This window comes from Cygnus olor, chromosome 3, assembly GCF_009769625.2.
Source record: "Cygnus olor isolate bCygOlo1 chromosome 3, bCygOlo1.pri.v2, whole genome shotgun sequence".
Classification (NCBI taxonomy): domain Eukaryota; kingdom Metazoa; phylum Chordata; class Aves; order Anseriformes; family Anatidae; genus Cygnus; species Cygnus olor.
Genome location: NC_049171.1, coordinates 38,147,166 through 38,269,061, shown reverse-complemented (window position 1 = coordinate 38,269,061; position 121,896 = coordinate 38,147,166). Strand labels below are relative to the sequence as shown.

The following is a 121,896-nucleotide window of genomic DNA, read 5'->3' as shown; positions in this document are numbered from 1 at the left end:
GCTTTGTGATGCTGTGGCCTAATTACTGCTGGTGGTCAAACGTGCCAGCTGATGAAGTTGCTCAGTGACCAGCACTAACTGCAGCTACAGCAGTGGCAGGGGGATTCCCAAATGCTGGGGCAGCCATAGGCGGGTGCATTTTCTCTCTTGCTAAGCAGGAGCAGTAGATGGGATGAGGCCATTAAGATCAAACATTTGGGTCTGAAAGCCTCTCAGATTCCCCTCCTGATGCTTCCCAGCCATTCTGTCTCCCGTGAATGGACGTACTTCTTGCTCTTACACAGGAGCTTGGTGTCCTCCGTGCAGAACCCAGAGGTGGGAGGGGGACTGTGCGCTTGCTCTTGGTGCCTCTCTCAGGTCCTCGCTTGACTTTAAGGAGAATCTGGCTGCCAGTGGCTCCTTGAAGTGTCCCTTCGCAAAAGAAAAGCTCCAGAGCTAGGGCAGGGGAAGATTTGTGTGGAAAAACTATTAATATACATATATATAAAATGTATAAATTTGGTGAATAAAGTTTAGTGCATTTCTTAAATGATAAAAAAATTGAAAACAAAACAAAACAACAATAACAAAAAAAAAAACAGTGCAGCAGTATAGGACTTAAAATACTGCATAAATATACTGACAAGACGAGACAAAAAGAAAACAATTTGCATCGTGGTAGTCAATTTATTATGGGTTACTTGGCTCCTATGCATAAATTTGAAAGTGAAATGGGATTTGACGATGCCTAGTATTTGCAAAACCGATGGTGCTATGTTGAGCGTGCCTTGGTGGTGGAGCACTCGTCTGAACTCAGCCAGGGATGCTCTGCCTGGTGCTCAGGAGGCCCTCGGTAAGAACAGGCATGTCTACTTGCAGAGAGGACAGCCTAACAAAACAATTAGGCTTCAGCCTAACTGACAAAAACCTACTTTAACAGCAAATCGTTTCTGTATGATAGCCTCAGAAGGTACAAGTTATTAGAACCAAGAGAAGATTTGCGTTTTCTTTTTTTCCTTTTTTTCCCCCCCTCCTTATTAAATGCTTAGTCAGTTTAAATTGCTTCAACTACTGGCTATATTTCACCTTGAACATACTTCCCGTTCTCTTCACCCAAGATGAAGCATCTCTGACCTTGTGCTTCTTTTATACAGCATTTCCTTCCTTCTCCGAGGAGAAAGATGAGCTGGGCATTCCTGCGTGACCTGCTGAGTGGAGTGAATAAATATTCAACAGGAATTGGAAGAATCTGGGTAGCAGTTGTGTTCATATTCCGCTTGCTGGTTTATGTTGCGGCTGCAGAAAACATCTGGAAATACGAACACGATGAATTTGAATGCAACATCAAGCAGCCTGGCTGTGAAAATGTTTGCTTTGACCATTTTTTCCCTGTCTCTCACATCAGGCTCTGGGCTTTGCAGTTAATCCTGGTCTCCACCCCTTCGCTCTTGGTTGTTTTCCATGTTGCTTATCGAGAGAACAGAGAAAAAAAGCACAACCAGAAACTTTACAAAAGTCCAGGTGAGATAGATGGTGGATTGCTGTGCACATACCTTATCAGTCTTGTTTTAAAAACAGGATTTGAAATAGTTTTTCTCATTCTGTTTTATAAATTGTACAATGGATTCAAAATACCACATCTTGTCAAATGTGACGTGAGACCATGTCCTAATACTGTTGACTGCTATATTTCTAAACCAACTGAGAAGATGATTTTCCTCTATTTTCTGGTGGCAATTTCATGTCTGTGCATTGTATTAAATTTAAGTGAACTGAGTTACCTCATTTGCAAATACTCTGTGAAGTGTTATCTGAAGAGGTACAGCAAGAAACATCGAGGCTCAGCAAGCGATTGCCACAAATCAGGAACCATCAGTCACAGGAGAGCAGCAGCTGCAGGACCAGTCCATGACAGCTCCCTGTCCTTGCCTCTGAATGCAGAAGATGGACACGAAAAAATCTCCCCACTGACTTGAAAGGTCGGACAACACCTTCCTGTTACACAAGCTGTATCTCGTGAATTGCTCTGTTCCGATCAGTGCTTCACAGAAGTGAAAGGAGAGTTATCTAGGAAGTGTTTTTCCTCTGTTAGTTCCCTCCCTCCGTTATACAAGCAAATAAATCCACTTGCATTATGTATGTCACGCATAGAATTACCTAGATCTGTTCATGTTGAAGCAAAAGGTGAAGAGGCCTGAAAATTCCATGGAGTTTTAATAATATACACAAATGTTTATGATAAATCATACTGAAACAATTGCTCAAACAAATATGTTTTGCATATTATACAGAACTGCTTTGTTATAAGCAAAAAGGGGATTTTTATATCCAGAGATGGAAGAACCTGGAATTAAGATACCATTATTATTATAGAACCTGGAATTAAGATACTGGCATGTGGATTTAACTCCTGGTCACCCACACTGAGCAGCTCCCCAGCCACCACACACGTCGTCTGCCCCAGTGGCTGCGGTGGGTGAGGGAAAAAAATCTTCCACAGTTCTCTAGGATCCAAGAAGAAAAATGTAGACTGTGCAATATAACAAAACGTGGGCCAGTGGTCTTAGCACTCAGTAGCCCGAAACCTGGTCCCTTTGGTAGGGCTGAAAATACCACCGCTCCTTCAGCAGATACCTACTGTTGAAGAACATGGGAAATCTAAAGACACAGCCTCCTGTGGAAACAAAGTAGACAATAATGACTTATTGCCCCCCTAAATTTCAGAACATCTCTTGAACACTTCGCATCACTGCTCTTTGTTACGGATATAACATGGGCTAACAGGAAAGGGACAGAAATGAGTCTTCTTTTGAACTCAAGGTTTGGAGATGATAGAAATCAATGCCTAAAAAGACTTATTTCAGGCTAGTGTTCTCCTTCCTTTGCTGTGATCAAAGACCTGACATCAGTGCTGAGTCTGATCAAAACACACGCTTTTAGAGAAAAGGCTGCCTGCAATAAGCAGAGCTGCCAGGATGTGGAACTGATTTCATTCCAGGATAAAGAGGAGAAAACAGTAGTGAAAGCACATTAACTGTTTTTTCACTCCAGAAACTCCAGCTGTGGTTACAAAGCATTAATTTTATGAGTATTGGGGCAGCAGTTACAGAATTAACTTTAGGAATTATTGAAGAAATTATGTACTTTTGACGATGATTTTCAAGCTCGTGTGAGTTGGCTCTTTCTTTTTTTTTCTTTCTATGATAAACTTGTTTTTATAAGAGGTGAAAATACAATTGCCTCTGCTGAACGTACCGACAGCAGCGTGCCAGATACTAGCTTGCCAGCTTGCGGCCAGTTAAAGTTTTACATCTCGCACGGTGCGGTAGCAGTGTGTCTATCGAGACAACATGCTTTACAGCTCCAAACACTTTCTGTTAGGTCTCTACATACGCAGAATGGCTCAGGAGAGGGATGCAATTACAACGTCTTTTACAACTACTGCACAAACCCCATCAAGCACTGCATGAAGCAAAACCATTGCTGATCTGCTCCTTGTAACCGGTACTGCCACCGTTTCAGTAACTGAGAAAGGAAACCAAAATTATCTTATCCTTTTTGTACCCTAGTGCATCATTTCTTAAGACAATGGCAACACTATCAAAATGAAAAATGCTGCCATAAAGACTATTTTGTAATTATCGAGGACAGATTTAAAGATAGCAGATTAATGAAAAAGCTCTTTACTTTTTAAAGCAGGGTTTATTTGAGAGCAAAAGAAGCAAACGCAGCTTAGCTAACAGGTTCCTGATTAAATTTGTCATATCTTCTAATATAAAAAATATGTTAAGTCAGGGCCTGCAGGGCTTCAGAGCATCCCTCCAAACTCTGCAGCTGGCCAGAACTTCCTGCTTAGACCAAAAATTTTCATGTGATACAAGAACTTTTTTTTAATGCATATACAAGTTTTTAATTCTCGCTAATTCCTATCCTCAACAATCATGAAATGATGAATTATATTCCAGATCATAGTGTTTCAAGTCTTGGAAGATATTTCAGGTTTGATACAACTAGAAATTATTTCTCATCTAAACCACTTTATTCTGAAAAACTATTATGGACCAACTGCGTAAGCCCTGACTCCCTGGTAGCAAACAGCCAAGTGGCTTTTGCATCATCTGCTGCAAAATTAGAGGAGTATTTAGCAGAGCCATTAATGTAAAGGAAACGAGCATCACACAAGGCAGCTCTGCCAGATTTTACTTAACACGAGAACAGGAACTCCTCTACTTTCTGAAGCCTCTCTCTTGTCCAGCATTTGGTCTTTTACTGGTTCCTTTCCTACCCCAGCCCCTTCCCCACCTTTATCACCTTTACATTGCTTCCATTCTAGGTTAAATCTTCCTCATCTACCCATCTCTGAAGTCATTCATATTTGCATTTTTGGTTCAAATGAGTTTGTAGACTCGAAGCCTAAACTAAAAGGGCACTTTTTTTCCCCTCATATATCAAACTTCCATGCTACCCAGATAAAAATGCCTATTTTTTTTCCATTCAAATGCTGTATTTCTTTCTTTTTAAAGGCTAGATGAACTGTCTCCTTTAACACACAGCAACTGGTACAAAGCTGACCTCAGCCCTTACTGTAATGGAAAAATATCACAACCCCTCCATACACATTCATACAGAAATATTTACCTCATGCATGTTTTAAAACTTCTCCGCAAACATTGAAAAGATCCAAACCTTTAGTAAACCCTGGTGTTCTTTAAAACCCAAGAAATCTTATCTTGTGAGACGTAAGTTTAGAAAAAGTCATGGGGGAAAAAAATACTTCCCTATTTGCTGGTAATTCCCCCCTCTGTGCCCAGCTCTGGTACCCGCAGCCTCCGCACGCCCCGTGGCTCCCCTGGGGCCTGGTGCCCATGCAGGTGGGATCCTGACCCGGGGCCTCCTGCGGCACAGAAACCATCTGTGAGAGTACAGCCACCTGCTTCTCCTTACCTGAGCTGAAATCTGCTTTTGGTGTTTCTTAAAAGCTTCTCTTCCCAACCATGTCACAGCCATGGGCAGGACGTGCCTGCAGAACAGTCAGGGACCAACAGTCCTCTCCTGCCAAGGACAGCCGTCCCAAAACACGCGAGGACCAACCCACTGCACTCGATTAGGGCTCAGACAGTTTAAGAATTTCTTTTTAGGAACACAGTTAACCACAAGAGAGGCTAATTGCCCATTAAAAGATGTCTTTAGATCACAAAACAGACCGTACTCTGCATCCAGACTCTGATTTGGTTGTTTCCCCAACGGCAACAGCTTCTGTTTCAGTCAGCACAGGCCGGCTGGTGACAAGAGGTTTTAAAGAATGTATCTCGGCTCAAATACCACAGTTCACGGAGGATGGAAGGAAAGGAGAAGGAAGGGGGAAGGAGAGAGCAAGAGAGGTAAGGAGAGAGGAAGAGGTTAGAGAAGGACAGAGAGAGGGGAAGAAGAGAGGCAGCAAGAAACAGGGATGGAGAAGGGAGAAGAGAGATGGGGAGGGAGAGAGGAGGCAAGGGGGAAGAAGGGAACGTTCTGGGCACCCCACAGGCTGATGAGGGGTCAGTGGGGTTGGGCTTGGCCACCCCCGGAGCCCTGTCCTGTCCCACGGGCAGGGGTAAGGCCCATGGGGCCCCGAGGGGCAGTCAGCACGCTCGAGCAGGAGGCGTGATACATCACTCACGGTGAAGGCCTAGATGCAAGCACCAAAGAAATTTATTTCATCAGGAACTTTTGCAGGTGGCTTTACCAAACTACAGTACCCTCTGCAGTCCTTGACATCTTAAACCAAACCCTCCCTTCAGTCCCTGTTAAAAGTATACATATATATTTAAAAAAAAAAAAAGGAAAAAAATACCATACTAGCCTGTTGAACAGGCTGTCAGTACCTGTCTAACAGGGAACGTGCCACGAAGGGCACTGGCTCTGTTGAAACTGGCTATATTAATCCACACTTCTGAGGACCAATCAGGCTAAGAGCTAAATGTTAAAAATTTAATTCTCAGAAATTCAGATCAGAAATTACTTCCTGGATGTTTATGACATTGGATTTTTTTCCTTTTTTTGTTTTTTAATAGCATTGTAGTATAACGCTATGTACCTAAATAGTTTTATGCTATTCTCAGGCTAAAAAGTGCAAATGATGCAGTAACTATGACCGGGAACGTTACGGTTGGAAGTATTTTACTTACATAACACAAAAAGGAATTAACAGATCTAAAAAATTAACAATTGTGAGGTCTGTCGACAGTGCCCAGCCAACCACCTGACAGCAGCAGGTCTCACGAGACGCTCCTGGATCCCTCTCTGGAGGTGCTCTGCCCTCTCCTCCCTGCAGATCCTCTCCTCTCCACAACCCAGCTGCTGCCATCCAGCAGGAGCCCACTCCAGAAGACCGTGTGCCTACAACCATCTCTCCTAGAGAGAAAACCCAAGCATTTGTTTCACCTCTATCGTTCTCAGATGGCACTTCTGATTTACTGACTTGACGGAGCTAGCTGGTCAGTCACTCGAGAGGGACTGAGAGTTGCAGCAGTAAACAGGCCCTGCTCGAAAGGAAGCCTGTGCTTTGTGGGATGGTGAGCAAGTTAGCACCGAAAAACAGGAGCTACTCCCAAGGCTGAAATGCTGCTGCCCCTCCGCTTTTTCATACGTAATTTTCACTCTCCAAACAAGTCACTTCGTGTTGTTGTAGGAATGTGCCCTCTGAACTGGTACGCAAGTCAACTGTCAAGGAATCCAGGTGAATAGCTTAAAAGCAACGAAGTGTAGCATTTAATGCAAAGCATTACATGGCAAGACAGGTTTATAGAAAAAAAGCAAGCCGATCTCTCCCAAGATAGAGACTATTTTATATTACTGAAGGTAGGTCACATCCAGTAACGAGAATAATCCAAGTAAAATTTTTGGTACCGCACAATCCAGCTGGCTTGTCCCACAGGAGTTAAGCATAATCCTGTCCTAAAAACACCACGGCAGATTCCTGGATACCGACAGCTCCCACTACCGCCTTCGCTCTTTTGGTTACTCAGCCAACTGGACACCTGTCGTTTCGGTCAGCAGCAAACAGAGAAATCACTCCAAACCCAGGTGCCTGCTACGTGCAGCGCTGCTTCCGGGGCTCCTTCCAGTGTGGAAAACAGAGGTGGCAGAAGCGCTGCCGAGCGCAGCCAGCGAGAGGAAAAGGAGTGCAGGGAGAGCCCGTGCCATCAACAGAGCACAAGCACCTCGGTTATCTGTAAGATCACAACCTCACTTCCCTTTCAGAAAGTGCCTCGTTTATTCAGTTTTTAACGGTATGGCATAAGGACTCACGTATTTTATAGATAGATACCAAAGTGGTATTATCAAAATAAACCATCTGTTTTATAAACCCACTATTTACAGAAACGGTTTCTGAAGGTTTTTTTCTTCTTTCTTTTCTTTTTTTTTTTTTTTTTTTAACAAAAATTAAACTATACACCAATCTAAGTTACAGAAACAAAAATAACCTTTATAAGATCACATGTATAAAACAAGAAATGAAATGTGATTTTATTTAAGGCAATACTGGGCTACTTCACAAATCACCACCTCAAATATATACACTGCTCCACACTACTAATTTTCTATCACATTCACAACGGATTCTTTAATACCAAATATTGTTTTAAATCTCCAATGTAGCAAACTATTTTTATTCACATTTCCATTTTTATTATGGAATCATAAATGCTTTGTATCCAATTAAAAGCAATGAAAAATGTAGCTATAAGAAAACTATTATATTTATGAGTTAACTACATATGAGTATCACCCATAGATACTGGATGTTAAATTTACAAAAATGAGTGTGTCAGTACGTTTAACCTATGAAATGTTATCTTATCCAGCTCCTCTCCTGTAAATAAATGCTTTATGCAAAATAAACTGGATATGGCAGACTTACCTAGCTTTAGTTCAAAAGGTCTTAATTTAAAATGATTAAAGGACAGTTTTAAAAACTTTATCACTTAGTTACAAATTAAAATTCCGAATATAAATGTGTCATTTAATAGTTTAGACTTACAGACTGCTGGTGGCAGCAAATGATTTACAATAATAAATATATACAAAAAAAATGTATCTACAAATAAAGAGTACTGTTATACATGAGCAGTGACCTGGTGAAAGATACCAATCACAGACAATTCACAAAGATTTAGTTCATGGAAAGGACAATTTGATAGAAAGTTGAGGTTTTGATCAAGTATTTACAAAGCTGAAGCAATTAGTCTGTTCTTCAAGTCCCATAGGGATAAAAACAAATAAGAAATTTACATGACTGATGCCATGTTTTTTGCTAGATTAGATCACTTCAAAATAAAAAGAGCTCCACAGTTACTAGCATGCTTGATGGCTTCCTATTCAAAATAAATTTTATTACAGATCACGGATACACACACTAGGTTTTCAGTTTTGATTCCCCTTCCTCGTTCCCCATAGAAGTTTCTTTTGCAGCTGTAACGTCTGGATTATTCTCCCAATGTCCATCAAGTTTTCTCAAGCTGACAGTAGGTCTCATTTCCTGAAGTTGCTTCAACACGCGCTCAGTGCAGTCTTTAAGAGCCTTGTCTAAAACGATTTTTACATTTTCACTACACTGAAGCTGTGATGGATTGGCAAACTGTACAAGGGTTTCAGTTTCAGAACATGACCAAGTGACATTATTACTTGTTAGGGAGGTCTTCTCGTTAGATTTTCGTAAGTTTGAATGAGATCCTTTTTTGGTTCCGCTGCCATGGTAGTCTCTTTCAGTGTTTTTCTTCTGCTTCACAGCAGACTCTTCAAGGAACTTGAGGAAGGAAACTTCAAAACCCATTGGCTTAAATGAACTCCAGTCGAAAGCTGCAGGTTGCTCTTCAGCTGTTTGAATAGCGACAGCAGTCTCTTCCTCCCTATGCGTGCTACTCACTTCAACTGGCGGTACTTCCTCTGTTTTTTCGGCTCTCCTCCTCTTACTCTGAGACACATTTTTCTCTTTGCTTGCTCTTTTTAAGTTGTTTGATTTTTGCTTCTCTGACGGGCAGGAGTTGGTCTCCTGCGAGTCACTATTTACACTGGAAGAGATTTTTGCTTGGTTTTCAGCACTTGAACAATCCTCATTAATCAGTTTAGTAATGAAGAGTTCTGTCAGTTCGTCCACCTCGTCCTTCTCACCTTTTTCACTTTCATTTTGTGGTAACGTAGATGTGCTTGAATCATTATTGCTTGCTAACGAAGTCGGTTCTGCCTCTTTCACGTCGCTTTTTTTATCAGTCTCCTCTTGCTCACAAGGTGTTTCCTTTACTGGTGACACAGAGTGCTTTTTAGATACAATAAGAAGATTTCTGTGTTGTGAAGTAAATGCCTTGGACAATTTGTGACATTTATAATGCCTTATGATGTTACTTTCACTCGTAACCACAGATGAACATCCCTTTATCATACATGGGTACTGAGTTAGAAACCTGCTCGTACATTCCAACAAGGCATCATTTCTTGCCTTTATTGAATACACGTGCTTTCCACGTTTCAGTGAATAAGCCTTATTTTCTTGAATTTGCATTCCTTTTGAGTTTTTGTTTTCTAAGTTAACGTTTTTCTTTCGTTTTGTTTTCACCAACAGCCTGCTACTTTCTTTTCCCGATCTGTTTTTCAATCCTCTCTGTTTGGACTTCAATGGTTTCTCCTGATTTGCTTTGCTGGAGATGTTTTCCTGACCTGGCGTCAGTCTCCTGGGTCTTATTAGGTGATCTTTATGCCTGTCATTATGTTTATTAAAAATATGCCTTAGGAGGTTAGATCTAGTAGCATAGATACGGTCGCAGCCTTCACAGTCGCACTTGAATACGCCATCATCTTCTACCTTGTTTGGCCTTATCTTAACACCATGTTCTGTCTCAAGATGTATAATGTAGTTAAAATACGCTGTAAACGAGGACTTACATTGGGACTGATCACAAGAAAACCTTCCCGCCTCTGGAGCTGCTTTCATGCTTCTGATTTCCTCAGGGGTCATGTTATGAAGCTTCATGTAATGCTGTATCAAGCTTGTAACCTCCTGGAATATTCGAGAGCAGTCATTCACCTCACACCTGAATTCCCTGACAGTGGGTTTGGTTTCAGCCTCTTCGCGGTCCTCCTTACCCGGCTCATTCTCCTCCTCCACTTCAGCAGAGAAGGCAGGAAGGTCTGACTTGTGCACAGCTTGGTAATGAAGAATTAGGTTTTGCTGAATCGTAAACGCTGCGAAGCAGCCCTGATGGACGCATCGGTACGGTCTGTAAGGACTGTATCTGGTAGGAAACTCCAGAGACTTTGCTACGGGCTTCCGACGTTTTCTCTCCTCTTTTTCCTTCCTGTGCCTCCTAACTTTGCGTACTTTTGACTGTGCCTGGGTATTACCAAAAGCACCTGCGTTAGGCTGCTCAGGCTGAACGGAAACCACCTGGGGAGGTTTTTCCAGTCTTTCAGGAATACTTTTTTCTGGTAGTAATTTTTCTAAGACCTTCACAGGCTCTACAGCTTCCTTTATCTGAGCTTCTCTGACCAACGGAGCTGGAGTTTTGTTTTCTATTATTAGTGTCTGCACATTTTTTATTTCAACAGAGCGCGGGGCTGCATTTGCAGTTTCATTTTGAGGTCTTCTGCCATAAGGCCTTTTAATTTTTAATTTTACCATCTCCTCTGTTGTAAAATGATGTACAAGCTGGCAGTGCGCTCGGAGGTTAGAGTTTCTTGTGAATGTTTTTGGACAGCTAGCGACAACACATTTAAAAGGAGCATACTTCAGTTGATGTTTCTTAATTTCGAGTATCATTTCTGCAGTGTACTGATGAACCTTGCCATAGTGTTTAAATAATGCATCTTTTGTCATAGCGCTGTAATTGCAGCCTTGGTCCTGACACACAAAAGGCTTATTAACTTTATCACTAAAGTGAATGTGACTTGTTTCTGAAGCTGTCTGGACCAGGGGTTTACTTTCAGTTGATACAACAGGAACTGCTGGTGCTAGTGTATCTGCTGGAGGACACTGGGAAACACTCTCAGAGACCTGGATGGATGAGTCATTTTCTAGTTTCAGTTTTTGCAAGCCCTCCAAAATTTCCAGTATTTGAGTATCATCTTTTTGAGATGTTTCAGACTGAGTAGAGTTGCTCTTTGCAGCAGTGGCATTGCCTGCATGCACTGCAAACTGTGCGTGAGTGGGTAACATTACACTATTTGAAGAATTTCCTGAAGAAGTCTGTGCATTACTTACTTGCAAGTTCTGTCCCGAAGCAGTGCCAGCATCCTGAAATTCTGTTTTCACCTCGAGTATCTGTGAGTTCATGGCCGTTTTAATTATTTCAAGGGTTTTTTCAAAATTCTGGATAACGTTGTCTTCTGAAATCTGTTCCTCTGAATTTGTCTGCGCACACGAATTTACAGCCACCATTTGGGAATCCCCATTTTCAGTTTTTACTGTTAATGTTGTATGAGTCTCGAGATTTGTTTTGAAGTTCTCTTTGATACTGGCCATGAATAATTGATTGTCAGCATTACCGAGTTTCTGTGTGAGATTTTCCACTGCTGCTTGAGAGTCGCAATTTGCCAGCAAGTTGGACTGAAAATTATCTCCCTGTATTTGCACATTTCCATCAGTGCTTTTGGTTAGAAGTCCCATTGTTGTTACATTATTTACTGCTACTTTCTGTGCTGTGTTAGGTGCAAGCAAGGGTGTAGTTGCTTTTCTCTTCCTCTTTGAAGCACTGGTTCCCTTCTTATTTGAGTTACTCGATCCTGAATTATTGGGACTATTTATAACTGAAACTCGTGAAGTGTTCCCTGCAAAGGTTTGTGCTGCTGCAACAGCATTAGGAAGTGAGCTAGAACATAAGCCATTTTCAACTGTCTTTAGCATTGAGTCATCTGTTGCAAAACCAGGCAAACTCTTGCACTCATTTATTGAAGGTATTTTGGCATTGAGGGTCCTGTTTTGGTCTGTTAGCAGGGTACTGGGGTTGCAGACTGTCTGCAACAGAGGTGACGCGGTTGAATTGGGGAGAACAGCTGCATTTATTTGAGTTGTACCAGTGACACAACTTGTTGTAACTACATGTGGAAGTACTTCTGTGTTATCAAAGGTACTTGAGATGCCTGCAGTTTCCAAGGCTTGTTTTATAATTTGATTCCCTTCCTCATTTCCACTGGTATTAAAGTTAGTCACATTGGCCCGTGGAAACATAGTCTGCAATAAGGCTGTGGAACGATTTTCAGCTGCAAGCAACTGCAGGAACGATGGATCCTTAAAACATGATTCTGGATTGAAGGTTGACTCCTGGGACTGCTGCAAGCTTAATGAATTTGAAGAAAGAATCATACTGGCAAGCAAAGACTGTCCATTAGCCTGCAGAGCTTCCGCAGAGATTTCTGACCCTTCCAGAGGCTTACAGTAAGACCTTTTGGATAAGTGACCACCAAGTGATCTAGGATTAGTAAAAACTCTGAAGCACCTACTACAGATAAATTTGCCGTCCCTAATTATTGCTGGCCATTTTGCCCGCTTATTATGTTTTGGCTTCCTTTCTTTCCCATTTGGACCCCGGCCACGGTCCTTTTTTACCTTTTCTGAAGCTGGATGTTGAGAACCAGTTTCATTAAAATTATTTTCATTACTCACTCGCGAGGGAAACAGTTGATCAACAGTTTCTTCTTTTGGGAAAGCAGAACTAGTGTTTCCTTCTAGTTGAGACGAAAAGTTACTTGAATTATTTTCCAGTTGTGAGAAGACTGAAGTTGGGGCATTCTCTGCTGGTGAAGGAAAGAGAGACATAGGACCATTTTCTGCGGGCAAAGGAAGAAAAGGATCTGAACCACCGTCAATATTCAGAGGCATAACTGTTTTTGCCAGATCTTCCAACTGGGAAGGTAAAGCTGCACCAGACAGATTTTCCATTTGCGAACACAAAACACTTTCAGGCTCACTTTTAATACGAGTAGGCAAACTTGGATTCATGACGCTTTCCACTACAGGCAGCATAGGATTAGCCAGATTTTCTAAGTGGGTTGGGAACAGCGTACTTGAGGCATGCTGCACTTGACTGGAACAGGTGGGATTCAAATTGGTTTTGTTCTGTGCAGTAAAAGCAGCACCACTGGGATTGCCTGCTTGCGGTGGCATCAGATAGACGATCTTCCCATCATTTGCCACATTTGGTAAATTGCTGGATTTCCGTGGTTTCTTATTTTTACGTTGCATTTTAAAAGCAGCATATTGATCGGGGTGTGCTGCCTTCATATGCTTGCCAATGCTCTGCGATGAGTTGTATGTTCGAGTGCACCCCTCGACCTGACAATTAAATTTCTGAACTGGGGCTGCTGGTGACGCAGCTGGAACTAAAGAACTATTTATGTTAGGCTGTGATGGAATAAACGTAATACTTTCTAAAGTTTTTAGAGGCAGGTTATATAGATTAGCTGCAGCTTTAATACTGTCTTCAATTTCAAGCTTGGAAATGGGTACACTGTTTCGGTATCCTGCCTGATTCTGCACGCTGAAGGGATTTACAATGCTCACTTGCCTTTCTAAGCTTTTGGATTCAAGGGCTTCTGGTTTTAGTGTGTCTGAACTCACAGAAATATTTCGAATGTTCTGGGACTGACTGAGACAACTCTCTTCCTTTCTCTCTTGGAAAACTGGAAGACAAGAATCAACTGGTGCGCACAATTGCTGGGCTCCAGGTTTAGTGGTATCTACTTTACTGGTAGTAGCAGCCAATTTACCTCTTTTTACAAAGTTTTCTCGGACCTTCTGGTTAACAGCAGGCACCTTAACACTGCTTGCTGGAGCTGTTACTTCTGTCTTCACTGAACCTGCAGCAGACTGCTCTGGACCAGCATTTGGCAAGGAATCACTCTGCCGCAGAACGCTTGCAGGTGCACTTACACTTTCATTCCCTATGGGTTCTGCTTTGATTGGATTCCAGACATTGTTTTCTCCTTCAGTAAAACCACTACGGTTGTCAGCTGGAGCAGATGTCAACTCCTCTTTAACAGCAACTCCAACAGTACTTTCATTAGCATTACAAGGTTGACCAAGATCAGATGGATTAGTCTGGCCTTCGGGCTGCTGCACTTTTTCAGGCTGTTTGTTGTGATCTTCAACGTGCTTCTCCAGTTCGTTCTGGGAACGGTACACTTTTCCACAGCCTGTGAATTTGCAGGTATAGGTATTATAGTGTTGTGCTTCGTGATCATACAGTAAATAGGCTTCAGAAAACACTCTGCCACATTTAGGAAACATACACTTTGCTCTGAAGACTTGATGCTCCTTCCTGTGAGTCAGCAGCTCAGCGTAACTGTTGAAACCAGCCTTACATTTCATCTGTATGCAGATGTAAGGCTTGCTGCCACAGTGCATTTGTAAATGATCATTCAGGTGAGTAACACTTACAAAATGTCGCCTACAGTACTGGCAAATCACTTTTTTGCTTTGCATTTCAAGAAAACGCTTAGCTTCCTCATTATCTTTATGCCCCTTTGCATGTGCTATTAGATTTTTAAAATACTTAAAGCCTTTTTTGCAAAATGTTACAGGGCAAGTAAATTCATTAACAGGTAGTGGCTTTTGAACTGGCACTATCTCTGGTACATAAGGTTTATCTTTGTCATCATTTTCATCATCGGAGCCGTCATTATCATTGAACACAATGAAGTCTGTTGAATAGAGACTGTTCTTTTTAATGGGTCGCTGCTCCTGTTTGGATACAGAATCAGTTTTCTGATTCTCATTGGCAGTTGCTACTTTTGGAGGCCTTCCCAATCTTCTCAGTGGTTTCATAGCAGCCAGTCTCTCTTTGCTGGATTTTTTAACATGCAAAGTTACATGGGGAACAAAGTTTTCTTTAGAATTAAAATTTTGGGCACAAATAGGGCAACTGTAAATTCCATCTTTATAATGTTTCTGCGCATGCCTAACTATTCTATGACCTAGGAATTCTTTGTCGCATAACACACAATACTGCATATAAGCTTGCCAATTCCTAAATCTAGCTGATATGAACCCCCGCTCTCTGAGTTTTTTAATTTCTCTCTTTTTCTGCTTTTCATCTCTGATACCCTTAAGAAGGCTTGTAGCTTCATCAAAACTGCCAGCAAGCCCATTCACAGAAGTTTCTTTAGTCTCTTCTTGGCAATCCTCAACCTTCTCATAAACTTCGCTGTCGTTAAGTTCGTCTATTGATGACACAATCGATGCCTCCTCTCCCATCAATGCCAGACACTGACGCTTTAGAGTTTTCCAGTCCCAGAATTCAGGATCAAAAGGCCACTGAGTTTTCAGTACAAGTAAGAGCTCACAGCGCAAGGAATTTGGTATTGGAAGATTCTCTTCATCGTACTTCTGGTCAGGCTGATTATACAGCATTTCAACAGCATAATATGCATCCACAGTGGGTTCGAGAAGAAATTCACTCAGCTGACAAGCACGTTTAACCTCCAAATCATCTGGAAGCAGACAGGAGATAGTCTTGCAAATAGATATCTTGACATCTGTATTTTCACTGGATTCCAAGCGCAAGGCTTTCACGCACAATTCAATGCAGGTTGCAAGTCCAGCACCATCAATCTGTAAAGCAAGATTAAACTTAGTAAGTCAGCTGATCATAACTCTTCTTATATTTGTAAATAAAAGGTATCATTATTCAATCCTCAGTGTCAGGAAAATACACTTGGAGCTTATAGAATAATTTTTAATTTAAGAAACATAGTGGTTTATCTTTAGATGCTATTCTTTAAGTTATGTCATTTGTCTTCATGCTGCTATAAACAGTGAAAGTTTTCATACAACTAAAATACGTATCAATTTTATGCTCTGCCTGGTTTGATGACTTTTGGCTTGTATGGTAGAGGTGTTCAGTTTATATTAGAGCAATGCTGAGACTTTTCCATAAAATAAAACCTGCCAGTTGTGATACAGTTATTTGATATACGCTTCTACGGAGCACTAAGTTAAGACTGGGTAGAATTAAATGATAGAAAGTGCTACAGCTACAGTAAGAGAAGCGCAAGATTTTCAAAAAGCTCTGTAATTTGGAAATCCTTTAAGGTGTAAGGGTTTATTTTCGTTTTTAAAGATTATACCACTTCAAAATCAACTGACTGTAATTGAACACAAGGGTTCATTCCAACTGAAAGTAATAAGTATAGTTAAATGTTTCATCATTTAAATGTTTCAAAGCTCATGTAGATAGCCCGTTCTCATATATACCCTCCAGCAGAGAAAATTACATTTATGTTCGCTTTACACTTCCTCTATGCTGCCAACGATGCATAGAGAGGCCACAGTATACATGAGAATAAAGTCAAGTGAATTTATGAATGCACAGGTCTACTACCCATATGGTCTCAAATTTCAGTCATCGGTAAAATAACCTACAGTTCACTAGGGAAAAATCAGTATGGCATGGAGCAGACAGCTCTTAATATCACAAGCCTTTGCAAAAATCATCTCCCCACACTCCAATTTAGTTCAGGTCTTGAGGAAGATCATCTTTAAGATTAGAAGCCCATGATTAGCCATGCCAGAACACTGCAGAAGGAAAAAAGCAATTTTCATACTTAGACTATATAGAATTACAGAAATCCCCCAACTGAAAACTTTTGGAAGAGTTAAACTTAGCTATAAACATGAAATAATGCAACTACTGATAGCAAGCTAGGAAAATAAGATAAAAACTGAGATATATGAACTGAGTTTTTAATGCAACACTGGATCTAAGTCCACAAAAGTACTGCATTTATCCAAACAAACTGTATTCTTTGTGGGACACTGATTTTTTTTTTCCTTTTTTGACAATTATCTTATATGTTAATATAGAGCCTTCATTTAGTCTCCATCTTTTAAAATATTTGAAATATGGAAAATAATGAAGGGGAATATTAGGACCTGGCAAAAGAAAATAGCTTAGAGAATACAGACAACTGCAGAATTCTACAACTTCACCTTTACATTTTATTTCATCTCAGTCATGGCATCCAGATCTTTTGTTTATCCCCACTTTTTTTTTTTCATTCCAAAGGAACAATGAGTTCTAATGACTTAAAATGAATCAACTCAGAGTTTACCTACACATGGAGGTTGCTATGGTCTTTCCTAAAACCAATTATGATTGCTCCACAGCTGATTCTATACAAAGACACTGCATGTCTAAAAGCAGCTATCATTAATTTTCCTGCTTACAGTTCCGTTTAAAGTCCCATCAAAATATTCTTTCAGGAGTGTCCTTACCTCTGAATTAATTACTTTAATCAGGAAGAAAATGTGATAAACAGTCTTAGTTAACACAGAAAGTTGACGACATCTCTCTAGATACACTTGAATAGAAGGCTCTACCCTTTGCTGCAGTTTACTCCAGAAAAGAGTCAGTTCCCTAGAACAAGAGAACAATATTTCAAGGCCAGCAACACAACCACTAATCTGATCAGAAGAAATGCAAGGTTGAGAACAGTATCTATTTTGTGTTTGGGAAAATAAAAATATGAATTTATTCACACCTTATCTTATAGAGAAAAGCTTTTATACTCACATGATTAATACTTAACTTTCAAAACTATCACAATGACTCAATTCCAGAAGAACAGATCAGAAGAAAAGCAGTAATGCCACATATCATGCTACAGAATTTGCAGACTCATGATGTTGTCTTGAAAAACATCTTGCAAAGTAGTTTATTCTTTACTAAGTGGAATTTTATGCTTCTGTATTCTTAGTAATAACTAACAGCTATAAGAGGATGGCTTTTCTCTGTGGTACCAACATTTTTCTTGATCTGCTCTAAGAGCTGAAATTTACTGTGATTTAGTGAGAAATTAGTCAGAAAAGACAAACAGTAATACTGTATCTACATTAATTCACTACTTCACCCCTGACATTATACATTTCCTAAATAATAGGCCCTCCTTAGGTGCAAATAGCAAAGAGCGTTTAGTATCATAGAATGGTGTAACCCCCAAAACTTTAGCATTATCTGTTAATGCAAAATCCTGCATTAACAGATGCTCTACTGCTGCTGCACAAGGAAAAGAGGTGCGCAAACAGAGCATAGCAAATCCTTCAGGAACTGTACAGGTTTGGAAGCACAACCACGCTGTTAGCAGATGGGAGCTCAGACTAGCAGCTCCAGTATCTGCCAACAAAGACCAGTTACTTGTTCCCACATCACTGAAAGCAAGCCCTAATATCAATAAATATTTTCATCTAGCTATTTACTCCAGTTATAGAGTGAACAGCACCTCCTTTTCCAGAAGTTTGACAGAGGAAGAAATATTGTGTTATGAAATAAGGACAGAAGGGAAAAGTACTTATGCGTTAAATTCATCATAATGCTGACTAGCTGCCTGCAGATATTAAATTCCTCATTTCTACAACACAAGATTATTGTCAAGAAAAATGATTAGTCAGCTACTAGTATTTGTTAATGCCTCCTCATACAGTACAGCCTTCAACCTTCCATAATGGAAGCTAATCTTATCAAAATCTTTTTTTTTTTTCTTTAGTCATAGACTGCATTGGATTTTAAGTGACCTTAGAGGTCATTTAATTCCAACTCCCTTGGTATGGGCAGGGACACCTCCCACCAGACCAGGTTGCCCAAAGCCCCATTCAACCTGGCCTTGAACACCTCCAGGGATGGGGCATCCACAGCTTCTCTGGGCAACCTGTGCCAGGGCCTCACCACCCTCTGAGAAAAAATTCTTCCTAACATCTAATCTAAACCTACCCTCTTTTAGTTTAAAACCATTACTCCTTGTCCTCTCCTTACACTCCCTGACAAAGAGTCCCTCAACAGCCTCCTGTAGGCCCCCTTCAGGTATTGCAAAGTTGCTATAAGCTCTCCCTGAAGCCTTCTCCTCCCCAAGCTTTTTTTTTTTTTAATTTAAACTTTCCAACAGCATTATCTCCTTCCTGTTTAGCTCAGATTTTATCAGATAAAGAATGTTAACTTATGGCTTAAGCATCAGTTCTATCTTCCCAAAATATTTTTTTGTTGTTGCATTACACATAAAACAATATCCAAACTCACCAGGCACAGTACATCTCTCCTTGCTGCAGTTGGCGAGACAAAAATGCTGCACATAAAATTAGAGCACTTTTTTCATCTCCATCAGATTCTAGGTTACAGATCATTTCTAGAGCATCTTTGCAATCTACTTCTGCAATCTGGGAGGAAAGAAAACAAGACCAAGACTAAGCAAGTGGTTTCATTTAGACATACATGAATCTAAACCTTTACAAAAACACAATTTAGAACTTGGTGGACAGTTAACTATCAAACTGAGATATGCTTGAAAGCAAATCAGAGTGTTTCTAGACAGCATCAAAATTCATTATGCTAAGAGAAAAACATTTTTTTTTCGGAAGTGAATACAAACTTGTTTCTCAAAGACATTAGTCTTATGTCTAATGTCCCAGTTACTTAAACTTTTTGAAGTACAGCATTAGTTTTTCATACATACTACATGCATACGGTAAATATAATAATAAGCAGATTTAGAACATTAAATTGCAGCCTAACACAAAAAGACTACTATTACCTGGAGTTCTAACCCAGTCACTGATGTCACTACTGTTTGAATACATGGTCGATAAATGAAGTTTAACGTGAACATTCCAGTATTTTTTAAAAATCAAAGATAAAAAAGAAAAGGGAAGCTACACAGTAAGAAGCAGATCAACCGAATACTCTCCTGCAAGAATACTGCAGTCTGTGCAATCTAATTTAAACCACAATGTAAGCACTTAATTTCATACCAAAACAAAGCAAAAACCAGTCGCTCGGTAGTACTAGACAATTGCATCAATAATGAATCAGCATCGTTGTTGTAACTACTACTGTCCATTTTGATTCTCAGCAGACAGATTTGATTACATCAATTAGCACATCTGGCAGGACATGCTGGTATTTATTCTTCGATGTTGGCAGCTGAAATACAACTTGGCCTTTCCAACAGCACTACTGAAAGTCTCTTTTGAGTAAACACAAGAAATCCCAAAGCAAGAAACAAAAGCCCCAACCCAAATAACAAGATACTTTAGTACTTTGGATACGGTGACAGCCCAGCTTGGTTCAGCATGATGGTTATCTAGCTATTTCCCCAGCAATTAAGCTACAATTCTGAAGAGTACAGCAACTCATTTTTTCCCTCTAAATGGACACTGTAAATCTGCTAATAACCCTTCACTGAACATCATCTGAGGCTTAAGAATCTCAAATTCATCTTCCAAAGAAAACCGTTTCTCTCAAAACCTCAGAGAGGATGGATAAACATAATTGTCATACCAATTCAGACTGAAGGTCTGCTTGGCTCAGCACCCTCTCTCAGACAGAGACCCTCAGTTAAAAGCTTAGGGAAGAACACACGAAGCTGGTTTTAGAAATAAAAGGATGTGTGTTTTTTTTTTCCCTGAAATGTTTTTCCAGCCTCTCATGATTAATATGGGACCCAGCTTCCAGCAACAGTCTGTACAGATTGAGCCACCAAGTCTGTCAGTCTAAGCACTTCAACGTCCTGCAGATTTGAATTCTCCACATTTTTTAGCAAGCAATTTTTTAGCAATTTAAGATGAAAATGACTACAAATGCTACTTTTCTGCCTATTCTGAGTTGATATCAAAAGCTCCATAGTGTTTCAGAGTGATTTGTACTTCTTGTATTTACCTTGAATTTCCATTTTCTCCTACCATTCTCACGCTATGGAAGGGCGTTAGCCCTTTCAGTTCAGAAGCCCACCTTGACACCTTAATAGTGTATCTGCCTTCTGTTTGTAACATACGAACTTCCCAAAACAATTAGTAATACTGCAAACAGTGCTGCCACTGAAGCTGCAAAGCAAAGCAATCCAAGCTAAGCAAGCCAAGGTTTGGAAACACCTGCATTAGGTTATCTGGGATACCTCAGTCTAACTCTTCTGTGTACTATGACATCCTAAGAAACAAGGCTACCCCTTCTGTTCATCCACACGATTCACGATTCATTCACTGACTGAGCCCACTCTGCTCTGGGAGCGTGGCAGGGCTGAGTAATGAAGGAAGCATGTTTGCAGGGTCACACATTCCAAGTTTAGTACACTAACACAAGTACAGTCCTGTCATAGCCTCTCCTATGGAGTTCCTGCTGGGATTACTGAGCCTGTTCTGAAATGGCCCCCTGCAGCCAGAGGTGGGAGTGTAAGACCGATCCTACCTCCGTCAGAAGAACATGCCCAGGGAGATGCTGTCATCTTAGAATTTAGTCTATATCTCGGGTAGGAAGCTCTTCCAACTCTAATCATTGCATAATTTTCATCCCTTTAAGACCAATTTCAACATGCTTAATACTTATTATTAACATAAAAGATGATAGAGACAAAAAAACAGCAAAGAGATGCAGACAGACAAAAAAAAAACCCTGACAACTGAAGTTAGTTTTCCTTTAAGAAGGGAAAAAAAAAGCTCCAGTAAAATTTTGGGGTCGAGTGAGAAATGGAGATGTCACCTGAAAGGATGCAAAATAGCAAAGCTGTCATCTCTTTTTTGACTTTTGCATTTAAAATGAGAAGAATTTTATATTTCAAACAAGATCAAATATCTGATTTCACCTTCAATTTCACCTCCTATTAGAAGTAAATTGTGATTTCCTGACATGGGTACTTGGGTCAAAACCATTCAATTCAGAGAAAGAATGTAAAGTAGCACCTAAAGGGCTCCGTTCGACATGCTAGATATTATTCAGAAAGTTACAGTTAAATCGGTAAGAGTAGAAAAATCATTATCTCCACTTTCGTAACAGGAACTGAGGTACAGATTTAAAATACTGTACTCAAAATTAAACATAACATTGTGGCAGAGGCAGAAAATGCCTTCTAGTGACCTAATACTGCACTTCCACAAGTATTCCAATCAAGAATTATTACTAATCAGTTTAGAAGTGCCTTAAACACAAAGAAAAGCAGAACATCCAAAGTATGTTAGATCATATTTTAAAACAAAACATCTTCTACATAAAAAGCAGCCTAACTATAACTAGTGATTTTATTATTATTAAAGAAATAAGTCTAAAAAAAAGTTCTTTATTTTTTTACTTACTTCTTCCATTAGCTTTTCATTTGGTGATCCTGAACAAAGACAGACCAGGTAGGTTTGCTTGAAATTGCCTTTTGCACTAATTTCTGGATGATCAGAGCACAGTTTTGCCAGGGCAGTAGCTTGCATTAATTGCTTTGTTTTCATTAGGTGCTTAATACGCATATCCAGCAGGACAGGACCTTCAAACACTAAAAATTCATTCACTTCAAAGAAAAACAAGCCAGAATGTTACATACGCGTTTCATAGCAGATTACAGAATTAACAGATAACATTTACTCATTTGTGGTTAGCCCAGAAATTCTATGCAAATCGTAACAGGTACAAAAGGTACGAAGCACAGACAATAGAAAATCTGAGAACTGTACTTGTTTATTTATTACAAGGACTCCCTGCTACAGCAGACTTTTTATCTACCTGCAGGTTCTAATTCATTCTAATTTCTCAGTAAACAGCTGCACACAAAACAGATTTAGAAAGCATATAAAAATTAAAATGATTAGGTACCATTTAATTATAGTTCTACAGAAAGACAACAGGAAGTCCCTGCTCTCACATCCTTCTTCATGCTTTTGTGCCATGCCATTGCTAAAAGTTGCTTTTTAAAGACCTTGATAGAAGGATAAAGGTGACAAATTATCTGAAATTCTCTGAAATGCTGTTAAATACTGCATGTTAAGCACTTACACAATGCAGTCAAATTCTCTTAAGTTTTTCAGCCAGGTTTCTTACAAAAAGAGGCATGTCTTGGACGCATACATTTGACTGTGCATAGGTTAAAATTCAAAGAGACACAAAGGGCTAGATTTCATTCAGCTATATCCTGTAGATACTCTGCTACCAGAGTTAAAACTCCAGTGCGCTGTTCATACAATCCAAAGCTACGTGCTTCTGTGCAAGGCTTAAGAATCCTACAGAAAAGGAGAGCACAGAGCATGGGTTGTTCCAACTCTTATGAATACATCTCAGGTGCCATCAAGGTCTTCAAGATCAAAATTACTTGAGCTCTGAAGCATGAGATATAATACTACTTCCAAAAATTTTAAAACTAATTATTTAATCTAGATAGACACAATCAGTTTTATTTAATCGATTCTTTTGACATCAACCACTACCCTGTGACAACTATTTCCACAAGCAAGTTATGTACTGCATAAATTTTTTTTCAATTTTCCATATCTTAATTTAATGAAACAATCTTTTAAACAACAACAAATACATGCTTTCCCTAAATACCTCCTCTGTACCACTCTTTTGTGAAAAATATGTGAAAAATATACGATTCAGGATATTCTCTTAATGTTGGGGTAAACTCTTGGTCTTTACTAATTGGGATTTTTTCCAGCCTTTGAGTATTTGCATCACCCCTTCCTGAAACCTTCTGGGCATTTGCAATGCTCATTTTTTGATACATATTGGTAGAAACATTCATTATATTCTCCTGAATTTACTTGCATTGAATTTCACTTGAATCACGTAGCCCATTCACCTAATTTATTATGTTCTCTTGATTTCCAATGTCCTGTTTGGTCTCGATGAAATAATTAAATAATTCCAGCATCTGTAAAATTGATTAACTCAGTCTAGCATTTGGAATATTAGTATATTGAACATGAGGTTTACTGAAAGGAAAAAAAGATCATCTTTTATTCTTTACTTCTTCCCACCCTAGTTAGCTTTTGATTCATGACTGTCTTTCATTTTATCTCATGGTTTCTCCTTCTTCTAGCTGCTCATACAGGATATTACTAAAAGACTATCTTGCAATCAAAATTAGGTCAACCATTTTTTTTTTGTTTAATGATTTTAGCGCACAGAATTTTAGGGCAGGAAATACTGCCTTTTGCAAAAAGCAGGCCTGTTACACCCCATCATTATTTTTACGTATTAAGATTTCTGGTTGAATTATCTCAACCAACTTGGTAGTTATTTGTTCAGGATTCCTGCGCACTATGACAAATGATCATCCAGGGCTCACTGATGTGTAAGAATATTCAATCAAGTAAGACTTCTTTCTTCCCCTCTCTCTGTCAATGGAGATATAGCCAGTTTTTTAATCCATGCAGGAACAAAGTAAGACTACGCAGCACACAACAGACAACTGATAGATGGTAGCCATTTTTGTGTTTATTATAGGACATTTCTGTTTTAAACAGCACAAGAAACGTTCCTTCAGTGTCGTTTCCAGTACCTTATTACAAACGTTCACACTCTTGTCAACCCACACCTGACCTACTGATTAATAACATCTGATAGGTTTAGCTTTGCTTTTCCTCCTACCAGGTAGAACCAGTAATCCTTTCACCCACAGTGTTTACTGTCAGCTAGTCTGCTTGGAATAACACTGGAACATTTTACCTTATTTCTGTAACACAATACAGGAAGACCTTAGAGACTTTAAGCTACGTTGGTAACGCAGGACGCTTCATTCTGATTTAATTACTACACTTAATATTTTAGAGACTTTGTTCCATCTACTAATCCTCAGTAATCCTTTCCTTTAGTGTTTACTGCTTCAGTTAGCTTACCTTACATAAGAACATTTTCTGTTATCTCCTCAACAAGATACAGGAAGACCTCAGGGTTAAAGCTACATATTAGCTCTTAAGTCTTTATTCTAATCCAACTGATTATAATCATTACAGTTAATGTTTGACAACTCACTCAAAATACAAGTTTTAATTAAATTTATTTCGTAACTGAACTACATATTGTGTTTAAAGACAAAAGACGGTACCAAGGTTGAGGGAATAAGTACATGGTGGTGAGCAGCCTGAAGTGTAAGATTTTATTTGTTCCCGGATTTATTTTTTTGCATTTTATGAATGTGTTTTACAGTATGTCGCCTTTTTTAAAAGTTATTGCAAACAAATTGCTAGTAACAAATATAACTTCATAGAAACACTTTGCTTTACATCTTTACAGGTCAAGGCAGTTAATCTTTGTGAGCACAAGACTTGAAGTTTTTAGTAAGAATGACAGTTTAATGATAGCATCATTCTTTGAAGAATTATTAAATGCTGTTTCTGTGCCCTGTTCATTGAAATTCACAAACTTGTTTGTACAAGTCACATGCAAAATTCATTTAAAATATACAGTTAACACAAGAAAAAAGACGAGCAGGTGACATCTGACAGATGGTACTCTGATCTGGGAACTCTGGCAAACCTGGAGATACTGGAATCTAACCTTTTAGATAATTTCCCCATTATTCCCTTGCATCCCACAGTTGCTGTCTCAGGTCATACTACCAAGTGATTCTACAGCAAGTCCACAAGAACTACTATGAGCTTTAATTACAGGTAATGCTTATAGCATACACAAATTAAAAAAAAGAGAAGAGGTAATCCTGAGATTAGTAGCACACGAGCACGACAGCTGTGAGCACGGTTTTGTAGTAATAAGTTCTCCACGGTGGACAGTCCACACGTATGTCACATTTTGGCTGACTGGAAGACTTGTAGAACACAAACCAATGAATTTCTGCCTTACTCAAACCACTCATAATCCTACTATCCTACGCTTTGCCAATTCTTGAGTAGATGTAAGTCGATCTACCAAAGACCTTTATTTCTTCTGAACTTCGCTCTGGCCAAGAAGGATGAAGGCAGGAGGTGAACGTACATGAGAACTACCCATCTTGAAGAACTTCAGTTACTAGGACGTAAGTAACCTTTTTAGTCATCTTCAAGAGTTAGTCCATATGTGTATTCACACTGTGGGTGACTCTGATCTGTACTTGATACTTTGTTAATTACCTGGAGCTGAGTCTCAGCACAATTCTGATGAATGCAGCACCAATCCAGGATGTCTCTACGAGGGCACACTGACTGGTGAAACGGTAGAAGTTCCGGGTGACTGCTTTGCATATACCCAGGATGAAAACACTTTTTTTTTTTTTTTTTAATTTTAAGTGATGCTGTTGGTATCATTTGACTTCTGGTAGCTGCGCTCTGATTACTCAAAATAGTTCCATGCTGGCTATTTAAATTCTAGCCTGCCCTTTATCCACCTTGATATTCTCCGAATAGTGATGGTTGTGTCCTTGAACATCTCTTCAGTGGGCTATACTTCAGAAGTCTGCCTACTACATTTAAACCTATGAAAAATTCAATAACTTAATTCTTGACATCAAGGTTTAAATCTCTAAGGATAATCAGAATGAGGTAAAATAAATGCAGCCGCCTCATTTCTTGTACTGTCATCTCAGATCATTTTCCTCTGGACAGTTCTTCCACTCACCCTCTGTACCAGATGAGGCGATACCAATGAGAGCACACGCTTAGGTTTTGGAGGATTTCATGATCACTGCAAGGAAACGAGAACCTCTACGATGGAAAAAGGTTCATGCTGAAGAGCACAAGCCACACTGGCAGAAACTGGTAGTGGAAGTGTAATAGTAGAGCATTTTTACCATTGTACAGGTTATCGCATAACTCAAAATACTTAGCCATACTTCAGTTTTCAGTCTTTGGGATACTAAGCATTAAGACTGACCAGATTAGGCATACAACTTCAAGAAAGATAAATTCTGGTTGTCATGAATTCAGATCAGTTTCAATTCAAGATCAGAAATCAGTACCGACCTGAAATTAAAATCAGTAGTTCATTCAAAATTAAAACGGTAGTTCAGGAGGCAGTAATACAAAAGACCCACTATCATGTGAAGAGTTAATACTGGACTGGTTAGGGAAAGAAACCTAGTAAGATAATGAAGCAGGAAAACATGAAAAATTCCTCGCTCCAGATATAAACACCGGTTGTTCATCAGCATTCTGATGCAATCTCAATTAAAAAGAAATAGCCTTGCAGTTTAAACCTGAAGTAGTGACAGGTCCAGTCATCTTGAATTTAATGATGTGGATGAGATTATATTTTCACGTCTAGTATATATCTCCCAATTTCTTCCTGCTTTGGTGCTGGGACTGGTTACTCCCATTACCTGAGGTCAGTGGTAACTGGTTGAGTGGTGGTCCACAGTAAAGAATGTTAGCAACACATTCACAAGGGACCTCTGAAATGTCGTATGAGAACACCGGCACTTCGCTATCATTATGACCCAATGGGTTCATGTAACTCTGGGTGATCTCTGAAGCGTCCATTTTAGAGATTATATGTATGTATGGTGCTACATAGCCAAAACTCAGAATTTGAGAGACATTCTTTAAAGGCACAGGAGACAGGTTTAGGTAGAAAAAGAACAAGAAAGTTTACAGGAAGAATTTACAGATCCCGAGCATACTTTTAAGAGATAATTCTCTTGAGGAACCAAGATCTGAACCAAGAAGTTGCAGGGCTGGTCACATAATTGTTGTGCCTCCTTTTGGGTAAATATATGGGCAAGGCTCAGGAAAGAGAAGAAAAGTTTGTGGAACTGATGGGAGAACGTCTTTTTGGGCACTGAACTGCTCTGAGGGCAGTGGAAGATTGTGTGGGCATTCTTCACATGACTGTAGATTGATTCATGACAGACCATTCCAAGCAGATTCAGGAAACTCAAAAGGAGATTCTCGCAGGAAATCTCAGGTGGCAGCTAAAAGTAGTGCTATCAACTCAAATGTCCACCTAAGGGGCCCCACAAATGATATCCCAAGTCCCTATTGACACTTCAGTTTCTGAAAATAAGTTATCTTTAGAGTCACTGGTCAACAATAACAACAAAAAATGTACCCCTCAGCTCCTTAGGAATCCAAACTCCCACTTCCAGCCTAGGACTCAAAGACATAAACAGGAAGCAAAAAGACAATGCTGATGCTGCAGTTGTAGGGGGAGAGATTCGTTTTCTTCAGAAACAACTCAAGTGGGATTTCAGCATTGTAAGACTTCCCGAAGAGGAGATTCTCTTTTATTTGGTAACATCTATCATGCAAAGTATGACAACTTAAGCCAAATTTGCCAACATTTGTATTCACCGATGGGCTAATAAATTAGGGCAATTCCAATGTTTGTCACTCAAACAGGTGACAAATCAAGCACCTACAGAATATTTATAGTTTGAAAAGATTTTATACATGTATACACACAAATCTGTATCCATGTCTCTTTTACCAGGTGATGACTGATAGGGCATAAGAAAATGGTCTCAAATTCTATCAGGGAATTGGACACCAGGAGAATTTCTTCATGGAGAAGGTGGTCAAACATTGGAATGGACTGCTCAGGGAAGCGGTAGAGTCCCATTGCCTGCAGGTATTTAAAAGATGTGAGGCCATGACCCTCAGGGATGTGGTTTGGTCATGGGGCTCGGTAGCTCAGGTTCATGGTTGGACTTGATGATCTCAAAAGGTCTTTTCCAACCTAGATGATTCTATAATACCCAATAGATAAATGCTTACACTAACTGTTACTTAAAGACTGAACTGATCAAACTTGCCAAATGATAACATCTCAGTGTAACAACACTTGAGAACTTCTGTAACTTCGCCTTTACTGTTTGATATTAAGAACAAAAACAAGGTCTTGTAAAGAAAGTTTACAAATATTCTGAAGATCGTTACAGGGAAGTTGATGTTGAAAACTGCTGAGAGACAGCTGTCCAGTGAAAGAGTGCTAAGTGGTAACCAGTGGGAGTGCTGGATTACAGACAAGAAAGCAAACTCCGTGTGCTTTCGAGTTTTTATATTACTAAAATATCCTTCAAATTAGCAAGAGGGCACAAAACAATGCAGTATTAAAGAACAGCAGTAGATAGAGAACAGCTTATTCATATTCTTGATATTCAGTTGATATGTAATATTACAGTCTTGCCACTGATAGAAGGGATTAAAAAACAGCATAGCACAGGATGGCACCTCACCTCCAACCAAATGGTTCACATTGGTTAAATGCATGAGAACACTGTATAAAGCGATGGAAGGCTGACTGACAATCACCAGACTAAAAACCTACCAACCTGGACTTTCAAGTTGAACAGAATGACGTTACAACATGAAAATAACTTGAAGCCACTAACTCTTCTTTAAAGCATTGCTCATCCTCATTCAAACAGATAAAGGTTCCTTCATGCGTCCCTCTCTTAGCAAAGTAAGGCAGAAAGATTTATTTTTGTAAAAAAACAAAAAAAAAATCTATGTACTTCTGTCTTCAATTCTTTCACACAAGTGCCCTGGTAACTACAGCTTGGAGTCAGCACTGATCCAAGTGAGATTAACAGCACATCTAGGTAGCTAATTCATTCTGAGTGAGTTATACTAACATCCAGGCTTAATGAGTCTCAAAGCCACAAAAACTACTAGTACAGATGTCAAAAATGTTTTGCACATTGGAATCATTACCTGAATGGGGATGCAAACACCTTCCAATACAAAAGAAGTCAGAGAAACTCATAAGCATCAAGCACACTGGTATCAATGGCTTTTTTTTTTTTTTTTAAATCAATTTTAACACTGAACAGAATTCACAAAAAAGAAACTCATCAGTAGCTTCAGAATTCTTCTCCTGAATGTCACGTACACTGGTGTTTGGCTTTCTTTGCGGAAGGGGTAACTCTTGCTTTTGATGACATTTTATCATGACACGTAATCTTTTGTAATTTAGGTAGGTACCATTTTCTACCATCAAGACAAGTAATGACTAACAGGAGTTGCTCAAAAGAGCAGTCAGTCGTAAGAAGAGGCGTCCTTGAGTAAAAAACATTCAGGACTAAAAGGAATCCTGAAATGTCAGGAGAAGTCTTTATAGGAAAACACTGATAAAATTAATACTCATCACAAGATTCACAAGCGAGTTCTAAAGGAACTCAAATATGGGACAACTATACACTAATTCCACATCTCTCATAGAAGTACCCTATTGTTGCTAAAAGGCGCTTGACATGAAGCTAGTAAAACAGTATCCTAGGGGATTCTGAGAACTGCGTAACAATCCAACAATTGTATGAGGTACATAATAAATGATTAAAAGTGGCAAAATGCAAATCCTGCAGAACACTAAATATAAACTTTTTTTTTTAAACAGAACCATGTTATACATTTATTGTATTTATCTGAGGGAGTTATGAGAATGTGGATAAGGGAGATCCAATTAATTTTTTAAGGGCATTAAAAGAAGTCCCTCAGAACCTGTAAATATACCAAGCAATCTTGTTATTAGAAACCAGATTGTTATATGGATAAACTATTAGTTAAATGAAAAAAAAAGAAAAACTCAGTGGATTCTATGAGGATCTCTACCAGGACCTCTACTGTCCAGCATTTTCATAAGTATTTGGAAAAGGGGGAAGAGTACAAGCTGAAAAATATGCTGATAAAGTTTACTTAAAAAGTCAATTGTAAAAGACCAGAGGACCATAGTCCATTAAGTGACATAATGCAAAATTCACAGAATGGTTTGTGTTGGAAAGGACCTTAAAGACCATCTACTTCTATCCCCCCTGCCATGGACAGGGAGACCGTTCACCAGACCAGGTTGCTCAGAGCCCCATCCAGCCTGGCCTTGAGCACCTCCAGGGATGGGGCATCCACAGCTTCTCTGGGCAACCTGTGCCAGGGCCTCACCACCCTCTGAGTAAAGAACTTCTTCCTAATACCTAAGCTAAATCTCACCTCTTTTAGTTTAAAGCCATCCCGCCTTGTTCTATCACTACACTCTTTGATGAAGAGTCCCTCCCCAGCTTTCCTGTAGGCCCCCTCTAGATACTGGAAGGCCACTATAAGGTCTCCCCAAAGCCTTTTCTTCACCAGGCTTAACAACCTCAACTCCTTCAGCCTCTCTTCACAGAAGAGGTACTCTAGGCCCCTTGACGATCCTTGTGGCCCTCCTCTGGACTAGTTCTAACAACTTGTTCTATCAACATTCAAATGTTAATAAAACGCTAAAGTGATTTTTGTAGGGTAAAAAACACAATCATAACTTTACATGAAGAAAAATAGGCTGTGTGTTAGGGAAAAATTCTAATACTGTGAATTAAATACTCAAGAAACAAAGTGGTACTAAACCATTCAGTTTTAAGAAAACACTGGTCTCTTGTATCTCAGCCAAAAAGCAAGTCTAAAGTTAGGAAATAATATGATAGGAACACAGAACAAAGCAGGAATTCGCTACATCTACATGTTGACTCATCTCATTTCAGAAATGGGACGGTAGAACTGGAAGACAGTGTGAAAGACTAAAACTACAGAAGAAACAGAAGCAGGGATATGATAGCAGTTTAATGAATCATGTCCTACTAAAAGGATGCATTTGTTAAAAGATCTGTGGAACAGTTCACTTTTTTTTTTGTAAGTAGAGAATACCACACGAAATAAGCAGGTGTCGGGCTAAAAGGAGGCTGACAGTAAGAGGAACTACTTTACTTGATGTGAGAACTGTGCAACTCTGCCACAGACACTCTTGTTCATACAGATTCTAAACCAATTAGGCAGCCTCAAAGAATCAAAACAGTCAGCCAATACTCATTAACACAAGGATACCAACTCTGAATTGCAAATCTCTGGCACCTGAAATAAAACATTGGGAAAGTATCATTGTATGCCTAACACTGTTCCTATACCTCTCCCTTTTCAACTGCTGGGAGCCAATCTCAGAACTGTGGTGTAAATTAATTTTCAGTGATGTCCCACTTTGCATTTCATAGCTCAGTAAATGCCACTCATTTTAAATATATTTTATGTAAAATAGTTTTCGTATACCAATACTGAACTAATCCCATCATAGAATAACCTGTATGTCACCTTCCTTTCGCATAAGTTATAAAGAAAATGGCAAGGGATACCCGTCTATTATTACATTTTATGCAAATTACTAACATGAAATTATTTGTACATTCTTAGGAACATACTGTTTTAATAATTCAAAGAGTGATACAAGTGTATTTTATTGATAAAGCTTATAAATTATCACAAGCTATGTTGAACAAAAGACTTATTTAACAAAATAATATTCCAAAGTATTATAATAACGAGGCATATTTTTTTCTAATCATTTTAAATTTTACCTTTATCTGGATCCAACTGTTCCTGGGAAAGAATGCCACACAATATTGGGTTCTTCCACACTCCCTTCTCTTGAGTAAGTGTAGTTAAAATATGCAGTTCCCGGCTGCCATTTTCCATCAAATTTTTATGAGCCACCTGAAGGATACATTTTACAAAATGAAGTATTGTTAAATAAAAGTTAAGAACATGTCTTTAATATTCCTTTATACCTTATGTTGAAAACAAAACATCCACCCAACCACCAGATAAAGAGTTGAACGTATATCAAAACTATCTTAACATTTATCCTATATTGGTGTTACTTCTGCCTCCGTCTCCTAAGATTTAGGCAGAGAAACCAGAGAGGTGGAGCATCCCAAACTCACATTGTCATTTATCAACTGAGCTGCTACTTACATTTCTGAAACTAACTTTTGAAATATGACCCCCCTTCTGAAAACTGAGGATGAGAAATCTCTTGCCCACATATGTGTGTGGCATCAGCTGCCTAAACTCTTTGGCACTTGACCGTTTTTATGCACTGGACACACTGAACAAAGTATTTTTGTAAAGGCAAAGATTTAAGGTGTAAGACCTCACCTGATGGTTCTATACAAGGCAGACCGAATTCCTAAATTCAACCAAAATACCTTCTACTTCACTTAGATAGCACGATTGATTCTGGAACCAGAGTTGTGTTTGGGAGCAAACTAAATAGCCTAAATAGTCTGTGGATTAAATAGAAATGCACAACTAACACTGGTCCTAGAATGAAGGGCTCATTTCAAGCTCTTCACTTTTCTTTTTACTTTCAAACCCAATCAGAAAGCTACAGAGCTTCCTGGCTCAAGCACAGCTCTTAAGAATTAATTTACATTAGGCAGATGCTAGTAAAAAGAATCATTTTGAAAATCAGACTTTGATTTTTTTCTGCATTATTTAGGCTGAGAATCCTGAGGTAACTGTATCTTATCTTTTTCACTATCATTATTTCATTCTCCTTACATCTCCCAGCCCCCATATTTCTGACAAATTGCAGAATACCTCGAGTTGGAAGGGACCCACAAGGATCATCAAGGCCAACTCTCGGCTCCACGCAGGACAACTCAAGAGTTAAACCACACATCTAAAAGCACTGACCATACATTTCTTAAACACCAGCAGGCTCAGTGCTGTGCCCACTGCCCTGGGGAGCCTGTCCAAGTGCCCGACCACCCTCTGGGTGCAGAACCTTTCCCTAACACCCAGCCTGACCCTCCCCTGTCCCAGCTCCATGCCGGTCCCTCGGGTCCTGTCACTGTCCCCAGAGAGCAGAGCTCAGTGCCTGCCCCTCCGCTCCCCTCGTGAGGGAGCTGCAGGCCGCCATGAGGCCTCCCCTCGGCCTGCTCTGGGCTGAACAAACCAAGGGACCTCAGCTGCTCCTCATACATCTTGCCCTCTAGACCCTTCACCATCTTCATAGCCCTCCTTTAGGCACTCTGAAATGGTTTTATGTCCTTGTTACATCGTGGCAGCCAATCTGCATACAGTGCTCAGGTGAGGCTACACCACTGTAGAACAGAGCAGGTCAATCCCTTCCCCCCGACCAGCTGGAAATGCCGAGCTTGATGCACGCCAGGGTGCAGTTGGCCCCCCTGGCTGCCAGGACACACACTAGTGACTTACATTCCTATCATTTCTTTTGACCAGGTAGCTATACCATGCTTGATATACCCACCCCAGGATACACTCAGCCCTTCTGGCTGCCAGGGCACACTGTTGGAGTTTACCATCAACGAAAACCCCCAAATCCCTCTCTGTGGAGCTGCGCTCCAGCCAGTTATACCCCCAACTTATACGTACACATCCAGGATTGCACCACCCCTGGTGCAGCACCTGGTATTTGTTCTTGTCAATTTTCATACAGTTTGTTATTGCTCAGTGCTCTTATCTATCACAATGTCACTGTAAGGCTTCTTTACCCTCAAGGGAATTAACAGCTCTTCCTAATTTAGTACCTCCTAATTTAGGCACTCAAACCCAGTGTCCAGGTCACTGATAAACACATGGATGAGTACTGGCTCTAAAATTGAGCCCTGGGGAACACAGTAGTGACTGTCTGCAAGCCTGATTTTACCCCATTTACTGCAACTCTTTGAGCCCTACCTAGGAGCTAATTGTTTACCCATCATATTGCGTATATGTCTAGCTATACATTGGACATTTTGTCCAAAAGGATACTGTGAGAGACAGTATCAGCAGCTTTACTAAAATCCCCCCAAATCCAAGTCCACTGCCTTCCCTTTGCCCACTAAGTGGGATAGTAAGATAGTAAGGCATGACTTTCCCTTCATGAACCCATGTTGTCTTTAACTGACGAATTCATTGTTGTTCAAGTATTTTTCATTAACTCCCAGAATAATCTTTCCCATAATTTTGCCAGGCACCAAAGTGAGACTGACAGGCCTATAATTACCAAGGTCATTTTTCTTGCCTTTCTTGAAAATTGGAACAACATTTGCTAGCTTCCAGTCAACAAAAAAGCAGAACGTGCTTCAACACCCTTCTTTGAAAAGAGAGCTCTAATCATTAACCAACTACTGCCCTGTGGAAGATCTAAAAATCCTGAAGCATCTTTCATTCATAAAATAAACCTCAAATAACCAACAGCAAACAGTAAAAAAATAACTTCCACAATATTCAATTTCTAACAGTGTTAAAAGACAAGTATCTTTTAAAACATGACTTCCTTTCAAGCATCTAAAAATATTTTTTCTCCAAAGCTGCTACATGAACTATGACATACACAAGTGATATGATTGACAGCAATTGCTTTGGAGTACATTGAATTTATAGCTGAAGGGCTTGATCTTTATCATCCGACAGGAAACAAGTCTTCAGCCATATTACATAATATTATTTCATGACCCAAACTCACCTGTACAAAAGCCTGAAATTCTTCCCATTTATTTTCAGGTAAATCAAGAGGCAGACACAGTAGAAGTTCAATACAGCTTCTGGAATGCAAATGTAAATATTATTTGAGGCATTTTTTTTAAATGGATACTAAATTAAAGAATTGTTGATCATACAAACTGTCAAAGTCCCAAAAGAGTTTTTGTTTAAACATATAAAGAGAAGAAGGTCCTGCACGCTCTCACAAAACCTATAAAAGCAGGTTCTCTAAAAAACTAATTCCAACAAAAAATGGATTTGTCACTGAAGTCCAACCCTGTAATAGTCTTTGTAAATTGACGCATTTTCAGACTGCATGTGGGTCAATAGTGACAAAAATGCTTCAAGCTAGAGATTTTGGCTTTTCCTAGATCAGAGGAGTCCTTCTGAAGACAGCTCCATTTCTAACAACGAAAGACATTCTTTCTCAGATACACCATTCACCATGAGGAATGTTTTTCCAACTGTTATTGTGCAGGCTGGGATAGAGTTAATTTTCTTCATATTTGCTTGTATGGTGCTGTGTTTTAAGAGCTGTGACCAAAACAGTGCTGATAACACTGCCATGTTTTAACTATTGCTCAACAATGTTTGCACAGCGTCAAGGCCCTCTCTGTTTCTCACTCTGCCTCCCGTGAAGAGACTGGGGGGGTGCACAAAAGGTTGAGAGGGGACACTGCCAGGCAGATGGAATATTCCATGCCATATAACGTCATGCTCAGCAACACAAAAGGAAAAAAAGGGGATTTACAGAGGTTAGCTGCCTTTTACTGAGGAACCGGCTAGGCATCAGTCTACCAGGGGGAAGTAATGAGTGACTGCCTTTGCATCACTTGATTTCTTCTGTTTTCTTTCTCCCCTTTGGCTCTTCCTTTGCTTATTAAACAATTATTATCTTTACACACAAATTTTCTTGCTTTTATTCTTTTCCTCTTCTGTTGCTGGGAATGTGTGTGTGGGGCGAAGTCAGCGAGCAGCTGTGTGGTGCTTAGCTGTCCAACAGGGTTAGACCACACCACCAACCTGTTTAGAATTTTTATAGATTGTGAACTGAACTGAGACTATTTAGGCAGTGAAAAGTTAATACTCTACAGGTTGGTATTAGTAACTGAAAAAAATACTCACAGTGCTAAACGTTCAAGCACAAAGGCTACATTCTCACACTCAGAGGTAAGATAAGGTCGTGCTTTAACATAGCTTCGGATAGCCACTGTATACACCTCTAACAGGGGCAGAGGATCTTCTGATGTTTTCCATTTTTCTGCATATTCCAGCAAAGTCTGTTTAGGAAAAGAAAAAACAAACAAAATTCAGGAACAAATACAAATTTTTAATTTTATACTCCTCACTAATAGATGCAACCAATTTAGAAGGGTTGTCCATCTCCTTAATATGAATTACATATTCTCAAAACATGTACCTTTTCCTTAAAATGTATTGTTTCATTGAAGATTGAAACTTAACCTCTACCCCCCTAAAAATCATTCTCTGATAATACAATAATATGACTGACACTTCCCCCAGTTATATCACCAAACAATTCAGTTTACATTCATGTTTTCAAAATATAAAGCCTGAAGAGCATGCCTGGGAACAAAGATACTCCCCTCCCATCCTCTTTGAAATTCGTAATTGAGGGACTGAAAAAATCATTTCTCATCTCTACAGTTCAGCTTCTAAAGTAAAATTGGGAGCATTAATAAGCCTTTATTTCAACTTCTACACTTTCAGGAACAGTTTTACTTTTTTTTCCTCTTTTGCCATCTTAATACAGCTATTTTCAGGATATTGCTTTTTACAAACTAAGCATTTTAAAGACACCATACACACCCAAAACTCAGTCAAAGAGCTGTTTTCCTACTTGCCACATGAATACCTACAAAGAATGACTTAGAAATAAAACTAATTAGAGTGATGCATACTGAACTCTGCAAGAGATGGAATAACCACCACCACCGAAAGTACAAAAGGCTTCCATTTGTTTCAGACACGTCGGGGGACTTAGACATACGTTAAGTTGGAGAACTATGCAAGCTTAGGGCAGTGCAACTGACTGCAAGCCAATTCCTACACTGTTACAGGTTGCAAACTGTTATATTAAGATGATCAATATTGCTGTATGCTTCTCAGGGGCATAACAGGTAGAAAAATCATGATTTAGGTTGTCTAACAGCCTGCTCAAAGCAGGGCTATTAGAATAAGTTGTCTGGAGTAATGTCCAACAGATCTGTGAGTATCCTGAAGGACAGACATCCTACAGCCTCTGTGGGCAACCTGCTCCTGTGTTTGCCTAACGTTTACTGTGATTCTTCCCCACCAGTACCCAGATGCAGTCCCACAAGTGCTGAGTAAAGGGATTATTTCCCTCAACATGCTGACTGCAGTCATGTTAACACAGCTCAGGGTGCAGCGGCACTGCTGTGAGGGCACACTGCTGGCTGTTCAGCTTTTTGTGCACCACCACTCCTGGGACCTTCCCAGAGAACTGCTCCCCAGGCTGCAGATGCATGGGGCCGGGCTGTTCCCTCCCACACGCAGGGCTCTGCATCAGCCATTCCTCCAGGCTGATGATGTCCCTCTTGAACAGTATCCCTGATACGCAGTGTACTGAGTGCTCCCACCTAGCTGGCATCATCTGCAAACCTGCTGACAGTGTGCTCTGTCCCCTCAGCCAGTTCACCAGGACAAGATTTTCACCAGTGTTGAGCCCTGAAAAGACACCACAAGTAGCCTGCTGCCATCTGGACTTCGTACTACTAATTACAAGTCTTTGAGACCCACAGTTCAGCCACCTCGTTATACTGCCTGGATAAGCGGACTATTTCATGGTTTATAAGGATACTGTCGGAGACAAAGTCCAAGGCATTGCTGATGTCAGGTAAAAAAAACCATCTGCTGCTGTCCCCTCATCTGCAAGACCAGCTACAGCGTGGAAAGAAATAAGGTTTGCCAACGTGAAAGCATTTTACATAGCTCCTACTGTCAAGGCCATTTACCAAAAGTCATGCTTTCCCTTTTTTATTAAGGTCAGCTGTAATTAAAGTTTTTCTTGACAATATTGGTTCAACTCTGACAAGGTTTCTTCTGACAAAGAAAATCAGCAGTCTTGTCAGAGCCCTCTGGAAGACAAAGCTCTTCTGCTACAGGATCTCCCATATACCTGAATAAAAACCAGAACCAAGTGTTTGTCAGCTAATTTGAAATATGCAAATATTACATTTTTATTTTACTATGCAAATATAACAATCTTAATGAACTCTTTATGCCTGGGATATAATGCAATTCAAACTATAAAATCCAACTTTGAGCAGGCCGTCTCTGGCTTTGTGTGTTAGGAAGAGAACAGAACATTAATTCTTCAGGAGAGACGAGTCCGTCACTTTAAAACACAAGACAAAACAAAACTAGGCTTATTCCGGTCTTCAACTCTACTGAATTGAGCATGAGTTAAATTCAATATTGCCTTGTCTATGTTACACATCTGCCCTCAGTTAGCTAATGGTACTATTCAGAACATGCTTAAAATTCTCTTATTTGGTAGTATCCAAAACAAGCTCTCAATGAAAACTTCATCTATATTAAACTCAATCCAAAAAAAAATTGAGTAATGTGTTTATTTGCAGTCACAATACCAACGCCTGGTTACAACACAGACAAAACACAGACCAGGGGTATTCCAGTCAAGGATATAAGAGAAAAATCTGCATTTTTTGGCAAACAGCTGCACTAAAACTGATTTTAGCTTAAAAGGAAGCCTCAATACAAAGTCACCTTTAAAAGAAGTCACATACTCTACCTTTTGCTGCAGCAGAAGACAGCTTATGCAGCATCTAGTGCTCCCTGCTGGAACCCTGGATCCTACAGGAATATTGTCTGTTTTACTATAACAAAAACACGATCCTCTTACAACAGCAGCTAAAAAGCACCACAGATCATGGCAGAGCAATCAAGGGAGAGCAAAACACAGCAGAAGCAAGAAAGAGGCGGCAGCAGAAGAGGACAGGTTAAACAAGTCACCAGTGCTAACAAATGTCTATTTCTGCATCATTGGGCAATTATGATCATTATACTAGAATAACAAGACCATAACAAGAAGTCAGCTTCAAGGAATCAGAGAATTACAGAATGGTTTGGGTTGGAAGGGACCTTAAAAATCATCTACTTCCACCCCCCCCCGCCACAGCCAGGGACACCTCCCACCAGCCCAGGTTGCCCAAAGCCCCATCCAGCCTGGCCTTGAGCACCTCCAGGGATGGGGCATCCACAGCTTCTCTGGGAAACCTGTGCCAGGGCCTCACCACCCTCTGAGTGAAGAGCTTCTTCCTAATATTTAAGCTAAATCTCCCCTTTTAGTTTAAATGCATTCCCCCTTGTCCTATCACTACACTCCCTGACAGAGTCTGTCTCCAGCTTTCCTGTAGGCCCCCCTTTGGAACTGGAAGGCCTCTAAAACATCTGCCCTGGAGCCTTCTCTTCTCCAGGCTGAAGAACCCCAACTCCCTGACCTTCTCTTCACAGCAGAGGTGCTCCAGGCCCCTTGATCCCTGATAACCCTCCTCTGGATTTGTTTTAATAGGTCCACGTCCTTCTTGTGTTGGGGGCCCCAGAGCTGAACGCAGGCTCCAGGTGGGGTCTCAGAAGGGCAGAGCAGAGGGGGAGAATCACCTCCCTCACCCTGCTGGCCATGCTGCTTTTGATGCAGCCCACCATACTGTTGGCTTTCTAGGCCGCAAGCACACGCTGCCAGCTCATGTTGAGCTTCTCATCAACCAACATACCCAGGTTCTTCTCCTCAGGGCTGCTCTCAATCCATTCTCCACCCAGCCTGTATTTGTGCTTGGGATTGTCCCAGCTCAGGTGCAGAACCCTTGCACTTGCCCTTGTTGAACCACATGAGATCCGCACAGGCCCACCTCTCAGGCCTGCCCAGGTCCCTCTGGATGGCGGCATCCCTTCCCTCCTGCCTGTCAGCCACACCGCACGGTTTGGTGTCATCTGCAAACTTGCAGAGGGTGCACTCAATCTCACTATCCACGTCACTGACAGATGTTAAATAGTGCTGGTCCCTATACTGACCCCTGAGGAACACCACTCATTACTCATCTCTACCTGCATCTTTTAAGAAACTCCAGCAAGGAGTCCCCCTCTTCCCAAATACTCACGTAGCCAGACGTACTATGATTTCAGTTACTGATTTGTCCTAGGTGACGTGTTTAAGGATGCTAGTGGTAAAATAGCAAACCTGAAGAACAAAAACTATAAGAATATCTTTTACATCATTCACTTTTTGAGTCAAGAAGCAATTGTTTGGACAGTATGCACAGCAATTTCTCCACCTAGTCGAGTTGACAGAAGTACTCACATTAAAAGAACAAACCAGATCTGAAGCTTTATATGAATGCCAGTCTTGCAGAAGAAAATGTTCTCTCGTTAACCTGTTTGTTTCTCGTTAAGAACACAGCAGAGAAATCAATGCAGCACCTTTCACACACTACAGTACACAATACTCAAAATTTAGAAGAAAAAGAATAACTTTGTAATCCTTTTCTGCAAAGGAATAAACTTTTCCTTTTAAGTGCTCAGCTATGACTTATTTTTGCACTGGAAAAAGCAACATGCAAGCACTTTGCATTAAAAATGAACAACATAGCTTAACTAATTTTACACTTTTTTGAAAGAAGCAATTCTTCCTCTCTGGTGAAAATGTGAAAGTTGTTGGTGACATGAGTAAGCGAGGAACAAACGTGGTAATAAAACATTCAGCATTGCTTACTGTACATACGGATTCTTAAATTAGCCAGGAAAATTCTCTGCATTAGCATAGAATGCTACCTCGCTAAAACAGTGAGCCAGCTTCATAATTAGGCATGAATTATTAAAGCTGATGTTGTCATCATGAATTACATTCCATTTTGATTAATTTGAATCAGGTTTTTTTTTTTTGACTTATCAGTGAACAACAACAAAAAATGCAACTTAGTAGTAATTAACATATCAGATCACAGCAGTACCAGGTTGCATACGCTGCCCTTTACTTTTATTCAGCTGATTGTTTAAATCCTTTACAGCCAACTTGGCCATCTTAAATCTGCCAAATAGTTTCTGCCAGCAAGATAAGTTTGTGTTTAGGCATTTGATACATCAAGTTAGGAATCCTGTTTAATATCAGAAACACTAGGTTTACCTGCTAAACATAAATCTGATTTTCAATGTATGGCCCATCTGCATCTTCAGAAGTCCACAGCAAGCAACAAGATTAACACAAGCTTTGACATAGGAAAGAACATTTCAAAGTTAGCTGCCAAACCAGGACAACAGCATATCCCGAAAGCCTCAAAGTGCGAAGCTGAGCAGGAGAGGACAGAAGAAAGGGAGTGAGGAAGCAGAGAGATGTAACTTAAGCAACTGGTTATCTGAGAAGCGTGACTGAAGAGGATTCTGGCCAGCTGCTGCAAAGAGACAGCAACACCTAGAAGAAGTTAACAGCCCTGGTAGACAGAAACTGAAGCAAGCCCTGAAAAGTGACCACTCACACAGACCTGTAACAACCAGATCAGATCTCAAGTTTCATGGGACAGGAAAAAGAGAGCTCGTAGGTAATCAGGATGCTGAAAAATCTCCAAGTAGGCACTATCACAGTCTGATCTGAGTCAGGGAGAGTATTTAAGACCGCAGGTCCATTATGACAGAACCCAGCTGGGATTCTCCCAAGTAATCAGGAACTTTACAGAAATATCATGTAGTCATTAATACCATAAAACTGGACTGAGTAGGAATTACTGAAGCACTTGCAGAACGTACGAAAGCCCTACCAACACTATTCCAGTCCAAGTCTAGCTTAATAAATTGAAATAAAATTGTTTTGAAAATATGAAGTTTGTAAGTAAGCAACTAAATTAAAAGTAGACAATCAACAAATTGGCAAGTTCCAAAAATTATTCGGCATATTGGTCATCTGTTACTACCACCACTGTTCTTAAAAAGCAGCATGTACAGATGCAAACACACCGCATAAAGCAAGCAGGGAGGCTTGCACTATAACATAGTGACACCGATTTCAGCATTAAATAGTGCTATTTGTATCTCGTGTATATAGATCACCACTTCCAAGCCATTACATGAACTATATTAAGCACTTACGCCCACCACGCCCTTCAAAAGTATTCTTCAGGATGACAGATTTCCTTGTCTGCATGTCCCCAGACTATACAGCACTGCCACTGTACAAAGAAAATCAAATACATTCTGCTTTGCTAATGAATCATTGTTGTGTTCCGTTTACAACCATAAAAAGAAAGAATTTTACCCCCAGCCCTGGGCCTCATTAAGTTATTTATCTCCCTAGTCAGGACATGCTTGTTAATCAAGCCAAGTGCTTTATTCAGAGCACAGCAGCAAAGTTTTGTTCCTCTGTGAGACCAAGGCTGCATTTTATTTCAGCTGCAGCTTACACACAAGAATGCTCAAGAAATGGAAGCATTTTAATTTGTACAATTAAAAAAAACAGAAATACTATATCTGTGATTTTCTGTGATTTCAGCTGTGGAAAATATTTAGCCACGGGTAACGTTCAGACAATACATTTTTATCTTTGTCAATCTTTATCAGAATGCTTACATAAATGCTTGCAGTAGCAATGCACCTACCCGAGGATGTGTTTCTACTCCCAAACATTACACTGGGCAACCTCCTCTGCTGAGATCAGCCCTACAACACTGAAGCTGTGTGAAAAATCCGTCTCATACAAAAAGAAGGGATTATTTGCTATTAACTGGAGCTTCACATGTGCAGTCCACACCTACATGTTTCTTCAGCTCCTCAGCTCAGATTCTTTACCCTTGCAGACAGCTGAATAAAGGCAAGCTTGCCTCGGTATGCTGGAACGTGCCTGGAACTGCTGCCTCCATTCCTGCCTATGCCCAGAGGACTAACAGACAGGGAAAGCGACAGACAGTGGGGACACAGGTGAGCCATGCCTTTCAAACTAATCTAGCAAACACCAAAGCCTCTATTTCAGTGACTGTCCTCCAGCACATCCATGCAGGAAAAGAGTCCGAGCAACAAGCGTGATACAGTCAAGTCAGAGATGAGCCTTAAAGAGCTGCACACGGACAGCAGCAGCAACACCGCCCCCGTGAAGCCAACTCCAAGCCACGGAGCAGTTGCTTCGTTATGAACAAGCCTGAGCAAACACAGCCAGTCTGAGAGGTGACAGCAGCACTCCCTGAGATGCCCGACACCTTCTCACCATGGCAGGGCTCACCTTTCGCTGGCAAATCACCACTAACCTCTCCTCCAGCACGTCAGTCACTGGCTGATCCAAAAGCACAGCTATCTTCACAAGAAGCATCACAAGGGGCTGATTCAAGAAATAGGGCAAGCTTCATTCATTCATGGCTTGTATTGTCAGCCCGATCGCGAGAGAATTAAAACGAAGCGTGCTGCAGCTTTAAGCATGTGGTCAAGGCCTGCCAGGTCCCACCGCTGGGCAGAAAGCTGATACACGTGGGGCTTGTTAGAAGAAGATGCCAAGAGCTGAATGTCAACAAAGATGGCCAGCGGCGATGCCAGAAGATGCAGCAGCTTGAGCAGGGAACCTAAGGCACTGCAGCAGCGACTCTGGAACACTCTGTCTTGATGCATCCCTTAGGAAACGCAACGCCTGGTGAATTCTCCTTCACATACCCAAATACCAAACTGGATGTGGCAGGGGAACAACCTCCAGCAACACTTCAAGGGTAAAGAAGTTTCTCTCTTCCATGAACGTATATGTAAATTCACATACATGCAAATACATACACAGCTGATCGTATTAAGGCGAGTTGCCTTTCAGTTACATTTTTCTTCCTTTGGGACTACAGTAATTCTGCTATTCTCAAACCAAACAATTTTGTCTGTTATCTGAAAAAAATGAATTGGCCAAATAAGCTTAAACAACCACAGAAGGTATAAGTAAATTTAAGAAATTAGAATAGTTTCCAAGATGGAAGTCATAAAGTGTGTTTTCTGTAAAGTATCTCTGTAATAACTCAAAAAGACTCAAGTCTTAGAGCTCCCCTACAAGCAAACTATACTCCTGCTCTAAATCTCACCTTATCAATTACTTTGACAGACCAAGACAACCACATCTAAACATTTCTGGCTAACATACCACATGAGTAAAGCTCAAAACTACACTACTTGACAACTGAAAATTTTATACAGCAAAATACATACTCTGTGGTACGTAAGAATTTAAGTTCAGCAATACAGGAATAAGCCAAGCTAAACAGGGAATCATTTATTATTTGAAACAGTGCATAGTTTTTTGGCGGATGAAGAGGACTTGAGATGCTTATTGGTGGTGGAGACTGTAAGAATAAAGTATCTGTAATAAGAGCGTAAGTGAAGTTACAAGTTATAAACTCTCTCATGGACTCCTATCAAATTTGGTACGTTCCAGAGTCATGCGACTTAGGGAATTCTTACAGAGCATTATATGAACGCAAATAAAAAAAATCACACTTCATCTTCAAGCTGCTATGCCAGTGCTCCTCCTCTCTCAGGTACAACTGCTGTGCTTGCCCTCGATGTGGCAGGAAGCAATTTAAACCTCAAAACAATAAATGTGAGGAATCCTACTTCTTTTATGCGCACGGCCAAACCTATAGGCACCACCACAGAAACCAGTGGTTAACACCTCCACTCATAAACACAAACCCCACCGTATCCACACATTATCTAAGCAGCTAAGGTAAGTAACATTACATAATTACAAAAATGATTAAGATAAGGGGGGTGTGACACCCTTGGGTGCACCCTAGGGTGTTTGCTGACACAGACACCTAGTGGACCTGCGACATACGTAAGCCAAGCTCACGAACTTTCACTTCAAACCCACTCAAATCAAAACTCATCTGTAATTTTTAAAATTTAAAACAAACAACTACATTTTTCCACCCGTCAGTAGGACCAGCAAGTAGCTAAGTACAGGAATAGATCTTCCAGATGTAATAAGTACCAGCACCACAAAACTTACAGGAGTTCTGATTTTTTACACTATACAGCTGGCAATTGAACAAACGTGGGGTACACATCATCTTATAATGTGACTATTTAGTACTTAATTTCTGATGTCATAGCACATTATACTTGAAGTCACCCGGACTTTCAGTATCTTGATAAATTTCCAGCTTCATGGGACATCTACAATATCTTACAACACTTACAGTTTATCATAAAGCGTGCCTTGATTTAAGGATTAGCAAGTTCTGAATTTTTTTTGTCACTGCTTGTATTTTTCTTGAAGCTTTAGACATGGAAAAGACACGGTTACATAAAACATCACATCTCAGAGAGAGGTATATAACAAGACACAGGCATCAGTAGAACAGAGCTAATTTTTTTTTTAACATGTATGTACACACATGCATGTACACAAAAAATATATGTAAATCCAGGTCTCAATACAAGGATCCAGCCCACAAAATTAACTCTGGAACCCGATTTGTGGGCTGTAAGCCCACAAAGTCTTGGCTTTTGTTTAAAAGAAAACCATTTCTAGTTCTTTGATTTTTTTTCCTGATGTTAGCTGATATAGTGATAGCTATTTAACTCTTCAAATGGCATACAAGCTGCCCTTCCCCACGAAACACCCGTACTGATCAAGGTCCTCGAGGCAATGCTATGAGTTCAATGAACTCATTGCCCCTCCGTTGCTCTGAGGTGTCATTGTGATTTCAAAAATAGAAAACCCAAGAAGCAGTGGGAAGGAGTACAGTGTATAGGTCTAAGCCACTAATTCCAGTTTCTTGCATAGGAGAACATCACGGTCCTCCTCACTTAGTTTCCAACTCTTGGGGGGGGGGTGGGGGGTGGGGTGAACACAAAAACAAACCACCAAAAATCACCACCACCACGGCCAGCTCCCAGTATAGACCAAGTTACGCAGAGCAGAGGTGACCCCAATTCACTGCCCTGTCTCCGTCTCCTCCAGTTTAAGGGTGTGGTAACACCTGCATTCTTTCACTGCTCCACATGCAATTCACTGGTAGAACAAACAGCTTTACATAGGTTAACACAAACTGAGAAGGAACAGCTTCTTCGGTCTCTCTGCAGTACAAGTTTAATATGCTTTAAAGGACAAGGACCAAAAATAAACAAGATTCTATCCTATGTGTCCAATGAGGAAAACGGCTTGCACTATTCCCATGGGTTGCAGTAGTCTAAAATACTGCACAACTTCACCAGTAAGAGTCCACAAACTCCAATAAGCAGTGCAACATTTTCTTTCCCTTTTTCAGTATCATGGACACTACTGACGGTTTAAACAAGCAGCGATTCTGTGCTTACTAGCAGCTTTACTTCCCCCCTATATAGCCCTTTACTTTCCTAATGTTCACTCTTTATCATCTTTTAAATAACCATTTATAGGGTAAGGGTTGTTTGGACCTTGAGGAAATCTGTGACCAGAGCTAATCCTTAATCAGCGAGAAACAGAACAAAATTTAATTCCTACCAGCTCCCCAAATACATTCAGCGTGTAGACTCAAGTGCTTGTGCCAGCACAAAGCAAAGAATGCAGAATTATTTCTTTGGAGGAAAGTGTTGTCTTAAGACCCTTAAACTACTGCATGAGATCAGTAGGACAACATGGACAGATATATCTGATTTCTCCTCTTAAGAGCACTAATACCAACTAACAAGCAGTGAACTTCATGGTAACTGCCTTGCAGACTTGCACACTACACTTTCTGAAATGCGCAACCAGAATTTGCTCTGAAATAAAATTAAAATTAAGAACTGGCCACAGCTGTTTCTGTAGTATGTTAGGTATGCTTCATATACCTAATAATGAGTTGAATGCGACCAGTAATTAAGCTACTGGCCAGAGTTAAAATTCTCCTTTTCCTTTCTTTTAGGAGTCTTCTGAACTAATTTTCTAATTCCCTTCTGTATTCTTCTGCCACCTCAGTATGTGACTATGCAGCTTGGCTGAAGACAAGGAACAGTTGCTTGTACTCTTACAGAAACCGCATGCTATCCAGAGCGACACTCTCAGGCATTATTTGCAAAGCAACAAGACTAGCTACAAACCCCAAAGAATTGTCATTGCACTGTACAGGTCCATTCCGTAGTCCTTCTTGTACCTGCTTTATTTCTCCATTTTTAATCCAATCGTGTACCGCTACTGTTACATTTGAAGAACGCTGATAAATTTTCATTACTCTTGATTTAGTGAAACAATATGTAACGTTGACCTGTGGGATTCTTTTTCCTCCCTAGAAGATTACAACTTAGGGAGTAGAAGTGAAAATGCAAGGGAAGGTAGATGGGAAGCAACGTATCCGTGACTTTCCTTCTGTATTTGAACCTCTGAAGTTTGCCTTTGTAAGGCTTTGAGTTCACAAGACTGCTTTGAAAAAAAATCTCTATTTTTGTCTTAGAGTTAGTTCAAAAACATCAACCGCCACAATCTTTATCCTTCTTTGTACTTTTTGTAAAAGAAGTTTCCTGTCAAAATCCTACATTTCAAATATTGGGAAAAACAGACAATCCTCCTTATTTAGCTTGGAGTGCCAGAGATACATACGTCGTACAGAAACATGTAAACAATCAGTCAGAACCCTGAAAAAGTTCTTTTCATTTGAAGGATAAATCACCTTACTGTGGTGCTACTATTATCTGACTATAAGACCAGCAGAGCAAGATATGCAAATGTATATGATTTAAATACATATTCTTTGGAAACTGCTGTCCTCTACATTAGCTCTCATTATAAACTGATGTTCGTTGGCAGAAACTGACTTTTCAAAATGCACAGCAAAAGTGAGCGGGAATAGCATTTGAAGTGCTGTCAACTGTTTGCTCCACTTAAGTACTGCTCAAGTGGTACTCATCATCCGAGTCATTTTCTTTTTCCATACAAACTGGGGAAATATAAAGGCTGTTGTATTTACTTCTTTCAGGTCATGAAATATATTGGCTGTGGTCAGCTACTGAACTATGCAGAAGGAGTTTCAGTAACTTTAATACCCTGACCTTCAGGAACCCCACATTACTATCTGCTCGCAATTATTTCACCTCTCTGCCTTAAATTTCACGTGTACTACCTTAATTGAGCAACAAGTGCCTTCTGAATTGACACAGCTGCATTTTTAGGAATATAAGGCACAATAAGGAGGCTAAGATGCCTCCTGCTTGTCAGTATCCAAGTTACTAAAGCATGCAACAATGTGCCAGGTGAACCAGGCAATGCCAGATGACATAGCAGCTCTAAGGACATGAAAATGCTTGTCGTGTCTTTTTAGAGAGTCTTCCTGTGCTAAATGACTGCTGCTGGGTGTGACAAACACTGACAATGCAGCCATACTGACCTCCGAAGAAAGGAGAAAGGAAGAGACGATGCCATCCAAGTCTGTATTGCTAGCACAACCCACTCTTTTGGGTTATGAAGTTAAAATGTAATCCTGAAAGAAAGCTTTACACTCCTACCAAAACTTCAACTGATAAGAAGTGTCACCCGCTGTATCCCAATATCCAGCATCCTATGTGTCCTCATTCTAGCACTAACTGCCATCTTTTTCGTCTTGACACTTCAAGAATAATTTTACTGAAGCTCAGACAAGTGAGATTTACCGTATCTCTTTATAAAAATCATTTATTCCCCTTCATGTATCTGTATTTCATTTTATTGCCTTTTTCATCCATCTCTGTACCTTGCAGATGATCATTAACAGAACGTAAGGAGTTAGAAGTCTGACTAGGTCATTTCTCTGATGTTATTTCTTCTCTGACAAAGGAACTGCCTACTATTCGAGAACAAAAAATAGCCCAGTTAGTACACTAAAAACCCCCAATACCAACTCCAAGGGGCTGTAACCTTAAGGCAGTTTTCATTCCCCAGACCCAAATCTGCTTCTCTTTGAAACAGTATTTCCTATACGTATGTTTCACACTACTGACTTCTCTTTAGGTGCAGCAGTTATGAGCTGCAACTAATTGGCTGTTTAACTATGGTTCAAAAGAAAACAGAACAGTCTTTCAAACAGGGCATCTGGAGTAGGTGATTGTTGTAGGTCCCTTCCGAATAACTACTCCATTCTGAAGATCTTATTTATAGTAATACTTCCAGAAGTGAGCTATTTCTGCATCAGGGAATGAGAACACCACAAGCCATTTGTTACACCAATGAAGTTCCACGGTTCTGCGAGATGAACTGTTCACCACTGCTGGAAACACACATAGAGGCACACATCTATGCTCAGACTTCAAAGTCTCTGCCAGTCACTTACACGGTACGCATGGTCATTGAAAGCTCTTACATTCGGGACCAGTACCTTAAATGAAAGATACTGATGCATCTCAGATGTACAGCACTCTGAGAAGGAAGCAGAGAGGGTAACTGAGCACAAACAACAGAGAACATTGCAGTGCACGTATTGTGATTCTGTGGACACCGAAGTGTTTTGAGATCTCAAGAAACTGGCAATTGAATTTCGATTTCAGCAGGTAGGACATCATATAGAGAAGCTTCAAAAACTGTCTCATGAATATACAGGCTTATATGCTTGCTCCAAGATGAGATTAATGCGTTTCTTTAAAAATAAATAGAATGGTGCTTTTTAATACTGATAGATTCATCAGCACAACACCTACAGGAAATCCATATAAACCCAAAGTACTTCACAGATCAATGAGTTAGAATATTTCAAACTATTATATAGCGTGTGAACAGCAATATGAAAATAAAGCTATTATACACAACAAACCTATTGCTTAGATCAGGGACAGAGCAACATGGTGAGAAATAAAATGCCTTTATCAAAGGAGTGGAAAAACACTGAATGTTTATTGTAAGAAAGACTCCTTTTTATGGGAATAAATACACCAGGAGGAAATGCTCTGTATTCTTTTAAAGGATATTTTTTCTTCCCTCTTCAAGAGGGAATTTCTCAATGTGCAAGCAGAGGTGACAATCCTTGAACAGCATCAGAGCAGGGGTACCGGAGAGCAATCAAATGCTACAAATTGCAAGACAGCCTAATTCCTGACAGAGCCCCTGAACCTAGGTGATAAAACATGAGGAGCGTAATTGCATCTGAATTGATCCGCATTCTGATCGAGTAGGTAGGTATACAATCTTCATGTCGCTGATGTCTAATTCAACAGCGGGATAAAAACTTTTTTGGGCTGGTATCGTCTTGCTGGTTCTTGGGCTGAAGCTAGACATTCACCCCATTCAAATGAAAATCCTTTTTGAGGGCTGTGTTCTTCAGAGTAAAACTGGGTCTAGACTGAAGCACAACCTCACTGGCTACCGCATCCATCAAAGAACTGAGCATGTGATGAAGACAGCATTGTTCCTGGAAAGCTGGTAATAGCCTACTTTTAAGGTGCAGCTTACCATAGTTTATGAACAAAGTTGGACTTTGGGCAAGAGTCCAGAGGCTCTGGAGTCAAAAGGCTTTGGTACTGATGCACCAGTTGTACCAGCTGACCTCTTTGTTTAGTCCCACAGCAAAGTTACACCTAAAGGGACAACAGAACAATCTTTATAGGTGTTTAAACATCATCACTCTCAGCCTCAATGATGTACAGCTCCTTAAAGCTGAAGACCACCTTTTTTGTCAACTGCTTTCTCTCCTCCTTGTTGTTCAGTGTTTTACCAGAAGATGGAGAACAAACCTTTCATCATGTATAAGGAGTCTTGGTAAGTGCTTAAACTTGTCTATAATTTGCAACTTTGGATAAACAGAAGAAGTTGATGCTTTTAAAAGCATTCTTCAGTTACGGATCCCATATGTTCATTTGGGTTTGCTGCTACAAGAAGGAAGCTAGAAGCAGCTAAGGAATAACTGGGATGCAACAAGCATTAATGTCCACATTGCAGGAGGACGGACTACTGAAGTGTCAGTCAAATGGAATATTCAAGGAGAAATTTGAATAGTTCTTGAACTAGTTCCACACGTTAAAGAAAACTTAATAAAATATCTAACTTAAACAAAGTCTACCTCAGATTTCCTGTGAGACTTCAGTATTGAAGACATTTAAATAAGTACTGCGACTGAGATGATTTTCAAGGAGTTTTAAAGAGCAAACTACACCTCTACATTATCTTGCCTACATATCACATCTGTGACACATCAACCTGCAGGATCAAGGTATTTTTTCCCTACCACCACCACTGTAATCCACCTTTCCTTTCATTTCACATTTGCCTACAACACAAAAGCTCACACAAACAGCCTGTTCTCCTTTTGCTTTTTCAGTTGGCATGCTTTATATGCAAAGGGATTCTAAGCCTAGAACAAAAATCAGACAGAAAGCCATAGACATTCACAAAAGCTTCAGACAGAACAGAAACCTCTGATATGACCCTGCCCTCACAGATATGCTGAAATAAAGAACCGGATCATATCAAAAAGTCAACAAAATTAGTTTTTAATTTCATTACTTAGATCTGTTCACGGAGAGGTTGTTTTTACAACAGGTCAACACAGAGCTGTACTTCTAATTCATTTCCAAACCAGTTTAATTATGGAAATTAAGACTGATACCAGTTAACTGATTCTGTATTTGTTTACCAATGATTACCGCTGTTATCTTAATTTTGTAGCTACACAAACACTGTGAGAGAATTAGCTCTTACCTGTTTGGTATTATCATGCCATATAATCCAGAAGAGAACAACAAACCTTCAGCAGGCATGGAACATAAGACTGCATTTATAAAATAAAGGATTACATAATCAAATACAATCACCTCTTCTACTGTGCAGGTACTATCTAAATTATGGTTAGGATTAACACATGATGAAAGAACATCAGTTCCAATTTTTACTCAGTTTTAGTTTTCAAAACCTTTCAGAATTAAGTTGCTGATATACTATTTTTATTTTGAATGCTTCTTTTGAATTGTTTCACAATGAAGTTGTTCAGCAAAGCACAGCTCTAGAAAGTCAAGATGTCTTTGGCTGAAGAGTCAGCTGATGTTGCTTTAATTCTGATGGAGATATTGACTTGTGCCCAGAAGGGAGGGCTGAAGCCAGCCTCTCAATTCTATCACTTACTACAAGATTGCATTTAAGCAATTATTTTCATTCTCAGTTTCTGCAGGCAGAGTGCAGAACTATCCGATTTTTTCCCATTACTATTCCTCTTCTCCGCTGAAAGGCAGCAGTTCCAACCCTCCCTGTTTTTACCTTTTCCTTCAAACAAGAAATTCCAGCTGTTCTACACCCCCATCCTTACACCATCACCTGCTCTATCCTGCAGTTAAAAGCAGAGCAAAGTCAAGATTACTAAGCACTGGATTAGCGAATCCAAACACTACTCAGCAAAGTCAAGAGAGACTCATTCAGAGATGCAGATTAACAGCAAAAAGTTTAGAACTACACACCATGTGAGTTTGCAGGTAACTGCCGGTCCACAAAGAGCTCACAGTGACTACAGCACAATGCAGTGCAATAAAGGTGGATCCATACAGCAGAAGAGCTGGTGCTGAGTCCACAACATATCTGCCTGTGGCTGCCTAAGCCCCTCGGGGTGGAATGTGACTGACCAATAAACCCCTACAACAGAAAAAGGCTCGGCAGAGATGGGCAAGGAGGATGTACCTGTGCAGCTCAGGGAATAACGCCAGGTGTGACTGACCACAGCTGCTGCAAAGAAGCTGATTTTACCTCAGCACAAGGGGGACTGGAGAGTGGCCTTGGTTTTAGATAAACAGCTATGAACAGTTGAGTGGACCAACTGGTGGAATAAATCTTTCTCCCTAAGTTCATTAAGAAAGTGTGAATGTCTCCCTGAGTTAGCCAGGGTGGCAGGGGGAGAGAATACACGACTCAGCCCAAAGTACAGTATAATGTCTAAACAACCAGAAGAGTTCTGAACAGAGCAGTGGGCTTGAGCTGGCTTCAACCCACACACTCCTCCCCAGCATCTGGAGACACCCACAATTGTGACTGTGAAGCACAGAGAGACCAGTAACGGGCACACTCATATTGTGATCCTACCATCTACTGCAGTTGCTGTACTGTGTTTGTACAGTTATTTCAGTGCACTGTTGTATCGCTTTTCTAAATCAAAATCCCGTGTAACATCATATATCTTCCAATAAGTACATCTGATATTAAACGTTACACCTTCCACGCACGGGATACCTGAAAGAACCTGGTCAGAGAGCACTGGACTCTGACAGCACCACCAGAGATCCCACCTGGGGCTAGCTTTCAGCTGGTTCCAGTAGCTAGATAACCTAGTACTGGCTGAATTAGACCACCCGCAATCACTTCTGAGGCACAGCTCCTGGTTTAGTTTCACCCCAAACGCAGACGATTTCCACACTGCCAAAATGCTCCATATTGTGAAATAACGTAAGGCAAGCAGGGGTGACGAGACCACCGCTTTCAAAAAAAAGTTCTGGTCTGACCCATAGCACTAACGTACAGGCGCTCAGTATTTTGGTGCACCCAACTTTTATGGATATGCTACGTTATCTGAAAACTGTGCTTTCAACCATTTACCTTCTCATTCATCTACTGAACATAGATGTTCACAAAAATATTTTTGTTGGTGTATGAATACATTTACCTTGCCTCTATTGATGTTTCTCCTTCCTCTGGAACACAAACAGCCCGTTCTGTACTCAGTGTGAAGTACCACATGCGTGATGGCACTGAAATTTATTATGGTATCTGCTGTACCCGGACACGCAGGTATCCACGCTCTGCTGTCAATGACTATCACTTCTGAAGAACTGATATGTTCAGGTGTTAGCTCAAACACTTTCTATTTACAGTTTTCTGAACAGTTTTAAAGGTAATCTGCAAAACAGCATTGCAAAATTCCATACATCTGCAAGCCTCAGGCAATATACAATATATACATTTTAAATAAGCATTCTCTTCTCACCACCCTCTTCATTTTTTCTTCAGTCTGAGTTTTCAGAACAGCCCCGTAAAGATGAAATGTTGTCTATCACACCAGAACACAAAGAATACATTGCATTACAATGGCACAATTTTCTTGCTGCAGAACTGCAAAAATATGAAGACACAGACCTAAGGCTTATGCTTAAGCCTTACCATAAAGGGAAAAGGAGATGCACAGAAACAGCAGGAAATCACGTCCTGTATGCTTATCTCACAGTAACTCATTTGTATACCCATACTGAAGGAAAGCTATCCTTCTGGAGATTTTCAAAGACAACAGTAAGTTAGTTCAGAGAAATAACTTTTCCAGGAAAAGGTAACTGCTAAAGAACTAATACTAATTTCTAATCAATTTTGACGTAATGAAAAAAATTAGAATATATCTGAAATCCAGTAAAGTTTATCAATTACCCTGCAATGAATGATTCACCTTCTCATTGTGTTCAATCCCTACATGTTCATACATCCTTTTGTACAAAATATGTATTGTATATAATGTATACATAAAACCAATATACGTAGTCGTTTATTATACAAAATAAGTTTCTTGAATATCATCCCATGAAAATTAAAAAACATGGAAATTGAGGAAAAAGATAAAGAGTGAATAATGACAGAATCATCATGAGGTTGGAAGGGACCCTTAAGGATCATCCAGTTCCACCCCCCTGCCATGGGCAGGGACACCTCCCACCAGACCAGGTTCTCCAAAGCCCCATCCAGCCTGGCCTTGAGCACCTCCAGGGATGGGGCATCCACAGCTTCTCTGGAGAGGGCCTCACCACCCTCACAATAAAGAACTTCTTCCTTGTATCTAATCTAAACGTACCCTCTTATTTTAAAGCCATTACCCCTTGACCTATCACTCTATGCCCTGACAGAGTCCCTCCCCATCTCTACTGTAGGACCCCCTTTACGTACTAGAAAGCTACTTATATAGGCCTCGCTGGAGCCTTCTTTTCTCCAGGCTGAACAACCCCAACTCCCTCAGCCTCTCATAGGAGAGGTGCTCCAGCCCCTTGATCCCTCATGGCCCTCCCTCGCCCAGCTAGCCACCCTGCTTTTGATGCAGCCCATCATACGGTTGGCTTTCTGGGCTGCAAGCGCACATTGACGGCTCATGGAGAGCTTCTCATCAACCAACACCCCCAGGTTCTTCTCCTCAGAGTCGCTCTCAATCCATTCTCTGCCCAGCCTGTATTTGTGCTTGGGATTGCCCCAGCCCAGGTGCAGGACCTTGCACCTGACCTTGTTGAACCTCATGAGACTCTCGAAGACCCACCTCTCAGGTCTGTCCAGGTCCCTCAGGATGGCATCCCTTCCCTCCTGCGTGCTGGCCGCACCACGCAGCTTGGTGTTGTCTACACAATAACGATAACTGTCATGAGCTACTTTTGTTTTTTTGCCCTTGCCTAAGAACATTCTCACAGATAAGCATCTATTTAGGAAGTCTTGGAAGTTCATGGAAGTCTTTTATAAATCTCACCACAGCTCTAGTTACCATGATCATGTACTAACTAAACAGCTTTCATTACTCCTGAAGATGCAGGACTACAATGGTTATTTGAACTCCCTCTTCCTTTCCCTACATTTGTTTACATCATGTAAGGCATTATTTATGATCTTGGTGGTTCTTTACAAGTACGTGATTATACTTCACACCTCACGGTTGCACATCTACGTTAAAGAGACTCAAGACTAATTGCAGGAAGAATCCATGTAACGATGATTGACAAAGAAACTCATACTAAGATTAACTTAGATTTTAAATTCTTCTTACAAGTCAATATGTAAGGACACTAGTGCCCTAAGTCTTCAGTGCACAAACATATGCAGTTAACCAGGCCTCTTACCCACCTATTTCTACTTCACTATGCAGGTAAAGTAATAGCCATAACAAAGGAAAACACATCCAGGTGCGTTTTCCAATGCACGCAACTTTCAATAGCAGCAAAGTACCACTGTCCCAAATTACCGATGCTAAACCAAGATAGATACAAGAATGTCACCCAAAGACATATTTACATTTCTAAGGCAGAGTCTGCACTGGAGCAGGGGCTGACAGAAGCACCTCAGCTGCTACAGACGCAGAAACAGAAGAAAGGCTTGAGGGGCTCAAGGCTGCTACAACTCTCAGAGCCATAATTACGTCGCCTACCATCACCAAGAAAATATCACAAAGACAGCGAGGAACGGAGATGACTCTCTCTGGAAAGTTAATTAGCAACCACGGAACTTGCTGTTAATTGATAGAGAGACGCTTTTCTCCCCAGATATACGTCAAAGGAGCAAGCACGCTGTATGTTTTGCATCAGGACATGCTGCACATGCTTCATGAGCTCAGACTGCTAATTATTGAGAGGCAAAATAAAAGGTGCCTTTCTTCCTATTAATTTTTAGTCACTATTTTGATTATGATTTGAAACCCAGCTTGTTTTAAGAACAGAACTAGAATTACCTACAAAATGAATGGACAGTCTCTGCTTACATCCATAAACTGTTTCAAAAAAAAGGTAATTACTTAAAATACCAGGAAATGACTTCATTAAGTCTCATCCTTTGTCACACACAGTAGCAGAAAGCAGAAATTATCCTTCTTTAAGCTTGCCTTTAATCTTTTAACATTTTGCATTCAATATGCTCTTTCTGATCTTGTCAGCAGTTATGATTTTTTTCTTGCGTCCTTACATAAGGAGTGAAGTTACAATAGTCCCAGGCTACATTTCTCTCTACTCGAGTTCTCATTCAGGCCTCAGATTAATGTTGTCCTCCCAACCTTCATGTTTTGGTGTGTTTAGTTAAAAACAATATTCAGCAGTTGGCTATTAAACTGGCATTTCAGGAATGTGGTGGGATGTTCATTACAGTAAACTTTTATCCACTGCCAGGAAATGTAATTTACCTATTCTTTTAATTATCAGACTGGCATATGGGCAGATTAAAAATAGGAAGACAGCCAAAAATAACTATTACTAATCTGAAAATATGTGCATTTCCTGGAATATAGATGACTTGAACTTGTTCTCTTGGGTCAAGTAAAACGAGATGCTACAAATATTTCTGTAGTTCATCTGCTTAACATATTTGCATTAGCCGTCTATCAGCTGCATGCAACTTCTTCCAGGACTATTTCAAACCTTTTTTTAATTCTGATGAGAACCTAATTGATGATCTCCTCCTCAGCAGAAAGGTTACTTGTTATTTTAGCTTGCCTGTTTAGTACAATCCAACTGGCATCCCAGAGGATGCTTCCATCTGATCTAAACTTCCTGTGCAAGAACAAGGCAGTGTCTGCCTGATTCACAGGGAGTCTAATAACCAAGTGTGCCCTTACAGCAGTGCCAAGGTACAGCCACTATGTCCACGTGTGAGGAAGGAGAGGAGCCAAGATTATGCTCTCCCCCGTTAACAGCCCGTAGCAGAACTGGGAGCTCCTGCCACCACACCGATAGGGTTTGTAAAGTCTGCCTGGGTATCCAGAAGCAGGATTTAATTGCCATGCCAGTTTCAACTAGATCGGTACACAAGTTCCAGGGCTGCAGGATGTGGAGACGTACGTTTTTTCATCTTCACTATTATGTATTCATATGGATTTTTATCCCAGCTGTTCTCTTCATAACTATTGCCCTCCAATGATAAAAGAAAGAAGCTCAGATTTTGTCTTCTGGGGTTCTAAATACTTTCTCTTCTTGTCCTCTTCCTTGTGTTTGTTCTGTTACAAAATAGTGTACTATCACAGATTCCTGAGGCAAGCAGTGATCACAGGACGGAGGAACTCCTTATTCATAATTTGATTTAATGCCTGGTCACTGAACGTACTTCACTGATTCATCAAAGTGGTATTCAGTGCATCGGATGCATAAATATCAAACGTGATTTACCTCCTCACCAGAATAAATAGCTGCAGACAGGGAATCATCACGCCAGAAATATTACGTACTACAAGACTACATAACTGCTATAGAAGAGAAGATGAAGAAAAAAGTTGATTGGAATAAACCCGCAAAATTTACAGCCACAGTGTTTTTGCAGGTTTAGTCTGATTTCCTACTGGATCAGGCTTACTGTCATGGAATAATTGTATAAAGTCCCGTCACCTTTTTGATGTCACATATGCCTTTCTTTACGAATGCCTTTGTTCTGCCGAGTACTAGGTATCATTAGATTAACTCTTCCCAAATGAAAGCAGTGCAGTTCATCCTTAGAGATGAAAGATCCCAGAAGCAATACCACGGAGTTGTCTTTAATGCATATTTGGAAAGGCAAATAGAATAGAAAAAGTGTTCCCCACCTCAGAAAAACACCTGCATGCTTCTTAAAACACATTAAGTTCTTAACATATACAAAGGCACAGACCTAATAAACAGGGAACACTATTTTACAACGTAGTTCTAAACCACATTTTTACCTATTAAATTTCCAAGTCATTATACACCTCTATTTAAGAGAAGCCGATGACACAAGAATGTCATGCCAGCTTCCCTCACAAAAATTGAAGCATTATAACATGCTGTACTGTAACTGCTCAAGGATTTACACAGAGGCCTTTATAAACAGTACTATAATAATAATAATAAAAAGGATATAAAATCAATGCCTGGAGCACTATTTCCTGACGATACTCTCCGTACATACACAAATTTGAAATAGCATCTATTGCTTGTGTAACACTTAAGAAATAACACTTTGCTGCCTCCTACTAGTGGTACCAGTTTGATCACTAATTTAGTGAAGTCTTATAGAGAATCACCTACAATATAGGCCATGTATGTATAAAGTCTTGAGTAAATATATATATATATACACACCATATATATCATTTAAATGGCAAAGTGGAAAAGGCCACATGAAACTCCTTGTTACTCAGTCACAATGGAAGCAAAGATTCTCCAAAAGAGCATTTTTTGCTGCTTTCCGTGAAGTTTTACAGTCATGAGCTGTTCATTCTCTAACAAAATAACAACAAAGTTTGAGAGAAAATGTCCTGAACAAAGAGATACATGCCTTCCTTACAAGAAACCAAGAGACACAACATGGACGTTTTGATACAATGAGATGACTTACTGAACATGAATATTACCAAAAATATACTCCTTGTGCAGTCCTGCACAATAAAGATATTCCATATTCACTATTTTGTGTTTTCTAACCAGCGAAGCTTAGATAATTGCCCTTTTACAAAGCAACCTAAACATTATTGATATTGCTTCAAAAGTGGGGTAAAAAAGTTTGGATTTGTGGGGAAAAAAACTAATAGCAGAAATATATTTGCCAGTACAGAAAGTACCTAATATGTTCAATTATAGTAGTATATATGCAAATGCTGCCAACTATTATGGTTAAATTGAAGTCTACAGTAAGGTCTTCAGATTTTTATTTTTAAATAGCTGAAGGGTTAGGTAAAACAAGATCCCTAATTTTTACCTCCCCATCTTTGTAGGGTCAATAAGAGTCAAGGATACTATGGAGCAAAACTAGCTAATCTACACTTCACACCCAGCAAGTATTAATTTTTGGTTGAAAGTATTTCCTCTTAGAGAAATGGTAGCTTGCTGAAGGACTTTCTTAACTTCAGTAAAGACATTGCGTAACTTTAATCCAGCAAAAATTCTGCATCAGTGTAACTATGAGGCAGCCTTACATGGATCGTCGCCTTCTTACTGAATTGTTTGTTCAGAACTGTGATGACTGGAGAAGGACTGAGAAATAGCTTTGAAAACATAAATGCTGCATCCCTCAGGAAGGGAATATGCTACTTTCCATGTCTATCAGGGATAGGATAAATCATAATAGTCTTAAATTCCCCCAAGAGATTAGAGATTAAGTTAGGAAGCAAGGGAAACAAAACCTTTACAGACAAGCATAACTGAACCAAAACATACCATCTATAGAGTTTTGGGAATCTTTCTTACCAGAATTTTCTAAGAAAAGGTTAAACAAGCATTTATAGTATTTACACCAAAAACTAACCCTGCTTTTGAATCACAGTCTATATGACTGAGACCTCTTCCAGATGCATGTTCCGTATGGGGAATACATTGCAAAACCCTGCTACTTCAAAAGGAAAGTTTTTGAAATTGAAACACAGCATTATCATGACCGTTTTGACTCAACTTCTACCTTTATTCGAAGAGTTTTTAGTAAAGAAGAAATTTTTATTCCTGGCTTTGAATAAATTGTTATTTTTACGCTGACAGCAATTAAAAGAAACAATAATGAAAATACAATTCCTATTGCAGTAGATCTTAAACTCATGTTAGTGGCAGTTCTGAGGTAGAGTCCCTGTCACCTGCCCAACAACACTATTAGAAGTCCGTTATTAAAGATTTGGCTTTTTTCATACACAGTTTATAAAGCACACACACATCTAAAACTAACTGCTCGAGTTCTAGCTGTCCAAGTAAGCTAATAAGTAACTGGGTAATAATTCAAATAAACTACAGAAAAATACATTTAATAAGGTGATTAGACGTGAGCTATATCACATATAAGATGTGAGTGAAATACACATTAAACTGAACACGTTAGCTATCCCAAGAAGTCCATACGTATCACATCCCAAACCTTTATGCTCAAACATATTTGACTGAAATTATCATCAAGATAGAGAAAAGGACTGACAGCATAGCAGAAAGCTTAGCATGAGTAGAAAAGCAAATCAATGTGATTCTGATTTTCAAAGAGATTCACAGGTAGAAAAAAAAATAACTATTTCAATCACATCCACTTACTTTGATACACGAAGTTCTTATTAATTAAAAAAAAACATCTTATTGGACAGAACTCAGAAGTTCTAATGAAAAACAGCTCCTATCTGGCACAATGCTAAGTAGTTCTGCCATTACCGAGGACAAAAACTAAGAACAATTAAGGTCATTGCTTAGACTTACCCTAAACTGTGAGGGTGCTTTTTCTAAACGCACAGACACATTATGCCCAGATAGGCGCACACACCATATTTATCTGAAAAGATGACAATTCCCTCGACTCTTACAGTTTAATGTAAAAACCAGGGGGTGTCTTTTTTTCAGGTCAGTAAGGTAGTATGTGACTTAACGTGGCAGGTCCGATAGTGATGAAGGCACAGAACCACGCCTGAAGCAGCTCAAAGTCTGAACAAGGTGATGCAGCGCTTACAGTCGCTTTTCTTTGCACACTTGGGAATCTGTCTGATATGCTACCAGTTAGAGGATTCACTGTGATTTCTGGAAGCTGTGTCTCCTGAATGGCAGATCACCTAGAGGTCACAGGTACTATTGTGACACGGAAAAGTATTAGAAATCACGATGTGAATCTTACACCCACAGTCGTACTGTACGTAAAGAAAAAAAAAAATCAACCGTGAGATCAGGAAGAAACGGCGTGGTAGAAGCAAAAGCGCAAAGATGGAAACATCAAAACAGAAGCCATTAAGGGTTATCTCAGTGCAGAAATCACTCACTGGACTCAAAAGAAAATACTTTTCACATGAAAAAATGGAAGAAAACTATAGAATCTGTGCATACTCAAAAGGAGAGACAGACACCCGATTACGCAGGAAATCATTAAACTGAAAGCTCAAGAAATAGCAAGAGCATAAACCATTCCACCAAAAATACTCTAGGCCACCAATGGTTAATGCATAATAATGCACCTTCACGGTTTCCGCCTGCAAGTGAAGAGCTTTACCTTGCCAGCATCCATCACCTGATTTCACCGAAAAGTCACTTTATTCCAGCAGAAAGTGACTGTATCGTGTAAAGACCATGATTAGCTGTTGAGCCAAGCAAAATCAAGGCGGAATGTCGCATTTAATGAAGAGTTTGGTGAATGTTGCCTGGAATAAGCAACCAGGCACGCTATAAAGAAAAAGAAGAAACGTCTTGTACTAGAAGAGCACCTGAAATTTTGCTGATGGTATTTTTCACTGCCAGTAAATACTGATCATACGGTCACATCAGGAGGAAGGACATCACAGTTGCAGGTGCTTGATGAAATAGCTAACAAGTCCTTCAAAGACTGCTGAGGTCTTCATACATACAATGACTCCTTGCAAGGGATCATACTCTAACTCTGACAAGAAAAATAAAGACGCCTACTGAAGCACTCCTTTGTCATTAGATTAAGACAGACTGGGTTTGGATAAATCCAAAAGTTGTAGCCGAAGGATTTAAGAAAGGCTTTAATTCCAACTTCTATGGACAAAACTGAAGATGATTTCAGTCATTTTGAGTCTGAAGAGAAAGCTGAGAATATAAACACTAAAAGCGAGGAAGATGACAACACTGAAGAACATGACAGCATCATAACGTTGTGAAGAGTCTGAGCTATAAAAACTGAACGACAATTCAGGCATAAGAAGAAAATCAGAGTAACCTCCAATACAGACAAATCACTGGTGATTACCTGTAATCAGTACACAGTAAAGTAATAAAGTTTTCACTAATGATTATCAAATTAGTATTTCCCAACATTACCAAGACCTAACCTAGCATGTTAAGACACGAGCGGAGGGGGGGAGAAGTAGGGTAGGACCTTAAGGTATTATAGTAGGCCAATACGTAAGTGGTCCCTAACTAATACTTCATGAGTACCTCAATACACAATAAATATGAGCTTAAAGAAGCAGGAACAAACACTGCATGCTTACAGGGAGCAGTCACGTTGGTAAAAACAAGCTTTTTAAAAAAATGTTTCAGTATTTAGCCCAAAATACTTTTTTTCCTCCAAATTTCTCCATCAGCATTTTGATGTTGCTACTAGTGTTAAGGAGATTCTAGCTCAACAGCCAATACTGAATAAACCGTCTCCACTAAAAGGATATTAATGTGTTGTGCTAAGGGCTAAACTTACTTGTTAGCATATTTTAACACATGATTTTCTCATAATAGGCAGAAAACAGTGACAAGATAACCAACAGATGAGGCAAGAAGTACAGGCAGAGTTCTTGAGGAAGGACAGCACAACAGCCCAGATTATTTTCGTAGTTTTAATATAGCTCACTATTTGTTGATAACTTGCGCATCAGTACAACAAACCTGACAACCTCATAGTTTGGGAGAGTTTGTACCACAAAGTACAGCAAGAGAAAAAAACAAAAAAAAAAAATGAAACTCTGAAGCAGATTCAGAAAACAGATGAGAAGTCAAAAATAATAATGGAGGGAACACTGATAATACCAAAGATGTAACACACCAACTACAGAAAGATACTCAGGGTAAGCAGAGGTACCCCCAAAGACCTCACAACTAATTAGCTAGGAAAGAAATTTTGTTACCAATTTGGCATTTAAGAAAATAAAGATTACCATGGTCAGCGAGCAATGGAAAGGAGCGCAGCCCTTACTGAATATGCCCAGTGGCATCACGTTCCCCTAGCTCTCAGGGGAAAAACAGATAAAAATCATTTTGCTCTTCTGTAACTGAATACAATCAACAGATACCCTTGAAGAGCAAAGTCTGAAAAGAATCTAACCAGCTACGGCATGGCGACAAGAACAACTCCCTTCTTGGACCATTCTGAATTCTTGCAAAATTCACACTCAATTTCTAGTCGCTACAGCTGAAGATGCTTGTTTTGTCTGCCTCAGTCAGCACACACTGCTTGTCGACAACATAACTGTTTGCCATGAATTTGCTAATTACGAAATTGCAACACAAGAGCACAAACCACAATTAAAAAGTCATTTTACATATATCTGTAACAATGAATTTGGCTTGATAACAACTAAAAATAATGCTCTCTACCGCATACTGACAAAGGAGAACACAACAATTATGCAGATATGGTAGAGGATCAAGGTACAGTCTATAATCCACTTAAAATTTAAGAATAATTGTAATGTTTCACTGTGCAGTCAGCAGTGAAGACAGAACCAAATATTTATGGCTAATGGAATGCTTCATATAAAATTCATCAAAGTAAACTTTATTCTTACGAGAGAAAAAAATGTTCTGGAATAACATTATTTTCTGTCAAGGCGCAAGGTTTTCTAGTGTAAGGGTCTTGTTTTTCCGTGCTTCCAACAACTAATCTACAATGCTGGGTTATAATAGTTGAAATAGTTTAAATAGATTTCTAAAAACTAGTTAAGGGATTTGGCTGTACATCTCCCACTTCATTTAATGAGAATAGGATAGTTAAATCCCTTATTTGCCTTTGAATCCAAGTATCTTTCAGTGCTCTACTGCAGATTCTTTAGCTTCCTCCAGTATGAAAATACGCTTATTTCTCAGACATTATGCTACCAACTTTATTTAAAAAAAAAAAAATTAAAAAAATCAATTTACAGCTACAAGCTATGTGGTTGCTGGCCTTTAGCATCAACACCTGGCAAAATAAAGTAAGGACACAAGATTTCCAAGTTCTGCGTAGTTATTTCATGCCTGGAAACTAAGCATGAAAAGAAAGAAAAACAACCCCAAAACATGCAGGTGAAGTCACACTGAGATAAACGCTAAAATACTTCTTCAGCACAACACTTCCAGACTTTGGATGTTAAAAAGACGCTCGGTTTTGTACACATGGACAGTCCAATTATTATTATTTTATGCATATATATTTAAAGACTTGATTATAGAAATCATGGCAGATGCCCTTAAACTTATTCAAAACACAGATTTCCGAGATGGTTTTTACCATTATATGAATTTTCTATAACCACTGTCACATAGTGCAAGCTCAGTGGCTAAGCCTACTACCTAGATCACGAACGCGATTTTGTGTTAGTCCCAATAAAGGACTAAAACCACAGAAGAAACTGAAGAGGTATTTTGGCACTACCAGCACAGGTGAACAGATTAAAAAAACCAAAAACACCTCCGTTGAACCAGCAGGAAAAGCCCCCACCCAACAGCATTACTACTCGTTACATCGAGCATCTGCTTAGACCTCAGCTTGAAGTGTGAAAAGCAGGATCTTTCAATACTGCCTGGCACGTCTCCACTCTCAGTGTTACACATCAGTCTTCAGACTGCAGAAACAGACACAGCCTTCCCACTAACCTTGGTATAGAAGTGACGGTAACACATCTCCAGATAGCGCAGATTTTTATCTAAGTCAATGTCTACGTAACTTTTTGGTACAGCAAGACTTGTTCTGAAAAGGTGCGAGTTTCAGAAAGAATTAACGAATTTGGGCCTTACAATGGACCTCTATTAACAGCCATTAAAATTACAACCATAATATTAGTTTTTGCTCAACTTTAAAATCAAATAATTACTATGTCATTCACTAGGCACATGCAAGCATAATTTAAGTGATAAATCTGCTGCTGACACTGGTGATCTACCCAGCAGCTATCACGAACAGTGTCTTCATTCCCACTTACCCAACCCCATCAGATCACGAACAGCTCATTCAAAAGTCAGAAGCAGGCCAGAGGCAGGAAAGCCAGATTTGCACCTCACCACGTATGAATTTAAGAAAGTAGTCACAAAGATTGAACAGGCTGAGAACACGGCGATCTGAGCCAACGTAAACCAATCTCGTTTCCGTGCCTCTACGCAGGCGTTCTACCCAACTACAGCGTGATAAATTCTGATGAAAGAAAACCTAAAACACAACTCCTGTATGCGTGACATAAAATATGAGAACGGTACATGCTCAAAATATTTAGTAGTGAATCTCCCTGGTTACCAAAAAGTAGTGCCCAGTTTAATCCAGAAGTGACAGACATGCAAATGAGCATGCTACAATGGCTACCACCAAGAATAAACTCTTTAAAAGAAGAGATGAAAAATCACAAATAAGAGAGGAGTAAAACCGATCTTTGAATTGACTCCTGGCCATTCCACCTCTTAGAAAGCTGTCTATGGTCCATGAGGGGTTGGCAGCAACATGTAAATAGATGTTATCACTGTTATCAGACACGCTGATTCTTAAAATTGAGATTAAAGCTAAAGCAGTTTTTGCAAATTTCAATGCTCCAGGAGTAAAATATGTGAGAATTTGTTGTATAGGTTGTGCCATACCCAATGCTGGCTGAAGAAAGATATATAACAGAAACGAGGACGATATTTAAACACACGCATGACCAAATGGGAGCAGCTTGTCCTAACAGCAGGCAACGCCATGAAGTTTGTTCAGTGAGGGATGCTCGGCGGGGTCACCAGTTCAGGAGAGGCACCTGCCGAGGACCCTGCCCCGGGCCTGGCCCAGCCCAGGCACCCACACAATGGTGCTCACCCGACTCCAAGCCGGGAACCTTCTCCCCCAGGCGGGACCTGGCTCCCTTGACAGGGCGAGAGGCAGCCCAAGAGACCCTTCCCATCCCCAGAGGCTCAAGTTTAGCCCACCACCACCCACTGCCCAGGGTGGCACCGCGCCGGGGGACGAGATAGGGAAGGAGAAGAGGAGAAGGAGGCTGGGGGGGGTCGCCCCTCGTCTCCTCACCCCCAAAGCCCAGCCCGGGGAGGGGAGCAGGGGGCAGGGAGGAGGAGGAGGAGGAGGATAAGGGGCCCCCGGGGAGGGGGAGGAGGAGGAGTAGGGCGGCGGGGAGTGGGGGGGCCCTGGGTCCGCCGCCGGGAACAAAGGGCCCTGGGATAAAGCCGAGCCGCGGAGCGCAACAAAGGGGCCTGCAGACCGCCGGGGGAAGGGGGAAGGAGGCAGGGAGGGGGGCGAGCGGCGGCCAAGGGGAAAACCCGAGGGGGGGGGGGGGGGGGGGGAAGGGAGAGAACCCCGGGGGGAGCCCGTCCCGCAGCGCCAACCGCCCCCGGCCCGGCCAACCGCCACCGCCACCGCCGCCGCCGCCGCCACCGGGCGCGCCCCCCCCCCCCCATCTCCCCGTCTCCGTGCCGGCGGGGGGCTGGCAGCGGAGGGGAGCGGGAGGGAGGCGGCCCCCGCTGACCTGGCACAGCTGCTGGCAGTACTCGGTGGCCGCCTGCACGGCGGGCTCGCCGCTCTCCCGCAGCCCGGTCTCCAGCTCCAGCAGCCGCTCCCGCAGGCGCCGCAGCTCCGGCAGGCCCGCGCCGCCTCGCCGCCCGCTCTCCTGCTCGGCCTCCTCGTCCGCCATCTTCGCACCCCGCTCCGTCGCGTACGCAGCCCCCCCCCGCGCGCACCTCCCCCCCCCCCCCCCTTCGGCCTTCCCGGCTCCCCCTCCTCCTCCTCCTCCTCCTCCTCCTCCTCGCAACTCCCCCCCCCCCCCCGCTCCTAGCTTCGCGTCACGTGATTACACAATGCCACGTTCCGGGGAGGGGTCACGTGCCGGGAGGGGAGGGGGGAGGGGGGGAGAGGGGAAGGGAGGGGTGGGGAGGGGAGGAGGGGAGGGGAGGGGAGGGGGGAGCGCGCGCTCCCGCCCGCCCGTCTGCCCGCCTCCGCGCGGTCACGTGGAGCCGCCGCCGCCACGCGCCCAACGGGCGCGCGGCCACGTGACGCCGCTCCCCGCCCTGCCGCCGAGGGGTTTTGGCGGCAAAGGGCAGCAAATGGCGGCGCCTCTTCCCCCTCCTCCTCCTCCTCCTTCACCCGGGTCCTGTGTGGGGCTGCGCCCTCCGTTTTGTGCGTCCTCAGAGCCCCCGGGTGGTGTTGAGGGTCCTGTGTCTGCCCTGGCAGCCCAGGGAAGACCCTTGGCTCTTGGGTGGTGTTAAGTCATTCAAGGGGAAGAAGATGGATCCATGGTTCCCAAGCTCGTGTAGATGTATTATAGAATCATAAAGTCTTTAGGGTTGGAAGAGACCTCCAAGATCATCTAGTCCAACCATCCCCTTATCACCAATGTCACCCACTAACACGTGTCCCTAAGCACCACGTCCAACCTTTCCTTGAACACCCCCAGGGACGGTGACGCCACCACCTCCCTGGGCAACCCGTTCCAATGCCTGACTGCTACTTCTGAGAAGAAATGTCTCCTCATTTCCAACCTGAACCTCCCCTATCACAGCTTGAGGCCATTCCCTCTTCTATCACTAGTCACCCATGGACATCTGTACAGGACGTCTTTCACAGTGTTCCCGTGCTCCATGAGTTGATACTGCGTGATGGATGGCTTCGTGCTCTTCGCACTGCTGGTGTTACATAAAGGAAGGGAGGAAGGAATGTGTTACTGCAGGGAGAGCGCAGTCTGACACAATTGGGTGGTTTCTCCCAGCCAGCCAGCTGTGAGAGAATGTGCACAAGCTAACCTGGGCATGTCACCTCACCTGGAAAACAAGGAATGCTCTGGTATTTTGTACTAGCTTAAATCAGGCTTATCATTTTTTGTCTGAAAGAGACTGTTACCAGCGGGTCCCTTGGTACTTTGTTCAGTCTAGCTTGGGCCCCGGTTTATTATGGCCTTCTACACACACTACTAACCTCCCTTGTATGGCCACTGCACTGATTTGGTGATTGCGTTCTCTTTTTTCAGTTGTGAAAGGAAAGCAGCACAACCTATTTCTTGCATGCTGTTGAAAGCTGAGGCGTCTGATGGAATGAACGCTAAGAGTTGGAGAGAAAAGAGGTTTGTATGAGATTGTAGAAACGCTGGTTGTAAGCGTAGACGTTCACAGTGATGGTATTGAATATGCAGAATTTTGGAGAGAGGTCTGGGGGTCATACTCAGAAAAGATCCCATCTCAAGTTGCAACAGTAAACCCGAAGTGGTATGTTTCCAATTTCCAAGATAGGTATCTTATCTGCGGTTGTAAGCCTGAAAGTCTTGAATGCTTAGTATACACAAAGGCCATTCAGTCCCAAGTAGAAGGGAAAACTTTCAGCTTTTACATTTTAGACTTAATGTGGTACCAGAAAAATCTGATAGTGTGTATTCCTCACCGTCAAACTATGTATTGCACCAGTACTAACGAATGATGCAAATACTAGTAACAACTGTACAAAAGCCTACGTACTCTTTCTAAATCACTAAATTTATCTGTGTGAGCTAGAATAGCATCTCTTCTGGATAGCTCTTTCGGTTGTATATTGCCCTATTTGTAGTTATTTTCACTTACGGGTAAACAACAGTAGCCAAGTTCATATTCATAGTCTGTCATTGTTCTAGCTTGCCGTCTTGTTTCCTCTTTGCCCAGAGGGTTTTCTGAATTGAGCCCAGGCCAGGATGGAAGGAGAAACAGAGAACATGAGTTTCTTGCTTATACAAAAGATTAGCGCTCAGGGAGGGTAGAGTAAGCATCATTTGTTTTGTTCTCATCAGGATCAAGTGGAATTGAGCATGTCCTTCAGCTGTCCTACTCTGAAGAGGACTTGCGTAAAGGCCTCCAGGGGCCTTATGTAAGGGAGGACTCCTGTCTTTAGTTATGGTTCAGAGGCTGTTGATTGCTAAGCTTACACCTAAGGGACCAAAGGAGGAGTTACTAGAAGGAAAGACCCCAAGCAGCAGTGAATAAAGGAGGGATTCTCTTTTTTTGCTGTTTGACAACAATAAGAATATGATGACAGCTACTGAAGCAAGTGTAGCAGTGGCCTGAAGAAGAGGTACAAAGACCAGGTACAGAGCTGTGATACTCATCCAGTCTTTGAATCCTGACAGAAGCTACAGTGTGGTAAGTAGAGCTTGTGGAAGAGAATAGCAGCTGCCTCAAGATGACAGGAGCGACAGAGACTCTACAGCGAAGAATGGCTTTTCAGGTACTCGTTTTCTCCACAGACTTGGGGGGTAGACTACAAGACAGTAACAAAAGAGGGAATATAAGACATAGGAGACTGGCTATTGCAGGGGAAGTGTGGTCAACGAAGGCACTTGTTACACTTTAAAATATAGAGAAGAGACAAACGGAAGAGGCAGAAGACCGTGGAGGGGGAAAGTACAATGAAATCCCATGGGGGAGTGGGTTGAGAAGAGTCCAAGGAAGAAAAAAGGGATGGAGACTGTTGGAAAGAACAGAATAAAGATGGAATACTGAAAAGGGAAAGACCTCAGTTTTGCACCGGTACAAAGATGGAATTTCTTGTTAAGAGGAATCGACAGGCTTATTACTTGGGTGTGCCAGAACTAAAGATTTAAAATAAGGACTTGTAAACATTCTTCATCATCAAAAATTCATTTAGGATTCAGATACGCTCTTCCCCACTCTTGCCACTTCCTTGACTGTGTCAATATATGCACAATGTGGTGTTTTCCTTGCTCCATGTTTCGGTTATTGTGTCTCAGATAAACCCGTCATTAAGAGGAGGCTTGCCTTATGGCTTTTCAGGTACTTCGGTTGTATGTTTTGGGACTCCTGATCTAAGCTCTCCTGCGAGTGGATTATTTACTGATCAGTGTTTTGAAATGGCTTTAAAAAAGGAATCAAGTTGTGTAATATCATAGAATCATTAAGGTTGAAACAGACCTCCAAGCTCATCTGATCCGACCATCCCCCTTCCAGCAATGTCACCCACTGAACCATGTCCCTAAGCACCACATCCAACCTTCCTTGAACACCCCCAGGGACAGTGACGCCACCACCTCCCTGGGCAACCCGTTCCAATGCCTGACTGCTCTTCCTGAGAAGAAATGTCTCCTAATTTCCAACCTGAATGTCCCACTATTGGTTTTAAGATGCTGGAAGAGGAAAGTCAAGTGAACAGGAGTACCAGAGGTGAAGACAATGGACAGCAAGGAGAGAAAATGTTTTATACAAAATAGCAATGAGAGTGCTTCTTAGATTGTATTTAGCTGACACTTGAGAGGAGGACTGTCAACTTTTCTAAGGAGAATGTCATATTAGCAAGGAACAACTATGATGTTTGTATGTCATTGGAGCCCAGGAAACAACATCGGAGTGATTAAAACTGATTCCTAACCTTGTCCTTTAGGGATACCAGAAGATAGGACAGAATAGAAATTAGGACAGGAGCACAAATAAGAAGACATGATGTTTTGGAGGTAGAATAAATTGATAGGGGTGAGAATTTGCAGTGTGATAGATGTTAAAAAAAGAAGCTGTGATAAAAAGAAGATAAACTTGTTTGAGTCACTGTTGGGGGAAGATGGCAAAGACCTTCCGTTAGCATGAAGATGTGCTAGAGATGTTTCGGTTCAAGTCTGGAGATGAATAGTTTTCATAAGATTATTAGGAAAAATACCTACCTGGAGCAAAAGTAGGTTGATAACTAAAGTTCTTAATTTCAAAGGTCAGACTTTGAGAAATTAAGGGAATGAGTTAATGATGACAACTGCATTTAGGTGGTTGAGGACTTGCGTGTGGAGAAGGCTTGGCATCTGTCAAGTCTCTGCAAAGCAGTATCTGCAGTTCATATCTCAAACAAGAGGGATGGCCGGTCCCAGCTGGATAAATAGCCACTTCAAAAGAGTTATTGGAAACAATCAAAATCTTGAAGGGAATGGAACAAAATGATTGCTTAAAAATATTAAGAAGGGCAAGAATAAAGTGAGAATTGTCAGAAGCCCAGAATTCCCTTCTTACAAAGGAAATTAAAGCAGGAGCTAATGAGAAAGAAGATATGGAAATGAATGTTTCCATATTTGAGATTTAAGCAAAAAACCTATCGCATACCCATCTGAAACATCAGAAGATATTTATTCAGCCAGAAACTTCCATTAATGATGTAGGTACAAAAATACGAGCTGTAATAATGAAATTTGCTGATGACGCGAAATGGTGAGACACTTTGAATAAGAGAGCGATCAAGACTGGATGACCTTGAAAACCTAAATAATAGTATGGGATTAATTTTAATAACACAAAGTACAAGGAGGCTGATAGCAATACTTTCTGCTATGGGAGGAAACTCATCAGTTGGGAATGACTGGATAGAAAGTGCTCATTGTGTTAGCTGAGAATGACTAAGTCATAGATGCAATCCATCTGAAAACGAAAACAATCCCCCTCAAAAAAAAACCTCCACCAAAACTAAAATCATACGAGATGACAGGCCAGATATTTCCATTAGATAGTGCAGATAAAAATAAAACAAAAACATTGGTCTCATCTCATGTGAAACAGTTTGTGAATTCTGGTCAATATTGTTCAGAAAAGATTAGGTTGCACTGCAGGAGGTGCAGAGAAGGACTCTAAGCATGACAAGTAGAATGGAGAATATGTTTTATGAGAGGAGAACAAAAACAGTTCTTTTAGATCACTGAAATAAAAGGTGAAAAGTATGATTTTAGTCTAGGAATACTAAGCCATTAGGACAAAGGCTTTTCAAGCAAAGGATGGTACTGGGTGAGGAAAACTTGTCGTTAAGTTCTGAATACATTGGAACAGACATAACTATCATGTTAGACAATACACACTGCTGTTTCCAAGGAGCTTAATGTGATCCTCCACAGTGTTATAAAAGAAACTTTGTGAAAGAGTCAAAAGGCAGATTTGCGCGAGGCAGCAATGTAAAGGATCTGATGATGAAAATCGATTGCAAATAAATTCCAAAAGGGGAACAAAACTCATCCCTTATATTCACATCTTCCTTACTGCTGCTGGCTGGGGCTGTTTTCACCTGTATTCAAAATCACCTGTGAAGGTTTGTGTATTTCTCAGTGATCAAAGCAGTCTAAAAGTCCCTCAGGAGGAAGAAAATAAATGTGTGCAGAGTCTGGTCTGTAGGTTGTCTCCAGCATGAGCTGAGAAAGGAGAAAGGATGTTGCAAAACCTTTCAGATTGCATGGAGAATCCAACTTTCCAGAGGGAGCAAATTATTGATGAGAGAGGACAGCGCGTTTAAAAGCACAGCTGGACTGAGCTGTTTTCTCAAAAGGGAACCTCTCAAAATAGTTTCGGAGTTGTCTGAGAAGAAGGGGAGTGGTTATGTTCTCATTTTAAATAATGTAATAGAAACCGCAGTACTGTTACCTGTAATTAATGGTGCCTTTCTAGCTTTCCATTGTCATTTCTGTTTATCATTGTTCACTAACCGATGCACACTGCCTGCATGCTGAGTAGGTTCTTGCTGATCTAGTGAATCTAACAGAGTTCTAGCTGTACTTGAAGAAATTACTGAAAGAAAGAAACCGTGTCCTGGAGACTGATGTGTTCTCCCATCATTGCACACTCCTTCGTTCCCTTCCTTGTTTTGCGAAATAAACATTTAAATTAGGAGGGCTCCGCAGAAACGCTTTTTTTTTTTTTTCTCTTTCTTTTTAATCGTTGTCTGTTAGAACTGGATCTTTTTCATGAGCACAGGAACAAAAGCTTCGCTGAGCATCAGGATGCGGCAGCTCTTGTGAAAAACTTTGGGGAGGAGGAGTGAATGGGGAGTTTAAAATAATGACTGCCAATATCCTGCTAAAGGTAAAGGAAGCCTTTGCTGGCAGGTGTGAGGTCAATTAAAAGGTGTAACAGGTGTGAGGTTAATTACAAGAAGGTTTATTTCTTTTTATTTTGGTCTGCTTTCTGTATTCCTGACTTTGCAATTTAGCTCTTTTATAATCAGCTTATTACCTAGCAGTGGCGCACAGCTCTTTGCTGTCATAAAGCATAAAAACGCTTCTCGAAAGAGCATTTTACAGCAACGTTTGTGTTTTAAGGAAGAATATTTCTTTGATTTTTTTTTTCCCAGCAAATTAATAAGTGAAAGTCTCTGGTGTAATACAGATCCAAATGTCAACAGAAGGAAAAAAGAGGTACAGCCTGCAAAGGGCAGGAAGAGGAGGCAGAGGGATAGATTTTAAACAAGGGTAGTATAAATGCCCTGTAATCCCTTACCATTCTCTTATGGATGATGAAGTACATGTACTGCCTGTTACAGCAATATTGATTGCAATCAGATGATAAAACCATTGCACAGAGAAAGAAACCACTGCAGTGAAAATGAAAAGATGGAAATGTAATGAATTCTAGATTCAGAAATGATTTATTGGAATAAAATGAAAAAGTCATTCTTAGAGCTGAGAGGTAGTCATGGGAATAACAAAATGCTGAAAGAATATAGCCATTTTAAAATAAAATTCATTTCAAACTATTTATTTATCTTCAACAGCCATCCCACACTTTTCATCAACATTCCTTATGCTGCAAATTTTCCTCTCACAGCCTTAGCTTTACTTACAATTAATCCACTGGTATTATAGTGATGGAGATTCTTGCTGGAATGCATTAACTTCCTCCTTTAAATCCCCCCTGAGGCAAACCACTTGAAAAATATTTCCTTTGTCTAGGACACACAGTTTAGTAGCTCTCTTCTTACGGGGAGATAGCAGTTCTTTTGCAGTGATTTATGCATACTATTCAAATACAAAAACTGCATTAAATTATGTTACATTAAAAGATCTGAGACATGCATTCCATTACTTAGGCACAGTCGCAGAAGGGAAAATGTAGGTCTGATCCCGTTGCCGCTCAAGCCCATGCTTACAGAAACATTGAATGATTGGGACACGAGCTTATTGGGAGTTAAGTAACTTACTTACAGAGGCCAAACAATTATCTTTCAAACTCAGTGATGACCATGTACACAAATACACCTTTAGTATTTTTAGTAGTCATACATACGAGGTTGCTACGTGCTCTTTCGGAAGATTTAGGATCAGGACTTTGGGAAGGAAGATTTCACAGTCTCTGAAGTAGCCTGGTTTAGTGCTTAGCAATTCTGTTTGAATGTGTTCATAATACCCAACTTAAACCTCGGCTGCAAATTGATCTGATATTTGTCCTTCCTTTAGTTGTCATGGTGGAACAATGGCTGCCAAATCTTTTATGGCTGCTATCTACACTTTGAAGTGCTTCTACAATGCTCCACCTTGATCTCATCATTGCTAAGTTTACTGCTTTATTCCTAAGCCAGCTAAACCTCATTCCTTCAGCTGTCCCTGCAGTTTGTATTTCCTAAACTTTCCTGGCTGTTGTACGCCCTCCTTGGAAGTGGGTTGTCCCCCTGTGGGTTGTCGTTATCCTCCTCAGGGTGCAGTGACCAGTTCTGGACAAAGTACTACTCCTGCTGGGACTTTGCCAGAGCTGAGTAAAGTGGAGTAATTACTTTTTGTGTCATACATTACATTGTCGATGCTTTAGTCTGTGATCTCCCACGTTGTTTTCTGCCTACACAGACATTTCCTATTCTATATTTAAATTTTGTTCCTCGTTAGATTTCTCTTTGCAGAGTGGACCACTTCGTAATTGCCTGGTTTGTATCTTGTCTGGTTGGTTTTAAGCTGCTTCTTGAATTTCTGAGGCTTGTTTTCAATGCTCTTTCCATCCTTCAAAGCACTTTCACCTTTTCCCATCCTGATGTCATCACCAAACTGCGGAAGCACACCCATGTTCCGTCATCCAAGGTGTACATGGAAGTGGTGAATAAAACTGGCCCCAGGACAAACTCCTGGGGTTGTCCTCTGGAGAAACCTTCCCAGATTGACAGGAAACTGTCTGTTACTGCACTTGGAGAAGATTTTTTAAATGTTGCACCTACTAGGTTGCTGATTGCCTCTGAACATGCTGCCTTAGCAGACTTAGGAAGATGCCGTGTGGAACAGCGTCAAAAGCTCGTCATTATCAAGATGCATCATATCTGCTATTTCCCACTTACTTGCTAGGGCAATTATCCTGTCAGAGAAAGAGATTAGCTTCAACTGATATAATTCTTTTCTTGACAAACCCATCTCAACTGTTTTTTTTTTTTTTTTAATGATTATCATCATCTTCCAGGTATTTACAAATTTTTTAATACTTCGTTTTGTGTCAAGTGGTAAAAGTCAGGTTGACAGGTATAAAATGCTTGAAGTCCTCTATCCTCTCTTTTAAAAGTAAGTATTGCTTTTATACTTTTCTAGAGTTTGAACCTTTCTTGCTTACTCTTATTTCTTGAAAATGATCATTAACAATGCAAAGATTACTGCAGATAGTTCTCTGAACACTTATGGGGAATTTTGTCACAGCCCACTAACTTAAACACCGCTAACATTTTTTTTTTTTTTTTTTCCTTTTTTTTCCAGCACCCAGCATCATGGGATCAAGGCTGGGCTGCCTAAGCTTATACTTGACAATTCTGATGCCATTGGCCTGATTCTTGAGTGTGTGTGGTTAGTGTCAAAAAAATTGTGGTAATGTGTGCTTATGTACACCCCTGCTCAGCCGGCTTGTAAGTACGTGATTAAGTGCTGCTGAAATCCCTGGGACTTACTACATTAGTGAAGTTAATGAGACTTCACACCAGTAACTGCTCTGCAAACAATCACAGACTGCTAAACTAGGGACCTGGTGTGATCCCATGCCCTAGGTCATGTTTGAATGTCTTCTTGTTGGAAATTATTTCTCTGCTTGCCCGGATGAAAGGAAAGAGTGTGTCAGTGGGCAAAGAGAGCAGAGGTGAGCACAGTCCCTGCTGAGTGCAAGCCAGTTGTGTGCAGAGGTGTTAAATTAGGATGCGCATCTGCCTACCCTCAAACACTGCATCTGTGTTTCAGGCCTTGTGCAGATGGATGTGACAAGCTCCATGCCGCGTGGGGAAGCATGTGCAGAGGAACCGACATGGCGCTGGCTCCACGTACAGACACAGTATAGGTGCACCAGGACATCTCTGTGCCTCTGATGATAAGCTTTGCGTCTCAGCTGAGCTTAGTAATTCCAGGTGGGCATCATGCTGCTGTGCCTGCTTCTTTTGGGACCAAACTGTCATGTTCGTATGGGCATACCACTCCAGTGGATGTACTGATGCAATTCAGTGCTAGCCGGATGTGTCTAGATCCTGGGCTGATGCACTCCTTGGCCTTTTTTAACCTGCTTTCAGAATCTCAGTATGTTTACTGAGAAAAGTTGTTATGGTTGAAAGAGGGAATAGACAAAGAAGATTCAGGCAGGATGTTAAAAAATGAGTTTGGGGGCTCCTGGGGTTTGCTGTGAGCTCTGTCTGACCAGATGTAAGAATCTGCAGTGCCGCTGTAGATACCTACATCTGAGCTACTTGTCTAGTTTCCCCTTATAACCAAAGAGAGTGGTCAATTCATCTTGTCCTGACAGAGCTGTCAAAAAGAGGTTTAAAAATGCCTTTTTTTTTTCTCATTTGATTCCGAGGGAGTCTGGAAAGCTAGCTCAGGTGTCTCTATGACATTGCAGTTGCCCTCATTTGATCAGACAAATCCCAGCCTTATTCAAGTCAGTTTTGCAGAATGTGTAGCCATACCCTCAAGGATATATCTCAAATATGGTAAACATGAAAGTATCTGTTCATATCTATGGCTGCTTTTTATTTTTCTCCCTCTCATTTGTGAGCCCTACTCTTTCATCTGCATCCAATTTGATTTTGTTAGGCTTTAATTTGCTAGACTGATGAATCACTTTCTCAGTGGTTAGTGCTTGCTCATTCCTCATTTGTAGATGGTGCTGATTGCAACTTTGTATGTAGGATTTGGTTGAGTGCTGGGAAGCGTATGCACAGCATTGAAACTTCTTGCAAACATTTTCTAGACCACCATCCAGATGCCTTGTGGCCCACCGGTGGTTCACAGACGGCAGGGTAAGTAACTCTGATGTAAATTGAAGGCAGGCTCAGAGGGCTCTTTTGCAGGGCCATTGGTACAGCCCAGGAAATTGAACCCATTGTTTGCTACATTCCCTGTCCAGCCAGGCTGTGCAGAGCAATTCTGTAAGCTGTGCTCTGAGGAGTACTGGTCGTATCTATGCGTGTGAGTCCTAATTCACAGTTTGCTCAGTACAGCCGCTGGTGCTTTGTAAAGCACTCTGTTATGGGTATCAGGGCTGAGAAGTTCCCAAGGACACTGCTTCCTCTGTTTCCCCATGCATTAAAGCAACATTGGAGGAAGAGCTACAGCAGTTCGGAAACTGTTAAAACACAAAGACGTGGGCACCGACCTTTACTTTTCCCTGTCAGAGTGAGCTGATTTCACACATGCAACCCGTTAAACCAATAAATCAATGGCAAACTTGTCACCTTATTTGCGGTAATGAATCAGTTGTATTGCCATGTTATGCACCATATCAAAGAGCAGCAAATCTGGTTTAAATGGCCAGTGCGCTCAGCCTGCTTCAGTGTTGCAGTAAAGCTCTATTTAAAGTAAAAAAAAAATAATGTTTTTTTACTTTTAGCTTGGTAAGGAATATCAAATATTAACATTTGTTACCTACTGATACTTTACTTGGTAATGCTTGTTAATAGCTAGTGGGAGTGACAAACTTATGCTCTCTCTGAATTTCCTATCTAACATTTAGATACGGCATTTTAAATGTTTAAAAAGTACGGAAAAAACTCTAAAGGGCATCCCAGGAAAAAATACAGTCAGCTAATGAATGGTGGTTAAAATACTAAGATGTTTTCATTAGCTTGCAATCCAAAAGCTCTGGCTACATGCTTGGAATAGTGTGCAGCACACTCCTGAGAAAGGAATCAACACCCTGAATCTGGAACTGAGGGTTTGTTTGCAGAGGCTTTTGTGGCACTTAGCAGACTAGGTTTTCACCAGTCACTGAGTATATCTGCCTGTACCAAATGCTCTAAAAGCTGAAGGAGCTCAATACATATTTCTGTGACATTAAAACAAGTACCGTTAACTGCATTTTGTGTTTGTGGGCTTCTGTATGCCTACTGGGTCTCTGGGAAGTCAACCCTACATAGCAATAGCTCTGGGAAGGCTATTATGCTCCTGAAAGTCTGCCTACTGTCATCACAGAAGCTGCCCTTGCAGCACCATCCTTTAAAAGCATATGGTGCATTCTCTTCTTGGTATCAGGAAAAGCTGAGTGTTGGTATTTAGTAGTTAAATTGTCTAGGAGCTGTAGTTATGGAGAAAGATAGTTTGAATGAGAAGATAGCGTTTGCTTCAGAGAATTTTCAGACCAAATGCCAAATAAGACAAGAGATGACAAGTGAACACAGGCAAAGGGAAAGAACATAGGAAGCAATTAATAGATAAAGATCAATTCTCAACTTCCTCCCCTTCCTAGCCTCCTGGCTGGGCTGTTGGAAGTTTCAGAGAACTTGGGAAACAGCATGGACCCCAAATTGTCTAAGTGTGAAAAAAGCATGATTATCTCTATTCCTTGTGTATTAGCGATAAAATGAAAGAATCCTTGGGATGTATTCATCTGGTCAAGCGCGGACATCTAAAAAGTGGGTATGACTATCTAAGCCAGTTTTCTTGACCCTGTGGGCAGTTGTAAGGCATCACTCATTTCATGCTAAGATAAATTAGATGAACTGCACCCTGAAAATGCCGGTTTCTTTCCATTGACTGTGGAGGTAGTCAGAGCAACCAGCTTAGACATTCACCGTCTATACCACAGATGTCTGAAGTTGGAGGAATTGAATCTGACGGTGTTATCCTTTCTCCTTCTGCACACCTTTGCAAGCATCAAATATAAATGACCTCTACTTCTTGACAGATAGCACGTATTGAACCTGCATGCAATAAAACACATGATAACAGCCCTTTTTGGGAGAGAGATGAACAGCTGAAAAGCTGAATCTGGCTGGGCATTGGTATAATCTTGTCATGGTTCTGCCTTAGCCCAGTAAAATGGCTATTTCAAGTCAGAGTCTGTTTTGGGCTTTCCTAACCACCAAATTTATTACTGAAGCACATACAGAAGTTTGCATGAATGAAATAATTCTTGAGTGCTGAAGCAGCGAGTGGTCTCCTGAAACATTTTGCACTGTTTTGTTTTTTTGTGTGTGTGTCTGGAAGGAGGACACCTGCACCATCTAGACCATTTGAACTACGAGATTTTATTTAGTCCTTTGTCAGTTCTTTCATTTATAATCTAAGCTTAGCTTAAGAAATAGGATGGACCACAAAATAGTATCTTTTACATTTTTTGCTGGGTTTTGGACCTCCTTCCCTGGCCTCTCTCTCCCCCCACATGTACAGCTTAGACCTGTCCAGTCTACTTAGAAATTTAGTTTACATATGAGACATTGCTATGGTTCATTGCTGTCCCTCCAATGACAGCCATGTAATGTTGCAGGCAGAGAATGGCTGCTGTTCTGCCTCTTAATAGCAGCTAAATTTCAACAATATGGAAAATCAACTTTCAAAGCAGCTTTCTGAAGATACAGCCAAGTATCCACCATTAATGCACCTTAAGGTCTCTGCTGCAGTGTTATTATATAAATGTAAACCCTTTTTATTTCTGAAAGGTAGCTGTATGGAGACAGGCAATATTGGCCTGCTTTGCTTTCCAGTATGGCTTTAATTATAACGCACTAGACCATTTTCCATGCACTAAATCACTAACACTGATAACCAATATAATTCCTTTCATTTGTTGCTCTGAAAGTCTGTCACAAATATGAAACATATGCAATGCAGAGTTCCTCCGGAGGGGTTGGTGGCTGCAGAAGGGGATTGCTTAGACATGTTGAAGAGACCACTGTGGGTATAGAAACTGACTTTCTGCACTACGTAGACCTAGAATCTCATCTGGAAATTTTGGTGAAGCCCAGGACTTCAGGATGTTTGAGATCTGTTGCCTTCAGCAAATACCCAGGTACCACCTGCACCTGAGTGGAACAGGAGTTGGAGGAAATGGCTGTTGTTCCTCCAAACATAAAACGAGATGGTGAATTCTCCAGGAGGAGCCCATCTTTTCCTGACTTTTGTGCACTGGAGCATCATGAGATTGGCTGGATCATTGGGACCAGTCTGCTGCCATCTCAGGCAGTGCTGGGCAGGCCCATGACTGCTAGATCTTGGTGTGGGTTTCTTAAGTGTTGCTGGAATAGGGATCTAAGCAACCTGGTAACAAGTCTCTCGGTAATGTGATAGAAATAAGCTGTTTTCTTCAGTCTATTTTCAAGTTACGTTTTCTATGTCAGTGCATTTTTTTTTAATATTATTATCAGTGCTGTAGGCTACTTCTTGCTTGCCACAATTTGATTGGAATTTGGTGGACTTAAGCATTTTTTTGCTTTCATCTGTAAAAAGCAAGAAATACAGCTCTATGAAATGGGAAAGCAATTTGTAATAGAAATTTCTCCTAGTAGAAGAAGTGATGTAGTGAGCATTTGGGAGTGTTCAGATTTTGGACTACAGAGAGCTACTAGATAATTGTATGAACAATTATTTTTTGTATTAGATGATGTGAGTTGCTGAAATTACTAGTTGTATAAATGAGACATCCTGCATTATTGATCAGGCTTCTTTTAATTGGACTGGAAGTATACATTTCCCTTTTACATGGCTACTTATCTGATCTAAACCTGACATGCAATGATTCATTCATATGTTTAGGGTTTTGTTTTTGTTTTCATTTAATAAAGCTAAATACTGAAGTGTGTTTAAAATAAAATTGCATTATCTGTCTCTCATGGACTTCCCTTGTTTTGCAGGAGCATAGTCACTGACACAATCAGATCAGTAGTCTGTCAAGTTTAGTGTTTTACCTCTGTCTAATAGTGAGCACTTAATGTTTCAGAAGTCTAACAAACCTAGTTACTTCAACTGAGCAACATTATACGTAAAAGCAATAGTTCTTTCTGACCTTGTAAGCTGGTTTAGTCATTATATGAGGTGTAGTTACTTTTATTAATTAAAAGTAGAGAAAAAGAATATTGAAATACAATCTTTAAGGGCCTTGAAGTCAAACCTGCATGTTAATGACATTTTGTTTGCTGTTCCACAATACTGTGACAGTTGTAATATTATCCATTTTAATTTTGCTCAGAGGAGTTGGATTTCAAATAAACCTATTCCAAAAAGAAGCATGAAAAAAGAGCTAAACAGAAGCCATCATCCTATTAGTACCATAAGTTGTCTAATAAGGTGCCATGAATAAACATTTTGACCTTGACAAGTTACAGAAGAAAGGAGAAAAAAATGTAGGTATTCCTTATAATCTTACCATTTTTCTTCAGAGACAGAATTCTTAGTTAGCTTTGGTGAAATCCATCACCTGTAATATTAATTCCTTTAAAAAACAAAAAAGATGCATATTAGTGAAGACTCTTTACACTATGGTTTCAGAATAGAAGAGGCTCTGAAGTCAATAATTTATGTGGAATAAATACTAAAAGCCTTATTATCTCAGAATAATCAATGTTTGGCTGAAGCTTGAGAACACTAATAGCTAATCTTAAAAGTCCAGATCCAGTTTCATTTGAAAAAATGGCAGAACTCTTATTGATTTTAAAGGAAGGAGGAAGAAGACAAAAAATGTTGCTTTGAGAGGTAATTTTAGATAATCAGCTGAAGACATCTGTAAAATGGCAGAAAACTTGGCTTTGACTCTCTGCATAATACTATATGATATATTTCAGCGGACAGGAGGTCTTTGTGTTAGAATGCCATATATCTGTGTTTTCCATTGCCTTGGGGCATCTTCAGCTTCTGTCCTCCAGGGTCTCTTGGAAGAGAGACCTTTCCTTTCCTTATCCTTTCTGCTGGGGGTAAGGTATAGCAAACCCTGTATTGCCCTTACTAAATCAATTCTGTTTAACAGTGTTTATCTTTGATCACGCTTTTTTGGCTGAGTAGGGTCTATTTATTGATAACCTGGATTGTCATTGTTGAGTGGAATAATTTTTGTACTGAAGCAAAGGAGCCCTTTCCCATCCTTTTACTGACAGAGCAGGGGGATGCCCTGCAACTCCACAGAGTGGCAGAGAAGAAAAGCTTTCCTCTAGCGGGGAAAATGCAGCATCAGGAAGCAGCCTCTAGATAAGCAGATATCGCTAAGTAGGGAAGTAGGACAGATACCCTGAGACAGCATCTGGCAGAGACAGGGAGGAGACATGAACCCTCCTTTCCAGAGAAAGCCCGAGAAGGAGCTGTGGGGATCCAGCTCCTAAAAAGAGCCTGAAGTTCTGAAACTCCGTAACACTTAAGTGCTGAGCTCACACTGATTTCAGTCTTAACGAGTGCTAAGTTTAGTTTAACTTACGCTCTTTAATATAGTCCCAGTCTAATTTAGGAGTATAGTGGCCTCGAAGAAGCTTGGAAATTTAAGCAGTTTGCTGCCTTTTTCCACCTCAGAATTACTTTTTCTGCTCCTAAAAATAGAAAACAAAATACTGATCTTGGCAAAGCACATTTGACGGTCAGTTTGGCAGATAGACTTAGCTGTCTTTTCATCCATAGGCTTATATAGGCCATAAGATGGTAATATCAGAGTGTAGCAAAACCTGTGATGATATTGCGAAGTGATTTAAGAATACCCTCTTTAATAAACTAAAGTTTCTTTTCCTCACACATTTAAAATAATGAGCGACGTTCTCTCATTTCTCATTCAGTTGCACATTAAGACAGATTTGAGCAAGTATTTTTAGTTGGAGATTTGGAGCAGCTAAAGTAAGAAATCCTCTTAATAAAAACAGGAGCTTTTTTTAAACTATCTTTTATACCAGTGTAATTCCATTGACTCCACAAGATTTATTTCTAATACATTCTGATATGAAAGGAGTACCGGGTTGTGGGCACTTTTATTTTTCTTTATGCTTTGAGGGTAACGTCATCAGTGTTCTTAAATCATTCTAATGAAAGCACTATTTTGTACCACATTTCTTTTTTCCTACTTTGATGATATACTGCAATACATAGGTAAATAAGTACCAAATATATGCAATAACTATTTATTTTCCTGATGACAAGGATAGTTTTATGCTTTTTTTCTGAAGCATCACAAGTAAAGCTGGGCTTCCCATAGGACTACAAGCTGAGTTGGAGTATGAAATGGGCAGGTTAGAGCCGAGTCAGAGGTACTCTATAACCTTCAGCAATTTTCATCAAATTTGCTTTGAATGACAAGAAATATTAAGCTTCTGTCTTCCAGGGGAATATTTCTCAGTAAACTATGTTTACCAGTAGCTTTCAGATTTCAGCCTTATGCTTTTTTTTATTAAATGAGGCAAGGTTGTAGGGAGAGAGACCATCTTTTATTAGACCAGCTCACGCTTTTGGATAAAAACAGGCAAACTTTCAGGTAATCCATCTTCAGTTTTGAATCAGAAGCCGATTTCAAGCCAAGTATAGGCTGGGGACAATTGTTTTGGCTTTAACTTTGTTACAGTGATCAGTTGAGGAAACGGAGGGGAAAAAGGCCCCTTGAGGCAGATGAGGATATTAGTGGAGGTAGAGGTGGTGAGTCCCTTTGGGTTGGGGAAGGAGATGTGTTGCTGGGGATGAAAACAGCACAGGGTTTTACTACAAGCAGAGGCTGAGGAACAGGCCCAGCATGGGGTTGGTGACCCTAAGGCCGCAGCCCCATGGACCCTTGCTTCTGGCATGACTTGGGCTGCCTCCAGAGGCCACGGTGTGGCTATTCTGTCTGCTTAGTTGTGTATGGAAAGGCCTATTTCTCTCCATTGACTACAGGGCCAGCCTAGAGTGAGTAACTCAGATTTAGGCAGATAACTTTTAGACATCTGAAGTGAATCTGCCTCAAGCCTCCGTGACTAGCAGGTAAAATAGGGCTGCAGGAACGGCTTGGAGATGCGACCCGGGGCTGTCTGCATTGCCGGGACGTGTTCCCAGGAGCTGCTTGGATGTACACCTCTTTGGGATGGGGAAGAGAAGAGCTCGGAGGGTGAAGGCTTGCCATTCCTCTTGGCCTCGGTGCCAGGAGGCAGAGTGGGACCTGTCTTGTTTAGCCAGCGTCGACGTAGGCTCTGTCACTTGGGAAAGGGGACTTGCGAGTCCCTAAGCCTTAAAAATCTGCATCCGGATGCCATCTTCAAAAGTGCCTCCTTTGCTCTAGCTTGACTCTGAAAACAAGATGAGATCTTGCCTGACATCTTATCTTTAAAAGAAGTAATCTTTCTGTATCTATCCATGAAGTTGTTCTCTGGGCATTAAATTCAAACAGAGATTATACTTTTAAATGTTTGTATGGATCTCTGCTGTTGTTTGTTATTCTCTGCTAAAACAATGCCATTACTGTGGATTTTTTCCCCTTTGTTTTAAGAAGCGTTGGGAAACCTTAGTAACTCTTCCTTCTTTTAAAATGAGATTCTGTTCACTGAACACTGCAGCAAATACCTAGATGCTGGATATTTGTGTTCCCCAGGAAACTTACGTGGCATTGAGTTTGTGCTTGCAAGCTGCCCTTTCTTTCATTATATAAGGAAATGATGATCTTTATGAAAGTCAAGTAGAAGATAAGATCAGTGTGGTGGGCTGGTAATTACATAAAGTGATGTTCAGTCACTAGACAAAATGTACAGTTGATCCTATGGCTTAGATGTGGGCGAGGAATATGATCTAACTTCGCTGGTATAAAAGAAAGATGCATCTTTTTCATGCATCAGTTTCAGGAAGGTACATCCACACATCAAGGACAGCTTACATCGAACACCATCCTGCAGTTTCTCAGCTGATTTATTCTTTTTGAACAAGGGAGGTAATATATTTTTAATTTTCTGCTAAAGAGGAACAATTACATGTTTTTGACATTCTCTTCCCTCTCTCTACAAAACTGTTCTTCTCCTTCCATTCCGTCAACATTTTTGCTCTGAAAACTAACTTAAAAGGTTGTATTGGAGCTAAGACATCAGTACTTAGGGTTAAACTAACTTTGTAAGTAACAGAAAACAAGATTGTAAGATTGCATGACAGCTAAATGGTGATCTTTTGTGATTTCTGATTGTGTCTGGTAATGCTTGATTAATAACCTGTTTTTCCCCTGGTCAACAGTATTGCTGTCAAATGTTATGCAGTTTCTGGTACTAACGCATCTTTTAGAGTCTTTGAATTTCTAGTCATGACTAAACATTAAGGAGAAAAAAATGTTAGTCAAGATTTCTTAGTCTTCAGTGGTTTGCTGGCAGGTTGCTGCATACAAGATGCAGCCACAAGTGAAGCACTGGCACTTCATCATAGTTTGGTGTTGCCGTGACACACCAATATGTCACTGCTGAGCACTTTGGAAAGAAATGAACACAACGTGCAGAGTGTTTAGGTCTTGTTGGGCACAACATCACCACAGTCAGCATATAGAAAAACATAGAGGAGATTATTTCATACAGTCAGTACGAAGCAAGCCCATGTAACAAAGCTCTCTGGCATGTTTGTGCAAGGATGCGGACCACAGAATTTGAGTAGGAATTCTGGTAATATGGAGCATGACATAACTGTAAAGACATCCACAGAGTCCCAAGTGCACTTGACAAGAAGACCTCTTTGCAGTCACTGATGATCAGCTGTCCTTGTTGTGATAAATGGCAATTTGATAACTTTTTTTACAGAAGAATACAAGCTATTGTAAGGTGAGGTGAGACTAACTGCTGGGAAACATTTAAAATTACCATCTTTCCAAAGGGCTGCTAGAATTCACACCTGACATAGCGTTCCAATAGCTTAAGAAAGACAATTAATAGAGCAAAGTAAAAGCTTGCTTTGATTTGATGGTGAAATGGTGTGGACGTTAACTGGGTTCGCAGCATGGGCACAGTCAGGAAAGCAAATGGGTTGAAGAGTGTATTCCACAGAGCAGAATAAGACCATCAGGCAAAATTGCTGTTACATTGGAAGAGCAGAGAAGATCATGTCTGGGTTTTATTGACATGTATCTTTGTTGGTTTTAGTGTGAGCCTGACAGTCTAACTCAATAGAGGAAGTGCAAAACTGCAATTTCAATTCCCTTTTTGGTTAATGTAATTTAAACAACTTCCCTCTGGGATGGCCTCAAACCCTTATAATGTACCAAATCATAACGCTATGCATTCTTAGAAAAATGCGGATGAAGAATGCCACCATGCCTTCAGCAAAGAGCACGAAGGCATGACCCCTCTATGGTGCTGAAAAGAGCATATACAGTAAATGACTTTCAACAAAAGGTCCTATTTGCTGGAGGGAAGGCTCCAGTCAATTTATTCAGCACAACTTCATAAATACAACTGAGCTCAGTTCAGTTCCCAAAATGTTTGGCAGGATCCTACAAGTCTGTTGATGTAAATGGCATGAAGGTCCACCTTTATGGTCTAGGCACAGGTGACTTTTGTCCAGGGAGGAAAGCACAGAGAGCTGGCAGCTGCCTTTCAGAAACCTGAGAGCGCTGCTGAAAGCTCCTGTGAGGCTATCCTATCATCCACCCTTGACTGTCCTGCACATTCTCAGCATGGCCACCTCATATTCGTTGGGTGAACACGGTCAGGTCAAGCTGGTTTGGGTCTGCCTTAAGGAACTGAAAGGAAGAAGGGGAGCAGAAAGCTTGTCTCGTCAGAAAACCTGGACAAAAAGCAGGACAAGTGCTGGATATGTTAAAGTAAAAGCTGAGCCTGAGGGAAGGCTGAAGCAGAGATTCTTGCCTCACAGATTTGGTGAGCACTTACCCGAGCCTGCCCTTGGGATACAATGCTGTGTCATGCAGGCTTTTTTTTTTTTTTTTTTTTTTTTATTTCTTAAACATGCATTCCCAGTTTCCCGTGGAAACTTCTTTGTTTCCTACCACTTTGCTGAGCCCGGTCAGGCAAGGGCTGTGTTCTCCTCCTGCCTTTGGTCTCAGCCTCATCTGCCTGGGCATGAGCTCTCTCTGACTGCTGGAAACATGACGCTCTCCTTGATTTTGTTTCCTTCATTGTCCTCACTTCAAAGCTACATTTTATGACCGGTGCTCCACTGCAGGCTGACTGCTTCCTTTGATGACTATCTTGCAGTCTGTTTGCTCAACAAACCAAGACATGCTGACCTGTGCCTAGCAGCCTCACATCCCCATATATCTCTGGGGATTTGTGGGGTGATGGGGCATCCCCCTGTTAATCCATATGCTCTTTGAACACACCCCAGTGCTCCAGGCTTACTCAGTTAGGTGATCACACCAGGTAAGTAGCTTCACTCCTTGGACCACCTCAGGTTTGCATCTCCCTCCAGATATGAGCTGGCATTATTTGAATTACACTTTCCCTTCCTGACTTTCTACTCTCTTTACTTCTTAGGGATGTCAGTGCCTTCTCCAATAGCATGGTGTGCGTAAATAACCTCTACACCAAATCTCAAGATTAATGTCTTTGTTGCTGGCATTATTGTCCTTTTCATTTTCGGGGTGCTGCGGAGCCTGCCATTCAGACACAGCCCAAACAAGCACTCAGTTAGCTTCCAGCATGGCCTGGGGCTGTGACTGCAGGAGCGGAGAGACCTGCGCGATCAGATAAGATTTCTGAGGAGGCAGGTGATCAGGCCGGTGGCTGGGAGCCGTGGGCTCCGTGGTGCTGCAGGAGGCTTGGGATCACTGCCTGGGGCACGTTGCTGAAGCCAGGTAGGAGCAAGTGCACGCACTGCTGCGTGGTCACAGCAGAACACCCTCTCTTTAGGGTGGATGAAAAGAGTGACGAGCCCAGAGACCCTCAGGGGATAATCTGCAAGGGCAGGATCTGTCGAAAGGCACTCTGTCTCAGCAATTGAAAGACCCTGTAACTAAATCTTCCAGGAGAAAGCTGTCCCAGGGCAGGCTGGTTGGACAAAGGGGTGCTGCCTGGCTCTGCTCTCTGCTGTGCAACTGAGTACTGCAGCATCCTTTCTGTGGCGCTTTTCTCTGTGCACCCAATTGCTTCATCATGGGATGTGAGTAACGCCCGCTCATTTCTGAAGGAAGGGCTCAGGTCTGCGGTTTGGAAGAAAAGTCATTTTTAAGTGGGAAGTTCTGTTTTCTGAATGAGAGACTGGGGAAAAACAGTCTGATTGGACGCTGAAATTGCCAGTACAATAAGGAGGTTTAGTGCTTGAGAAGGAAGTTTGCAGACTTCATGCCTAAAATACTATTTTTTTAATACTGGTGAGGGCAGAAGTAAGGTTCTGTATTCATAGTTCAGATGAATGCACGATTCTTGAAAGTGGCGTTACTTGACCAGATGTTTATAACATGAAGCTTTGAAAACACACATGGTATCTTTACACTTGTTTTAGGCCAACTCACATCTTGCCTGTCTTTCAGTAAGGGAGGTCCTCCCAGGTCATGGTGTAGGCACATAACACTTGTCTGGCTGAAAAGAAACACTGTCCTTTACAACTATTTTTTTGTCTCTGGCCAGGCTGTTACAAAATATTTGAGAATGACTAGAAAGGTCCTGTGGCAGTTAGCAAAAAGCATCCTGCTGATCTATGTGTAACCTTTACTTAGGTAATGCACCTGAAGTATGGTTAGGGAGAGAACTGAGGTTTTGTGTTCTCCTCCATGAAATCTTATTGGGAATAATAATAAAAAAAAAAGGCAAGAAAATTCATTTTAAAAAATGGAGCAGAGAAATTTAGATGATATTCATATGGCCATAGCTTATATGCACTACATCTTTAATGTTATTTTCCCCCATTTATTCATACCAGAGATATGCATAACTCTGTGGCATAACTTTGGTCTGAATAAAATACAGCCACACAACTGCATGTCTGTTTGAATAACCTAGAGAACATGTGATACAATATGTATGCACACTTCATCTCATGTGCTAGCTGTACAAGAACAGATGTGCTGTGCAGGATATATTGCCATCTTGCACAAAATCAATCTACAGAAAAAAAAATTTTTGAAGTTTGAGCCAAGCAGGGTGTGTTTATACCAAACTAGCTTTCTGTACTTTTGATCTGTTGTTCAGAATTCAAAACCCAATTTGGCGTGTCAGTAAAACAAAGCCTGACAGAAATCTCAGTCCCAAAGATGAGGGTGACTCTGAACTCCCTGAGACTCTCCTGACAAGGCCACTATACCACAGAAGTGGCCTTGGAGCTATTGAAAGCCCTTCTGAGCTCTCCCTGGGCACCACGTCCCCTTGGGCTCTCCAGTTTTCTGTAATTGCAGAGGTCACAGGAGCTTTCTTCCACCAAGGGACAGGACTCTGTAAATCTGTTCATGAGGACTTGGGCACTGAAGAGGTCAGTATTTGGACAAATAATCTGACTCTTGGCTCAGGAAATTATGACCTAATGTGAAATTATTTTCCCTGAAATTAGTCTTTCCATGGCCCAGATGCTGCAGATTCTGTTGTCTTCTCCATAAGTGTTTGATGTGTTTCTCCACTCTACCATAAATATTAGGCAGTTGTGATATTTGAAGTTTATGTGATATGGTTTATGTTAATATTCAGAAAATATTGTTAAGGCCAGAAGGAAAGGCACATTTTTATTATGATGGTGGTGATGAAATCAATTTTCTGAGGCTATAAAATGCACATCAGTATAGTACGTTTTCAGTTTCTGATCTTGCTTCTAAATTGTCTCTGTGACTTGCACTGAATGCTGTATTAGTGCATAGCCTAGATCCTGGTACCATACCCAGTGTGAAACAGTCCTTCAAAAATGTGTTTATTTGTATTTCCAGGAAGATCATGGATTGCTACGGGAAGTATGCAGCTGTCACTTTGACCATTTTGTCTGTATTTCTGCATCTTCTTCATTCTTTCCCAGATGGAGAGTTTCTCATGCATGGTAAGCTGCTCTCAGTGTTCAGAAATAGGACAATTATGAAGAGTAGTAATTAAATTTGTTTTATAGATGTGATCATAAATCTTATCATTCTGTTGCATTTATTGATGCTGAGGTACGAAGATTTAATTAATCAAAATAGTTTTGCTGTAAGTATCCTTCCTCTTCCTTCTCCAGGTCACAAGTCTCCCAAATGAGTTTCCTCATGTTGATGTGTGTGATCTTAATCCTTGAAACATTAGTAAATAGGAATGTTTCATTTTGTTGTACTTCTGACATCAAAGTGGCAACATAACACCAGGAATAGCAAAACAATAGCTCCTCATCATATATTTCCTCAGTAGAGGAATATATTTCCTCAGTAGATCCCAGGGTATGTGGTGTTGGGACAGTAGCATTCTGTAAAAGAGGCATATTAGGAAGATTTTGGAGTGTCTGACGTTTTTTTTTTTTTTTTCCACTTCCTTTGTATGCTCTATGCTAATGCACATAGCGCTCTGTCCAGCTCTGGGGCCCCCAGCACAAGAAGGATGTGGACCTATTAAAATGAATCCAGAGGAGGTCCAGGAAGATGATCAAGGGGCTGGAGCACCTCTCCTGTGAAGAGAGGCTGAGGGAGTTGGGGCTGTTCAGCCTGGAGAAGAGAAGGCTCTGGGGAGGCCTTATAGCGGCCTGCCAGTACCTAAAGGGGGCCTACAGGAAAGGTGGGGAGGGACTCCTTGTCAGGGGGGTGTAGTGGTAGGATAAGGGGGAATGGGTTTAATCTAAAAAAAAGGTGGGTTTAGATTAGACATTAGGAAGAAATTCCTCACTCAGAGGGTGGTGAGGCCCTGGCACAGGTTGCCCAGAGAAGCTGTGGGTGCCCCATTCCTGGAGGTGTTCAAGGCCAGGCTGGATGGGGCTTTGGGCAACCTGGGCTGGTGGGAGGTGTCCCTGCCTATGGATGGCTGGTTGGAAGTAGATGATCTTTAAGATCCCTTCCAACCCAAATTATTCTATGATTCTGTGATTCTGTGAAATTGATCTCAAGCTTATAAATACCATAGAAGTATGACCCTTATCCCTCTCTAGAACCTCACACTGGATTCAAGGGTTAGGAACACTGTGGTGCAACCACAGAAACTTCTGCGTCACAGAAGTCACCTAGTACAGACTGTAGCTGCAAGGAGATTTGGCCCTGAAAGACCCAGATGGGTTTACTGGGACAAAGCTATTGTGTACAATAGTATACCACAGAGATTCCCAGCAGTATGGAGGCTTCAGTCTAGCCTCCAATTCACACAATATGCTGAGCGCCTCTTCCCAGTAGGGACACGTGCACACTCCTCACTAACAAGGCCAGTGCTGTAGATCAACACAGAGAGAGAGTGCTTTTACTAGCACCCTCTCAGAAACAAACAATCCTCACACAAACATAAACAACACAATTTGATCCTGATCATCCTCTCTGGCTGACCAGGACTGAGGTTTGTAGTGTTCATACACATGAACACGGTATGGGTCCCTCCAGTAGCTGGGCTTAGACCCTTGCTCTAAGCTCACCTCCGTCTAGTAGCAGGTCTCAAGATCTTGGTCTCCTCCAGTTGCACCTGAACCTACTTCCCACCAGGGCCATCAGACTAAGACTTTTCGTTTGCTGGTATTGAGAACTGAGTGCTCAATTTTCAATGATTAGGTTAGGAGGGGTTCCTCTGCCTGCCATCCTCTGCCTGTTCCTCTCCATCATCAAGTCTCTGTATTCAACCTTTAGTCTCATAATTTAACATACAAGTACTTTGATAAAAAACATTTTCACACTTGAAATGATTTAATTTTGTAATAGTGTTGAGCATTTGCCTTCTGCCAGTTGGGTTTCTTTAATTAGCCTTGAACTGAATATAGAAAAATGCAAGCTAAAAAAATCTTAGAATCACTGGGTATTTTAAACATTCTTGATAATAGAGCCTTGTCTGAAAACAAGTGATGTCTAAAGAAGCACTACAAATACTGCTGTTGCTAGCTAACTACCCTTAGCTAGTAGTTTTTTTTAGGGAGAGCTAGTGTAGTAGAAATGCCAAAAAAAGAGTTGTCAACAAAATTAAATCGGAAGAATAGAAAAAAAGCAATGCTTGTGCCTTACCTGGAAAGCCACCCTCTCGTTTTACAAATAGTGGATGTTGCAGAGTTGAAGGACCCTGAAGAGGAGAGCTTTTGTTTCTGTGCCTTTCTGTTCTGCACACATCAAACCGCAGAATGCAGCCAGTAATTCCACTTAATGCTTGCACTTTCCCTTTCTTTTTGAAAATGAAAATACAGCTGGCCATCAAGTAAAAGTCTTTTCTGTATATTTTTATGGCAGGTTGTCCAGAGTGCAAGCTAGGGGAGAACAGATTCTTTTCAAAACCAGGAGCACCCATTTACCAGTGCACTGGGTGCTGTTTCTCCCGGGCCTATCCCACTCCAATGAGGTCCAAGAAGACCATGCTCGTGCCAAAGAACATTACATCAGAAGCCACATGCTGTGTAGCAAAGGCTTTCACCAAGGTGAGGATGTAGATGAGACCATTTAAACTTGTTTTAGGATGCAATGTTTAGCTGAAGCAGTGAATAGAAATAAATATGTTTTTGCTGGAGGACATTGAATAGCTATTTGAAGGAAACATCCTTAGCATTTATATCATTTGTGCCTGGGTTCATGCTTTTTTTCTACAGAGGAAATTAAAGTGTTGACCAAGTCTGATATTCAGCTGGGATGTGGAAACTGGTGCAGTGCCATTGACTTAAGTGAAACTACAATGACTTAAAACGTGTGAAGGTCTGGTGGTAGATTTGTTGTCCCCTCATTTTTAACTCTCCTGGATGTGTACCCCATCCTTAAATGTCACACAGTGTGGATTTTATTTTAATTAGTCATTTTCCTTGCTTCTTTCCTGCATAGGCAGGAGTCCTCTGGGAAGGTGGCTGGTCAATACTATCAATTGCATACATGGGAATGAGGGACCAAAACCATCTGTACTCATTAGATTAATTGAGATTGTGTTTACTTTTAATAGTATAACCAGGCAGGAACTGTAAACATGCGCAACTACTTTGAGCATCTAACAGTCCCATCTGGAAGGTTCTGCTAAAGTTGATTGTTTTGGGAGTGATTCAGCTCCAGGTGAAGAAACCTTAAATTTGATGTAATCGATGGTGAGCTAGTTGATAGAAGCTAAGCTATCTATCATTGTGGTGATCTGACTCAGGATCAATGAGTGTGCTGACTAGACGCTCAGTTCAGTTACCCACTCACAGATTTGGTGCTATTTGAGATACCCTGGGGTACCTGAGACATCTGTGTATGGCTGGCAGACACAGGACCCTTAAAAGACCTTCTGGAGTGGCAGCTGGAGGCTTGGTGGGACCCTCTCTCCCATGTCAAATGTCAATCAACCTCTTGGTGTGTGCAGCTGGATAAAGTCTTCACTGTCTGCAATGAGAGCTAAATACCTGACTTACCTATACACCCCTACAGCTGAACCCATCCTGCCTCATCATCTGAGTAGAGCACAGATGTTTTTCTAGGCCACCAACATTACACCTGCCCTGAAGCAGCAGGCAGAATTTGGTTGAGATTAAAAATAACTCACAGTGTTTTATGGTCTCTGTTTTTATATTCTCCATGTGAAGTATTCTAAGGGCACTTCCTGATTTTTCATAGATTGGTTACTCGACATTTTTTGAAAAATAGGCACATGAAGAAGTGCCAAATTAAGGACATCAGGCTGCATGCTGCTACTGAAAACCAACTCATTACGGCTCCGAAAGCCACTGATGATGCAGCTTCACACATTGGCGTTCTGAGGCCCTTCTAATTCATGTGCTCCAAAGAGCCTCCATACTGCTTGGGGTTAAGAAAAAGGCTTCAGAAATCTTTTGCTTGTGAATGTGGTTTTAACTGTGTAGCTAATCCTAATTATTTTTTTATATGTGTGTGTTTTCTTTTTTTAAGATTACCCTTAAGGACAATGTGAAGATAGAGAACCACACAGACTGTCACTGCAGTACCTGCTACTATCATAAATCCTAAAGCCTGTCCCTTTGTTAATGATCAAGGACAACGGTGAATGGAATATTTGTTTTTCAGCTTTTATAGCACTGCTGTGTAAAATCTTATATTTTCTGGTCAAGACACTGAGTAGGCCCTCGGATAAGATGGATGGCTGTTTTATTTCCTCTTTGCTTCTTCATGCATTTAAGTAAGTTTAACTATTTCTATTAGGGATAAAATATGGCACTTGCATGACAACAAAAGGCTCGATTTATTTTTAAAATAAACTGTCAGTTAAATTATCAATGTTTCTTGAGGAAAAATGATGATTTAATAGCTTAAAACAAAAAAAAATGCTGAATTGCTGGAGTTAACTTCTAGATTTTTTATTTTTTTATTTTTGTGGGAGAGGGAAGGAAGGAAGAAAAGAGAGGGATGGAATAGTGGGCAGAAAAAGAAACAGTAATTTCCCCTTATTCATTTAGTGATGTCTGGATTTTTTTGGAAGACTCAACATTTTGTTTTTGCTGTATCTTCTGTTTTTTTTCTTTACCTTGTGGGTAGAAAGCTTAACAGTAGTTCATCTGTGTATCTTGCCCTGTCTTTCTGTGCCATGTTTGATTTTTCTTTGAATGAATCTCCTCCTGTATAGATAAATAGATGCAGAATGATATGTCAGAAAGAACTGTGCAGTTTGGTTTAGCAACAGTGGAAGAGAGGCATAGTGCAACTGTATTAGCTATTTAATGTGTGGCTGAGCACCATGGTATTGGGCTTTAGTAATTCCCAAATGCAATGTGTCAGACCGAGATATACAAATAGGAAGGCAAGAGGCTGTGTTAGGTCAGAAGTGGACCACAGAATATGTATTCAGAACACATGACCTTAAAATTGTAGACAGGGATTTTAGAGATAGCATTTGTTCAGTTGCAGTGGGTTGGAGCAGGGCGTCTGCTTTCAAGTCTGGTGCCTGCCCATAGGAACTGAAGTAAATGAATTCCACTTCTCTTAGACTAAATATCTGGGATGAGAACATCAGTCCTGCAGTGATTGCTGGATGCAAGGATTTAAATATGCTCTCCCAAAAAGCCTCAGATCAATTTGTGGGGTATTTCCCTGCTGCAGGTGCTGTGAGGGTAGCAGTAAGGATCCATCGCAGAGTTTCTGATGGAGAAAGGGGAGGTTGCCTTGGGGTGAGGCTGTGAGGGTGGCTGCTCTGTCCTGGGGTATGGTCATGGCTGATGTCTGCTGCAGTCCTAAGTGACTGCAGTGATTTAGGCAGACCTCCAGGGCTGAGTTGTGACGGGGCCCTGGAGCAGCCCAGGACTGGCAGAATCTAATGATGGTTTAAATCCACTATACACCCACCCTGTCTGTCTACCAGGGTGTAAATTCACTGCTGTTTTCTAATACGATCATAGGGCTTCGTGGCAAAGAAGATTTCTCATAGAACGAGGAGATCTGAATCTCAAAGAAAAATTATTTAGCTTATGTCCAGTAAATCTCATCAGCCTGATCCCCATGCCTTACCCCTTCTGATTCAGTCTCACCCCCAGAACTACCAGTTTGATCCAGTCCCATGTCTTAGCACAGAATCAGCTGTACTGAGCTGTTCTTGGGAACTGTTTTGCCTAACTTGCTCTCGAGCAAACTTCCAGTGGTTATTCCTGAAACTGCCAAAGAAACTGACCCTGTTGCTTCACTGTTGTTGCTATGCCAGAAAATATCCCTCTCCTGGAAAGTTGTTTTTTTTTTGTTGTTTTTGGTAATGTTTTATCTATGACTTGTTTGCTTCAATATTACTTTTGGTCAAAGGGGAGGTAGTCGAGTAGGGTGGTCTTTAGGATGAGTTTAATAACATCAGCAGAATACGTTTTCATATGGAGTAGTCTAATTTCTCATTCTGGATCATCGCTCAAGACATTACGGGAATACATGTCAAGCAGCTGCTAAAGCTGACTCACAATTCCAACCTGTTGTGCGATTTTATTAAATGTGATTGATGCAGATACTTCTGCAGGGGAGCCAGGTCCTGCCTGGGATTTCCAGGCAACGAGAGAGGAGTCATCTGAAGCTGCAAGCCAACTGCCTTTGGGAATGGTATTGCATTTTCTCATAACTTTGACAGGAGTGAGATGCAGAGCAGGGAAACACGTTCTCTGAAGTCACGGTGGAGATGTGCCTTTTTGCCCTGCCAAACTTCTCCTTGGATGGCCTCTTGCTCAAGTGAGCTCCTCTGGCAGCATTTTTTAGCTTGTCTATCCATTCCTGTGCTGTCCACGATAGCAGGTTGGTGATGTGATAAACTTCTGTTTGCATGTTCTGAAAAAGCTTTCGTATTTTTCATTGCAAAACCATAGAAATATTCAGAAACAGCAACAAATTAGAGTGAGACTCATACTTTAGAGAAGACACGGGATGATGTAGCCCTGAAAAGATGGTGTAGCCCTGTCTCATTCTAGGATGCCTGCTCTATTTTTCACTCTCGGCGGCCTTTCTCTCCTGCTTGTACAAAACTACTTACTCGTGAACTTCTCAACTCATGGGTCCCTCTCCCCTCTACAGGGACCTCATGCATCAAGGGCTGGCAAAGTGTTTATTGTGGGGGCGTGTGGAATGTGCGAGCATCCACTTCATTATCTGGTTAAAGCCCTGCAGTTTAAAGAAACCCCGCATAACAAGGAGGGTGATAAATTAAACATGCAGATACACAAACCTAACAGCAGGTGATAACGGAGACAATAACAGAAACCAGACCTCTTTCAGCCACTGACTGATGGACCATTGCCTCTGCCGTGGAGGGGGTGGTGGTGGTGGCAGTGGTGGTGGTGGCTGTCTGAGCTTTGTGACTGCTGAGGAGGGAACAAGCCTGACCTAAGCACGGGGAGATATCTGAGGGAGGCTTGATGGCGAAAAGCTGTCTATGGGGTGTCAGGAGGGGCTTGTGGGACTGCGCAAAATTTATTGTGGGGTGTTTATAGGAAGGACTAGAGGTGAAGAAGGGTGGTGGTCAGTCCAGGGTGGACTGGGGAGGAGCAAGCATGGGAAAACAGAAAGGAGAGCGGTATCAAAGGGCAGGTCATCTGTAAGCAAGCTGCCAGTCACTATGCTTGTCTGACTGAGCCCTCTGCTTTAGCACTGCAGTCTATCCTATTAGATCCTTTACTTAGCTATTTTTTTCTGTGTAATCTCACTCACTGTCCTGTGTGTCAGTCCTCCAAGGCCTAAGTGCTAGCAACTGGAGGAAGGACCCATAGAAAGCAGGCCTTGGTGCCAGCAACTGGAGAGATCGATAATGCAAGAGGTGAGGGTGGCAGCAGCTGGAGGGACCATGGTGGGTGTTTATGTGGGAGAGGTCTAAACACCAGCACCTGTCAATACCCAGCTGTGTTTATTCCTCGCCACCCCCCCCCCCCCCCCCCCCCCCCCCCCCAATTTCTGTCCTGATCAGCCAGAGGGGAGCAGGACTGGGCTGTCTGTACCTAGGTTCAAGTGAGTTTGTTGGCTTTCATGGCAGTGCTCCAGCTGGTAGTCTGTGTGGCCGTCTACGTTAGTGCCCTCTGTGTGTATGGATGTCCGTGTGTCTGCCGGGGACAGAGGGACCCCTGAGTCCCCAGGTACTCCGGCTAGGCCACAGCGCTCAGCACGGAGGGATCCTGGGGTTCACAGGATTCAGCAGCCAACCCTGAACATCCACTATCCAAGTACATTTTTCGACATTGAAGCTGTTCAAATCAGGTCAGAATTAAATTGTTTATGTGCGCAAGTGAGTGTGAAAACCAAGGCCGTAGCCAGGAAAGTGGTTGTGTTCAGTCAGTGAACTCGTACACAGTCCAGGCTAGGAAATACAACGCTACATGTCATAAGAAAGCTAATGTGGCTGACTGTAATAGAGAATAAGTGGTTGAGAAGCTGCTTGGGATGTGAGTAGGAATGTAGGCTGGAAGGCAGTCTAGACTCATACATGTAGAGATTAAATACCAGATTTACAGGAGGAATGGAAAAGTATAATACAGCTTCCTTACATTAGAAGATGGCTGGGGCAGAGGCTAGATCACTCATATATATTCAAGAGGGCGCTGAGAGACAACATCACAAGATCAGAAGAGAGACTAATCTCTTGTTTACGCCAATAGCCAATGTGCATTTCTGTATTTCAGGCACAGGGTGTTTGAGGATGGAGATAAAATGAAGTCCTTGTCAGTGTGGTTTATAAGTAGCAATAAATCAGTCAGGCTAATACTGCAGATTAAAAATGCTGAAGATCAAACTGGCTGAAGATATAAATGATACATTTTTACTGTCACAGTGACCTACATAAACCTACATCACCAACGCCCTAATAACAAATTCATTCCGTGTGGAGAGAAGCAAACCAGCCAAGCTCTGTTTCCTGAGGGTTTGTGCCCAGACTCACTGAAGACCCATTTTGTCATGTCCTCCAGCAAACCTGCCTCCCTGCAGAGGTCTGAGGTATTTACCCATCACCGAAAAATGCTCAAAACTGAGCAAAGGGTTACACAATTGCTGAGAAGCAGATGTGTGGATGGACAGACGGCGTGAGTGCCTCCGTGCTGTAAAGTGCCAGGCAAAAAATCCTCCCAATGATTCAGAGAGATTGCAATTTCCAGTCCCCAGCTGGCAAGATCAGGAAGGGTGAGCTCTCAGTAGGAAGATAAAGCTCTCGAGCTGTAGGGATTTTAATGAAATGAAATTTCTGACAGGCGTTCTTACTCATAGGAAGTCTGAGAGGCTGCAAATTAGCAGTAGCCTTCCATTCCTCATCCTGTCACCCTGTCTAAACAATGATTTTAAACAGTGGTGAGGGGGAAAGAGAAGCTTATCCCAGGACCTGGGCTGGCTAAGTACAGACTACAAGCTGGGTGAAAGAAGGCTGCTCTTTCTAGTTTGGAAGATAGCTGAATATATTTATATATAGCAGGAGCCTCCTGCAGTGGGGAGAAGGCTGTTTGGCTATGTCAAAGAGCATCGTCGTGAACAAAGAGAGATTTGAAAATAACTTTAGTAAATGTGTAAACACATTTTGTGATGGAATAAAAGTAACAATTCATTAGTGTCTGGAGGATTTCCTCCTCTAAGGGGTTCCCTGTAGCTCTGCAGTTTCCCATGTCTCTGGCACACGCTAACCCACCAAGTGGCCCGCAGTCAGGTTGCAATAAGATTCCTTCTCTGCTTATGCATTATATGTACACATGTGAGCAGTAAATGTCACAGTCACTGTCTTGCCAGACCATTCAGCGTGTTGAGGTATGATAGAAACCAGTTTTCATTTGGTTGAGGGAAACAAAAAAAGCCAGCAAATTCACTTTGTGAGAGGGTTTCAGCTCAGTGCAGTTTCTTGGGAATTTGTTTTTTATTTATTTGATAATTTGTTCTTGGAAACATCTGTCTCTCTCCACAGTTTGGTTGTTCTAAAAGCATAAGAAATGCCTTTCCAGTCAAAGCTTTCATCCATCAAGCCCAAGGACTCTGTTTCTGACTCTGGCCATATCAGATGCTGCTTAAGGGCGCACATGAGGCTGGCCACTTCTTGCAGTCAGTTCCCCTTGTGTCACCCCCAGTGTCCACATTTGTCTTATGGGGGTGTTACAGGTTACTTCTCTTCCTTGTCCTTTTTGTAGCTACCTGTGGACTTCTTTTCTATGAATTTATCTAGTCCTGTTTGAAGCTGCTGCTATTATCTGCCTCCATAACCTCCTGTCACAAGTTACAGAATTGTAAAAAGCAAAACAAAAACACACTTTAATCTGTTTTAAACTATCTCCTAGATATTGCCTTCATGATTTTGTAATCCTCAAATGTTTCTTTGCTTAGCATTTTCCTCTCCATGACAGAGAGCCCAGCATTTCTAGGTTCTCCGCTGTCAGGCAGCTGCTTGATCATTTTAGTTGTTTTTCTCTGTACCTGTTTTAACTCTCCTGCATCCTTGCTCAAGTGCAGAGAGCAGACCATGAACTGTGCTCGAGGGTGGTTAATCCAGAGTTATAAGTAGCAGCAAAATGATGCCCTCAGACCTGTTCTTGCGACTGTTTTTCTTGATACTGTTTTGGCTTTTATTGATGATCAGGGACCTGTTAACGATGACTTTTAAGATCTTTTTCTTTTTTGACATACTGCTGCTAGTTTCATATCCAGCATCACATAGTTGTGGCCTTGATTATTTTTCCCTGCTTGCATTACCTTACATTTATCTCCTCCAAAGCTAATCTGCCGTATGGTTGCCCATTTAGCTGTGTGTGGTCTTTGCAGTTCTTCATCAGCATAACATTTGGCCGCCTGAAAGACTTTAGTATAATCTGGAAATTTCACTGTGGGTTTCCTTCACCAGATCTCCGATGAATACGTTGAACAAAACTGGTTCCAGCGTTTTACTTGAAAAGTGAAAAGCCACATTAAGCCCTATCCTTCATTTTCCATCCTTTAGCCAGCTTTCACATCATAAGAGAAGCCTTTCTTCCAACCCTGTGGCAACCTAAGTTTCTTTAACAATGCTCTTCCAGCATTATTTTGGCATGTCTCCATTCTCTGTGTTGTTATGATTGTAAAACACCCCAAATCTTAGCATCCAGGTCAAGCTGCCTCAAAGTGCTATTTGATACAGTCTGAACAGCTGCCTTTACTCTGCCATTGGGTTTGGGGTCAGGTTTGCTCGCAGTGGAGCACGTTTTTCTTTCCTGAAAAATCGGTGTGGGTATGTTCTTTTGGACCAAGCCTAGCTGTAATTAGGCTTGGGGAAAGCAGGATCCAAGTTTCCTGGCTGCATCTCCACTTCCAACACCTCTGCATAGAGCGAGCCCAGAGAAGAATGGGGCCAGAAACAAAACCACTGCTCCGACCACAGCTCCTGTCCCTCCTTCTCCTCCTTCCAGAAATGATTATAGTAAGTTACTGCTAGCCTATATCAACACAAGAACTTCCACTGCACAGTCGCAGCTAACTAGTGCTGAAAGAGGAAGAGCCAGCATGCTCTTTCTCTCTTTTTTTTTTCTTTTCCATTTTTTCCCTTTTGTCATTCTCTGCCCATCTTTTCCATAGTGATACTTTGGTGAGTGCAGAGGCCCATCAGCTCTCATGCTCAGCAGACAAGGCTCGAGGTTGTTCTTCCTTGTTCTCACTCCTTTACAAGAGTGTACAGTCAGTAATTTGCCAAGTAAGATAAGGCCAGGCGAGGGAACGAAGGGAGAATTATTATTATTTTTTTTCCCTGAAAGCTTTTGCTTTAGCTTGATTTGGAATAGTTATGTTTTAACATGTGTTTGTCATTTCAGTTGTTTTATATCTTTATCCTAAGCGGTTCATAGTGTTCTTTTCATGCAAATATCCTCCCAGAGGAGGATATAACAACAAAGCAATTCCAAAAAGTCACCAAATAAATTAAAGTGCAAAACATTGGACTGTGTATTTTTGAAAAGACATAAAGGGAGCTTAGGAGCCCAGGGGAAGGGGTTCCAGCTGACAGGGCCTCACAGTGGAGGGCTGGAGGTGGGTGTCTGAAACTGCTCTAATTTAACGTTTAAAAGAAATGTGTAATTGCATGGCCATTAGTAACATTTGCAGCTATGAATGCAAAGATAATGTCAAGCATAAACAAATCCAGCACTTCAAGAAGAAAGTTGGCCCTGTAGGCATTAGCGACAATGTTTTCCTTTGTGTGTTTTTTGGTCAGCTCAAATGCTATTTCATCGCCATTTTTCTTCATTTTGCCATTTACTTATTTATTTATTTACCTTTCCTATTATCCATTCCTGGGGCGATGATACAGTGGTTCCTAGTGATACAGGGTTCCTAACAAGGATCTTTTCTAGTTTCTTAGTCTTACTGAATATTTTCTGTCCCAAACACAGCAGAAAACATGATCTTACTCTGGATATATTGTCAGGTAGCGGGGAGCAAAAGGAGACTGGAAAAAAAGTTGAGCGCTCACAATAATAAGGTAGCCTGGGGGGACAGTGTTAAGCTTTATCATGATGACTGGCCTTTCTGTGCTCTTCGGGATGTCTCCTCATCCTTGGGCACCATCAGCCTGTTGGGTTTTTGTTGGTGTCATGAGTCTAATAGATTTCTCTGAAGGGCTTGGAAACAGGAAGGGTGGTGATGTTATGGGTCGGCCCGTGGTTGTGTTGTGGATCAGCTCAGGAAGGAGTTGGTGCTCCTGACTTTTGGACTGGGTGTTTGGGTGCTGCAGGCAGAAGCTGATGACCGTGGGACAACACTTCCTAGTGGCTGACGTGACTCACTATGTCCATGTAGCCACGAACACAGCACAGGTAATAACAAAGTTTTTTTTCCTTTTGGGCTGCTTTATTACAGAGTGGCTAAGGGGCGAAGAAAACACCAGGAATCTTAAATGAGGAATGTGTTAAACTATAATGCCTTTGTTGTATACATAATGTCTGTTGGGAAACGATCGTATATTTGGACTGTGCTTTGTAGATTCTAAAACCCAATTTGCAGTCATTGTTTTGATACTTACAGTTGGAACTCTGCCCTTGATATTTCCCATTTCTTCTGTTTTATATTACACTGTAGTATAAAATATCAAGTAAAATAGTTACTGTTTTCTTCCAGGAAATAAGCGTGTTTTTCTGCTTTTGCTATTTTAAAACATCATTTCAATGGGCTGGGCAAAAAATCTTGTGCATGGTAGATTGTAGCTTAAGGCTAGAAACCACAGCACCCACTTCTACCTCTTCAGGTGACATAAAACTGGCCTTAAGGGACAGAGGGTTGGACAAATTCTGTATCTGATAGAGTCCTCTTATCAGATGGTGTAAAATCCCAAAAGATTGTACCCTGAAGTCATTTCCCTACCCTTAAGCCCTGTTGTGGAAAAAAGGCAAAGGCTAGAAGAACAAGGTACTACGTGCAGGACTGTTGTAACTCCATCACCTTCTTTTTAGACATCATAATCTGTATCAGAGAGGTAACTACTTGTTATCATATATCAAAGACCAACATGATCCTCTCCAGAAAACCAGCAACCAGACACCCCTGAAAGCTGTGTATTGCTGGGCTTTGAGGTAGCATCAGCGTGTTGTGAGGGGAGCATGCCGTGCACCACTGGGGATCTTCTCTGAGCAAAGGACATGTTCAGGGACATGAATATAGATAGGTAAGTAGATAGAGGGATGGATGAACTGCCTGACCACACATTTAGTGCAGTGCAAATATGAAGCCCCATCAATTGTACACTTCTCTTTGTTACAAAGTGCCCTATATTATAACTGGAGAAGATCCCATTTTAACTTACTTATCCTCATATTCCCCCTTTTTATCCCGAGGCAGCTATCCCCTGGGCCATGACAAGGCAGATTTGCAAAAATTAAAGTGGGAACTGAAGTTCATAGCTAGGCTCTGTAGCAGAAATGACAGACTTGGCAGAGACACTGTTTTCCTAGAATACCACGGCTTTCCCTGGTGAGACTTCATTGCTGCGACCCTGTCTTTACACCACAGAAGCTGTGACTGTCACCTCTCCTCATTCGAGCCTTTCTTTGTACTAACAGAGGTGCAAAATATCCTCTTATTTAACAATCTTTAATTTGATGAAACTCAGCAAACACTCCTTGCCTGTGGTTAGCGTGTAGTTTGCTGTGCTCTTTCAGACATAAAGTCTTGGTGACCCGTGGTGTTCCCTAGGGCTCAGTCTTGGGGCCAGTTTTGTTTAGCATTTTTATCAGTGCTCTTGATGAGGGGATCGAGTGCGCCCTCAGTAAGTTTGCAGAAGATACCAAGTTAGGCAGGACTGCCCATCTGCCTTGAGGGTAGGAGGGCTCTGCAGAGGGATCTGGATAGCCTGGACCGATGGGCCGAGGCCAATCGCACCACATTCAACAAGGCTAAGGGCCGGGTCCTGCACTTGGGTCATAACAACCCCATGCTGGGTACAGGCCTGGGGAACAGTGGCTGGAAAGCTGCCCAGCAGGAAAGGACCTGGGGGTGCTGGTCAACGGCTGGCTGAACATGAGCCAGCAGTGTGCCCAGGTGGGCAAGAAGGCCAATGGCATCCTGGCCTGCATCAGAAATAGAGTGGCCAGCAGGACGAGGGAGGTGATTGTCCCCCGTACTCGACCCTGGTGAGACCACACCTTGAGTGCTGAGTTCAGTTTGGGCCCCATCACTTCTTGTGAAGGATATTTTGTTGCTCGAGTGTGTGCAGAGAAGGAGCAACAAAGCTGGTGAAGGGACTAGAAAACAAGAGTTATGAGGAGTGGCTGAGGGAACTGGGGTTGTTTAGTCTGGAGAAGAGGAGGCTGAGGGGAGACCTCATTGCTCTCTCTACAATTACCTGAAAGGAGGTTGTAGGAAGGAGGGTGTCCGTCTCTATTCTCAGGTGACAAGTGACAGGACGCAAGGCAACAATGGCCTGAAGTTGCACCATAGGAGGTCTGGATGGGATATCAGGAAGAATTTCCTCATGGAGAGGGTGGCCAAGCATTGCAACAGGCTGCCCGGGGAGGTGGTGGGGTTCCCATGCCTGGAGGTATTTCAGAGACCTGTGGCTGTGGCAGTAAGGGACATGGGTTAGTGATGGATCTAAATGTTTATCTATTCCCAAACTTACCCCTCTCTCCTGGTTATGATCTTGCTCATGGTCTCAGATGCACAAATGCTGTTACCTCGGTGGGTGCTCTGCTGTTTTATAAAAAATTACAGTGTCTTTATTCTTAATGAAGCCATGGAAGAACTATGTGGTTCGTGTGGGAAGGACCCCAGGAGGCCCCCAGCTCAGGCTCCTGCTCTCAGCAGGCTCATGTGAGATCGGGTTAACATCTCATCTTTTCTCTCCCCGTTGTGTCCATATCTGGAAGAGAGAAGAAAAGCCCTGTCCAGTTACCTCCTGCCAACCCCTACTGATGCTGACATAGGTGGAGTCAGCAGGATTTATGTGGTGAATTCTCCTAAATGAAATACTGCTTTCAGAGCTGATCCCTCAGCTCTCCAGTCCTGTGTCCTACATGTATATTCAGTTGTTTCTCAGAGAAAAGCTCCTTTCTCCTCAGATTTTTTTTTTTTTCATTTTTCCAGATTTATTTTCTTGGGATTTTGAAAATATGAATATATATTATGGAAGCATTGCTGAGGATCCAAAGGCTTCGGGCGTTTTATGATTTAATTTTCTAAGAGGCATTTTCTTTTGCTGCGGACCCTGATGTGAGTGTATTTATGGCCCTTGAATGCCATCCAGTGGTGGGAAGGCATCTTCCAGCCTGCTGGTAACTGTCCAGCCTGGCCAAGTTCACATGTAAAATTACTTTGAAATTAGCTGCAGATCATTTTTGTGCCCTATTTGTGGTGAAATCAGAAAGTGTTAAAAATATATTTTACATGGCAGGTCACACCAACAGAAAAGCCATCTGGTGTTTTACAGTTTTATAAAGTCTAAGGCAAAAATACATCCTATTTATCATTTGAATTTGTCTAGCTTTAAAGCTCAGCATTCATAAGTACAACTGCAGGGACTAACTTTTACATCTTCACGATTTTTTAAGGCAGAATTTTCTATTGGGATTTGCCAGGTAGTTCAGGAGAGCTAAAAAGTGAGGAAAGGGAAACCGCTTCATTGATCATTTCCATGCAGGGCTTCGGAATAACTGTGTATTTTAGAAACTTGGAGTTTCTAAAAAAATTTGAATCTAGAAATGTGGAGTGCAGAGATGGAGAGATGCCCATGCTGCCTCCACCTAAGAGCTCCTTTCCCCCTGGCTGCTATCAGATAGTGCCGGGGGACATCCCAGCTGCTTGGTCATTCATACTGGTGACCCATCAGCACGGTCCATGGCACTGAGCTGGTTTATGACACCTAGCACAAATCCCAAACCTGGTTCAATGATGAACATCAGAGACTATTCCACTATGGCCCCAGTTTTGGAGGACAAGTTTGGGCAAGGACATACCGTGCCAGCCGGCCTCAGGAGCAGGGAGCAGGGGTTTTTACTGTCAGCTGGCTGAGTGTCTCCACCTTTCGTGTACAAGTCCTGGGCAGACTTTAATACTCAGATATCTCTTGTATCCCAGAGATGGCTTATAGTTATGTTTGGCATTAGCATTAACAGCCCCTCAGTCCTTAGCCTTTGTGGTGAGGCACAGAATGGTACCTACACTTGATTTCATTTCATCCCGAGTGTTTAAATAATTTGTGTCTTTGGGAGGACTGATGTGGGATGGGGAATACAGCATAAGCATTGCCAGTGGTTTCTCCAGGTATAATTTTCAGGGAAGTTTTTACAAGAACAGTGGCATACGTTTTGGGACTGACACTCCAAGTCTCTCTGTCTCTGAACACCGATTCCTGGAAACAAATATCATTCGCTTCTGTTGGTGTTGCTTTTCCATACCCTTTGCTTTGACAGGCATATTCCCAATGCCTTTTTTATAATGTTCCTACATACTCTTCACTTGATGAGGCAAATCACATCTCTCTTTTATCTGCCGCATAATTCAAGGAACAAAGTGCTCTTAGCAGCCAATGTTCGTAGCAGTGCTTTTTCTCCAAGTGTTGAAAAATAAGCACAGATGACCAAACCTTAAATATTAAGAGCTTAGCATAAAAATAATGAAAATATTAGCATCCATCGCCTCTTAGGGGTACCATGTTTTCGAGTTTCCCTGCCTTCTTCATGCCCCCACATCTTGGAGGAAGACATCCAAGCAGAGAGAGGAAAGTGGAGGCAGGCAGGGCTTCCTGAACCCAACCTCTGCCTCCTGGTCCTGCTGCCTTTTCTCCAAACTACCCAGTGGGTTCAGCATCTCTCTGTTTTGGGGTTAGCCTGCTTATTCCTGGTGGGGGGACAGAGGAAGCAGTCCCTGTCCTTAGAGTTATTTCTTACTTTGCTTTCCGCCATTGAGGGTGCAAATATTCCTGCTGACAGCCCGTGAACTAATTTCTCTCTCCCTTGCGGTGGCATATCCCATACCCGCCAGCAGATGCCATCAAAAGTAACAAAAAGCAAGAAGCTACAGGTTCACAGGGGAGGACAGCCCTGCTGCTTTTCTGCTTTCTCCTTTGTTCACCACAGCAAGGCCAGAGAGGGGAAAGAAATGTTAAAGAACAGTCTAAAAATAATTCAAAGAACAAGTTAAAGAGCACGTAAGTTTGATGTCTTCAGGCAGACCACATCTGCTTAAACAAGTACCAAAAGAACAAGTCGAAGCCACCTCTGCATAATTAGCAACTATCACAGTGAATTAAAAGAGTATGGGGAGGTTTAATGTGTCTTTGCACTTAGAAAAGTGCAAATAGTGCTTGAATAATATAATTCCTGGAAAAGAAAAGCCTTCTGCAAGACTGGCCAGACTAACTCTAGCACCCGAGAAGATGTAGGACACGCTTTTAAGCAACCAACGTGTATAGAACTCCTCAGTTCACAAGAAATAGTCAGCATGGATTTGCTGAAAATAAATCATGTCAAAGAAAACAAGTTTCATTCTTTGACAGGGTAATGGCCTACTGTATAAGGGGAAGCGAGAAATATAATTTACCTTGCATTTTAGTCAAACTTCTGGCACAGCTATTCGATATATTATTTGCAAACCATGGCAGGGGCTAGAGAATTTTTTCCTTCCTAGAGCAGTGTGCAACTAGATGAAAGGCGACACTCATAAATAATTATCAGGGGTTCACTGTCAAATAAGGAGGACCTTGCAAATGCAGTCCTGTGGGACCAGACCTGAGGGCAGCTCTAATCATTGTTTTTATTAATGACTCGGAGGATAAACTGGATGGAGTGCTTGCAAAGTTTGTGGATAACGTTAAGCAGTCAGTGCTTTTATGTACCCTGGGGGATATGAATTCAAGCTGATTTTGATAAATTGGGCAAATGTTCCAAAGTCAAGGAAATGAAATAAAAACAAATGCAAGTGAAAGTGCAACACTCAGGAAGTCCAACAGTGAAGCACGTATTTAAAAATAACTATCTACAAAAAGCATTGCAGAAGCAGAATAAAAGCCTGTTGTCACAAGCTGCACAGAAGTAAAACAAGCACTGCTAACTCAAAAAAAAAGAAAAAAGGCAAATGACACCTTGTGCTGCTGAATCAGCTGGACAGGACTCAGTGAGAAGAGCATCTCCTTGCCAGCAAAGATGCATGAATAGAGGCGACCCTGTGCCAGCTGGGAGCTGCTCAGCCCTGTCCCACCTATATTCCCAGAAGTGGTTACCGAATTCACTGGGTTTGCTTCAGTTGCACCTGAGTTCTATTTATGTGCCATTCACGTGAGCCCAACCTGCCCTATGCAGTCAGCTGAAGAGGTTTAGAGGTTTTGTTGCTTTTCTCTGGGCTGAACAGGGTTGGTTGGTTTGTTTGTTTGTTTGTTCGGCTTTGTGTTATCCTTACGGAACCATAATGAATTATCTGACTACATGGCTTAGGTGGCTCGATAACAGATTAAAAACATACATACCTGGCAGGACAGAGAAATCCAGGACAGAGAAATCAGACAGGGCAGAGCTGAGGAGGAAAAGGCTGATGAGGGCCTAGCTCGAAATGTTCCTGGTGACTAGAGATGGACACTACTCAGTCCATCGAGGATGAATGGGAGAACTTGCATGAGAAGTTACTGTTTTGTGGCTGCCTGATAGAATTTTAACTCGGAAACCTTCTCTGTGACCTTGCTAGAAAGTGCATCAATAGCCTTGCCTAGAAAACATCTGCGAAACTTTCCCAGCAAGTGCTGCTTGTCAGTGCTCCACTGCAGTGCACATGAATCCAAACTTTAGGTGACACTTCATTAAGTCATTTGTTTTCCTGTTGCCACAAACGAAGCCTGGACTTTGATTTTCTGGGGACTCTGCCAGTTTGGAAAGCATATTTTCACAGTGTTTCTACCATTTGTTTCGCAGAAACTCTTTTCAAGGAACTGCTAAGATCTGACAAATAAACATCAGTGATTTATCACTGAGGTTAATTGGGAACACTGCTGTTTCAAGATGCTTAAAGCACAAGTGGCTGAGGGCCATACTGCCGGTTTGTTTTGAAAATCTCCTGAAATACATTCCTTTTTGTTTTTTTTTCTTCAAGGAAGAGATTAAATATTTGAAAACGGATGTTAGGAAATGTGGCTGTTCTCGGCTGTCTTTGATATCCTTTTAAATTCCCACTCATTGCAGCTGCCATCGCACTGTGCTGTCATGTAAGAGGCAGAGGGAAATTTATATAGTTGCATTAATGCTACGTTACACACTTTATTAATTCACTAACTGTAAGCCACAACTTCTCAAGAGCAGAAAATTGTCCTCTTAAGACGTCCCCGCATCAGGAGTAGTAACCCGTGGATGAGAGGTGAGAAACACATATAGGGGCCACAGCTGTGCCACCTGAACTCACCACCCAAAATTGGCCAGCGAACTCTGGTAAGAGGTTTAGAAGATGAGTGGAGCTGGTTCATTCAGGCTGAGATTTTGTTTGTCACACTGGTATCTTATGGTAGAGTTAAAAGCTACAGCACCGTGTAGACACATGCACTCTGCAGCTGTAGTAGCCCAGGCTATGCTTAAGCAAGTGCTGCTGTACTTGGAGCCCCTGGAAGAATTGGAATAAACTGCCTCATTTTTCCATTCACCAAGGTTTTTATAGATCAGAAATCCATAATGTAAAGCTAAGTCAAGGTCCACAGTGCCACCAGATGACTACTGAGGAGGAGCACCATCCCAGCGTATGAGTTGAGGAGCTCTGAGCATCAAACTCTCACCAGCTCCCACTGTCAAAACAGTGAGGCGTTGGAAGAAACTCCTATTCTGAGGTGGGTGAAGAAGTAGGGAAGCTAGAACAAAGTGGCATGTTGTCTGTCTGTAAAAGAGATGGCATGACACAGCACTTGGTGGACAACATCAGGGGACAGACGTGGACATCCCACCCAGTCCGAGGTGTGTGGAAACGCTCCCTTTTGCATCAAACTGGCTCTGCTACTCAGTCTATCTGGAGCGAGGAGGGAGACAGATCCCCGTGAGAAGGGCTGGTGCCATTGTATGGGCATGTCCTAGACCTGCTAGATGGGGTTTGTCATCCCATCTGCTAGATGAGCAGGGAACCACTTGTGCTCTCCTTCCATAGTCAGTGCCTGCCAGGGATATTTGAGAATGCCACATGAGGATAAAAGGTTATTTTATTTACAAGGATGATGTACTTCTTTGAAAAGCAACTTTTTTCATGCATGTATGTGAGCCATATGAAAAGCAATCAGCTGTAAAGCCTGTAGCTCAGAGATACACTTTAGAGATTTCTCTTGCTGCTAAAGGTCATTTTTTTTTCTTTCTGGTAAACACGCACTTGTTTAAGTGATGTGTTTCCTGCAATACTTTGCTCCTGAGATAAGAGTTGCTGAAGAGTATTCTGATAGTTAAATGTACACTGTATGGATCATTTCATACTTACAAGTACTTTTTGTGATAGGCACTTAGCTAAAGAGGAGTAAAAGATCTGAATTGTAGATTGAATAAAGGCTTGTTTCTTGCCATCTTCTGCTCCTGTTGACTTCAAGGGATGCTGATTGGTTCTCTTTTTCACTTAAGAGAGGCTTATGACTCAGTGGTCTCAGCCTCCTCATGGACTGAAATCTGCAGAAAAACAAGCATCTTAAGACAAGGTCTGTGCAGTGAGGTTTTGGTACTGACCTTGACCTCTTCACTACTAGGTGTGAGATAGTCGTATTTTATTTAAACCCTGGTCCTTGCTGGAGTTTTGTTGGAAACCATGTGGAATCAAATGGCTTTGACACTGATGATGGAAACTATTTCTGTTCACTAGGAGTGAAATTTGTTTAACATGCCTAGATACCGGGGCTACCTCTATAACCAACGCAGAGAGACAGGTCCCTGGTTGGGGCTCATTTGTCTCCTTGTTGCATCGTGATGAAGACTACACGAGCTGCTCAGGTGTCTCACTTCTGGATGGCCAGAACTGGGTGAAACAAACCCCAGCTGTGTGTTTCCAACAGCACCAGTTGCTAACTGGTGAGATGAACCTCAAAAACACTGCCGCTGAGACAGTAGAGCAGCAATCACCCTGTTGAGTTGCGCTCAGCTTGCTAGTTTGAGCTCTACAGTAGCGCTGCTGGGGCTTGAGGCCAAGAGGAGGACACCAAGGAACACAAGGTGGTTGGTGGTGCCCAGAGGAGGAGGCCACTGGCTTGGGAGAAGCAGAGCACTGGGGAGCCCATGAGGCTGGACACAGGTAGGAGGTGATGGTGAAGACTGTCATCAAAGACCTCCTTTTGCAGAGTGTGGTTTCTAGTATGGAACACAGAATGTCTGTCATCAGCCAAACTTTTTTGCTTTCTTCCCATGTATTTTTGTGGAGCTAAAATTCACTCAGCAAATGTTAGTATTACGCAAATTTGTGATTTGCTATCAACAAATGTTCTCAGTGGAAGCTGGAGTATAAGAATTAATACCTTCTTCCACAGCTGAACTGAGCAGAAGAGGTGGCGGGGTGTGTGTGTGTGTGTGTCTGTCAGCAATTGCAGCAATGCAGCAGTCTTCAGCCTTAAAAATACATGATATTTGAGGTAAACTTTTCCGACTACAGCATCCGAATAGCTGCAATCTGTTTACAGGCAAGACATAAGCAGAAAAGGAAGGAAGATTTGTCAGGTGATTAGTGTTCAGAGGCTGCTGCAAGGACAGTGCATTTTTAATTTTTTTTCTCTTTGTGGTAGACAGGATGAAAAGCAACATTCTCCAATTGCAGCAAGAGAGATTCAGATTAGATAGTGAATAAAGCTTACTGTTGCTGAAAGAAATGAAGCTGGGAAATAGGCTGTCTGAGGGAACTGAGGCATCTCCATCACCGGAGGGCTTTAAGAACAGATTGAACGAACATATGTCAGAAGTGACATGCTTCTAGGTGACCCTGCCTTATGGCTGGGGAATGGATGAGACCCTTCCAGCCCCAAGATCCCTTGGCTGTCTGAGATGAATTATTTACTGCAGACAAGTCCGTTGGCATCAACACCAAAGCAATGTATCTGTCAGACTGTTTAGATCCTTGCAAGTGCACACAATAAGCCTAACAGCTGCAAGTTTAATGCTTGGGTTTATTTCCTAAGTGGTTTATTTCCTAAAATGAAGCGAGGGATTCAGGAATTTATATAGGAAGCTTGTTTTGAAAGGTGTGAGTGTAACACTTACTGCTTCTAATATTGCAAACTGGGTCACACAGCACTACACTTTCTAAGGAGTGATTTTTTGTTGGTGTTTTGTTTGTTTGTTTGTTTGTTTGTTTTTTGATATACAAGTTATTCTCAATTCAGGTAAGACCCAAGTAGTCTAGCCAGCCTCCTTGTCTCTGCCTGATTTTGTAGCTAGTAGTAGCAGGCCTTCAAACTCCAAAATCTGTGCTTGACAGGTGTCTGTTGGTAAATGACAACACGGTCAATGTCCTAGTGACCACTAGGAATGCTGGGATGACAGAATGGTGGCAGAAATGGTGGTGGTCCGGGTTAGTGCCATTTCAGCCCAAATCCGCAAGTGTCATCATCGTCACACCCTAGGTGTCAGTATAAGTACGTCTTAGAGAAAAAACAGGGCTCCGGAGTATGCCAGCATGATGTTGGTGCACGTGAATTGTGGCAGTGACTGGTGGGGCCTCTCTGTATGAAGTAATGGCTCCTCCTGTGATTGCAGTAACAATTGCCTGGCTTTAAGGGATAGGTGCCCAGTGAATGGCTCCAAAATAGCTGGGCATACTTCTGATAGGGGAGGAGGTGGTGAGGCCTGGTCTGGGACAGGGGAATGAGCTGGGGAGACAGCAGATGACAGTAGGGCTCGTAGGCCTCCATGGTAAGGATGGCCACCATGAACTTGCTGATGGTGTGCTCCTAATCAGGAAACCGATGTGACCAGCCTACAGAAGGGAGCAATTACCTGCGTCAGTACTGGGACTGAGGGCTGCATTTTGGTGAGCTGCCGCTACAAAGCTGGTGGCTGCTCTGGGCCCAGGACCATGAAGATCCACCCGCATTCTCAGATTAGTGGTCTAAGGGCCTAGTTTTAATGAAGCTATGGTCCTGGAAACTGATCCCATAACCATTATGTTCCTCAAAGCACTTGTGCCTCTCACTTGCATAGCCGTGCAAACCAGGCTGTCCTGGAGAGTTGCTGCACAAGGGTGCAGGTCACACACGGATTCATGGCTATTGCCAAGGCAACGAGTTTCCATCATGGTTGTATTTCTTTCTTCCACCTGTAGACCAAGGATGTTTTTACACAGGACATTACTAAATATTTCAACAACACAGCTATTTCATCAGTTAGAAAAAAAATACTGTCAAGGAAAATTGAATTAACACTGCCCTGCAGAGAAGCTGTACTGCCCTGGTTGCAACGATGGGGATTTCTCTCTCTCTCTCTCTCTCTCTTTCTCTCTTTCTTTCTTTTTCTTCCCTCCTTCCTCCCTTCCTCCCTCTTTCTTTCTTTCTTTCTTCTTTTCTTTCTTTCTATTCTTTCTTTCTTTCTTTCTTTCTTTCTTTCTCTTTCTTTCTTTCTTTCTTTCTTTCTTTCTTTCTTTCTTTCTTTCTTTCTTTCTCTTTCTTTCTTTCTTTCTTTCTTTCTTTCTTTCTTTCTTTCTTTCTTTCTTTCTTTCTTTCTTTCGTTGACCCATAAGACTGGCTTTGTTTGCATTCCTTTTTTCCCTGTGTGCTCATATATTCACTACAAAAAGTTAGCCCTTTCCTTCATCTGAACATGTATTCCCACCTTTATTTCCTTGGTTAGCCTTGCTGTTTCCAGCAGTCTGCAGGTTACACATGACTATTTTGAAGAAGTGAGGTAGAAAATACTTTTATGTGATTCAAAGAAAGACCAAAGCAAGTGCTTTGCGGGAAAAAGAAGAAAACTATCTCTCTAGAAGATGTGCTATTCACACAGAGGGTGTTTTTTTGAAGACTGTTTTTAAAAGGTCAAATTAAAAAAAATCATTCTTGGATGACTGTTTCAGCACTGAAGTGTACGTGCAGCTACCTACAGATAAGGCAGGGGTCCAAGCTGCTGCTGGAAGCAGTGACAATCTAGTGCTTAATTTGGGCGTCCTACAGGTAGGCATCTGGGGATACCTAGGGTGCTTTGCAGCAAAGCTCTTGCTTCGGAAAGGCACAGATCTGTGAGGCCTCTGTTGTGCCTGGGCATAGGTGTCTGTTCCAGGACAAAATGAATCACAACCCCTGACTCCAAAGGCTGAGTTGAGCAGATCTCTCTTGACAGTAACAGAAGCTGTTGGGGCAAATGGGTTAAAAGCAGAAGAATGGCGAGGAGGACTGTAAATACATTCAAGTGACCTTGCAGCTGGGAATACATAAAGCCTGGACAGTAGTAATGTAGGAAAACACATATATCATACCTATTGTTGATTATCCTCTGTGTGTTTGACAAGTAAAACATCTGTGTATACATAGCATAGGTATTTGGTAGACTTGGAGGTGCCCCATCAGACATACTTGAGCTCCCTGCCTTGGTATGGAGAAGATCAAAGCACAGTGAGGATCGCAACATGGCAGTAAATTACATGTGTGTGAACTCTCAGTAAACAGACAAACAGCAGGTTGGTGACTGATCCTCCAGCATGGACTGAGCTCAGTGGTGCCTGTGAAGCACTTGTGTGCTTCTACCCGGGTGCTGTTTCGTGGATCCCCTGGTTGGCAAGGTAATAAAAATAAATGTACTTGTTTTCAGTTGTGGGTCTGTGGTTATTCCTGCTGCCTGCCTGTGCTGACACATGCAGGAGCTGACAGACCCAGCACACACACAGAAACTTCCCAGCACATATATAAATTTCACTGTCTTCTTCTGCAGCCAGACCCCATCCTGTCTGTCACCACTCCATGCACTCCTTGATGCCCTTCTTGTACTCCAATCTCAGCCTCATTAGGCAAGGGATATGACGCAACCTTGACCATTTGGGATTTCAATTCATTTTGCATCTCTGCTGGCAAAGAGCAGCTGAACTCTACACTCTCTCCTTTTTAAGTAAGGGATTACATGAAATAATCAGGGCTTTCATTTTTGGCTTTAGAAAACAATGTACTTAAGAATTGGGCACCAAAAAGCTTTGGACCACTGAAAATTCTGTACGCTCAAAGCCAAGCACTACTTTTTTTAATGACCTTCATGTAAGACATAAAGTAGCAGTTATTTTGGCAGGAATTAGAGAAATAAGTGGCAAAATTGCTTTTGAGCCAGTGAGAGGTCTTGTAGCTATGAAAGCTTTTGAGTTTTTGCTCTTTAATTGATTTAAATATTTAAGATACTCACTTGTCATTCACTATACATAAAGTGGTAGATTGGTTAAAAAAGATCATGAAATTGTGAGTTACCAGGAAAAAATGAAAAGATTGACTTGAAGAACAGAGTGCTTAACACACCTGATGAGCAGTGAAAACAATGTGTGTGTGAAGCTGGTAAAAAGCTGTACTGGGTTTACAAGGCAAGGTTTTGGTAGTGGGGGGCTGCAGGGGTGGCCTCTGTGAGCACAGCCCAGCAGCTGCCCCATGTCAGAGTGGAGCCAGCTCCAGACGGCTCCAAAAGGGACCCTCTGCTTGCCAGAGCTGGGCCAGGGAGTGACACTGAGTGGGCCTCTGGGAGAGCAGCTTGAAGGAAGGGAAAAAACCTGCTGCATGACAGCAGCTGGGAGAGAGGAGTGAGCACCAGCCCTGCAGACCCCAGGGTCACTGCAGCAGGAGGGCAGGAGGTGCTCCAGGCAGGCAGCAGCAGTTCCCCTGCGGCCTGTGGAGAGGCCCCTGGTGGAGCAGGCTGTCCCCCTGCAGCCCACGGGTCCCACACGGAGAAGATCTCCACGCTGCAGCCCCCCGGTGGAGGAGCCCCCGGTGGAGCAGGTGGATGTGGCCTGGAGGAGGCTGCGGCCCATGGAGAGCCCCCCGCAGGAGCAGGCCCCGGGCCGGAGCTGCAGCCCGTGGAGAGGAGCCCACGCAGGAGCAGGGGGTCTGGGGGGAGCTGCCGCCCGTGGGGGACCCGTGCTGGAGCAGTTTGCTCCTGGGGGATGGACCCCGTGGCACGGAGCCGTGTGGGAGCAGTTCTTGCAGAGCTGCTGCCTGTGGGCCAGCCCCCTCAGGCTCAGTTCGGGCAGGACGGCATCCCGTGGGAGGGACCCCACGGGGAGCAGGGGCAGAGAGTGACCGTGAAGGAGCGGTGGAGAGGAAGCATCAGGGACTCACTGCAGCCCCCATTCCCTGTTCCCCTGTGCTGCTCGGGGGGAAGAGGTCGAAGAGGGTGGATGGGGGAAGGTGTTTTGAGTTTGCTTTTAGCTTCTCACTGTTCTAGTCTGCTAGTGATAGGCAATAAATTACATTAATTTCCCTATGCTGAGTTTGTTTTGCCCATGTTGATAATTGGTGAGTGATCTCCCTGACTTATCTCAACCCTTGAGCCCCCCCCCCCCCCGCCTATTTTTTTTTTTCTTTTCATCATATTTTCTTCCCCTTTTCCTTTGAGGAAGGGGAATGAGAGAGTCGCTATGGTAGAGTTAGCTGTCCATGAGGATAAAACCCACCACAAAACCCTGAAAACTACCATCAGAAAATGTTCAGTGTAAAGTAATTGGGGAAAGTTAGGGCACAGAGAAAATTCATCAGTGCAAGCAGAAGCCTATTGGAAGAGATTTGTGTCCAGAGCAACCCCTGGCTGTTTGCTACTGCTTAGCTCAAAATGTCCTTAAAATGTTTTTCTGCTGCTTTCAAAGAACATTTTAAATGGGAAGTGCTTGAGTTTTAGGCTTGTGCATGTTAATTTTTTATCATGTTTTGGCAAATATGTCCGACAAGTGGTGTTTGAAACTTGCTTGTGAAATAAACTCTGCTAATAAACAGAACTTAATAAGTTAACTTAAACATTAGCTTTCCTTTTCCAGCCCAAACTGCCCGTGTGGTACTGTAGATCTGATGCAGGCACTTGTGTGGCACTACAAGGCAAATCTGAGCATTTAAGTGTGTTTCTGAAGGGGACAGTTTCACGTTCATCCCGAGAAATGGAAGGTTTCTGCTTGGTGGCACTTCTGCCTTCCTGCTGCCTGCCCTCCCGCGGGGTGCTGACATCCACGGCACCGGCGTGCTCCTGGGCTCTGGGGGCCTGTGAGCCCAGCGGGATGAGCCTGGTGGGTCAGCTGCTTCAAATCAAACTATTTAGCGATGTTACAGAAAACAAAAGGTTGAACTTGGTGTAGAGCTGTTTCTCCATCTTATGGCACGCAGGAGCAACACTCTCAGCCGTGCACCCAGTTTTCTTGGGCTCTCCAGCCCCATGGCAAAGCCCATGGCACCTGGGCAAGTAAGGAACAGGCTTTGCCAGGAGGTTCACTTCCGTACCTCTGTTTTCCCTGCGATGTGTCATCTCCAGCCTGCAATCACACTCCTGTGCAAAGGAAGGCAATACTTGACAACTGTGAATTAAATACAGACTCGAGCTGTGTCGGCGTTTAAAGGAGCTTCCCAGACAAGTGGGATGACAGTGCACAGTGTGTCTGCTGTGACACTCCAGTACTGGGCATGGGCAGGGGACGAGCAGCCCACCTCTGTCTCCTGTGCCAGGGGTCCGTGTAGAGGCATGAAATCTTCTCTGCCTCCAACTGCTGGCCTGGGAAGGAGGCAAGGCTTACTACAAGAACAGTGTGCTTTCTAGCTCAGATGACAGCAGGCAGTGTTTTTTGTATCGGTTATGGTAGTTCTGTCCCTAATGGTGCACATGTATAAGTAGAAGCATAATACATTTAACCTGTCACTTCTTTAGCTTGCCTAGCTTTTTTCCTGTCATTCAGTGCCAGGATTGTTGATCTCAGAGTACCACAAAGTGCAGAGAGCTCTTGCAGATATACAGAATTGATGAGAAATACAGTGAAATTGGTAGGGAGCAAATCAAGAGGGCAAATCAACCTTCATCCTGCATATGTTCTAGCTAAGCTGGTGTTCCACATCCTGCTGCTCATGTTTGCTGTGGCTTTTGTTTAACTGCTTGAGAAATGCACATTCTAACCTATGTGCTGCTGATGAAGTCAAACTGACCCATTAAATCTAAAAGAAATAGCTCACTAAAATTAGTCCAACAGGATAATGAGGGAGTATGTGGAAGAGGGAGGAAACAGAGAGAGAGAATTAAGAAAAAGTAAATAATCAGCATTCAGGCAATGTCGGTTACTGTAACTCTGAAAGCCAGCTTATAAGTCAAATTTTCAGTCGACCTTCAAAAATAGCTCCAAATTTTGTTCATCAAGGGACTGATTCAAAGGCAGTTGAACACAGTACCAGGTCTACCACTGTCTTGTGTACCCTTGGATGAAGTCCAAAAAAATGTTACGGGTGTGCAATATTTAAAAAAATTAACACGACCAGCTGATCCAGAACTGCTTAAAAGTTTGTTCTTTGAAACGATCCCCCTTTAGAAGATACCCTGCAGGCTGTTCCTTAATATAGAGATAACCGTAATGTTTGAAGGGGAATGCATGTGGCCCAGTGGGCTTCCAGCCTTTGCGTGCTGTTAGTCATCACCAATGACTTGTGGTGACTCTGCTGGCCCATCAGGATCCACTGGTAACAATTGATTTTCCAAAGAGGAACCACTCAGCCCCTCCTGCCACCTTGCCAACATGTCTTCCTTGCTACGGTTTGCTGTATGGCTGGGTGGAACACTCGCAGGGATATGGTAGCACGTGCTTGTGTTCTCACAATGTCTGCGTTCCTGGGGGTTTCTGCTGCAGGTTGGAGGGAGGTCGCTGGACATGGAGTACATTTGGGTGTGCTGGGCCATAGGGAATGAACAGTGCCTTACTGAGACGTCCTCTGTGTGCAGTGCTGGTGCAATGGCATGTTCCCTGTCTGTCACCTGTCTGTCTGCCTCTCCTGCTCTGCCACCCTGCAGTTTCTCTAGCTTCTTTCCACTAAAGGCCATTGCCTGTTTGCTCTTTATTTCTCTTGCTGGAGAAGAACGAGTACAGCCTCTTACTGACCTCTATTTAAAAACACAAATATACTCTTCTCTAGCAGGAGCAAAACTACTCCTCATGAATCTGATTACGATCTGTGACTTGTGTGTGTATGCAAACATTGGACCAAGACACACAAGCTTAATTTTGCAATCCTAGATTAACTTCTGTGCCTAATTGGATTAAATTCCTTTCTTTCTGCCTGCTTCAGAATGTAATGACACAGTCATAATATGGAAAAGTTCTGCTGAAATTGCAAAAATAAGAGAGAATATTTTCTTGTTATTCTATATTTAAGAAGTGATCCCTTTTATTTCTTAAATGCAAATTTAGCAATAAAAGAATGAGAAATTGCACTGGAATATGTATAATAAAAATAAAGCTCTAGCTGGTAGGCTTGATTTCAGTGGTCCAATCCTCCAATTCAAAACTCGCAAGCTGGAGGTGTTAACTGGTTTTGTACTTATTAGAGAAATATGCTTGTTGGAGCTATCCAGTGCTTTAGCAGCTTGTCAGGCTGTACCCTCCTAAAAACACCTGAGATATTTTTTTTCTAGTGGCATCACAGAAGTGGTAGTCATTTGTGACTTTCTATTTCTCTGAAAAGGTTGTTGTGGAAGGCGTTGGAAAGAAACAATCTTTTGTGTGTTGTTAAATCCACGGGAAGGTCACTCTGCTTGTTGCAGGTAATTCAGGCACGCACGTGTGATTTCATGTTTTGATTCTTAGTACTCCTTTAAAATTAATAGCCAGAAGTTGAGTCACTTCACATTACATGCAAAAAAACAGTTTACAAAGGCGTACAAATTCTGTCCTCCCCTATTCCAGAAGTTTTGTTTCTTAATTGACAAAATGTGTATCTTTTATAAGGATAGTTGGAAGAAGACTGCTTTATGCCTCGTCTCATAGAAACGTGTCCATCTGCCGTCAATGTGGTATATGAAATGGTGTATTGCAGACACACTACTTCAGAGAGTTGAGTACCCCAATGACATGGGACCTTGTACCAGACAAAAATGAGGGTGAGGATTTGTCATGCAGGAAATTAATCCATGAAAACGTCAGAAGCTGATCTATGCTAATGTATTTTTAGAGTGCAGTTGCAAGCAATTGGAAAAGGGTAAAATATGGGGCGGGGGGGAGCATTTCCATCACTGCTTTTTGCATCTGGGGACCATACTAGCCATGGCAGTAGTTTCTATGCATAGAAACCCCATGAGGGAGGAGAAGAGAGGGATTTATTAAAAAGAGATCTTAGAAATCATAGTGCATGGGAAGCTATCGTGGTGTATTATACAGCATCTTTCATTTCGAAGACTCTTGATGCATGTTAGGAATCTGATTTGTAGTGAAACTGCAATGAAACAGTGGCAGAGGCTGCAGAGCAGTACCATGGAACAGCCACGTCTGCAGCCTGATTTCCTGAAATCAAGAGCAGAGTGATGCTTAGGTGAATGTGTTAGCATAGCCCAAGGTAGCCTTGCTGCTTGCTGCAGATTACTAGATGCCACTGTAACGCAGAGGAAGGCTGCAGTGGAAAGGAAGGAGAGAGAGATAAACATGGGGAAAAATGAATGACCAGGAAATGGTGAGATGAGGAGGAAAGCAAAGTGATTAAGAAGGAAAAAAAGTGAAACAAATCATTCTTCCTTAGGTCTTTGAGCAGAGGCTCATAGCATTGCTAGCATATGTTTTTTTCCATGGCTCACTCATGGTTGCATCTTCTACTTCCAGTAGCAACACTAAAAGTTTACCTTTAAGGGCTGATTCAGTGCTCATAGAACTTGGAATTCTTCCCAGGCATGTTTACTGAACAGGGATCTGTAGTGCAATTACTGTACACATGGGCAGGGCCACATTAAACCACGAGAAATGTTGTAAATTGTACTCCACGGCTGATAGGCATGGCAGGATATAATTTCCAGTTTATTTCAATTTGAATGTAGCAAATGGTTAGTTTAGACTGGGTAAGAAGAAATAATTTTATCATATTGCAGACAATACACATAAAATTATCTACATGCGAACATCTACATGGGATTCATGAAAAAGTAAAAATCCCTGGCAGTGCCAGGGGCAGAAGTGAGAAACACTGGCGATATTACATACATAGTATAAAACAGAAACTGGTAAAGATATTTTTACAGATGATGAAGCTGGCATTTATCCAAACTCAGGTAATTTTTTTAAAAAAAACTGTATTCCTTTTGGTCTCAAGAGTAAACGGATAGCAATTACAAAGGGAGCATGTGTGTTGTATGGGACTCTTATGAAATACAACTTGTAATATATTCGCTAGACCAATAAAAGATATCACAATATCTGTGCCCACTTAGACAATAAAGCAATTTAAGATAATTCTTCATACAAAGCATTTGGCTGTGTAAAAGATGACTGTAGAACAGCCTGTCTGTCACTGATATTTGCAGTGGTTACACAGAGTACACAAGGCACAAGAACAATCTCTCTATTTGTGCTGGAAGCCTGTATTTCTCCTCAACTCTGCAATGCTGTTTACTTTTTGATAACTGGGGTTGAAAACAGAGGAGCATAAACAGAGTCCTTAGAAAAGATTCCTTTGTTCTTTTAGCATCTTGCGCCAAATAAAGCCGCTTTTTTTGGTTCCCTTCTGGTACAGGCAAAGGACAGAGTCCGCTGGCAGTACAGAAAAATAAGGAGTGACAACTACAGAAAACTGCACAGCTCAGACATACAGCAGTGATGTCCAAATAGTGACAGCCCTTTACAGCATAAACTTGGTGAAACAGGGACTTTGTTTTAAAGTCTTTGGAAAGTTCAGTTCCGTCATCCATTTCCATTCAGGAAGATCATCAACATAAATCTGACATGCTGCAAACAGATCATGCATTGTTGTGGTGGAGAGCTCCTATCTTCAAAGGGGCTCAGGGATGTAGATGGGTCACATCTGAGCGTCTCAGTAGCCCTTAATGTGCTTTTGTGTGCCTAGGATGTGT

The 121,896-nt window shown here is 41.7% G+C and overlaps 3 protein-coding genes across 7 annotated transcripts; 2 read left to right on the top strand and 1 right to left on the bottom strand.

Moving 5' to 3' along the window:
- The first annotated feature begins 1,046 nt into the window (after positions 1-1,046).
- On the top strand, positions 1,047-7,347 carry GJB7 (gap junction protein beta 7). Of its 2 annotated transcripts, XM_040550683.1 has the most exons (2): positions 1,047-1,854; positions 7,125-7,347. In XM_040550683.1, exons 1-2 carry the CDS (start codon positions 1,161-1,163, stop codon positions 7,259-7,261), a joined length of 831 nt encoding a protein of 276 aa, XP_040406617.1. In that variant the 5' UTR covers positions 1,047-1,160; the 3' UTR covers positions 7,262-7,347. The 2 variants fall into 2 exon arrangements, with proteins under 2 accessions (XP_040406617.1, XP_040406616.1); XM_040550682.1 differs by lacking the exon at positions 7,125-7,347 and having other exon boundaries at positions 1,047-2,609.
- Positions 7,348-7,467: 120 nt separating this feature from the next.
- ZNF292 (zinc finger protein 292) lies at positions 7,468-66,823 on the bottom strand. 3 transcript variants are annotated; one of them, XM_040550678.1, is made up of 8 exons: positions 66,646-66,823; positions 36,032-36,186; positions 34,890-34,968; positions 31,993-32,128; positions 22,061-22,263; positions 19,020-19,156; positions 17,225-17,366; positions 7,468-15,562 (listed from the first exon to the last, which is right to left on the bottom strand). In XM_040550678.1, exons 1-8 carry the CDS (start codon positions 66,808-66,810, stop codon positions 8,378-8,380), a joined length of 8,202 nt encoding a protein of 2,733 aa, XP_040406612.1. In that variant the 5' UTR covers positions 66,811-66,823; the 3' UTR covers positions 7,468-8,377. The 3 variants fall into 3 exon arrangements, with proteins under 3 accessions (XP_040406612.1, XP_040406615.1, XP_040406614.1); XM_040550681.1 differs by lacking the exons at positions 17,225-17,366; positions 31,993-32,128; positions 34,890-34,968; positions 36,032-36,186; positions 66,646-66,823 and having other exon boundaries at positions 22,061-22,073; XM_040550680.1 differs by lacking the exons at positions 17,225-17,366; positions 22,061-22,263; positions 31,993-32,128; ... (1 more) ...; positions 36,032-36,186; positions 66,646-66,823 and adding an exon at positions 21,180-21,281.
- Positions 66,700-97,371, top strand: CGA (glycoprotein hormones, alpha polypeptide). Of its 2 annotated transcripts, XM_040550685.1 has the most exons (6): positions 66,700-66,831; positions 68,140-68,232; positions 76,078-76,241; positions 89,867-89,973; positions 92,309-92,493; positions 93,941-97,371. In XM_040550685.1, exons 4-6 carry the CDS (start codon positions 89,874-89,876, stop codon positions 94,016-94,018), a joined length of 363 nt encoding a protein of 120 aa, XP_040406619.1. In that variant the 5' UTR covers positions 66,700-66,831; positions 68,140-68,232; positions 76,078-76,241; positions 89,867-89,873; the 3' UTR covers positions 94,019-97,371. The 2 variants fall into 2 exon arrangements, with proteins under 2 accessions (XP_040406619.1, XP_040406618.1); XM_040550684.1 differs by lacking the exons at positions 66,700-66,831; positions 68,140-68,232; positions 76,078-76,241 and adding an exon at positions 84,828-84,958 and having other exon boundaries at positions 93,941-96,081.
- Positions 97,372-121,896: the final 24,525 nt, after the last annotated feature.

Coding starts and splice junctions, on each gene's coding strand:
- CGA (XM_040550685.1), top strand. CDS start 89,874: ATGGATTGCTACGGGAAGTATGCAGCTGTCACTTTGACCATTTTGTCT. Junction 89,974..92,308: donor TGGAGAGTTTCTCATGCATG/GTAAGCTGCTCT, acceptor TTTTTATGGCAG/GTTGTCCAGAGTGCAAGCTA. Junction 92,494..93,940: donor TAGCAAAGGCTTTCACCAAG/GTGAGGATGTAG, acceptor TCTTTTTTTAAG/ATTACCCTTAAGGACAATGT.
- GJB7 (XM_040550683.1), top strand. CDS start 1,161: ATGAGCTGGGCATTCCTGCGTGACCTGCTGAGTGGAGTGAATAAATAT. Junction 1,855..7,124: donor CCACAAATCAGGAACCATCA/GTCACAGGAGAG, acceptor TGCCGAGCGCAG/CCAGCGAGAGGAAAAGGAGT.
- ZNF292 (XM_040550678.1), bottom strand. CDS start 66,810: ATGGCGGACGAGGAGGCCGAGCAGGAGAGCGGGCGGCGAGGCGGCGCG. Junction 34,969..36,031: donor GTGCTTGAACGTTTAGCACT/GTGAGTATTTTT, acceptor TTTGCATTCCAG/AAGCTGTATTGAACTTCTAC. Junction 15,563..17,224: donor TTAAAGTAATTAATTCAGAG/GTAAGGACACTC, acceptor CTTGCTTTACAG/ATTGATGGTGCTGGACTTGC.